Source organism: Cornus florida, unplaced genomic scaffold (genome assembly GCF_030987335.1).
Source record: "Cornus florida cultivar Cherokee Brave unplaced genomic scaffold, ASM3098733v1 CherokeeBrave_3.0.0_Hap2_Chr06, whole genome shotgun sequence".
NCBI lineage: Eukaryota > Viridiplantae > Streptophyta > Magnoliopsida > Cornales > Cornaceae > Cornus > Cornus florida.
In genome coordinates this window covers 64,347,047-64,453,713 of record NW_026775576.1, presented here as the reverse complement: position 1 = coordinate 64,453,713, position 106,667 = coordinate 64,347,047, and the positions used below count along the sequence as shown (strand labels likewise).

At 36.4% G+C, this 106,667-nt stretch overlaps 4 protein-coding genes and 2 pseudogenes across 7 annotated transcripts; 5 read left to right on the top strand and 1 right to left on the bottom strand.

Annotated features, from left to right (window-relative positions):
* Window positions 1-6,792: 6,792 nt before the first annotated feature.
* Window positions 6,793-6,891, top strand: LOC132315311 (small nucleolar RNA R71; annotated as a pseudogene).
* Window positions 6,892-20,365: 13,474 nt separating this feature from the next.
* LOC132311755 (heat shock protein 83-like) lies at window positions 20,366-23,300 on the top strand. Of its 2 annotated transcripts, none has more exons than XM_059809832.1 (4): window positions 20,366-20,706; window positions 20,785-20,926; window positions 21,131-21,411; window positions 21,638-23,300. In XM_059809832.1, the coding sequence occupies exons 1-4, from the start codon at window positions 20,545-20,547 to the stop codon at window positions 23,189-23,191; spliced, it is 2,139 nt and encodes a 712-aa protein (XP_059665815.1). In that variant the 5' UTR covers window positions 20,366-20,544; the 3' UTR covers window positions 23,192-23,300. The 2 variants fall into 2 exon arrangements, with proteins under 2 accessions (XP_059665815.1, XP_059665816.1); XM_059809833.1 differs by lacking the exon at window positions 20,366-20,706 and having other exon boundaries at window positions 20,885-20,926; window positions 21,131-21,149; window positions 21,181-21,411.
* A 1,045-nt stretch (window positions 23,301-24,345) lies between these two features.
* Window positions 24,346-91,477, bottom strand: LOC132314890 (small ribosomal subunit protein eS10z-like). The gene is made up of 3 exons (XM_059813666.1): window positions 91,385-91,477; window positions 27,595-27,733; window positions 24,346-24,479 (listed from the first exon to the last, which is right to left on the bottom strand). The coding sequence occupies exons 1-3, from the start codon at window positions 91,411-91,413 to the stop codon at window positions 24,405-24,407; spliced, it is 243 nt and encodes an 80-aa protein (XP_059669649.1). The 5' UTR covers window positions 91,414-91,477; the 3' UTR covers window positions 24,346-24,404.
* Window positions 39,158-43,438, top strand: LOC132311754 (MATH domain and coiled-coil domain-containing protein At3g58270-like). 2 transcript variants are annotated; one of them, XR_009483092.1, is made up of 6 exons: window positions 39,158-39,396; window positions 39,575-39,698; window positions 39,789-39,946; window positions 41,921-42,318; window positions 42,477-42,802; window positions 42,944-43,438. XR_009483092.1 is itself a non-coding variant. In XM_059809831.1 (5 exons), exons 1-5 carry the CDS (start codon window positions 39,390-39,392, stop codon window positions 42,675-42,677), a joined length of 888 nt encoding a protein of 295 aa, XP_059665814.1. In that variant the 5' UTR covers window positions 39,158-39,389; the 3' UTR covers window positions 42,678-43,438. The 2 variants fall into 2 exon arrangements, 1 of the variants encoding a protein (XP_059665814.1); XM_059809831.1 differs by having other exon boundaries at window positions 42,477-43,438.
* On the top strand, window positions 65,388-65,486 carry LOC132315241 (small nucleolar RNA R71; annotated as a pseudogene).
* LOC132311753 (heat shock protein 83-like) lies at window positions 78,878-81,820 on the top strand. Of its 2 annotated transcripts, none has more exons than XM_059809829.1 (4): window positions 78,878-79,225; window positions 79,304-79,445; window positions 79,650-79,930; window positions 80,157-81,820. In XM_059809829.1, the coding sequence occupies exons 1-4, from the start codon at window positions 79,064-79,066 to the stop codon at window positions 81,708-81,710; spliced, it is 2,139 nt and encodes a 712-aa protein (XP_059665812.1). In that variant the 5' UTR covers window positions 78,878-79,063; the 3' UTR covers window positions 81,711-81,820. The 2 variants fall into 2 exon arrangements, with proteins under 2 accessions (XP_059665812.1, XP_059665813.1); XM_059809830.1 differs by lacking the exon at window positions 78,878-79,225 and having other exon boundaries at window positions 79,404-79,445; window positions 79,650-79,668; window positions 79,700-79,930.
* Window positions 91,478-106,667: the final 15,190 nt, after the last annotated feature.

The window sequence follows — 106,667 nt, the reverse complement described above, 5'->3', positions numbered from 1 at the left end:
ATTAAAGCTTTATTCATCTAGGTGCGCTTATTCTTTTCACTCGATTTTTATTTTTATTTTTTATTTTTATTTTTATTTTTTTTATTTTTATAGGATCAAAGATGGAAGCATAGTGCAATGTGTTGATCTCTTAAGCTTTCTAGTGATTCATGAGGTTGAGCGTTAGGTCAATGACTCCCAAACCAGACGGCTTTAGGGCATTAGGTGTTTAAACACCCCTATGGACTTACAAGCTCAAATTAACTAGGCTACAAATCAAGACAACCTTCATCTAATCATTTCCCACTTCTCACGATTTTAGAGAAGTCCTCACTTTTTATTGCTTTTGCTTTTGCTCATTTTTTTTTTTTTTTTGAATAAACAAGTTCAGTTATTAACCTAGAGTTTGGGCCCTCCACCTTTCGGCACGAGAAGTTCAGTGCTTGATGAGGCTAGAATCCCGGCTACTTATTGAAAAGGGTTGTTATCCACCTTTATCAAAAATAAAAGCTTTCAATGCACTACTAGCTCAATTGTGATATAACCAATTCAATAATCAACGAAGCATGTACCCCATAAATGAATGCTAGTGTGCGCCGGTGCTAGTGTAGAATCCTAGAATGAATCTCAAAACAATCACAAAATCAAGATGATGTGGACTACAAGTGTAAGTAAGATATCAATCTATCGAAAAATTTACTCCTAAATGGCTTCCACAAGGCATACAAGGAGTATTGGACTCTCAAGTCAAGCAATTTTTAAATTTTAAGCAATATAGTCCTCAAAAGATCAAAATCATCGCTAGATATGGACCAATCATAGAAAAATCTCTCAAGAACACAAGTCATGCTCAAAATCTTGAAATTTAAAGCTAACATTTCAAAACACCATTCCCCTCAAACTTAAATGGCACAATGTCCTCAATGTGCAAGAGAACAAATGAAAGAGTATACCAGTGCAACTAAGGCATATAATGATTGGGACTGAAGTATCCAAAGTGGGTGGCATGGCCCCCCCAAATTTGGGATGAACTGTGGGCCTGAAAAGATGGCACTTGGATAAACTCATCAGGTAACAAAATGGGATAATCAGTGCATAGTGGACATGCAAGTGTAAATGTGATAAACAGATAAAGAGATGAGAGAGGTATAAGGGTGGTCCTAAAAATCTGGTAGCACTCTCTCACTGAAGTCACTGTGATGCACCTGATGGAGTCAAACATACAGATATGAGAATATAATATATGACATCCGTAATAAAAGCATGCATAAATAGAAAATAAAGTACTGAAACATCAAAAGATCTAAGCCGACAGACCGGCTGTAAAAATAATAGTACTATACAGTGACAAAAATAAAGCATCAATAGTAAAGAAGGATCATGAAAAGATAGAAGAAATTGGAATCTCAGGAAGATGAGGCAGGACGGGCAGGTCGAGCTCCGCGGATATCTCTGGATAGATCTCGAAACATAGTCACGACATCCGTACAGAAGGTAGCAAAATCAGCTCTGTGGGCCGTAAGATTAGCTCGTGTAGCAACAACAGCATCCTCAAGAGTCTGTAGGCGTACTCCAAAGCCGGGGGTTTGATCTGGAGCCTCAGGTATAGAAGAGTCAGAAGAACGAAAATCCTGAGTCTGCTCCTGCTCGTGAATGGGTGACCCAGCTAGAGAGTACTGCTTTGTGTCATCTGCAGGTCGCTCCAAATTAATATCTATATGCTCGGCAGCTGGACTGACTGGTACATCGTCCGCTGCGGGATCTGTTGCTGCTGCCTCTACTTTCTCAGCCTCTAGCTCCTCTGCAGCCACTACTGCGTGGTCCTGTAGTCTAGTAATGATGGCATTGTAGCTCTTGTCCCAGTCCTTCTTCAAGAAATGACAGGAACCTCTCTCAGGGTGCTCCTGAGGATGAATAGGGTAGTGCTGGTCGATCAGAATCTGGGTGATGAGGTGGCCAAAAGGGAGAGACTTAGCCCGTCTGGGCTTCTCCTTGCTGATATACTCGTCAAATAGCTTCTTCATCACGCTCCAGATGAGCGCGAGAATAGATACGCAGTGGCCTGTGTAGAATGCGTAGAGGGCTGTCAGATAGTCTCCTCTCCGCTGGATCTTGTGCTCGGCCATATAAATATTCCGAAAGAGAACGGAATCGAAGAACCATAGGTCATCTGGAAGGAATGTGCGGGTGGCGAAAGTCTCGCCATCGGCATGGTGACCTGTAAGAAATACTGCCATGTCGGCATATGAAGGCCTGTATAGCCTCGAATATAACTCCTGTAGCTCCGGAGGGCATCTGTGTGGACAATGGCAAGAACGGGCTAGCGAGTCCACAGTGATAGTGATCTGATGGCCATCTATGGTAGTGACCAGCTCTGTTGTGGTACACGGGGATGGTTAGAGGTTTTGGAAGAACAACCGTACCAGCCGCGGGTAAACTGGCTCTGTAACTAGGGCAAGAATAGCTGCAAGGCCCCTCTGAATAATGTCATGGTAAGCTGATCGGGTCAGCACCGATCTGGAAAAAAAGTCTGTGTCGAACACCGACTCATGGTCTACTGCCATATGTACATATCTAGGCGCGAACCTATCACGCTCCTGAGCTGGTTGAGTTGGCTGGCGTGGTGGAGATGGTACTGGTGAATGCTCAGCTTCAGCATGTGGTGGAGATGGTGATGGTGTAAATGCAGGCTAAGCTGCAAAGGTGAATGGAATATGAGCATCCTCAGCCTCATGAGCAGGTGACTGAGGTGGAGTAGGCTGTACTGGCTCCTCCTATGCATGAGAAGGCTCTGCTGGCTCCTCTATCCGTGGTCTGATATATCTCTGAGGCCCGTGTTGCCTTTTGGCAACAGTCTTGCACTCAGTCATAGCCTGAAAAATAATTTAAAAACTTGCAAGGGGAGTTAGTACCAGAATTAAAAATTGAAAGCACAAAATAGAAACATGCATGTCAAATAAGATAGCCAAAATATATAGATGACATGAATCTATGTAAGTGACAAGATATGAAACATGCTAAACAATGTAAATATGAAATGCATCCAATGTGGAATATCACAGGCATTGGGCATATATGAGATAGCATAAACATAAGGCATGATGAATGAAGTGTGTGTATGAGATCTGTGAAGTTCGATCGATCATAAAAAGGTTTGAGATCGATCTCAAAACTTCGATCGATCTGAGAAATGAGTTCGATCGATCTCTCAAGATCGATCTGAGATTGAAGTTCGATCGATCGAACTGTGCGAAGGTGAAAACTCAAAGGTCACAGATCTGTGACTTTGGAAGCATGGAGGCCACACGAACAAGGTCGTGGGCCCATCAACACAACACATCAATCAATTCTAGCCACATTAAAAAACCCACACTCCCATAATCAATTCGAAAATAAAAAATATAAAAACATATATACACATATATACAAACATGCTTCAAGCTCATCAATGGTGGATTTCATCATCATTCATCCTAGATCTAGCATGTAGCTAGGCAACATATATTATCAAATTAAAGTTTGAAATGATAAAGTGTGGTTCGGATCTCACCTCTAGTCGCGAAAGAAGAGGAGATGAAAATGGTGATGCAAATCCGAGAGGAGAGAGAGAAAATCAAAGGTTGGAACTCGCCGGAAATGGAAAGGGTGATTGGGGTTCACGGCGACAATGAGAGAAGCAAGGGTTAGGGTAGGGAGTTATTGGATCGATCTTTGTAATCGATTTCACAACTCTCGGTTTTATTTTTAAAAACATTTCCGACAGAGTTCGATCGATCGAACCTCAACTGAGATCGATCGAACTTTGTCTTTTCTCTTTTTTTTTGTTTCTTTTTTTTAAAAAAAAAAAAAAATTTGAATAAACAATAATAATTAAAAACTAAATAAACTAAAATATTTTTGTTTTTTTGAAAACTTTTTGAAAAATAAAATAAAATGAAATGAAATGAAATTAAAATAAAAATGAAAATATTTTTGGATTTTTGAAATTTGAAAAGTCAAAATAAAGTCAAAATAATGAAATGAAGAACTGAGATCGATCGGAACAAGAGTTCGATCGATCAAACAGAGAATAAGAATATGCAGGTTTATGGCTCAGAAAATTGGCTAAGTGTTGGAACTTGAGATCGATCGAACTTGAATATTCGATCGATCGAAGAACTTCAGATCGATCTTGAAATGTTTTCGATCGATGAGTCAGAGAGCTGAAATATGCAGGTTGATGCAGGCTCAAAATTTTCTAAGTGTTGGAGCACGAGATCGATCAAACTTTAAAGTTGGATCGATCTAATGTCTTCTGATCGATCTGAGAATTAGTTCGAACGATGGGATAGAGAGGTGATTTGGATGCAGGTCAAATTTTTTTCTAGGTGTTGGATGCAGGTGGAAGTTCGATCGACCGAACTCTCATTTGAGATCGATCAAACTTATGCAAAATGTTCAATCACAACATAAAAATCATGCAATCCTAATCAAAGTTCCTATCAATGCGTATGAACCAAAAACAAGTATCTAGACTTCTCAAGAAATGAAATTTAAGATAGAAATGAGGGAGGAATAGGGTTTTGACACCCTACGAAATGTCGTTGTTAGTCTTTAACGTCTCTAGCAAGACATTGGGCTCTTTTAGCCCAGATCGAAGATCTTGTAATGCATCCCCTCCTTGTTGGGGTGATAGATGCTTTGAACTCCACCCAATAAATGGTTCTTTGAAGAACTTGTTGGATTAAGCTCAAACGAAACTTTTATTCCCTTGTCAATGCAAGAACAATCTTTGGGCTTCCATGCCCTTTCAAAGCAAGAATTTGAAACAACACTTTTAGAGTGCAAGGTTAAAGATGATCCTTTTGAAGTTTTGGTCTTACACAAAAGCTCACTTCCTTGACATTGAAGATCATAACATTTGTTTACAACATTAACCTTTCCTTCATATTTGTCAAATGAATTGGGTGTGGGATTAAAGATATTCAACTTCAACTTCATGTGGCCAAATGAGATCTTCATTATCCCCGTCCTACAATTGATATTGGCATTAGCGATTGCCAAGAAATGACGACCAAGGATAACAGGAATTTGGCTCTTAGGATTGGGGACCAGTTCTGTGTCAATGACAACGAAATTAACGGGAAAGAAAAATTTATCAATTTAATCAAAACATCCTCAATTATACCCTTAGGCTTCTTAATGGATCAATCGGCAAGTTGCAAAACTACCGACATCGGTTTCAATTCACCTAGGCCCAATTTGACATAAACCGAGTATGGAAGAAGGTTAACACTTGCTCCCAAGTCAAGAAGTGCCCGATTAATGATATGATCACCAATAATGCATGAAGTAGTAGATGAACCGAGGTCCTTAAACTTTGGCAAAGTGCTATGTTGCAAAATTGAGCTTACTTGCTCGGTCAAAACCACTTTTCTTGGTGCTTGGCTCTTGTTCTTCCGCTTTTGGGTGCACAAGTCTTTCAAGAATTTGGCATAAGCCAGAATTTACTTGATTGCATCCAAAAGTGGAAGATTAACTTTTACTTGCCTAAACATTTCCATAATTTCATTGGTTTTTGCCTTTTACTTGTCTTTTGAAATGGATCCTTTTAAGGCATCCGGAAATGGAACTTTTTCAAATATCTTTTCAGAATTTTCTTTTGAACTCTCTTCAATACAAGAAGTTTTCAAATCATTTTTCAGCAAAACTTTTTCAACATCATTTTTCAAAACTTCTTTTTCAAACACATTTTTCGAGACTTTCTCAGTCACAAGATCATGTATATGCAATGAAGGAGGAATGGGATGTGAAACGGGACAGGTGACAACTTGAGGTTACACAGGTTCACTCTCTTCATTGGACATTTCAACTTGATTGTCCACAATCCTACCACTCCGCAAGGTAGTCACCGCATTAACATATTCAATGGTGTAGCCTTCCGATGAGGAATGGGTTTCCACAACACATTGTTGCTTAGGTGGGGCATTAATAGGCATCTTTCCCTTCTCTCTTGCATTGAGAGTGCTTGATATTTGCCCTACATGGGTTTCTAGCTTTACAATAGATTGAGAGCGAGAATGAAGCAATTGAGTGTTAGCCTCTAAAGTGCCCAAAGCATTTAAAACTTTTTCTTCAAAAGCGGGACTTCTAGTATTTCCTTGGGAATAAGATTGGTTGGGAAAATGAGAATTAGCAAATTGATTCCCTTGTGATTGATAAGGTCTATAACCTTGGGATCCTTGGTTTTGAAGTGGAGGTGGAATGTACTTCCCTTGAAAACCACATTGGGAAAGGTTTGAGCCCTCTTCTTGGTTTTTCCAAGAGAAATTCGGATGATTCCTCCAACTTGGATTATAGTGAGTACCAAAAGGATTGTTCCCTTGGTTCACAAAAGCTGCATTGACTTGTTCATTAGGTTCATTTTGCACTTGTCCGTGAGGACAATGAGAAGTAGAATGAAGAACACTAGAACAAGTCATACATGTTTCATTTGATGCACGATGAGAATGGTTAGGGAAGGAAGATACTTGGTTCGCCGAGTTTTGGTTAATAAAAAATTGATCAAACCTTTGAGATAAAGACTTCATTTCGGCGGCTATTTCATTCGAATGGTCGACTTAATGTAAGCCAACATTCTTCCTACCTTGTGAATTTCTACTATTCTTGGATGATAATGTTCTATGCAAAGAATTTTCACTCATGCTCTCATAAAGACGCCACACGTCATCCTCATGCCTATCAATGTATGAGCCACCCATGGAAGCATCAATCATGCCTTTGTAATTGTCCGATAAGCTCTCAAAGAAATATTGAACTAATTTCCATTTGGGCATGTCATGATGTGGACACTTCCTAAGCAATTCATTGAAGCATTCCCATGCCTCATGAAACGTTTCTCCATCCCCATGTGAAAATTCTTGAATTGAGGTTCTCATGGCATTGGTCTTAGAAACCGGATAGTACTTCTTCAAGAACTCTTGTTGCATTTCTGCCCAAGAAGTGATTGAAAAAGGCCTAAGATTGTTAAACCAATACTTTGCCTTGTCTTTTAAGGTGAATGGAAAAAGTTTGAGTCTTAAGACCTCTTCCGGCATGTTCGTATATTTTACGGTGGAACATACTATAAGAAACTCATCCAAATACTTGTAAGGTTCTTCACTTGGAAGTTCATGATAGTTAGGAAGCATTTGAATGGTTTGTGGCTTAATTTCATAATGATGTGTTCTAAATGGATGCAATTGGATGCATGTGGGTGCATTATACTCATTAGGCACATAGTGATCTCTTAAAGCAAGTGGTGGATTAGCTACTTGAGGTGCAACATGAACACCTTGGTTTTGAATTCCTTGATTGATGATGAGAGGTTATGGATTATACATTGGCCTTGGCATTCTATATGGAACTTGGCTTTGTTGTTGTGGTGGTTGGTGAATGTATGGCCTAGGCATACCTAATGGTACTTGTATGTTCTCATTGTGCACATTTGGATGAAGGATACCTTGTTGGTCTATATGACCAAGGTCCTCTACAATCTCTTCATTATGGCCTTCCATTGATGTAACGGATCGGGTAGAACTAGAACTTCCTCTTCCCCTAGGATTTCTAACTACGGATTCAAGATGCAAATCAAGAGGTACAAGAGTTGGTCTTAGTGATCTACGACCATGCATGCACAATGTGAAAACACATAAACACAATGAATGATCAAACACTTCAATTTCACAACAATTTTAATAAAACTTCATCCACAAACACTTAACCCATCCTCCTATGCTTTAACAACAATGATGCAAAGAATAATTAAGAAATAAGCCTCCACGCGGGCCGACGATTTAATTAAGGGATTGAGTAAGAAAAAGCTCACAAAGGTCCTTCAGCACTTCAACTCCAAATTTATAGCTTAGCTTAGCAAATTTTTTTTTTAAATTTTTAACATTTTTCCTTACTTGCTTAGCTCCTTTGCTTGGATCTTAGCTCAATGTTCCTTGTCAAAGATGAACAAACACAATAAGTAATCTAAAGAAAAATAAAAACAAAGTAAAGACACGATCAAAAGAATACTAATTCCTAATTGATTCCACAAATACGACGTTGCCTAATCCCTGGTAACGACGCCAAAAACTTGGTGGTGGTATCACCGCACCACAAGCTTAAAGAGTGTGCATTAAAGCGAGGGCCAAGTTTTACATTTATAGAAGCCAATACTACCTTCACTAAGAATATAGTTAGGGTGAGTAGGGATCGTCCCAAGGGATTGGAGTCGTACTTGGTTGTGAAATCGCTATTAGGGTTAGTAGGTCGAGTGATCAAACAAATAGTTGGTTGGTTGATTAAACTAGAGAGCAACTAAATTAAACTAAGTGATAACAAAAGAATGCAACTAAGAGCAAATAAGAGATAGAAGAGTCTTGGGATTTAGATATCACCACCAAGCAATACATTTCTATACCATTGACAAGTGACTAATGAAGGCAAATGACGTGTTACAATATTGGTGTGTGTGTGTGTTTAGTTGATTCAACAAGTAAGGATGACTAGTTAAGCATGTATTGTCTAAACATCATGTGAAAGGCACAATATATCTAAGCAATGAAGCATATATTGTTTAAACAACATGTGAAAGGCACAATAGATCAAAATAAGTCATTAATCCTTTCATTAAGCTCATAATCCAAATACAACACAAGGTTAGAGACATATGCTACTTGCATTCAAAAGCATGGATCATCAAACAATTAGCATGGATTATCCTCCCATTTAACACTACACTACAACTACACTACATCTACACTACTAGCATGAAAATAAACTAAGGGAGAGGCACAATCCATCAAGGAATAAGTATGAACCATCAAGAAAATCACAAGAGCATTCCATTAAGCACTATGTTTTGACAATCTCTAAATCTATAGCATCAATACATATAGACATGCATCAATAACACAAAATCTAGAGACAAGCACATGAACATCTATTCTAACATACATAGACATATGGATAGAATGAAATGATCAATTGAAAGCATTTAACCACATAAATCATTGAATAATTAAGATCTATATATATCAAAGTGTCAAAACATTAATTACAACACTAATCCCTCAATAATACACAAGATTAAGATATAGAAAGCATGCTTGCGGCTAACTTTAGCCCCAAGAGGATGTCTAGCCACTTATGGTGATGTTGCTCCAACCTTCAAGGGCTAACTCCATGGAAGAAATCTGCTCCTTGTTGATGAAGAACTCCAATGGTGTCTCTAGCCTTCTCCTCCTCTAAGCTTGTTCTCCAAGAGATGATATGATATGATATTAGCTCTCTTTGTAAAAAGCAATCCTTATTATTCTATAGGTTCGTCAAATGACACCTAAAAATGAGCTGGGGTCGTGCACACAATATTCCCCAATGATTGGATAAAGGAGAACTTTCAATGAGCTGAAAATTTAACTTTTTCGTACTAGAGGAAGTTCAATCGATCGAACCTTAGACTTGGATCGATCGAACATGGCTGAGATCTATCGAACTTAGGCTGGATCGATCTTTATTGGTGGGGCTTTTTGGATAAACATAAATCTGAGATATTTTGAAGATATTTTTGGGAAAAGGACAAAAATGATTGATAGGGTGGTACAACTAGATAAGATCAATCATTTGGATAAGGACAAAGCAGTTTGATCGATCGAAGAATAGTGTTCGATCGATCGAACTTTTGAGATCTCTGAAAATGTCATCATGGCTCTGATCCATCTTGAAGTACTGAGATCGATCATGTTGGATCGATTGAACTTTGATCTGAGATTGATCGAAGATGTTGATTTTCACCTTTTCTTCCTTTTGCTTCCACTTGGTTCCTTTCTTTGATTCATCCCAGAATTACTTCAATTAAGCTCTTATTTGGTTGAGTTAACTTATTTTTGGGATAAGTGCTTGAAAATGGAAATGATACGAAATCAATCTAAAACGGTAAAGTAAGATAGATAAAGGTACTAGAATGCCTAAGCTGAAGGGGTTTAAATACATACTTTTCAGCGCTCATCAAGGGTGATCCTGCATAAGCCAGATTTGTCAGGAAGAATGACAAATGGGCTATAGGGTTTAGTTCATTCAATATAACGTATAAACCCAGAACGGCAATAAAAGGACAAACAGTGGCTGATTTCCTGCTGGAATGTGATGTAGAAAACATAGAAGAAGACCTTGGAAGCTCTTCATGAAAACTTTTCATTGATGGCTCTTCCAATCAAATGGGGGCAGGAATTGGGATTAAACTGCATACACTAGAAGGCACCACGCTGAGTCAAGCGATTAGACTTGAGTTTGAGCAACCAATAATGAAACAGAGTATGAAGTATTGCTGGCAGGATTGAAGCTGGCCAAAGAACTGAAGGTCAAAAATCTAATTGATTTAAGTGATTCACAACTGATCGTTCGGCAAGTGACGGGGGAGTATATCACCAAAGATGAGATAATGGAGGCATGTGATGTGCACTGAATATTTGCATATTTGAGCCCCTAAATATACGTATGTTAAGGCCTAAAGTGATACTTCTATCCATAGTTAGACTGATTTATGTTTAATGTGTGTTTATAGGTACTTTTCTAGAGAAATGGTTAAAATTAGGACTTTATGATGATATCAAAGCTTACAGAGTCGTTGCCGGTCCTCCAGAGCAAGCCGAGAGCTTAAATGGTGAAGTTTGGAAGAATTAAAAAACCAGAGCTCGAGCCTAAGTCTCGAGGCTCGAGCCTTGCAAGTAAAAAAGAAGAAAAGTCAATAAGGCAATGAAGCTTGAGCCTTGTACCTTAGAGCTCGAGCCTTAACAGAGGGTGCTCGAGCCTTGGCCCTCAAGCTCGAGCACAAGGCGTCGGAATTTGAAGAGTTGATTTTATTGAAGAACCAAGTTCCCAGGGCCTCGTGCTAAGGCTCAAGGATCGAGCATTATCATTGAAAGCTGGAACCTTGAGTACCTAACGCTCGAGCCTGGTACCTAGTGCTCGAGCCCATGAAGAGCGAACTTCAGTTCAGATCGATCTGAGTGCTCCAAGATCGATCGAGATTTTCCTCAGATCGACCTTCATTCCATACTTAGAAATTTTTTTGAAACCCATGAAAATCACCTCTCTGTGTATCGATCGAACTTGTCTGCAGGTTTTCACCTATTCAATCGATCGAAGTATCTTCCAAATCAATCTTGGAATGATCGATCTGTGTCCTTTTGTTGACTTTGACTTTGACTGCACTTTTTGAATTTTGAATTTATAAAAAAATAATAATAATAATAATAAAAAAAAAACAAAAAAACAAAAATATTTTCAATTTTTATTTTATTTTATTCTAAAAAATTTCAATATATATATATATAGTTTTAAGGAATTTTTCAAAATTACAAAAATAATTTCCCTTTATTTTTATTTTATTTTAAAAAATATTTTCAAAAAAATCCAAAAACATTTTTTATTTTTTATTTTCAAAAATCCAAAAAATATATATTTTTTAAATCCACAAAAAATTTCAAAAATACTGTGTCGTTTTGAGCTTAGATCGATCTATGTTCTTAAAGATCGATCTATGTTCGATCGATCTGAGATTTTTCCAGATCGATCGAACATGTTGGAAATAGTTTTTAAAAATAGAAGTTAAGGGTCATTTTGATCGATTAACACATCGATCTCAACCCTAACTCCCTTTCGCCGCTGCATACCTTCTTCCCAACCTCCGGCGAGCTTCCCAAGCTTCGACACTTCATCTCTCGTCTCAGATCTCATCTCTCTCTCTCTTTCTCGATCCATTTCTCTCCCCGATTTGGTAAGTTTGAGTTGTATTTTTGGATTTCAAAACGAACACGGAATACAAAATAATGAATTAAAGAAATAAATAATAACGCTGAACGAATACTAAATAATAAAATCCTCAATTATTAATCATTAAAACCAAACTTTCCAAAACCTCCAATATATACAACTGGGGAATCCATCCTGTGGACCCCTAATGAAATCCCAAACTGAAACTGAAACAACAGAAATGAAAATTAAAGCTAAACATAAAGAGTAGTCCTACGTAGTCGGATGAATGAGTGTCTGTATCTGCTCTGCACGTCCAAGTTCTAACCCTGGAACTGACGAATACCTAGAAAAGTAAAATAGTGGGTCAGGCCCACATGCAAATCCTATTTTACTACGATCTAGACAGTACTCCGATACATAGATACATCCTAGATAGCTCAACAATATCTAGAGTAATCCATATATATATATTCACACTAAGGGACATTCACTGGACTACAGTAGGGGTCTCAACCTGAATAGAAGGCAACATGCGAAAATACACCTAAGGGTGGGTATGAGTACCTAGACCTAACAGGGTACACCTCAATTTACTATAACCAGCTACGCATCCAATGCATATACGCACCCTAACCAACGAGTCTGAGACTCAAGCTCATCTCGTGGTATCATAACCATATATCTAAAATCCGTCCATCCGGAGTATGTCATTCCATAATTTACTGAGCTGACATACAATATACAAACTAATTAGTCACTCAACTTATTCAATTGATATGACTTAACTACAACCAATTAATCTAGAAAGTCATTCAACTTAGTCACAGTTGATTTGACTTAGTCACAGTTAGGATACAATATTTTTAAATCCATTCCTTTAATCCGGTAGGTTAGGTTTAAGCGTTTTGAGCTGAACCATCCCTAGTATGTCACCGTCCCATACCGGTGTATACAATCCACAAGTCCGTATAATTGGCAAAATAATGTTAATAACTCATCAATCATATTCCAAAATATGCCTCAATATAAATTAACAAATATCCAACAATATTAGGCAGTCATTATAGAGCCTAAAATCCAATTCCAATAATGTATACAGCTAAAACAAGTATAAGCGTTCACATCCTCCAAAATATCCATAAACTGATGCAATTGAAAAGCAAAGTAAATATTAATTTGATCCAACACAAACATGCTTAAGTTCAAGTAATCTATGTTACTTACAATCCTATCCAAATATGATTTATTAAAATTAAATCACATATAAACAATCCTCCAAGTTCCAAAGTGTAAGCTGATTAACATTCAAAGTTAAACATGTAGGATCTTTCCCTAACTGTACACTGTCCATACCTTAATCCATTTATGAATCATTGTTTACCTATATTCTTATAGGTCTAAAACAATAATATACATCATTTAAGACAATTTAAACGAAGTGCTAACACTCTGTGTAGTCCAAACAGTGCACAAAACCCAAACTGGGCGTTTAAAACCAAAAATCCCAACTGAGCAAGCTAAGTTACAACTGAGCAGCCTCAGCTGCTAACTAAGGGGGCTGAATTGCTAACTTAGGCACCTCAGTTGCGAACTTAGGCGCCTCAGTTAGTGCTGAGGTCTTCTTCTTCGTCCGTTCCACCTCTGTAAACTCTAAAACTTCATTGTTAAGACCCCTAAGCTTCAACCTAAGTCCCATACGTCCATACTAAATTATTTTAAGTGTTTTAGTAGGTAAAGATTCAAGTTAAACCATAAATCATACATAAAGATCTAAGAAAATAATGAAATCACACACAAGTATATATAACCATAAAACTCTCAGTTTTAGTCCGTTAAGCATGCATGATTACTTCGTTTTATCATTAGTTAAACCCCTGGAGTCTAGCTAGGCATGCACAGAACACAGATTAAAGGGAAAGAATAGAACAAAGACTTGCCTTAGATTTCAGTCCAGAAATCTTAAACCTCCGTCTCTGAGTTTTCGTCAAAGTTCTAGGCTACCGTTAAACATCTCCAGTGCTCTTGGTTCAACCCAGAAGCACTCCACCCTTTCCTCCTTGAACCTCTCTGTAAACCTCTCAAGGTTCACTATCTATTTCTCTCCAATTCTTTCTCTGTTGCTCACTATGTTTTCTCTTTGTTACGTGAATAGGGTTAACAAACCCTTGGCAGACGTATACCTAGGTATTTATAGGCTTTATTGGAAACCCTAAATTAAATCCTAAACCAACTATATGTGTCGGCTCAAATCCTAGACACGATTTAATTACAAGTAGAAAGAAACCCTAACTCTAATTAATTAATTAATTCTCCTAACTTAATTCAATTTAAAACAAATAATTAACAATAAAACAAATTATTCAATTTAAAACAAATAATTAACAATAAAACAAATAATTAACAAATAAATATAATTAAAACCCCAATTAATTCAAGTAACAAACAAATAAAACAATAGAAATCTTTAAAATGCAATTAAATAATTAATTAAAATACCAGGACTATCATTTTTAAAATTAAGGGTATTACACTTCTCCCAAAAGGTGAGAAGTGAGAAATGATTAGATAGAGGTTGTTTTGATTTGAAGCCTACTTGATTTGTGCTTATAAGTCCATAGGGGTGTTTCACTATCTAGTGCCCTGGGAGTCATTGACCTAATGCTCGACCTTATGGATAGCTAGAAAGCTTAATAGATCAACATATTGCACCATGCTTCCATCTTTGATCTTTAGGGATAAAAAAGAAAAAGAAAAAAAAAAAGGCACCTAGAACAATAAAACTTTAATAAAAAGTCCACTATTTGTCCTGATGATCGGTACTAGATTTGTGTACTAGTTTGAGGGCGATGATGTAATTATTTCTTTAGTTGGCTTAGATAGCAACATACTTGATGCCGGTCCACTCAAGAAGGATTCTAGAGTTGTTTTGATTTGCATGATCATTTTCTTGATGTGTAGAGGACCATACTTGCTTGCTTAATGTTGAAATTTTGGGAGATTGCTTGGAAATGGTTGAAAAATTGCATACTTGAGGTAGTTTTCTCCCAATACTTGTTTGCAATATTAATGCATCTTTTGTGATAATGAGCTTAATGTTTGTGGGTATTATTTCTAGAAACCCTCACGAGACTTCACTCGTCCACTAGGGGTAACCTAGGGGTTTAAAAGGCTTGTTGCATATGCTAAATGCAATCATGTTACCTACGAAAGTGGCGTTATCCTTTTATTATTTTCTAGTTCATAGTTGTATAGTCGTTCATTTCATTCCTTTACTTCGTAGTTTATTACTAGGGACTAACAATATTTAAGTTTGGGGGTGTGATGAGCGCTAAAAAGTGCGCAATTAAACCCCTTAAGCTTAGGTATTTTAGGACCTTTATCTATCTTATTTTTTCGTCTTAGACTTTTTTCATTTTATTGCCCTTTTTAGATACTTATCCCAAAAATAAGTTAATTCATCCAAATAAGAGCTTAAAAGAAGCAATCCCAAGCTGAATGGAAGAAAGGAACAAAATGAAGCAAAGTGTGGAAAATCAGCAAGTTCTTTCGATCTCAACATTCCTTCGATCGATCAGAGCAACATCGATCTGGACATTTCAAGATGGATCCATGCAATTGTCCTTATCCAAAAGATCTCACCATCTTCGATCGATCCAACCTTTCTCAGATCGATCAAAAATATTCGATCTTATCCACACCTACCACCCCACTTACCACTCTTGTCTCTTTCCCAAAATATCTTAGAGATTTGTCTTTATTCAAAAAGGCATCGCCAAGTATGATCAATCTCTGCAGCATTCGATGGATCTCACCAATGTTCGATCGATCTCAACATAGTTCGATCGATCGAACCTCCTCAAGTCCGAAATAAAATAAATTCCAACTCATTAAAAATTGGCTCATGGTGCAATCATTGCAAGGACTCTAGTGAACAAATTCAGACCATTGGGTGTGACACTTGAGCCTCCTATATAAGGATTTTGAGCCATTCATATCAAAAGATTGAACATATCTTCAATATATATATCATATCTCATATTTTGGAGAGGAGGCTCGAGACTAGAGAGCTTTTACACATCTTTGGGAGTTCTTCCATTCTTCTAGGGTTTCCATCAAGAAAGAGGTCATTCCTACTATGGAGATAGCCCTTGAAGGTTGGATGACTACTTCAATGAATGGTTAGACATCTACTTGGGGCTAGAGTAGCCCCTAAGTTTACTTCCTAGACCTAGTGTTTTGTATATTTTTGGGGATTTGCTTGTAATAAATATTTTGATCTTGGATATTTATATATATATGTTGTAGTTTTTACTTAATGTGTATGGATTAATGCTTTCAATTGATTATCTATTTCTAACCATATGTCTATGAGTTCTAGAATGGATGATTCATTTGGTTTTCTCTAGATTTAGTAGAGTTTATCATGTCTATGTGTATGGATGAAGTGAATCTAGAGATGGTCAAAACATAGTGCTTAATTGAACACTCTTGTAATTTATTTGATGGTTCACACTTGTTTCTTGATGGATTGTGCCACACCTTTAGCTTACTTAGTTTAATTTCCATGTCTTTAGTATAGATGTAGTATAATTGTTTTAAATTCTTAGATAGGTGGACAATCTATTCTTGTTCCTTGGTGTTCCATACTTATGAATGCAAATGGTGTATGCTTCTAAATAGTTGTGTGTGCATAAATTATGATTTCATTGAATAGATTTTGGTCTCATTTGATAGGTTGTGCTTTCCATTTGAATTGGCTAGACAATCTATACTTATTTGCCATCCATACCTAATTTCAATTAATGTCACACACACACACATACACAAGTTACAATTTAATTTCCCCCATTGATATATAATTGCTAGTGTCTAGTGAAGGCAAGCTTAATAGTGAGATCTAGTACCCCAAGTCCTCTCTTCTATATCTTTTTCCCTACATTCTAAATTGTTACCTTTTACTTGCTTTAATTTCAATTTCATTGTACTTTAATCAACCAAACAAATCATCTTTTGATCATCTGATCTACTAACCCTATACATTGTTTCCATTGCAAACACGCCCATAATCCCTTAGGACGATTTCTACTTACCCTAACTATATTTTTAGTTAAAAGTAATAATGGCTTTTATAAATTTAAAACTTGGCCACATTGTACACTCACACTCTTAGTGCATCTTTAAACGTTGGTGCCTGCGATAACCACCACTGATATCTCTGCTACAGTTGCGAAAACACCCAATATCACGAAATTGGTGATATGGGTTATGGCCCAATTTTGATATATGTTTTGACACTATTCAATACCACATTACCCCACTCCAAACATGGTATGGATCCAAAAAGAAAAGCAAAATAGTCAAACCAATATCAAACCTCCGTCCAAATACGCCCTTAATATTTATCATCCCAAAATAAGTGTCTAATTTGAAAAGTTAATGGACTATTTTTTTTAAAAATAATATTATCAATTTAACCTTTTTACATTAAATCTAGTAAATCATTACATCAATGTAAATTTAATAATTTATTAACCATTAAGATAATAAAAAATAATAAAAAATTTTTTCTTAAAAAGTTAGATTTTAAAAAAAGAAAGCTTATTTAAAAAAAGAAAAGAAAGAAGAACTAGAAAATTTGAATTTGTTTAAATAAACATGTTGGTAAAGGAAAGATGGATAAAACCTTTCAACCAGACTTGCTTTTCAACTCACAAAATGGGATTTATTTTATCTATTTATAGTGCTCTTATTGATACAAATATCTAAATTTAACACTTTTAGAAACATTTATTATTGTAAAAGTTTGTGTTTTAAAAAACAAAACAATGCTACTGGCGCCTCCCTCCCCACTCACATTCGTGTTGGGCTAAATACCAATTCCGTTTTAAGAAATAGTTTTTTCTTTTCAATAATTGTTTTAGAATACTAAATTAGATAAACCCAATAAAGTTTGTTTTGTTAATATAATATAATTTTATTATGGAATAAAATATTTAATTTTTAATAAAATAAAAAAATTCCAAAAATATTTGAGCCTATCATTTGAGGCCCAGCCCGATCAAGTAGATTTTTTTATGGAGCATTGAGGGTCAGAAACATATGCAATTCATTCATAAAATGCAATTCACTTTTGTTAAAAAATAAAGAAATAAATGAAAGTGTATTTAATTCATAGATATTAGTGTTTGTTTTGTTGGTCGGTCAACAAAATAATTCTCAAAAAGTCAAAATTATTTTTAAAGAATTATTTAAAAAAAAAACTTTTTTCAAATTGAATTTTTCAAAAACAATTCTACGAAACTATCAGTCTTTTTTAATTATCAATTAATCAAACAAACTCAACTCTGCATGTATAGGTGTTCGGTCAAATGTGAAAATAAAATCGATTTCTTAATTATGAAGTTATAAACAATAAGTCAAGTGCGATCTTGCAGCCCCTCCTTTTGAAAAAGGAGAGAGATATGGCGTGTGTGAAGAAAATAGAGATAGATGGATTGGACTCGTTACTCTTTAGAAGGAGAGAGTTAAAAATTGGTTAAAAAAATTAAAAGGTGGATGTCAAAGTTGCAGCTTTACATCTACAAGATTGTCAAATAATGACAAGTATAACATATTATAACAATTAGAAAGAGTACTTCCCTGCTTCTCAGTTTGGAGTGCAATTTGAGTTGAGAACTTCAACATAGCTCAAGCTAACTCGATTTGAGTTGCGTAAGTTTAGACAATTATTTTCATAAATAGAATTGGATTTGGGTTGAAAAATATCAATCTGAATTTAACTAGGGTTGGGTTGAATTAAGGTACTAGCAAGCCGAACAAACTCGTACCCAAATTCTAATATTATTTTTATATATATTTTTAATTTTAAATACATTAAATATAATATTTAAACTATGATTATTTTTTTTTCTTCTTTTAAACTTTATTTGTTAAATTTTAACTTATTATATATTATCATTTAAGACAATTAATTTTCTAAAAATTTGTTTGTAATTTATTCAAAATTTTATCAATGAATTTGTTTGTAATTTATTCAAAATTTTATAAAATGCCTTTAAACTTTTTTTTAAGAGTAATTTAATTTAAAACTAATTCAAGATCATATTAAATTTTTGGTGTGAAAATTATCTATACGAGTAACTCGATTTTATCTTAATTTTTAACACGAAATCTAAGCACGAGTTACAAGTCCGAATTAAAAAGTAGAAGGACGTGTTAGACTAGAGTTGAGTAGTTAGGGTAGAGTTGGGTTGGGTTTGGGTTTTTATATGGTGGGTTGGGCTTGGGTTTAGCCTTGTATATGGTGGGAGTTAGGCTCAAATTATCATTCAAACTTGTCCGAATTGCGGCCCTATTCTCACTCCTTTCGCAAATATAGAGTGCTTCTTCTCACTCCTTTCCGAATGAGAAAAGTCGACTCCTTTTGCAATATGAAAATTATTTTTTGCTTCTCACTCCTTTCCTAATGAGGAAAGTCGACTCCTTTTGCAGTATGGAATTTTATTTTATTTTATCTATTTATTTTTTGTTCCTTGTCACTCCTTTCCAAATAAGGAAAGTCGACTCGTTTTGTAACATGGGATTTGTTTTTTTGCTTCTCACTCCTTTCCAAATGAGAAAAGTCGACTCCTTTTGCAATATGGAAAATTTTCTTTTGCTTCTCCCTCCTTTCCCAACGAGGAAAGTCGACCATGACCACTTTTGCAATATGGAAATTTTTTTTTTTTTTGGGGAAGTTGAGGGAACTGTTCATAAATTAGGGAAGCACGTATTACAAGCACATTAGTTTAGAAGTCAATTATTAATTTAAAATTTTAAAATGTCAATACAACCCATTCTTATCGTAAAATGACCAAATATTATCCCCAAAATACAATTTTAATCTTTATATATTGGACTTCATACTTTCATATAATTTAATATTAAGTATGCATAATTTATTAAATGATATAAAAAATTACTTAACAGAAATTATTTTATGTAAAACATAATTTGAAATTAAACATGTATATAATTTCATATAACTACAATTTATTAATATATTAATCAATAGTATAAATTTAAATTAACAAATTTTAAATATTACTAGAAATAATAAAAATAATTTTTATTTGTAATAATAAAATATAATATGATTTGCCCTCCAAAACCAAAAGCACCAAGGGGCATAAACAAATACGACACATTTATTTAATATATTTAATTAAATAGTTTAATTTAATTATAATAAATAAGTTAGTAAATCAAATACAAACACACTATACATAATTATCGTATTAATTCGTATTGACACAATTATCGTTATTTTTATATTGTGTTGTAACCATGTTAGCATGTCGGGTTAAAACTTGCGACACAATTGTGACTCGAACTCTGGGTCCATGTAACTTTTGAAAAAACAAAAAAACTCTGGGTCCATGCAACCGGGTGGCCCATTAGCATCTCACCCATTCGAGGCTCTCACGACTTGCACGTGCAAGCGTGGCTTGCTTCAAGAACATTGGAACAAACACAAAAACGTCGCCGTAAAGTTCCTTTCCTTTACCTTGGCTAAATAGGATTTTTTCAAAAAACCGAGTAATAGAGAGGAGAGTAGAAGATTCCAGAACCACGAATTCCCTCCTATTTCGGGACCTCTCTGTCCATAAATACCCCAATCCGCAAGCAGCTTGCAATTCGTAAGCGAGCTCTGTTTCGAATCCTCTCCCAAAATCCCCTAGTAGCGTTCGTTCTACACAACTTTCTCTCTCTACAGAACCTTCTCTCTAACATTCTTTCAAGCTTTCTTTCTGCATTGCTATGTTGGTTGAAGAATCAGTAGTAATGGCGGATGTTCAGATGGCCGACGCTGAAAGCTTTGCCTTCCAGGCAGAGATCAACCAGCTTCTCAGCCTCATCATCAACACCTTCTACACTAACAAGGAGATTTTCCTTCGGGAACTCATCAGTAACTCCTCTGATGTATGTATTACATATTCTCTCTGTCATATGTGAATGTGTGTGATTTGGTGTTGAATTGATTAATTTTGGTGTATGTAGGCTTTGGATAAGATCAGATTCGAGAGTCTGACGGACAAGAGCAAACTCGATGCTCAGCCGGAGCTCTTCATCAAGATCGTCCCCGACAAGGTCAACAAGACCCTCTCTATCATCGACAGTGGTATCGGAATGACCAAAGCAGGTACTATAATCAGTTTGACTCCCAATTTTAAGCTAAAATTTCATGATTGTTTCCCAGGAAAATTTTCATCAGAAAAAATTGAAACTATTGTAGAATGTAGTAGCATTCTAGGGCAAATTTAGGATTATTGTAGTTGCATTTTTTTAATTGTTTTTTGGATGGTCAATAATTGAAAATTGTTTGTGAATGTGTTGTTTTTATTAGATTTGGTGAACAATTTGGGGACAATTGCAAGATCGGGGACCAAAGAATTCATGGAGGCGTTGCAGGCTGGTGCAGATGTGAGCATGATCGGTCAATTCGGTGTTGGGTTCTACTCTGCTTACCTTGTTGCAGAGAAGGTCATTGTGACCACAAAGCACAACGATGATGAACAGTACATCTGGGAATCTCAAGCTGGTGGGTCCTTCACTGTCACTAGGGACGTCAATGGCGAGCAACTAGGCAGAGGGACCAAAATCACTCTCTTCCTCAAGGAAGACCAGGTAAAAATTCCAATTCAATGTTATGTTGCTTTGTTACTGTTGAATTGAACCCGTGCAATGTAATGAATGTAATGTTGGTTTTTGAAACTCCAAATTGTTATATTTGTCTCTCAACCATGGGAAGTTTGAATCCCTCCGTTTTTCTTTGCAACCAAACAGATAAGTTGTCTGGGATTGTTTGAATTCGGTTGCTTGGTACTTACTTTATGTTGTTGATTTCTTGTAGTTGGAGTACATGGAGGAGAGGAGGATTAAGGACCTTGTGAAAAAGCATTCTGAATTCATTAGCTATCCTATCTATCTATGGACTGAGAAAACCACTGAGAAAGAGATCAGCGACGACGAAGACGATGCACCAAAGAAGGAAGAGGAGGGTGATGTTGAGGAGGTTGATGAGGAGAAAGACAAGGACACCAAGAAGAAGAAGAAGATCAAGGAGGTCAGCCATGAGTGGCAGCTCATTAACAAGCAGAAACCCATTTGGTTGCGAAAGCCGGAGGAGATCACCAAGGAAGAATATGCCTCCTTCTACAAGAGCTTGACCAATGATTGGGAGGATCACCTTTCCGTCAAGCACTTCTCTGTTGAAGGACAGCTTGAATTCAAGGTTATCCTTTTTGTACCCAAGAGAGCCCCATTTGATCTTTTCGATACCCGAAAGAAGATGAACAACATCAAGCTCTACGTCCGAAGGGTGTTCATCATGGACAACTGCGAGGGGCTCATCCCGGAGTACCTTGGATTTGTCAAGGGTGTTGTGGATTCTGATGACTTGCCACTCAACATTTCTCGTGAGATGCTGCAACAGAACAAGATTCTCAAGGTGATCAGGAAGAACCTTGTGAAGAAATGCATAGATATGTTCAATGAGATTGCGGAGAACAAGGAGGATTACACTAAGTTCTATGAAGCTTTCTCGAAGAATTTGAAGTTGGGTATTCACGAGGACAGCCAAAACAGGGCGAAATTGGCTGACCTGCTCCGATACCACTCCACGAAGAGTGGTGAAGAGTTGACTAGCTTGAAGGACTATGTCACCAGGATGAAGGAGGGTCAGAAGGACATCTACTACATCACCGGTGAGAGCAAGAAGGCCGTTGAGAACTCTCCATTCTTGGAACGGCTCAAGAAGAAAGGCTACGAGGTTCTTTTCATGATTGATGCCATTGATGAGTACGCTGTTGGGCAGCTGAAGGAATATGATGGGAAGAAATTGGTTTCCGCCACAAAGGAGGGTTTGAAGCTTGACGACGAGAGTGAGGAAGAGAAGAAGAAGAAAGAGGAAAAGAAGAAGTCATTTGAGAGCCTTTGCAAGACCATGAAGGAAATTTTGGGAGACAGAGTTGAGAAAGTGGTTGTATCTGATAGGATTGTGGATTCGCCGTGCTGTTTGGTTACAGGAGAGTATGGGTGGACTGCAAACATGGAAAGGATCATGAAGGCGCAGACTCTGAGAGACAGCAGCATGAGCTCATACATGTCGAGCAAGAAGACCATGGAAATCAACCCAGACAATGGAATCATGGAGGAGCTGAGGAAGAGAGCCGAGGCTGACAAGAATGACAAGTCGGTGAAGGACCTTGTGCTGCTACTATTTGAGACTGCTCTCCTGACTTCTGGCTTCAGTCTTGACGATCCAAACACTTTCGCGGCGAGGATTCACAGGATGTTGAAATTGGGTCTGAGCATCGATGAGGAAGAGGTTGGTGGCGAGGATGCTGACATGCCGGCATTGGAGGAAGATGGTAATGAGGAGAGCAATATGGAGGAAGTGGACTGAGGGCAGAAGCACAGGATGTTAATTTTTATATGACAATTTTCAAATTTACCAAGTCAAAGTTGTAATTTTTTTTTTTTTATGCTAAACTAAGAGTTCTAATTACGGACAATTGCATGGCTTTTTTATCTGCACATATATATATATATATATATATAGTATGGACATAGCCTCCAAGCTTTACCGTGCTATATTAATAATATTTCTCCATTCCCTTTATGGGCAACTTGGTTCCCTGCCCTATCAGGATGAAATTTGTCACTTACCAAGCCCATTTGGTCACAGGGCTAGGGGATAGGTGGTCCGACACGTACATGGACCAAGACCATCTAATAGTCTCTCTCTAAATCTACATCTCGGTGGTCATCTTCCCCCACCATTATCTACATCTCTATAAAACCCTCTCTTTCCTCGCGAATGATGGTCATCTTCCCCACCATTGAAATCTTTGTGTCTTTCTAATCCACTACCCAACAACCTCCACTACTACCTCCTCCTCCATTCCTAAACCCTAACCATATAATTTTGTGCATTTTTTGCTCTGTGTTTTGGAGTTTAATTTACTAATTACTGATTAGATTCAAATGGTGGCCTCAATTTTGCAACTCACTTGCACACACACTCGTCTCTATTATCAATCAAAACCAGGCCACTTCTGGATGTGGCTGAGGATTAGGGGAAAAAAAATCTGATACTAGTCAATCTGGACTTTTATTTTTTTATATAAAATTACATAACATTTTTAGGACAGATGCCTGAATTTCATTGGGGAAAGTCATCACAAACTTCATCCTCACAGGGATGGACTCAGAATATTGAAAAAAACCTTATAAGCAGTAAATTTTCACAACATATACTAGGAAATCATCAGTCTAACTAGGCATACTAATCTGCAAATAGACTTTGTCAACAATGCAAAGAGTAGGTAGAAACATGGCAGAAATGACATTGCAACCGTTCAGTCTTCGGTTGTAGACAGAACTGTTCAGTCCTCAAGAGGCTAAGCCCGTGTGTGGCACAAAATCGAAGTAAGGATTGAATTTATCCGAGATAAGAATGCTTAATGGCCAAAGAATATTTTATTAAAATAACAAAGAGGACAAAATTGAAGGTAAGATGATTCAAAACTGTGATTAGGAGACATGATATTGATTGGTCTGCGCAATCGCACCATGTAAGTTCTAAGGATTGAATTTAATTCGCTAAAACATTACAATCAAGAAAAGCTTGAACTGGGAGGCGCCGCACCGTAACCTCCAGCTCCACACCCAAAGCCACCCCTTCCAGCTCCCTGAAAGATTGAAACCAGTAGTAAGCCAAATGATAGCATCGAAGCGAAAAAAAAAAAAAAAAAAGAAAAAAAGAAAAAAAAAAAAAAAAAACTTTGGAAGAATCTGCACTCATTTCACTCATTCTGATAAAGATCTAAATCTCATAAAACAATTCACTTTGAATGCATACTAGGACAAATCCTAAAACACTCGAAGAATACAAATTAACAGTGACTGGTGTTTGCGAAACTGAAATTCTTAACCTCATTACAATCACAAAAATACGAGTATGAAGAATGAGGAACAAGCCGCCTTAAAGGAAAAACCTTCTTCCATGAAAATTGTATGAAATGATAAGTTGCAAGATGGGCATAGAACATATTCTTAGCAGTCAGGTCCATATAACATAAACTGCAACAGTATGCGGTAGCAGTGAAAACACATAATTTACAACATAGATATGACCCAAAGCACATCAAAAGCCAATCAAAGCATGCAAGGATATGGACACAAACTAACATGTATAAGCTGATGTGGAAATTTCTAAAATAGACTATATTGTAGAAATATAAATTTTTATATTTATATCTAATCGTTTTGTTCATTTTTCCATATTAAAAATTGCATAATTTGGAAGATAACACTCAATATGCTGATACAAATTTTCTTTGCGATCTCCAGTCAACATATCTCATTGTGAGACTTACATGTTCCTTTTCCTGTTTTAAAAGGGGCGTCAGTTGCATGCTTCACTGGCTTTTGTGACGTGAACTTCTAAAAAAAACTTATGATGCGTACATGCATGCCCTGCAGTGTTATTAGAGGCCCAAGGCATTAGAGGTCCTTTGGAGTTGAGGTACGAGGCGCATGCCTGAGTGAAGTGAGGCGCATAATTAAAAATTTAAATTACCATAATAACATTCATATCTCATAAGTTATATCAATATTCTAAAAATTAATATCAAATAGTAATATAAAAGAGTAAATCCATCAATTATACAAGTATCTAACAACTATAAAACAGAGCACAAATTTGTTTTCTTGAAAGGCAAAGCAAAATGTGTTTTTTTGAATGGCAAAACAAAGCCCAAAAAGAAATAAATATGTTAACAAAAAAAAAAAAAAAAAAAAAAAAAAAGAAGAAAAATTAGAGCCAAAAAAAAAATAAAAGATACAAAGAGAAGAGAATTAGTCGAAGAGAGAGATGTAAACAAAGATAAGAAGAGAGGGGAGATCTAGAGAGAAAAAAGAAAGAAAGAAAGAATTGATGTAACTTCGTCGTTTATCTCTGCAATTAGGGCTTCATCTTCATCTCACAATCTCATTCTATCGTTGTTCGGTTAACACTTTGACTCTTGGGTTTTCTTATTTTTTATTCTTTTGTACCAAAGTTACTTCGATTGTATGTTTGTGCTTTTGTTTTCTGTTTATTAAGTTGCCAAAAATGCCCCTTTTGGCTTAAGAAATAGAACAATCGTATTTTATTAAACAAATATCAGTGAGGCACGCCTCACGAACAGGACGGGGCGCAACCAAGACAAGTGCCTAATAAACATCAGTGAGTCTGGAATGATAACAAGCGCTAAACTTGAGTCTCGAGCCTAGGTGCACCTAGGTGTGACCCTGGGCGCGCCTTTAACAACACTGATGTCATATAAAATACATTCCGAAGAGTATATGAGAAGTCATGTCAGACACCGTTGGCACAACACGTAGAACAAAGTATCCACGCTAAAGGACTGAAACACACTAGTCTCCGCATAGACAACTCTACAATTCCTTAAGTGGAAAGAGAATTCAAATGGCATAAATCACAGCCTGCTCATTGAAAGGACAGGTTGACAACTATTAAACACCAAGGGTTAGCAATACTTGGATCAAAATTCCAACCTCTCGTAAATAAGTTAATTGAAAGCTTTTGAGATGCTTTCTTCTTGTAGATTCATATGCCTTTTATCATAGCTTCTAATACCAGTTTATTTGCTCAGAAGTACCACAACGAAAGGGCTCCTCGAGCTCAATATCTTGAGGTTTTTAGTTATTTGAGCTATCAAAATTCTAAAAATTTAAACCCATTCAATGAGAACAACTGAAGCATCAGGCCCACTGATTTTAACTTTTGAAACTGATCAAAGTCTGAGTACTATTCGGAAAGTTAGACGTGCAATTAAATTTGTTGAGCATTAGAAACCTATTATGGTGGGTTTATCTTTGAAAGCTCAGGTGGACAGAGAGAGCTGCTTGTTCACGATAATGGAACCCTTATGAAGTCAGTTTGGGGGTTGTAAAAACAATTGTGCCGATTTGGATACACATGAACTAAGGCAGTCTACGGTGAAGATAGAAACAGATTTAAGAATTTAACTCAAATCACTATCAAGACCCTAACAGAAACCTAAGAACAGAGCATAAGCAAACCATGAGAGAGAAAAAAGTTTGTTCTTTCACTTATTCAGCTGATTTATATTTAATGCTGATATAGAGTTACCATCAAGTTAAAATAAAAGGTGCTACTATAAGCCCATCTATATAGACAATGCAATAGTGCGGGTAGGAAAAGAAATTCGAAACACATTCATCAATATAAACGGTTGTGGTCATTTTGCTACGGTGTCAAGGAATAAACAGCAAATCATCCCCAAGACAACACTTGGGCACTTCAACCACCTTCAAATATATCATCTAGCAATTTAAACAAATATAAATGATCAAATCTAGGGAATTTGTTTAGTATGAAAACAAACAAACAAACAAAAAAAATCCTACTAATTAACATCCCCACTTTCCATTCATTAGTGGTTTGGGTAAATAGAGCAGCTTCGGTTTGACAAATAAATACAAGTCACAAAGGAGTGTTCTGAAATATAAAAGCAGAGATGATTAAAAGGCATAACTTACTATGAGTGAACACACACATCACAAGATCTTTTAGTTAAATTCAAAAGACTAACATCTAACAACTGCCACACACTAGCACAACAGTCCTCTATTTGTAACAGCTTCAATTGAATAACATAACAACCATACCAAACATTTTGAATCATGCATCAATCGTAAAACATTTGGAATCCCTAATAACACAAATCAAATCTACATCAATAAATTATCTATATTTATTTAGTCAATAGAAATTACCCTAAAAGAAGGCTGAAAGTCGGCCGGAGCACCACCCTTTTCGCCACCAAACTCACCGGGAGGGCCCCCTCGAGGACCCCCACGGTATCCATCCCGGTCACCAAACCTCGGCCTGTCACCTTCAAACCGTGGTGGGCCACTGTAATATCAAAATAAATCCACAAAATTAATCACATTTCTACCAAAAATCAAAACTTTGAGAGAAAATGCATAAAAGCCATGGGCCGACCAGTGGGCCTTGCCGACTTATTCAAAGTGGCAGGAACAATCTCCGGTGGAAGATTGAGGTAAAAACATGGAACATATTCTTAATTATGAAGTTATAAACAATAAGTAGAGTGCGATCATGCAGCCCCTCGTTTTGAAAAAGGAGAGAGATATGGTGTATATATATATATATTATATCTATGTGTGTGTGTATATATATATATATATAGATATAATGAGATGGATATTTAATAGGAGTGGAATATAAAATAAAAAAAAAGTAATTATACTTGTACCGATTTGTTGCACCGAATATTTTTTATTAGTTATTTATGTATAGTACATGTAAGTGGAGGGTTCACTTTTTTATTTATGCGATTTGTTATAATAAATTGTTAAACCTATTTCTTTTAATCGATCTATTTATAAACAATCTCCGATGGAAGATTAAGATAAAAACATAAATCATATTCTTAATTATGAAGTTATAAACAATAAGTAGAGTGCGATCATGCAGCCCCTCGTTTTGAAAAAGGAGAGAGATATGGTGTGTGTGTGTGTGTGTGTATATATATATATATATATAATGAGATGGATATTTAACAGGAGTGAAATATAAAGAAAAGAGTAATGATACTTGCATCGATTTATCGCACCGAATTGTTGCACCGAATATTTCTGATTGATTATTTATGCATAGTATATGTAAGTGGAGGGTCCACTTTTTTATTTATGCGATTTGTTGTGATGAATTGTCAGATCTATTTATTTTAATTGATTCATTTATGCATAAATAAATAAGTGAGACCCTCCACTTACATGCACTATGCATAAATAATCAATCAGAAACATTCCGTGCAACAATTCGGTGCAATAAATCAATACAAGTATCATTACTCGAAAGAAAATTCAAAAATATTTGGTGCAATAAATCGGTGCAAGTATCATTACTCGAAAAAAAAAAAAAAAAAAAAAAAAAGAGATGGGTGGATTGGACTCATTACTCTTTAGAAGGAGAGAGTTAAAAATTGGTGAAAAGAATTAAAAGGTGGCAGCTTCACATATACAAGATTGCCAAATAATGACAAGTATAAAATATTATATTTAGAGCATTGTTATTGTAAGAGTCACATAATTCCTATATTTAGGAATTTGGGTGAGGGAATTAATTAAGAAAGAATCATTTGCAAGTAAGAAAACAAATTAAGTTTTTTTCTCTCCTCTTTTCACGTTCTCTCTTTCTCTCTCTTGGTTAACCCTCAACTAATTTGGCGTAAAATTTTTGTGATGAGGTTATTCTAAAATTCAAAAATGCGAACAAATAAAAAAAAAAAATCTCAAATAGAATGAAATAGTGTCACGAACATAATAAATGAAATTTAACTTACTAGAACCCAGTATGTCACCTTTGAGGGTTAACCCATTGAGAGAAAGAGACAGATTGGTTGAAGGTATTAACTAATGACTCAACCAATGAGAGAAAAAGAGAATGTGGAGAGAAGAGAGAGAAAAAAGCTAGATTTGTTTCTTTAATTGTGAATGATTCTTTCTTAATTAATTGCCTCTCCCAAATTCTTAAAAATAGAAATTGTATGGCTTATAAGCTCCGAACTTTGTAGACTTTTTTGCGATAGCGCTCTCATAATAACACTACTCTTATATTTATTACATTTACAAACATACTTGTACTAAATGATTTTTTTTATTAAAGACGTTGTAAATGTACTAGTGACACCAAATAAAGGAATGACTACTTTAATCCACTTCATTTTTATAAATTAGTTGAACTATCCTAAAAGGGAACACAAAATCATATGATCTGTATGAGGTACTGTTTTTGTATTATTAAAGCACATTTAAAAGGGTGTGGTGTTATCATCAAGAGTAAAAACTTATAATATGTATACTTGCATATATAACTTATATATATATGTGTGTGTGTGTGTGTGAGAGTTTTTATTCCACACATCTCATACAGTACTGATTTGATCCCAGTGTTGGGTTTATTTCCTTCTATATGGAGGAAAGCCTAAGTAGGTTTTATTAAAGCCCAAAGCCCAGCCCTTTAGAGTGAATAACCCTAAGGAAGTCAGAATAAAAAGGTAGGAGAGATCAGCCGTAGCTAACACAAAAGAAAGAGAGAAAAACGCAATTTTTTTTCACACTGCCCATATTTCATCAAACCTCCGATCCTGCTTTGTTCGTGGTCCGATCGAGCTGAAATTTGGAGGAGAGGTTCATGACTCAATGAGTTAAAATATGAATGGTGAAGATCGGATTTTGAGCTCTGGAACAGTGATTTGTGCCCATGAACAGTAACCGGGTTTATAATATTTCCCCTCCAATTCTCTTTGTTTTTGCCAAGATTGATGATATCTTGATGAGATGTATTGTAGCCTCTAATTGCGATTAGAGAAGACTTTGTGTACCCATTATTTGGTTGATAGTGGAGATTTCAACTGGATTAGGTCCCGTGGTTTTTGTTCCTCACACTGGGGAAATTTTCTACGTAAAAAATTGCTTGTGTTCTTGTGGTTTGGTGTAATTGATTTTCTTTTCTATTATTTTCAGTACATATAAAATTAGAGATACACTATATTTGCTTGCATATAGGTAGAAGAGTTATTCCGCTGTATTTGTTTATTGTTATCTCTCCCAACAAAGTGGTATCAGAGTTCCAGGTTGACAGATTGTCAGGTTGGCAGTTTAAGTTATGGAAGCAAATACAAGTCGAATGATTAATCTCAATGGTTTAAATTATCACATATGGAAAGGAAAAATGGAGGATCTTCTTTATGTGAAAGATTATTACCTACCGGTGTTTAGTGCTAAAAAACCAGAAAATAAGTCTGTTGTGGAATGGACTTTGTTACATCGACAGGTGTGTGGGTATATGAGGCAGTGGGTAATGTTTTGAACCATATTAATGGAGAGACAAATGCACGTTCTCTATGGAGTAAGCTTGAACAGCTATATGCTAGAAAAACTGGAAATAATAAATTGTTTCTGGTTAAGCAGATGATAGCTTTGAGATATCAAGACAGGACTCCTTTATCTGATCACCTGAATACATTCCAAGGAATTATTAATCAGCTGCCTGGAATAGGTATTAAGTTTGATGATGAAATACAAGGGTTATGGTTGCTTGGTTCATTACCGGACTCGTGGGAGACGCTCAGAACTTCATTGTCTAACTCTGCTCCGAAAGGTGTAATCACAATGGCTATGGCCAAGAGTTGTTTGCTAAATAAAGAGATGAGAAGAAAAACACAGGGACCCTCTTCACAGTCAAAGATCTTGGTTACAGAAAAGAGGGGGAAAAGTAAGAGCAGAGGTCCGAAGAACAGAGATAACAGCAGAAGTAAGTCCAACAAGTTTGCAAATGTTGAGTGTTATCATTGCGGGAAAAAGGGACACATCAAGAAATATTGCAGGCAATTGAAGAAAGAAAACAAGAATGAGAAAGGGAAGGGAACGAAGAATGGAGATGACAAAGAAGGTGATGACAGAGTTGCTACCACCACTCCTGCAGACTTCCTCATTATTTATGATGATGAGACGATAAATGTTGCATACCATGAGACCAATTGGGTGATTAACAGTGGTACCTCTATTCATGCTACATCTCGAAAGGATTTCTTTATATCCTATAAATCTGGTGATTTTGGAACAGTAAAGATGGGCAACGATGGCTTGGTTAAAGTCATTGGAATTGGGGATGTGTATCTGAAGATGAATAATGGCATGAGGTTAGTTCTCAGAGATGTGAAACATATTCCTGACATTCGTTTGAATTTGATTTCTACAGGTAAACTTGATGATGAAGGGTACTGCAACACTTTCAGTGATGGCCAGTGGAAGCTCACTAGGGGTGTTATGGTTGTGGCTCAAGGCATGTAGCACTCTGCACTGTACATTCTGTAAACAAAGATCTCCAACGACATTATTAATGCGATGGAGGATAATGATACAACAGAGTTGTGGCACAAAAGACTGGCTCACGTGAGTGAGAAAGGATTAGCTCTACTTGGGAAGAAAAGTCTACTATATGGACTGAAAAGTACACTTCTGAAAAGGTGTACACATTGTTTGTCAGGGAAGCAGAGCAGAGTCTCCTTTAAGAATTCCCCTCATTCGAGAAAGTCGGAGATACTGGATTTGGTACATTCAGATGTGTGTGGCCCTATGAAGACGAGAACACTTGGTGGCTCCAGATACTTTGTGACCTTCGTAGATGATCATTTAAGGAAGTTGTGGGTATATACCTTGAATTTAAAAGACCAAGTGTTAGCAGTGTTCAAGCAATTTCAAGCCTTAGTTGAGAGACAGACTGGGAAGAAACTGAGATGCATTCGTACTGATAACGGCGGAGAGTATTCTGGTCCTTTTGATAAGTATTGTAGACAGCAGGGTATCCGGCATCAAAAGACAACTCCTAAAACTCCTCGGTTGAATGGCGTAGCAGAAAGGATAAACAGGACACTGGTTGAGAGAGTGAGATACTTACTTTCACAAGCCAGGTTGCCAAAATCCTTTTGGGGGGAGGCATTAAGCACAGTTGTTCATGTGTTAAATCTTACACCCTGTGTTCCTCTACAGTTTGATGTGCCAGACCGAGTTTGGACAGGTTAGGATGTCTCCTATAATCATCTTCGTGTTTTTGGGTGCAAAGCATTTGTGCATATTCCAAAAGATGAAAGGTCCAAACTTGATGTGAAAACGCGACAGTATATATTCCTTGGCTATGGCCAAGATGAGTTTGGGTACAAGCTTTATGATCCAGTTGAAAAGAAAATTGTGAGAAGAAGAGATGCCGTGTTTATAGAAGATCAGACGATTCAGGATATTGAGAAAGCAGGGAAATCTATGTCTCAGCAAGTTGATATCTTGACTGATGTAGATCTAGCTCCTCTGAAGAATCTGCCATCTCAGGTTGAGAATGATGTTCAGGATGACCACCAGTGTACAGGTGATGTAGATGTTCCCCTACAGGTTCAGGGAGATATTGAGATTGATGAGCAATTGACAGCGCCAAAGATTTCACCAGAGATTCCATCCAGGAAGTCTCCCGGAGACCAACGTCCTTCCACTTGGTATTCAACAGAGCAATATGTGTTATTGACTGACGGGGGAGAGCCCCAGTGTTTTGCAGAAGCCATAGAAGATGAACACAAGAAAGAGTAGGTTGAGGCCATGCAAGATGAGATGCAGTCATTGCATGATAATCACACTTTTGAGTTAGTGAAGCTATATAAAGGAAAAAGAGCTTTGGAAAACAAGTGGATTTACAGGAAGAAGCCACATGGGTTCTCTTCACGGCCACGGTATAAAGCTAGATTGGTTGTCAAAGGGTTCGGTTAAAGAAAAGTTATTAACTTTGATGAGATCTTCTCTTCAGTTGTAAAGATGTCATTGATCCGTATAGCACTCGGCCTAGCAGCTAGTCTTGACTTGGAAGTTGAGTAGATGGATGTGAAAACTACCTTCCTTCATGGTGATTTGGAGGAAAAGATTTATATGAAACAACCAGAGGGTTTCAAAGTGAAAGGGAAAGAGGATTATGTGTGCAAGCTGAAGAAAAGCCTATATGGTTTGAAACAAGCACCGAGACAGTGGTATAAGAAGTTTGACTCTGTTATGGGATAGCAAGGCTACAAGAAGACAACTTCTGATCACTGTGCATTTGTTAAAAAATTCTTTGATGATGATTTTATTATTCCACTGCTTTATGTGGATGATATGTTGATTGTTGGCAAGAATGCTTCAAGGATTGACCAGTTGAAAAAGTAATTAAGTAAGTCATTTGCTATGAAGGATTTGGGGCCAGCAAAGAAAATTCTTGGCATAAGAATCAGTCGTGTTAGGAGTGCCAAAAAGTTATATTTGTCACAGGAGGAGTACATTGAAAAAGTGCTTCAAAGGTTCAATATGGACAACACTAAAGTGGTTAGCTCTCCTCTTGCTACCCACTTCAGATTGAGTACAAAGCAATATCCTTCTATAGATAAGGAAAAGGAAGACATGGAAATAGTTCCTTACGCCTCAGCAGTAGAAAGTTTGATGTATGCAATGATTTGCGCAAGACCAGATATAGCCCATGCAGTTGGTGTCGTTAGCCGATTCTTGTCAAATCCTAGAAGAGAGCATTGGAATGCAGTGAAGTGGATCATGAGGTATCTTCGAGGCACTTCTAGTTTGAGACTTGGTTTGGGAAATGGACAACCATTGTTAGTTGGCTACACAGATGCAGATATGGCAGGGAATGTGGATACTCGTAAGTCTACTTCGGGTTATTTGATCACTTTTGCAGGTGGGGCTGTAGGTTGGCAATCGAGACTTCAAAAGTGTATTGCTCTTTTTACGACAGAGGCAGAGTTTATTACAGCAACGGAAGCGACTAAAGAGTTTCTGTTATTAATATTTATTAGTAATTAATAATTAATTACTTTTATTTTATTTTTTAAATGATTTATTTGGATTTAATTTATTGTTATTTTTAAATGATTTGTTTTATTTAATTGAGTGCTAGATTAATTGTCTTATTTTAATTAAGTTATATTTCATGATTATGTATGATGACTGATTGAATTGTTGGCGTGTTGATTTTATTGGTATGATGTGACTTAGTTGTACATTCTTATTTGTTTATATACTTCATGTAATTAGTTATTTTAATGTAAGTGTTTATTTAATTATTTTATTTATTTAAATTAATTGGACTGGGCTTAAGGGAAATTGGACCAAAAGATATGGTCTTGGGCTTGAATGAAGCTTTATTGGGTTAATTAATAAAGCTCATGGTATTGTGATTATTTAAATAATCATTTTTATGTATAATTATAAATATAATTAATTAATTAGTGTTATGGTAGAATATATATATAGATATATATTTATAAATATATATAGGTATATATGATTTAATTAATTAATAATTAATTATGGAAGGAAATATGCATATATATATTATACAAAATATGCGTGTCTAGATATTTATACTAGTTAAGGATTATTAGTTTCTTTTTATTTAGTAGTTATTAGTGGTATAGGATTAGGTATTAATGTGTATAAATATACACTTAAGGTTTTATCGATAAGAGTTTTGTCACGTTAGAAAAATAAGAGAGACAGAAAGCGAAGAAGAGAGGGCTGACAAGGAGACAGCCGGACCTAGGAGAGAGGATGCCAAAATTGAAAGAGACACTCAAGCCTTGAAACGTCGGTTTCATTTCGAAACCTTCAGACGAGTTTTCACTATCTTTCCTCTTAGAACTCATAAATATTTCACCTTGAGTATCAATATTTTAATTAAATTTATTAATTAAATCATAGTTAGATCTGATGAATTAAAAGTATGAAATATTATGTTTTTAATTATTGTGGAATTTTGGGTTTTAATTTATACATATATGTGTTGTATCTATTTTAAAATCAATCTATAGGTTAATCTTGGACCCAATATGATTAATTAGGGTTTCTAGAGTTTCTGGAATTTTTCTGTAATTTTTGGAATTTTCTAGATATTTTTCTGGATTTATTTTATATTTTTCTGAATTTATTAGAATTAGTTGTATAATTATTTAAGGGCTTAAATTATAACTTTTGTATACTGGAGCCTAATTAGTAAATTGGTGTATGCATAACGTAGGGGGTTACTGTGCGGCGCGGCTCACAGAGCTACGGTGCGCCCAAATCAGGACCATTAGATGGTCCTGATGGGCAATGGAATGATCCAATGTGGGTGTGTATGCATGGGAGGGGTGTACACCTGATCTAGACCGTAAATGGAGTTGATAGATGGAGGAGGATGATCTTGTACGGTGCGGTCCATGAGGAGTAGTGCACATGCAAGATCTGAATGCTGGATATAGTCAAATGGTGGAAGATGGATTCAGTGTGACGCGGCTCACCAAAAGGGGAAGTATCAACCAACCAGAAGCAGCCACACATGCGCTGAGAGTGGATCAGGCGCGTGCGAGCGCGTGGTAGCGTGTGGATGCGCCTGCTTGTGTAAGCTGGCGCGTGGAAGCGCATGCAGTGAATGTTAAAGAGTTTGGCGGTGCGTAGGGCACGTGAGGCACTGTTTGGGGTTTCGGCAGGTTGCTGTATAGTCCGGGGATGTTCCAGAATTGGTTTTAAGCCTCTTGGGGTTGAAAACAACCATTAGAGGAGGTGTTCATGGTGTCCTAAAAGCCACAGAGTGTTACTATAATGATTAGTATAATTTATTTTGCATAAATATAATAACTTATGATATTGGAATGTGGTGTATGTATGTATATATATAATTATACATATATATATGTGTATACATGGATTTTATTAAATTATAATTAGTATGGAAGGAAGGATATATATATATATATATATATATATATATATATATATATATATGATTTAAATAATCAAGGATTATTAGGGAAAGATTATACACATATATATTATAATAATATATGTGTATATATATGTATGTGAACTAAGATTATTAGTATTATTTTTCTTATTTGATATATTTGGATAGACTGGTTAGTAAATTAGGAATGTGCTTTATAATCTGCATGAGATATCTATGTATAAATTAGTTGCCGTTGAGCCTACAATTTGTACATGGGATGAGTTGTCATAGACTTAAATATATTGCCTAAGTATTTGTATGAATAAAATACATACATAGGAAGTATGGATGAGTTGCTAGTTAATTTGTATAAATATATATACTTGTAGAGGTATGGTTGAATTGTCAAAAGTATAAATAAATATACTTAAAGAGGCATGGTTGAGTTGCCAATATATAAATAAATATATTTACAATGGCATGGTTGATTTGCCAAGTGTAATTATATTGCTATTTGTTAGATGATTAAAATATATCATCTGTGATTATTGTATGTATAAGTTGGATTAGGATTAGATATTATTAAATTAGAATAGTTTAGTACTTACGGGTTAGTGTATTATTTGATACATATTAATAAAATAATACTGGTGGTGATATGGATGATTTGTCAAAGCCTAGATATTGGCTGTGTGATTTAAATACTTAAAATCATTATTGGTTTTGGAATTAAATATAATGTTCTCTTAATTATATTTTATTGTTTAAATTATTAAATTATTTAAAATGGAATTAAGGTTAAAATGTTTCTCTTTAAAAGAGAAGGAGATTGTGGATTGGTTGAGGTAGGATTATGTTTTAATCATGACTTAATGGTTTTGAAAATTAATGAACATATTAAGGGAAGGGAAGGTTATAATGTATATAATTATTTATACATATGTGTATCTTTATTAACCTTAAAATTTTAGTACGTTTGGTTTTAATCAGATATGATCTACTTATTGGTTTTCAAAGGTCTGGTAGAGAGAATTTGCGCGTAGGGTTTAACCCACGATTTATTTTTTTCAGGTTAGTAGAGATTCCAGTCTCGAGGTTAAGGATCCGCAGCTGGGAGACTGTCATTCATTTATTCATCTTGTGTACTTTTAAGTAATATTGGATTATTGGATAATGTTTTAAGGTGTCCTAGAGTTACTGGATTCTCGAGTTGTAACTGTTGAATAATTACTAATTAATATTTATTTATTAGTTTTCTTCAGCGGTTTATTTATTCTTTATTATTCATCTTGTATTCTGTGCTTGTTTAAATACTTTAATTATTTTGATATCCTTTGGTTTTGTGCGCGAACTTGATCAACCCGTGTTCCGAAATCATGGGGTATCACACAAAGAAGTTCTTGAGAGAACTTGGTTTCAAGCAGCAGAGGTATGTGTTATTTTGTGATAGCCAGAGTGCTATTCATCTTGCTAAGAATTCCAGTTTCCATACAAGATCTAAGCACATTGATGTACGATACTATTGAATCAGAGATGTGTTGAACAATAAGTTACTTAAACTTGAGAAGGTTCACACTGATGATAATGGTTCTGATATGTTGACAAAGACCCTACTAAGAGAGAAGCTTAAAGTTTGTTGTTCGATCGCCGGGATGGCGATTCTCTCCACATAGTCGGAAAGGGGGAGATTTGTTAGGTTTATTTCCTTCTATATGGAGGAAAGCCCAAGTGGGTTTTATTAAAGCCCAAAGCCCAAAGCCCAAAGCCCAGCTTTTAGGGTGAATAACCCTAAGGAAGTCAGAATAAAAAGGTAAGAGAGATCAGCCGTAGCTGACACAAAAGAAAGAGAGAAAAATGCAATTTTTCTTCACACTGCCCAGATTTCATCAAACCTTTGGTCCCACTTCGTCCATGGTCCGATTGAGCTGAAATTTGGAGGAAAGGTTCATGACTCAATGAGTTAAAATCTGAACGGTGGAGATCGGATTTTGAGCTCGAAAACAGTGATTTGTGCCCGTGAACAGTAACCAGGTTTATGGTATTTTCTCTCCAATTCTCTTTGTTTTTGCCAAGATTGATGATATCTTGATGAGATGTATTGTAGCATCTAATTGCGATTAGAGAAGACTTTGTGTGCCCATTATTTGGTTGATAGTGGAGATTTCAACTGGACTAGGTCCCGTGGTTTTTGTTCCTCACACTAGGGAAATTTTCTACGTAAAAAATTGCTTGTGTTCTTGTGGTTTGGTGTAATTGATTTTCTTTTTTATTATTTTCAGTACATATAAAATTAAAGATACACTATATTTGCTCGCATATAGGGAGAAGAGTTATTCCGCTGTATTTGTTTATTGTTATCTCTCCCAACACCCAAGAATAATATTATTTGAAAAAAATTAAGTTATTCTCGAGCTAAGTTAAAATAGGGTTTGCTTAAATGCGTGTTCAGTTCGAACTTTCTAATGAGTTTAAAAATTTGAGTACAGACTATACACTCGACTTGTGATTATTTAAAAAATTCGTTCAAAGTTAATTTGAACCCTTGTTCAATATTATATTCATGAACTTATTCAATCAACTCTACACAATCTTATATTCGTGATGATGTTCAAGAGTCTATATTTATGAACATGTACGAGCCTACAATTTAGTCATTAATGTGATCACGAGTCAAACCTAATAATATTTGGAATCAATTCCAACTCTAAAAATCGAGTTTGTACTTGCTTCTTTATTACTAAATGAGCACACATGGAGTTTTAAATGAATCAATTTCAAATGATTCATTTGCTGTCCTAATCCTTAATACCAAAATGTTTAAAATAAAAAAATAAAAAAAAAGGCGTAAATCTAGTATGTGATGGTTTATTTTATCTCTTAGAAGATCTCATATGGTATTTTTATTTTTATTTTTATTTTTTAAATTCACAATTACAATTATGAATTTTGTAAGTGACAAACGCACTCGGCGTTTAATATGAAATGATTTTAAAAAGAACTGGGTCCAGGTTTGAAGTTTGAACAACTGGACTCTAATCAGTGTCCCTTCGCCTTTTCTCGTGCTCCGTATCAACTTCAAAAAAAAAAAAACAAAAAAAAGAGGTTGAATTTTCTTTGTACGGAAAAACTAAAGCATTGCAAATTCCCAAAAAAAAAACAAAAAGGGTAAAGCATTTTGGACTTCTATCTTATCCCTCTAGATTCCAACATGTTCAAGTGAATTTTCTCCGATTCTAACACAATCCCTCGCCCCATGGAAGGTATTGCCTCTAATCTAGTTCTCAAATTTTGGGTTTAGTTTCAGTTTCAATAGAACCAGTTCACCCAAAGTCACGCAGACTATGTGTTTGTATATGTGTCTGTGTGAGTAGAATTGATTCAATTGCTGGGCTTTGATTCTTTTTATTGTTCTTCCAAAATCATTGTTTGCTGCACCAGCAAAAACTGTTAATACAGTTGATGATCCATCATCAGCACGCTTCACATGGAGGGCTGACAACTTTTCCACGCTGAATACACAGAAGCTATACTCTGAAAGTTTCTATGTTGGAGAACACAAATGGTTAATTTTTCATCTCTACCCTCTTTCTAGATTTTGATTTTGATCCTTATGTTTGATTTTTAAGTTTTTTTTTTTTTTGGTCTGGGAAAGGCGGTTGCTTATATTTCCAAAGGGGAACAATGTGGACCATTTATCGATCTATTTAGATTCTGCAAGTTCAGTAACTTTGCCATCTGGGTGGAGCAAATTCGCGCAATTCAGCTTATCTGTGATCAATCAAATTGATAACAAGTCCACAAAGAAGCAAGGTGTGTGTTTTGCATTTTAATTTACAAATATCTATATATCTTGTACTATATAGTGCTGATCTCTTCCTCCCCGTGGAGCAAGAAAATTCATCCGCACTTTCTATAGATTGAATTTGCAAATTCTTTATCTCATTTGTCTCCCTTTAATCCTAAGTTCTGATTCTTACAAAACTCCCACAAACTATTCACCAAGTCCTTTTAGCAATTTCGTAATAAATCATAGTCCTAGTCATACATACATCAACCTATTCACATCAGGAAAATCAAACTAATGACATATGAAACATCGACTCAAAAAAATAAAAATAAAAATAAAAATTATTTTCTCTGCACAACACTTCACCCCATAAATTTCAATGGATTAAAATCTATTTTTTCTAATTATCTTTTCTAATTATTTGTTTGAGATACATGATTTTCAAAGGTGAAGAGGTTTAAATTTTTTTGGAATAATCACCTTTTATTGTTGTAATTAGTGGTATTGGTAAATATTGAATTTAGAAACTAAAATAGTATCAGCAGTTTTGTATTAAAAAGAAATGATGGAAGTGGATTTCTATAATGACAGTTGCATTAGATCTAATGGTCACTATAGAAAGTGCAGATGAATTTTCTTGCTCCACGGGGAGCAAGAGATCACTACTCTCTCTCTCTCTATATATATATGTACACATAGGCTTATATGTTGTGTGGAAATATATTATTTGTCTTTGCAGAATTTGTGCGTTCTATTGGTATTATGATTCTAATCTGTGTTTTACTACTCTTAATTATATGTTCATTTTAATTTACAATTATTGAATGCCACAGGTGTGGAACTTGGAACTTAGCATAAGTTTTAATTAGAAAAGATGTGGTGAATTGATTTTTTATTTCCTCGTGATGGTGAAGGATTGACTAAGTAATTAAATAAGGTGAACCTCTACTTTAGTAATTGGTCATGATGTACTAAATAATTAAATGATAATTATCTCTACATACCACCTGATTGTTACTGTTACTGAGTTCGTTACTGTCACCTATTCATCAACCTTCTCCGTGATGGATACGTCTCCACGACCATTTTTCCAAGAACACTGACTAAGTTCTCAATTGATCTAATCTTGCCTTGTATATGAAATTTACCTGTTCTATCAGCTTACACTGATACCAAAGGCTCCTCTCCCTTACCAGTGGTAGAAGGCCAAAAACGATACTCAACATTCATCCTAAAGAAGGAGAAGAAATAAGTCTGAATAAGCATCATTAGTTACAGTCAATTAACTGCCACTCAGACAGTAAGAATCTCAATCCTGCAGCCTTTCTTAGAAGTGGTTAATGTGTAAATTGTCTGTAATGAAATGCAATCACATGTTGAATGGCATGGAAATATATCCTTAATTTTATAATTTTCAGGCTAGAATTTGCCCAAATGTAAGGTATATTGGAGACAAAATTGATTTTGTTGATGCATTGACTGTATTCACTGGAGATACTATATGTTTTTTGTTTTGGTGTTGAAAAATATAAACATTTAATTTGCTTTAAATGCTTATCAGATTGATATGGCATAATACTTCACTGGATAATCGACCCTAAAATAGATTGATTCTGATAATGTTAAACGGATAAATTTTTCATGCAAATTATATCTTTACTTCTTTGTATGTATTGGCTGAGCCGCATATATGATAAGGACGCATTGTCCCCCACCACCAACAAAACAAAGTTTTCAGTGCCATCTTTTAAAAGAAATTAAGGTGGCCCCTGCAAAGTTTTATCTCCAATCCTAAATTCAATTTCTTTTCCATCCTTTACTTGGCACTCCATTTTCAAAACCATACCTCTACTAGTCTATAATCTATATGTCTTATATACTGAAACTATAGGTGTGTGCCTAGTTGTTGAGGTTCACTGCAGTTCTAGTTGTAGCCTACAGCCTTTGACCTTTTTGTGTTATATTTTGTGATAATTGTGACTGTTTTCATTATTCAGACTTTAAACACCGGTTCAATGCACGAGAAAGAGATTGGGGTGGGCTTGAATTAGTGCCTCTTAGTGAACTGTATGACCCTGGTAGAGGTTATCTTGTGAACGATACATGTGTTGTTGAAGCTGATTTCCCTGGCTTCCGTTCAGTTGAACTTAAGGTTGAGGTGGCAAAGACTGCCTCAGGCAGAGATGAAACTTCTAATTCTTCTTCTCAAGGGGATATTGATGGGAGGATTAGACAGAATGATTCTGATACTGATACAACCCTGCCTCAGACTGATACCTCGGGCCCTCCTCCTGCCAGTAAATCAGCAACTGAAGTGATCAAGTCTTCGGTCCCACCAGCCACTCCAATTGTTGAAAAGGAATCAATGGTTAATTCCTCTCACGCCCAAGATCCGGTCAGCAGCTTTTCTCTAGTCAATCAACAATGTTCTTTTTTTTCTTTGTTTTTTTAAATCTTTGAGAGAGAGAAAAAAAATAATAATAATAAAAAAAAAAACACTCTTTGACCTGAGAGTCAGTTGCTAAAAAGAAATTTCTTTTGTAATATTTGTAGGAAGTTGAGTTGCCAAGGAGTCTTCCAATGGGTTCTCCTCTTGAGTCATCTTCATTTGATGACATGGATGCCTATACCTCCAAGTTGGTGTCTGTAGTAGAGACTGATGCACATTTTGACTCCACTACTGAAGGATTGAAGGATCGGTCGTCGCCTCCATTCCTCAATCAACTGTTGATGAAGCCAAAAAATTCTTTATAAAGATGTTATCTCGGGACCTATCAGAAATTCCTGATTTTGCCGCACACATTACAGAATCCATCCGTGTCTTGTCAGAGTGTCATGACCTCACTCCAGCCCAGCTTGCACAGCTGAAATCCCTCAAGGTTGAGTTTCCATCAGTTCTCAAAACTTTGACTTCCAACCATTCTTTAAAGGAGGTCGAGGAAAAAATAGCAGAAAAGCGAGGAACACAGAAGTGTTTGGTTGAGCAAGTCAAAATTAATGCATTCGCGTTCCAAATGCAGAGAGCTATTCACAAGGACTTGATCTCGGAGGAGGCAAAGCTTCAACAAGAGGTTGAGCGGCTGCAGGCTGAACTGGCTAAGATTTCCGAGAAGAAGAAAAGTGCTGGGAAAGAGATGAAGCAACTGCATGGGAAGATGGTTAATCTAGAACAGTCTAGGTCCTCTGTTCTTGAGGAGATCTCAACCCTTGAGACCGAGAAGACCGCGGAGAGCTCTCTGTCATGGGTCCAGCAAATGTGGACTGAGCTTAGAGACACATTCATGATACCAAACAATTAATCTCTTTTTATTTGCAAGATGAAAAACTTTTGTTGGTCTACTGTTATATTTCTCTCTAAGGGCCGGTTACATTCTACCTTAAATTTCATGTTTTTGGATATTTTTGACTTATTTCTGGTCGGTTGGGGTCAATATTCTTATACTTTTAGTCCTGCAATTCTACTTTAAATTGCACTTGTTTCTGGATTAATGAATGTGATTATCCTTTTTACCTTAGACCCATCTTCTTTTATTTTTATTATTATTATTATTTTTTTTTTATTTTATTTTTTATTTTTTTGATTGGTTCTGTTATTGATCTATATCAAGCCTTTTCATGGGTTGGTTTCTTCAGGTAAGCCTTTTCACAGTAAGAATTATTTTAGTAACTTATATAGTTAGATAATTTCTCGTTTAGAAAAGTATTAGCATATATTATATTGTCGTTGATATTGAAATCTCATAATACTTTACTTTTTCTTCGTTCCTAATATTTATAGGGCTCGCCAATAAACATTCTTATATAATTCCAAATATTTTTCTTATAACCACCAAGTAATACAAAAATGTTTGACAAAAATTTTTCTTATATTTTTATAGCTCCACCCACGTACGCGGCTTGGGACTGTGGGATGGTACTAGGGGCGAAGCCAATTAAGGCCCAAAGGGGGCACGTGCCCCCCTTACTTTACTCCAACCTACCAAACATAGGTACATATTTTTGGTATATATATATATATATATATATATATATATACTTACATGGTAATTTTAAATAATGCCGCCCTCAAATTTTCAAATTCTTTTAATTTCCTTTTGAAAAAAAAAAAAATTACATACCCTTCTTCAAATATACAATATATTTTTCTTTTTCTAATTTTTGTTTCCTTTTCAAAAAATTTCTTTTTTCACTTATGTATAATTATGTATGTTTCTATTTTTTTTAAACTTATTTCTTTTATCGATGACATTTGTGATTGTATTTAATTAAAATATTATTAATTAATATTTTGATTCTTATATTTGTAACTATATTTTTTTCACAGTATTTATTCAATATATTATTTTACAACTATTTTTTTCTTATTTGCCCTTTTGATTTAAAAAAATTATATTATCATATTTATTAAAAAAAATAAATAAATAAAAATAAACAAGTGCATTGTGCCCCCTCTGAAATAAAATCCTGACTCCGCCCCTGGATGGTACCTCTCTTTTTGATCAGGTGTGGGAGGGAAAATAATTTTTTTTTCTTAATTATAAAGTAATAAATAATAATTTCATTTAAAAAATTAAATTGATAGAAGGATGTCGAAGTGGCAGCTCTAAGTATCCAAGATTCAAAATAATGTGAAATTGCGACGTATAACGTGTTTTATGTATTACATTAACATATTGTTATATATTCCCTCTGTCCCAATTGTTATCCACTTCATAAACTGTGACTCACAATTATGTGAGTTACAATTTACGAAGTGGACAATAAAAATGGGATGGTAGTAATTATTATCATTTTTGTCTTTATTTCCTATAAATGGGTCGACCACGTTTGCTTGTTTTTTTTATTTTTATTTTTTATTATTTTTTTTTTTCACTTTTTCTAAGTCATGTATTCTACTTAGATTTAACATTTTTATAAAAATTTCTTGGGCTAATTCTACTTACACCCCCTAACGTTTGCCTATATTCCACTTACACCCTCTTTACGTTTTAATATTCCACCTACCTCCCTTGAGGTTTTGGTTTGTGTAGCAAATTATCCCCTGACGTTAAGCAACTCACGGTGTGTGCTGATGTCAGCATCAGCAAATTGTCAGAAAGTCAATTTTGCCCTTCTAATGTCTAAAATGACGTCTTTAACCTCGTTCACCAATATGCAATTACAAAACTGTCCTTAATTTGTTAACTCAAGTGTACAATAATACCCTTCCTTTCACTTCAATATATATATATATATATATATTCATATATATATATATATATTCATATATCATTTTCAACCTTCCGCACACAGACCCATGTAATTCTATTCTAGGGTCAGGGATTGGTTATATCATCGTTTTCTCTCTACCCTCGAAGCAATTGTGGAGCCCAAATTGGTCTTTCATTTTGCTGGCTTCAAGCTCTTAATTGTTGTGTTCTTAAAGTGGTTTGTCGATTGAGAGAGGCCAAAGTTTCAGTTTGCCCAAGGGTCCAGGCTTACGTAAGCTAAAAAGTCACGGTCGAGGGTTCCGACGTTGAGCCTGTAATCCGACGTCCGGTCACCGAGAGACATTGATTGTGATACCGTAAAGGTTGTAATCCAACACCTGCCGCTGACATCAACTTGTTCTTCAGCTTCGTCTTTCGCAATCAACTTCGCCTTCGATTCTTCGCCATCGACGTCCATTTCAGTAGTGGTGGCGGCGGAGGAGTCGTCATCGACTTCGTTTTTCTTCACAAGAATGGAATCAGATTCTTGGTGTTGTAATGGTGATGGTTCGGATGGTGACGAAGTTACAGAGCTATGCTGAATTCTTCTACAGAGCTCTAGCGTGTCTATGGCCGTTTTGAATTAGGTTTCACCAAGGTGGGTTGAGGAATCGCTGCTCGCCAGACTAAATTGGGTTTGGTCAAACTTAGTTTGTTTTAGCTTTGAGAACAATTGAATCGCTGAACTGGGTTTCGTATAACTGAATTGTTGCTCGCCGGACTGAAAAAGGAGGAATCCTTAGTTCAGTCCAAACGCCGGACTTCAACGCCGTCGAATTTACGGCCGCGTAGTCATCTTCGTAAAGTTGGACAAGAACGGGGTAAGCCGGATCAAAGACGCCGGCGGCGAAGTTCACAGCTACCTCGACCTAGTTCAGTCCAGCGATCCCAAGTCCGGTGAAGCTCAGTTCAGTCCAGCGAAGCTTCGCGGTTTGTTCACTGCACGTTGGTGGTCTTGTAATAGAGGATGACGGCTGTGATAAGAACCAGCAAACTATCCTTGCAATTGAATGGCTGGCAGTAAGGATTGAATTTTGAACGGCGGTGTGTCCTTGCAATTAAACAGCAAGCAGTAAGGAGAACGCCTCAGCTGTGATAAGAACCATTTTTTTTTATGTTTACTGTTTGTGTATTATATTGGTGGCATAGTTTCTTCGTCACCGACAATAATGAAGAAGAAAGGGAAAAAAAAGGAAAAAGAAAAAGAAAAAAGATATACATATATATATACAAGCACTATATATATATATATATATATATATATATATATATATATATATATATAGTGCTTGTATATATATATGTGTGTGTGTGTGTGTGTGTGTGAGTAGAGAGAGAAATTTAATGGTGTTAAACAGAGGGTGTTAAAGTCTTTTCTTTTAAGTTATGAATTTTAGTAAAACAGTAAAATCACATATTTCCATTGGTAAACTAGATGGTGGTTACTGGTAGGGGGTGTAGGTGGAATTATGAAACGTAGAGAGGTGTGTGTGGAATATAGGCAAACGTTAGGAGGTGTAGGTGGAATTAACCCAAATTTCTTATCACGTCAATCAACTGTCTATGTTGACCTCTCTGTTTCTTACCTTTCTCTTTCTTACTAGACTACTGGTGAATTTCTAGATTGGAGTTAGATATCTCCTACCATCTACGTCTAAAGTAACATTCTTGTAAAATGAGTTTTTGATTGATCTCCTACCGGTGGTGTAGGTTTTTTCAGCCGGTTCATCCTCGGATCAACTTGCAGCGTTACCTCCGGTTTAACAACGGAGATCAATCACAAACTCCATCTCTAGTTGAAACTATCTTGTACTGATTTGGGTATTAATAGCCATTTGATTCCGTGAATTATTCCATCTGGATGGACCACATCGTCGGGATGACCACCCTCGTAGTACCGACTAACTTGTGCTTCGAATCTTCATTGAGTCCGACCAGTGGCGTAGCCAGAAATTTTCTTCTTTTGGGGGTAATCTTTAATAGCAATAATATATATATATATTATTTGAACCAAAACAATATATGTAAAAATTAAATCATTAATTCATAATATTTCAATTTAATACATTCACAACAAATTTTCAAATTATTCACTATTGTTTCAAAATTGAGTTCATTCAATTAAATGTACTAAAAAAAAATCATATTCAATGAATCAAGAATAAGATATGAAAAAGAAAATAATACAATTACCTAACTGTTCTAATATATCACATATGTGAAAAAAAATAAAAACATAAACTAAAATTTAAAAGGACAACAAGCCCTAAAATAATTTTGATAATAATAACTAATAAATTTTGTAATTAAAATTATAATATCAAATAATAATAAATTTAGATGATAAAAAAATATCAAATTTCCTGTCTGCTTACTATTGACTTAGTCTCTGTCTACTGGTAAATGGTTGCTCCGCTTGCTTTATTTGGATTGTGAAAAATGTTGAAGAGGAAGATGAAGATGTGATGGAAATAATCCATTTGTTTATGGTAAAGTCAAAAAGTGTGGTAGAATATCTTGATGAATTTTTTTTTTTTTGGAAAGTGTTAAAGAATATAATATTTTGGGTGGAAAAAATATCATATTTTTTTGGAAAGTATAAATTGATAGATATATTATATATATTTACAATTGTGTCACGATTATATTCCTCTCGTGAATGGGCTTTTGGTTATATATACATATAGTATATTATGTGTGAACTGTCAAATTTTAGAGGGGGCAACAATACAAATATAAAAATCTTTCCATATAAAATTAAAAAAAATTAAAAGTTCAGTGGAGGCAGTTGCCCCAACTTGTTCCTTTGTGGCTACGCCACCGAGTCCGACGGTCTGGTGAGCGAGCATGAAGTGCTGAGTTAGCTCAAAAAATGAGTCGACCTATTTGATTGAATGAATCATTTTAGGGACGATGTGGTGGAGCAAGAGGGTCTGGAGTAAGCTTGTCAACAGATCAGATCGATTAAATCCATATTCGATTTGTTAAGCAAACAGATTATCGGATTCGGATCACTAACGGGTTCTCGGGCTGAAAGTCCCAATCCATATCCTATTTAGTTCGGACGCGGATCGAATCGGATTCGAATTCGGATTAAAATCATATTTACTAACATATATAATTTTAAAGTTAGATGAAGCGGAGAATTTCTAATATACTGAATGCTACATAATATAACTATGCAACTAAAATGAATATAATGATAAATAATTAATATATATAAATTTAGTAATATATAACTAATATATGTAACATTGATATATAGCATATTGTAAATTATTTACTCTTTGTTAATAAATAAAGAGTATGATATTATTAGTATGTATATTAAGAGATTTATTAGCATGTGGATGAGAACACCACACTATTGTATATATAGCATTATGATTTTTTTTTTTTTTTTTTGATTTTTGGGTTACCTCTAATACAATTTTAATAGGAGTATTGATATATGTATATATATATGTATGTAAAATTATTAATAAATAATTATATATATAATTATTTATATATATAATTTTAATCAGATCGGATCAGATCGGATTATTAACAGATTGGATTAGCATAATCCATATCCGATTTGTTAAGTTAACGGATTATCGGATTCAGATCATAATTCGATTATCCAATTTTTTTGTTCAATTCATATTTGACTAATCGGATCGGATTCAGATTAGGATCCGCTCCATTGACCGGTCTAGTCTAGAGGGACCTGAGATTGGCAGGTTCTAGGAGGAACCGCTTGAACTCGAGGTCAAGGTCGCGTTTGAGTGCTTCATTATTTGGCGTGAAGATGGTGATGTTGTGTTAACTCAATGATTCCTTTAGTGTCTGTAACAAGCGAGCCTTCTCGACGAGTTCGGCGAGCTCGGTGTAATAGTAGTAAGGTGACGAGGACCGAGTTGGAGCTGATTTAGGCGTGGTTGTGACTCGGGTTTTCCGGCAATGCAGTACTTAGAAAACCAAAAATGACTTGGGTCGAGCACGACCTATGTTACTAGAAACAGGTATGGAAAGAAGACTTAGTTCAATCAAATCATCACTTGTTAGGCCCAAAATTGGAGGATCAGTCTGGAAGCCCGATCTCAGAGCAAAAGAAATGGGCCCATATCCAAAATGAGCCCAAAGAATCAGCCCAGCGTGAAGAGTTAGGAAGCTTCTAGAATGTTGGTAAAGGTCTATAAGTAGACTGGAAAAGGAGTTGGAAATTTTCTTGAAGTGTAAAATTATTCTGTCCAAATTAAGAGATGATATTTCTTGCATCTTCAATGGCGCTGTCTGTGGTAAACGATCGAGATTGATTCGTGAAGAAAAAGCTTGATCTCTGGAAGTTGGATTCAGATCGGCGAGATTATGATCTGTCTTGCAGAGGCTTAGTTCAAATTGATCTTTAGAAATTAGAGTCGGATTTGCACAATCACAATCTATTTTACGGAGCCAGATCTGATGAGTTCACGGTAGGAAAGATTCAGATCCAAGCGAAGGAGATCGGAATTCAGCCAGTTCGAGACCAGATCTAGTGCATTCGCATTAGTAGAGTTCAGGTTTGATTAGGAATTCACGGTTGATGACTCTGCTCCGATCAGGAACGATGATAAGAGGTGAGAGTTCTAATCCACAGGAGAATGACGAGCAAACGAAGCTCGACGAATTCATGAGCATGATTGAAGCTCTAAGAAGAGAGAATGCGGAATTGAGAGCTGGAATAGAGTGTCGAGAAGTTTCGATTATTCCATGACCGCCTCTGGTAGGCGAAAGAGTTGTGTAAACGAATGTTGCTTACCAAGTTGAACAGGAAAGGAACGTTCACCTGGATTTCTGTCGCGAAGAGATCAGGCACGACGATATTCCGCCAAATGTTCATTATGTAGAAGATTGGGAAGGATCTGTCCATTTGGATCCACATCGCGAATGGATTAGAAGAGAAGAGTTCATGGAGATTGATCCACACCGTGAGAAGCTTAGATGAGAAAAAGTCGTGGAGTTCGGTCGCAATAAGGCCACATCGTCGTGGCAGAAGGAGTTGATAGAGGAAAGGTCATTTGATCTTCCTTACCGACTGTCAATGGCCACGTATGACTATAAAAGTTCGGACAGGAGGTCTACTGATCAAAAGATACTCCCAAGGTTTTCGGAGGGAAAATGAAGCCCTCCGTTCAGCAGCACGAACAGTTGATTCACCGTTTACAGATAAGATCCTGAATGCTCCGAATTCGAGAAAGTTTTCCATACTGGTTTTCATTCTGTTCAACGGAACGAGAGATCCGATCGATCACGTTTACCATATTCAATTGAAAATGGCTCTGAACACGGAGAATGATCCTTTAATGTGCAAGTGCTTTCCTACAAGCTTGACTGGACTGGCGCTCAATTGATTCAAGAACTTGGCAAGAGGCTCAGTGGATAGCTTCTGGGACCTGCATGACAAATTCATAAGCCAGTATTACGGGAACAAGCGTCTGGCCAAAGATATTTCACGTTTGTTCACAATAAAACAACATAAAGATGAACGTCTCTAAGCTTTCCTCACCAAGTTCAACCTCATCAAGAGCATGGTAATAGAATGCCATCCATCCATAGCGGTTCAAGCATTCAAACTACCAGTGAACCGAGGGACACCGTTCCACACAAGTCTAGTGGTGAATACGCCAAGAACCATGGACGAGCTAAATGAAAGAGCTGATGGTTTTGTGTGCTTGGAAGAAGAATAAGCTGCCAATGCAAGGAAGACGTCCGTGGTCACGATGGAGGAGAAGACCATAGTAAAGATCCGACAAGAATAAGCTCCACCATAGCGTCAGACTTCCTAGAGAGTAGAAAAGACGCCTAGAGAGGAGGAGTCGGTCACTCCACTCAAAGTCACCTTAGCGAGGTTGTATCAAGAAAATAAAGATAAGTTTCGCTTTCCCCTATCAATCAGACAACCACTCGAACAGAGAGATCAATCTAAACATTGTGCTTTCCATAGTAATTTTGGTCATCAGACTAATGAATGCAGGAACTTAAGGAGGCAAGTGGAGATGTTAATAGCAAAGGGAGAGTATGCAGGATACATTCAAGGGCCGGCAGTAGAGCAGAACCGACTGACTGAGCAAGTGAAAAGAAATCAGAAGCCAAACTACCATAACGCTCAACCTGTTTGGATTATAAATGCAATTCATGGCTGACTTGAGCCGACCGAGGAGTCAGAAGAACTGCTCCGAATGCGGCTCCGTCAAACACAAATGAAGAGGAGGATAGGTAGTGTAAATGCTCTGCACCAGCAGAGCACATCAGTTCAGATAAAGTTTGACAGAACGGATTTGCTGCGAGTTCAAATCCCTCATGAAGATCCTCTAGTCATTAGCTTGACAGTGGCAGAATGCTTGGTGCGAAGAGTTTTAATCGATCTAGGGAGCAACGCGAATGTCATGCCAAGAATAACGTTTGACCGGCTCGAGATCAAGCCAGAAAAGCTCAAACCCATTGGAAATCCCTTGTTGGGATTCAATGGGAAGCAAGTGGAACCTATTGGTATGGTAGAATTGCCAGTATGAGACGCTGAAAGAGATCTGATTGAAAGCTTTGTGGTTGTCGAGATCCATCCGTCTTACAATCTTCTGATGGGAACAGGGTGGATTCACAAGGTCCAGGGTGTCCCGTCGACTCTGCACCAGGTGATGAGATGCTTGAGTTCGGATGGGAGCAAGGTGATTGATATCCATGGGGACCAGGTCTCAGCCAATGAGTGTTACTCTGTAACGCTGAAAGCTGCTGGGAAGGGAAAAGCTCCAACCTGATCTGATAGCCCAAGATAGCAATTACTGGGGCCTCTACCCAAAGAGACTAGGGAGGAGGAAGAGCCTTTGGTTCTTACCGAAGAGCCCCTCATTGATGTGTAGATAGATCCTCATAGGCCAGACAGAACCACAAAGGTAGGGTCAGGGCTTGTAAAGGAGGAGAAACAGCAGTTAGTTGATTTCCTGTCTCAGAATGCAGATGTGTTTGCCTGGAGCCATTTGGATATGCCTAGAATCAATCCCTCTGTATCTTGCCATTCCCTCAATGTAGATCCAAACGCCAAGCCTATAAGATAGAAGCAGAGGAAGTATGCCCCAGAGCGCAATCAAATCATATTTGATGAAATTGACAGATTGCTGGAGGCAGGATTCATTAGAGAAGTTCAGTACCCGTTTTGGCTCTCAAATGTGGTTGTAGTATAGAAGAAGAATGGGAAATGGAGAGTTTGTATTGAATTCACCAATCTGAACAAAAGCTTGTCTGAAAGATAGTTTTCTGTTACCGAAGATTGATCAAATGGTGGATGCCACTACTAGATACTAATGCTTAACTTTTCTAGATGCTTACTCAGGCTACAATCAAATCCCTATAGATCCAAACGATGAGGAGAAAACTTCCTTTGTCACCGAATGAGGGATCTACTGTTACAGAGTCATGCCGTTCGGATTAAAAAACACTAGAGCCACTTACCAAAGGCTGGTCAACAAAATTTTCAAAAGTTAAATGGGTAAGACTCTAGAAGCTTATATTGATGACATGGTGGTGAAGAGTAAAAAGAAGGACTATCATTTAAAACACTAGCAAGATATGTTCTGGGTATTAAAGAAGTACGGTATGAAGCTAAATCCAACCAAATGCTCATTTGGTGTGGGTTTTGGGCAGTTCCTTAAACACGTGATCAATAATAGAGGGATTGAAGTTAGCCCAGCCCAAGCAAAAGCTTTAATAAAAAATGCAGAACCAAGAACAGTAAAGGAGGTGCAAGTACTAACCGGACGAATAGCGGCATTGAGTCGATTCATTTTTAAGCTGTCAGATCGCTACAAACCGTTCTTCGATACAATAAGAGGCCACGGAAGGCAAGCCTAGAGGGATGAGCAATGATAGGCACTGAGTAGTTTGAAAGAGTATATGCGGAAGCCTCTAGTCTTATCTACCCCAAAACAAGGTGAAAAGCTTTTCATGTACCTTGGCGTGTCCAGCATTGCAACAAGTGCTGTTCTGGTGCGGTGCGAAGAAGGTAAGCAGTTCCCAGTGTTCTATGTTAGCAAAACAATGGCTGAGCTGGAAAGAAGGTATTCAAAGGCCGAACGAGTGATCCTATCACTGTTGAATGCGAAAAGGAAACTCAGGCATTATTTTAAATCTTATCATATCGTCATTCTAACTACCTTTCCTATAAGGGTTGGTGGTGTTGCCGCACCACAAGCTTAAAGAGTGTGCATTAAGGCAAGGACCAAGTTTTACATTTATAGAAGCCGCTACTACCTTCACTAAGAATATAGTTAGGGTGAGTAGGGATCGTCCCAAGGGATTGGAGTCGTACTTGGTTGTGAAATCACTATTAGGGTTAGTAGGTCGAGTGATCAAACAAATAGTTGGTTAGTTGATTAAACTAGAGAGCAACTAAATTAAACTAAGTGATAACAAAAGAATGCAACTAAGAGCAAATAACAGAGAGAAGAGTCTTGGGGTTTAAAGATCACCACCAAGCAATGCATTTCTATACCATTGACAAGTGACTAATGAGGGCAAATGGTGTGTTTCAATATTGGTGTGTGTGTGTGTTTGGTTGATTCAACAAGCAAGGATGACTAGTTAAGCATGTATTGTCTAAACATCATGTGAAAGGCACAATATATCTAAGCAATGAAGCATATATTGTCTAAATAACATATGAAAGGCACAATAGATCAAAACAAGTCATTAATTGTAATACCCCTAATTTTAAAAAGGATATTCCTGGTACTTAATGGTATTTAATTTATTATTTAAGTGCATTTTATTTGATTATGTGTCATTATTTTTTTTATTAGGTGCTTAATTGTTTTCTTTTGTGGTGATTTAATTTATTTAAATGATATTTATTTTTAGTTATTTGATTGGAATTACTTGTTAGTGTTTTAATTATTTAATTGGCATTAATGGTTTAAGTGTAATTGGTTTAGTTATTTGATTGGAATTACTTGTTAGTGTTTTAATTATTTAATTGGCATTAATGGTTTAAGTGTAATTGGTCTAATTATTCTATGTGTGTCTTATTTTATGTGTGTCTTACTTGGTTTAATTGGGTTTACTAATTATTATTTTGTTCAATTAGATTATTTGTTAAGTATTTAATGGTGAATAGGGTAATTAGGTAAATACATCTAACTAGGGTTTTAATTACAGTATAAATTAGGGTTTTATATTATAGCCGTCGTAGGTTTCTACGTTAATTGGATGGGCCGGTTAGGATTGTGAGTTGGACTTAAATGAACCTAGGGTTTAGGAAAACTCTATAAGTATAAGGTAGACATCTGTGTAGGGTTTTTTTTAAACAAAGCACACTTTTGTGGAAGTGGAGAAGGAAAAACGCAGTTTTTCACATTCTGCCAAGGTTTGATCAAAGCTCCGATCCTGCTTCGTCCGTGGTCCGATCGAGCTAAATTTTCATGACTCAGTAATGCACAATCTGAACGGTGAAGATCAGAGTTTGACCTCGGGAACAGTGATTCGTACTCGTGAACAGTAACTGGGTCGCACAGGTTTTTTCCATTCTGCCCAGATTTCATCAAACATCCGATCCCGCTTTGTCCGTGGTCCGATCGAGCTGAATTTTGGAGGAGAGGTTCACGACTCAGTGATGCACAATCTGAATGGTGGAGATCAGAGTTTGACCTTGGGAACAGTGATTCGTACTCATGAACAGTAACGGGGTCGCACAAGTTTTTTTTCCATTCTGCCCAGATTTCATCAAACATTCGATCCCACTTCGTCCGTGGTCCGATCGAGCTGAAATTTGGAGGATAGGTTCATGACTCAGTGTCGCATAATCTGAATGGTGGAGATCAGATTTTGAGTTCGGGAATAGTGTTTCGTACCCGCGAACAGTAACCAGGTTTTGGAACTTGCCGGGATTTTTTAAGAAGACGACGTTGAAACTTTGAACAAAAGTTTCTGAGGCAAGATTCTATCCTTACTCTTTTTCTTAGGCTTCATACTCTTTGCACTCTTAAATGATTCCAGGATTAATGAAGATTAAACCAAACTAAAATGATATCTGTTTTGCTATGAAACTGGTAGTTACAGTAGTGTTGTATGCTTGTTCAACCTAGACTAAGCATGTTTGTGGATGCATTGTGGTTCTGTGGTTCACGTTTTTCCTTACCACTGCTAGTATAAATTATTGAAAGGATGGGTCTAGATAATAGCTATCTTAAGTTCTGTAATAGCAACTGTTGGAACTTAAATACTAGGAGGATTTGAGTTTAACACTAGATCGGTTTTGTGGAACACTATAATTTGAGCATGTCTACATACATACTGTGAATATTGTTTTGATGCTTACATTATCACAATTAGTATCAACTGTGGAGGTTAGGATTTTGTGATACATACCCTACATATCTGTATGTCATTTGTAAGGTGTTAAATGGAAGTTTTAATTAATTCTGTCTTTATATCATACTAAATGGAACAACTTAAATTGGGCATGTATATGTTGTTGTTGTGACCCTGTTTATCAATGCTTATTTTATCACTGCTAACATTGAATGTTGGATGTTGGAATTTAGTTGATATATACTTGATTTATTGGTATTATTGACTACTGGAGGATTGGGAAGTAGGCACCGGTATGGGATGGTGGCATACTAAGGATGGGTTTGGTTTTTAAAACAATACCATTACCCACCTACTTGGAATAAGGATGGGATTAACTAAAAGTTAAGTCCCGTGGATTTATATTGTCATGTCAACTACTTGTTGAGTGGCAATACCAGGGATTTTGGATGGATTTTATATATATACTGTTATGGTGCCTCGGTATGAGCTTGTGCCTCAGGACCGATGGCTAGGGAGCGTATATGCATCGGGATGTGTAGCTGGCTACGATGGTTGGAGGTGTACCCTGTTTAGGTATAGGTACATATGCCCACTTCGTGTGCATTTTAGCATGTTACCTCTATTCAGGTTGAGACCGGCTTGTAGTCCAGTGAGAGTCCTTTAGTGTGACTATATATATATATTTACGGACTATTAGCTAATGTTGAATTGTTTATGATATACATGCGTATCGGGCCTCTGTTTGGATTGTAATGGTATAGAACTTGCGCGTGGGCCTGACCCACTTCTATTTTTCAGGTACACGACAGTTCCAGGCTTAGACGTGTTCGTGCTGAGTAGAGGTCTCTATTCACTCTTCCGACGATGTAGGGCTCTCTCTATAGTTTTATTTCTGGACGTTTATTACAGTTGTTCTATCTTCCGTTTGGATGTTTAATAGGGGTCCACTAGAGATGGATTCCCAAATTGTAAACTGATGGAGTTTTGGAGTTTGGGTTTGATGGATTTTAATAATTATAATATTTTGCGGATTCTATTTTTAGTTCCTTCCAGCTTTAATTTCATTTCTTAATTTATTTTGTATTCCGTGTTCATTATAAAATATTAATTGTTTGATATTCCCTCGGATTTGGGCCTGGGCCTGATCAACCCGTGTCTCGGATCCGAGGGGTATCTCATTAATCCTTTCATTAAGCTCACAATCCAAATACAACACAAGGTTAGAGACATATGCTACTTGCATTCAAAAGCATGGATCATCAAACAACAAGCATGGATTGTCTTCCCATTTAACACTACACTACAACTACACTACTAGCATGAAAATAAACTAAGGGAGAGGCACAATCCATCAAGGAATAAGTATAAACCATCAAGAAAATCACAAGAGCATTCCATTAAGCACTATGTTTTGACAATCTCTAAATCTATAGCATCAATACACATAGACATGCATCAATAACATAAAATCTAGAGATAAGCACATGAACATCTATTCTAACATACATAGACATATGGATAGAATAAAATGATCAATTGAAAGCATTTAACCACATAAATTATTGAACAATCAAGATCTATATATATCAAAGTGTCAAAACTTTAATTACAACACTAATTCCTCAATAATACACAAGTTTAAGATATAGAAAGCATGTTTAGGGCTAACTCTAGCCCCAAGAGGATGTCTAGCCACTCATGGTGATGTTGCTTCAACCCTCAAGGGCTAAATCCATGGAAGAAATCTGCTCCTTGTTAATGAAGAACTTCAATGGTGTCTCTAACCTCCTCCTCCTCTAAGCTTGCTCTCCAAGAGATGATATGATATGATATTAGCTCTCTTTGTAAAAAGCAATCCCTATCCTTATATAGGTAGGTCAAATGACACCAAAAAATGAGCTGGGGTCGTGCACACAATATTCCCCAATGATTGGATAAAGGACAACTTTCAATGAGCTGGAAATTTAACTTTTTCGCACTGGAGGAAGTTCGATCGATCGAACCTTGGACTTGGATCGATCGAACATGGCTGAGATCTATCGAACTTAGGCTGGATCGATCTTCATTGGTGGCGCTTTTTGGATAAAGACAAATCTGAGATATTTTAAAGATATTTTTGGGAGAAGGACAAAAGTGGTTGGTAGGGTGGTACAACTAGATAAGATCAATCATTTGGATAAGAATAAAGTAGTTCGATCGATCGAAGATTGGTATTAGATCGATCGAACTTTTGAGATCTCTGAAAATGTCATCATGGCTCTGATCCATCTTGAAGTGCTGAGATCGATCATGTTGGATCGATTGAACTTTGATCTGAGATCGATCGAAGATGTTGATTTCCACCTTTTTCTTCCTTTTGCTTCCACTTGGCTCTTTTCTTTGATTCATCCCAGAATTGCTTCAATTAAGCTCTTATTTGGCTGAGTTAGCTTATTTTCGGGATAAGTGCCAGAAAATGGAAATGATACGAAATCAATCTAAAACGGTAAAGTAAAATAGATAACGGTACTAGAATGCCTAAGCTTAAGGGGTTTAAATACTCACTTTTCAGTACTCATCACACCCCCAAACTTAAATATTGCTAGTCTCTAGCAATGAACTAAAAAGTAAATGAATGAAATGAACAACTATACAAGTATGAATCTAGAAAATAATAAATGGATAACACTACTTTCGTAGGGAACACGATTGCACTTAGCACATGTAACAAGCCTTTTAAACCCCAAGGTTATCCCTAGTGGACGAGTGAAGTCTCGTAAGGGTTTCCAGAAATGGTACCCACAAACATTAAGCTCATTCTTTCAAAAGAGGTACCAATATTACAAACAAGCATTGGGAGAAAACTACCTCAAGTATGCAATTTTTCAAACATTTCTAAGCAATCTCCCAAAATCTCAACATCAAGCAAGCAAGTATGGTCCTCCACACATCAAGAAAATGATCATGCAAATCAAAACAACTCTAGAATCTTTTTTGAGTGGACCGGCATCAAATGTGTTGCTATCTAAGCCAACTAAAGAATTAATCATATCCTTACCCTCAAACTAGCACACAAATCTAGTACCGATCATCAAGACAAAAAGTGGACCTTTTATTAAAGCTTTATTCATCTAGGTGCGCTTATTCTTTTCACTCGATTTTTATTTTTATTTTTTATTTTTTATTTTTATAGGATCAAAGATGGAAGCATGGTGCAATGTGTTGATCTCTTAAGCTTTCTAGTGATTCATGAGGTTGAGCGTTAGGTCAATGACTCCCTAACCAGACGGCTTTAGGGCATTAGGTGTTTAAACACCCCTACGGACTTGCAAGCTCAAATTAACTAGGCTACAAATCAAGACAACCTTCATCTAATCATTTCCCACTTCTCACGATTTTGGAGAAGTCCTCACTTTTTATTGCTTTTGCTTTTGCTCATTTTTTTTTTTTTTTTTGAATAAACAAGTTCAGTTATTAACCTAGAGTTTGGGCCCTCCACCTTTCGGCGCGAGAAGTTCAGTGCTTGATGAGGCTAGAATCCCGGCTACTTATTGAAAAGGGTTGTTATCCACCTTTATCAAGAATAAAAGCTTTCAATGCATTACTAGCTCAATTGTGATATAACCAATTCAATAATCAACGAAGCATGTACCCCACAAATGAATGCTAGTGTGCGCCGGTGCTAGTGTAGAATCCTAGAATGAATCTCAAAACAATCACAAAATCAAGATGATGTGGACTACAAGTGTAAGTAAGATATCAATCTTTCGAAAAATTTACTCCTAAATGGCTTCCACAAGGCATACAAGGAGTATTGGACTCTCAAGTCAAGCAATTTTTAAATTTTAAGCAATGTAGTCCTCAAAAGATCAAAATCATCGCTAGATATGGAGCAATCATAGAAAAATCTCTCAAGTACACAAGTCATGCTCAAAATCTTGAAATTTAAAGCTAACATTTCAAAACACCATTCCCCCCAAACTTAAATGGCACAATGTCCTCAATGTGCAAGAGAACAAAGGAAAAAGTATACCAGTGCAACTAAGGCATATAATGATCGGGACTGAAGTATCCAAAGTGGGTGGCATGGCCCCCCCAAACTTGGGATGAACTGTGGGCCTGAAAAGATGGCACTTGGATAAACTCATCAGGTAACAAAATGGGATAATCAGTGTATAATGGACATGCAAGTGTAAATATGATAAATAGATAAAGAGATGAGAGAGGTATAAGGGTGGTTCTAAAAATCTGGTAGCACTCTCTCACTGAAGTCACTGTGATGTACCTGATGGAGTCAAACATACAGATATGAGAATATAATATATGACATCCGTAATAAAAGCATGCATAAATAGAAAATAAAATACTGAAACATCAAAAGATCTAAGCCGACAGACCGGCTGTAAAAATAATAGTACTATACAGTGACAAAAATAAAGCATCAATAGTAAAGAAGGATCATGAAAAGATAGAAGAAACTGGAATCTCAGGAAGATGAGGCAGGACGGGCAGGTCGAGCTCCGCGGATATCTCTGGATAGATCTCGAAACATAGTCGTGACATCCATACAGAAGGTAGCAAAATCAGCTCTGTGGGCCGTAAGATTAGCTCGTATAGCAACAACAGCATCCTCAAGAGTCTGTAGGCGTACTCCAAAGCCGGGGGTCTGATCTGGTGCCTCAGGTATAGAAGAGTCAGAAGAACGAAAATCCTGAGTCTGCTCCTGCTCGTGAATGGGCGACCCAGCTAGAGAGTACTGCTCTGTGTCATCTGCAGGTCGCTCCAAATTAATATCTATATGCTCGGCAGCTGGACTGACTGGTACATCGTCCGCTGCGGGATCTGCTACTGCTGCCTCTACTTTCTCAGCCTCTAGCTCCTCTGCAGCCACTACTGCGTGGTCCTGCAGTCTAGTAATGATAGCATTGTAGCTCTTGTCCTAGTCCTTCTTCAAGAAATGACAGGAACCTCTCTCAGGGTGCTCCTGAGGATGAATAGGGTAGCGCTGGTCGATCAGAATCTGGGTGATGAGGTGGCCAAAAGGGAGAGACTTAGCCCATCCGGGCTTCTCCTTGCTGATATACTTGTCAAATAGCTTCCTCATCACGCTCCAGATGAGCGCGAGAATAGATACGCAGTGGCCTGTGTAGAATGCGTAGAGGGCTGTCAGATAGTCTCCTCTCCGCTGGATCTTGTGCTCGGCCATATATATATTCCGAAAGAGAACGGAATCGAAGAACCATAGGTCATCTGGAAGGAATGTGCGGGTGGCGAAAGTCTCACCATCGGCATGGTGACCTGTAAGAAATACTACCATGTCGGCATAAGAAGGCCTGTATAGCCTCGAATATAACTCCTGTAGCTCCGGAGGGCATCTGTTTGGACAATGGCAAGAGCGGGCTAGCGAGTCCACAGTGATAGTGATCTGATGGCCATCTAAGGTAGTGACCAGCTCTGTTGTGGTACACGGGGATGGTTGGAGGTTTTGGAAGAACAACCGTACCAGCCGCGGGTAGACTGGCTCTGTAATTAGGGCAAGAATAGCTGCAAGGCCCCTCTGAATAATGTCATGGTAAGCTGATCGGGTCAGCACCGATCTGGAAAAAAAGTCTGTGTCGAACACCAACTCATGGTCTACTGCCATATGTGCATATCTAGGCGCGAACCTATCATGCTCCTGAGCTGGTTGAGTTGGCTGGCGTGGTGGAGATGGTACTGGTAAATGCTCAGCTTCAGCATGTGGTGGAGATGGTGATGGTGTAAATGCAGGCTAAGCTGCAGAGGTGGATGGAATATGAGCATCCTCAGCCTCATGAGCAGGTGACTGAGGTGGAGTATGCTGTACTGGCTCCTCCTATGCATGAGAAGGCTCTGCTGGCTCCTCTATCCGTGGTCTGATATATCTCTGAGGCCCGTGTTGCCTTTTGGCAACAGTCTTGCACTCAGTCATAGCCTGAAAAATAATTTAAAAACTTGCAAGGGGAGTTAGTACCAGAATTAAAAATTGAAAGCACAAAATAGAAACATACAAGTTAAATAAGATAGACAAAATATATAGATGACATGAATCTATGCAAGTGACAAGATATGAAACATGCTAAACAATGTAAATATGAAATGCATCCAATGTGAAATATCACAGGCATTGGGCATATATGAGATAGCATAAACATAAGGCATGATGAATGAAGTGTGTGTATGAGATCTGTGAAGTTCGATCGATCATAAAAAGGTTTGAGATCGATCTCAAAACTTCGATCGATCTGAGAAATGAGTTCGATCGATCTCTCAAGATCGATCTGAGATTGAAGTTCGATCGATCGAACTGTGCGAAGGTGAAAACTCAAAGGTCACAGATCTGTGACTTTGGAAGCATGGGGGCCACACGAACAAGGTCGTGGACCCATCAACACAACACATCAATCAATTCTAGCCACATTACAAAACCCATACTCCCATAATCAATTCGAAAATAAAAAATATAAAAACATATATACACATATATACAAACATGCGTCAAGCTCATCAATGGTGGATTTCATCATCATTCATCCTAGATCTAGCATGTAGCTAGGCAACATATATTATCAAATTAAAGCTTGAAATGACAAAGTGTGGTTCGGATCTCACCTCTAGTCGCGAGAGAAGAGGAGATGAAGATGGTGATGCAAATCCGAGAGGAGAGAGAGAAAATCAAAGGTTGGAACTCGCCGGAGGCTCGCCGGAAATGGAAAGGGTGATTGGGGTTCACGGCGACAATGAGAGAAGCAAGGGTTAGGGTAGGGAGTTATTGGATCGATCTTTGTAATTGATTTCACAACTCTCGGTTTTATTTTTAAAAACATTTCCGACAGAGTTCGATCAATCGAACCTCAACTGAGATCGATCGAACTTTGTCTTTTCTCTTTTTTTTTTGTTTCTTTTTTTTTTTTTTTTAAAAAAAAAAAAATTGAATAAACAATAATAATTAAAAACTAAATAAACTAAAATATTTTTGTATTTTTGAAAACTTTTTGAAAAATAAAATAAAATGAAATGAAATGAAAATAAAATAAAAATGAAAATATTTTTGGATTTTTGAAATTTGAAAAGTCAAAATAAAGTCAAAATAATGAAATGAAGAACTGAGATCGATCAGAACAAGAGTTCGATCGATCAAACAGAGAATAAGAATATGCAGGTTTATGGCTCAGAAAATTGGCTAAGTGTTGGAACTTGAGATCGATCGAACTTGAATATTCGATCGATCGAAGAACTTCAGATCGATCTTGAAATGTTTTCGATCGATGAGTCAGAGAGCTGAAATATGCAGGTTGATGCAGGCTAAAAATTTTCTAAGTGTTGGAGCACGAGATCGATCAAACTTTAAAGTTGGATCGATCTAATGTCTTCTGATCGATCTGAGAATTAGTTCGAACGATGGGATAGAGAGGTGATTTGGATGCAGGTCAAATTTTTTTCTAAGTGTTGGATGCAGGTGGAAGTTCGATCGATCGAATTCTCATTTGAGATCGATCAAACTTATGCAAAATGTTCAATCACAACATAAAAATCATGCAATCCTAATCAAAGTTCCTATCAATGCGTATGAACCAAAAACAAGTATCTAGACTTCGCAAGAAATGAAATTTAAGATAGAAATGAGGGAGGAATAGGGTTTTGACACCCTACGAAATGTCGTTGTTAGTCTTTAAAGTCTCTAGCAAGACATTGGGCTCTTTTAGCCCAGATCGAAGATCTTGTAATGCATCCCCTCCTTGTTGGGGTGATAGATGCTTTGAACTCTACCCAATAAATGGTTCTTTGAAGAACTTGTTGGATTAAGCTCAAACGAAACTTTTGTTCCCTTGTCAATGCAAGAACAATCTTTGGGCTTCCATGCCCTTTCAAAGTAAGAATTTGAAACAACACTTTTAGAGTGCAAGGTTGAAGATGATCCTTTTGAAGTTTTGGTTTTACACAAAAGCTCACTTCCTTGACATTGAAGATCATAACATTTGTCTACAACATTAACCTTTCCTTCATATTTGTCAAATGAATTGGGTGTGGGATTAAAGATATTCAACTTCAACTTCATGTGGCCAAATGAGATCTTCATTATCCCCGTCCTACAATTGATATTGGCATTAGCGATTGCCAAGAAAGGACGACCAAGGATAACAGGAATTTGGCTCTTAGGATTGGGGACCAGTTCCGTGTCAATGACAACGAAATTAACGGGAAAGAAGAATTTATCAATTTAATCAAAACATCCTCAATTATACCCTTAGGCTTTTTAATGGATCAATCGGCAAGTTGCAAAACTACCGACATCGGTTTCAATTCACCTAGGCCCAATTTGACATAAACCGAGTATGGAAGAAAGTTAACACTTACTCCTAAGTCAAGAAGTGCCCGATTAATGATATGATCACTAATAATGCATGAAGTAGTAGATGAACCGAGGTCCTTAAACTTTGGCAAAGTGTTATGTTGCAAAATTGAGCTTACTTGCTCGGTCAAAACCACTTTTCTTGGTGCTTGGCTCTTGTTCTTCCGCTTTTGGGTGCACAAGTCTTTCAAGAATTTGGCATAAGCCAGAATTTGCTTGATTGCATCCAAAAGTGGAAGATTAACTTTTACTTGCCTAAACATTTCCATAATTTAATTGGTTTTTGCCTTTTGCTTATCTTTTGAAATGGATCCTTTTAAGGCATCCGGAAATGGAACTTTTTCAAACATCTTTTCAGAATTTTCTTTTGAACTCTCTTCAATACAAGAAGTTTTCAAATCATTTTTCAGCAAAACTTTTTCAACCTCATTTTTCAAAACTTCTTTTTCAAACACATATTTCAAGACTTTCTCATTCACAAGATCATATATATGCAATGAAGGAGGAATGGGATGTGAAACGGGACGGGTGACAACTTGAGGTTGCACAGGTTCACTCTCTTCATTGGACATTTCAACTTGATTGTCCACAATCCTACCACTCCGCAAGGTAGTCACCGCATTAACATATTCAATGGTGTAGCCTTCCGATGAGGAATGGGTTTCCACAACACATTGTTGCTTAGGTGGGGCATTAATAGGCATCTTTCCCTTCTCTCTTGCATTAAGAGTGCTTGATATTTGCCCTACATGGGTTTCTAGCTTTACAATAGATTGAGAGTGAGAATGAAGCAATTGAGTGTTAGCCTCTAAAGTGCCCAAAGCATTTAAAACTTTTTCTTCAAAAGCGGGACTTCTAGTATTTCCTTGGGAATAAGATTGGTTGGGAAAATGAGAATTAGCAAATTGATTCCCTTGTGATTGATAAGGTCTATAACCTTGGGATCCTTGGTTTTGAAGTGGAGGTGGAATGTACTTCCCTTGAAAATCACATTGGGAAGGGTTTGAGCCCTCTCTTTGGTTTTTCCAAGAGAAATTCGGATGATTCCTCCAACTTGGATTATAGTGAGTACCAAAAGGATTGTTCCCTTGGTTCACAAAAGCTGCATTGGCTTGTTCATTAGGTTCATTTTGCACTTGTCCGTGAGGACAATGAGAAGTAGAATGAAGAACACTAGAACAAGTCATACATGTTTCATTTGATGCACGATGAGAATGGTTAGGGAAGGAAGATACTTGGTTCGCCGAGTTTTGGTTAATAAAAAATTGATCAAACCTTTGAGATAAAGACTTCATTTCGGTGGCTATTTCATTCGAATGGTCGACTTAATGTAAGCCAACATTCTTCCTACCTTGTGAATTTATACTATTCTTGGATGATAATGTTCTATGCAAAGAATTTTCACTCATGCTCTTATAAAGACGCCACACGTCATCCTCATGTCTATCAATGTATGAGCCACCCATGGAAGCATCAACCATGCCTTTGTAATTGTCCGATAAGCTCTCAAAGAAATATTGAACTAATTGCCATTTGGGAATGTCATGATGTGGACACTTCCTAAGCAATTCATTGAAGCGTTCCCATGCCTCATGAAACGTTTCTCCATCCCCATGTGAAAATTCTTGAATTGAGGTTCTCAGGGCATTGGTTTTAGAAACCGGATAGTACTTCTTCAAGAACTCTTATTGCATTTCTGCCCAAGAAGTGATTGAAAAAGGCCTAAGATTGTTAAACCAATACTTTGCCTTGTCTTTTAAGGTGAATGGAAAAAGTTTGAGTCTTAAGACCTCTTCCGGCATGTTCGTATATTTTACGGTGGAACATACTTTAAGAAACTCATCCAAATGCTTGTAAGGTTCTTCACTTGGAAGTCCATGATAGTTAGGAAGCATTTGAATGGTTTGTCGCTTAATTTCATAATGATGTGCTCTAAATGGATGCAATTGGATGCATGTGGGTGCATTATACTCATTAGGCACATAGTGATCTCTTAAAGCAAGTGGTGGATTAGCTACTTGAGGTGCAACATGAACACCTTGGTTTTGAATTCCTTGATTGATGATGAGAGGTTGTGGAGCATACATTGGCCTTGGCATTCCATATGGAACTTGGCTTTGTTGTTGTGGTGGTTGGTGAATGTATGGCCTAGGCATACCTAATGGTACTTGTATGTTCTCATTGTGCACATTTGGATGAAGGATACCTTATTGGTCTATGTGACCAAGGTCCTCTACATTCTCTTCATTATGGCCTTCCATTGATGTAACGGATCGGGTAGAACTAGAACTTCCTCTTCCCCTAGGATTTCTAACTACGGATTCAAGATACAAATCAAGAGGGACAAGAGTTGGTCTTAGTGATTTACGACCATGCATGCACAATGTGAAAACACATAAACACAATGAATGATCAAACACTTCAATTTCACAACAATTTTAATAAAACTTCCTCCACAAACACTTAACCCATACTCCTATGCTTTAACAACAATGATGCAAAGAACAATTAAGAAACAAGCCTCCACGCGGGCCGACGATTTAACTAAGGGATTGAGTAAGAAAAAGCTCACAAAGGTCCTTTAGCACTTCAACTCCAAATTTATAGCTTAGCTTAGCAAATTTTTTTTAAAAATTTTTAACATTTTTCCTTGCTTGCTTAGCTCCTTTGCTTGGATCTTAGCTCAATGTTCCTTGTCAAAGATGAACAAACACAATAAGTAATCTAAAGAAAAATAAAAACAAAGTAAAGACACGATCAAAAGAATACTAATTCCTAATTGATTCCGCAAATACGACGTTGCCTAATCCCCGGTAACGACGCCAAAAACTTGGTGGTGGTATCGCCGCACCACAAGCTTAAAGAGTGTGCATTAAAGCGAGGGCCAAGTTTTACATTTATAGAAGCCAATACTACCTTCACTAAGAATATAGTTAGGGTGAGTAGGGATCATCCCAAGGGATTGGAGTCGTATTGGTTGTGAAATCGCTATTAGGGTTAGTAGGTCGAGTGATCAAACAAATAGTTGGTTGGTTGATTAAACTAGAGAGCAACTAAATTAAACTAAGTGATAACAAAAGAATGCAACTAAGAGCAAATAAGAGAGAGAAGAGTCTTGGGATTTAGATATCACCACCAAGCAATGCATTTCTATACCATTGACAAGTGACTAATGAGGGCAAATGACGTGTTACAATATTGGTATGTGTGTGTGTTTAGTTGATTCAACAAGTAAGGATGACTAGTTTTAGCATGTATTGTCTAAACATCATGTGAAAGGCACAATATATCTAAGCAATGAAGCATATATTGTCTAAACAACATGTGAAAGGCACAATAGATCAAAATAAGTCATTAATCCTTTCATTAAGCTCATAATCCAAATACAACACAAGGTTAGAGACATATGCTACTTGCATTCAAAAGCATGGATCATCAAACAATAAGCATGGATTGTCCTCCCATTTAACACTACACTACAACTACACTATATCTACACTACTAGCATGAAAATAAACTAAGGGAGAGGCATAATCCATCAAGGAATAAGTATGAACCATCAAGAAAATCACAAGAGCATTCCATTAAGCACTATGTTTTGACAATCTCTAAATCTATAGCATCAATACATGTAGATTAAATGATCAATTGAAAGCATTTAACCACATAAATCATTGAATAATTAAGATCTATATATATCAAAGTGTCAAAACATTAATTACAACACTAATCCCTCAATAATACACAAGATTAAGATATAGAAAGCATGCTTGCGGCTAACTTTAGCCCCAAGAGGATGTCTAGCCACTTATGGTGATGTTGCTCCAACCCTCAAGGGCTAACTCCATGGAAGAAATCTGCTCCTTGTTGATGAAGAACTCCAATGGTGTCTCTAGCCTCCTCCTCCTGTAAGCTTGTTCTCCAAGAGATGATATGATATGATATTAGCTCTCTTTGTAAAAAGCAATCCTTATCCTTCTATAGGTTCGTCAAATGACACCTAAAAATGAGCTAAGGTCGTGCACACAATATTCTCCAATGATTGGATAAAGGACAACTTTCAATGAGCTGAAAATTTAACTTTTTCGTACTGGAGGAAGTTCAATCGATCGAACCTTAGATTTGGATCGATCGAACATGGCTGAGATCTATCAAACTTAGGCTGGATCGATCTTTATTGGTGGCGCTTTTTGGATAAACATAAATCTGAGATATTTTGAAGATATTTTTGGGAAAAGGACAAAAATGATTGATAGGGTGGTACAACTAGATAAGATCAATCATTTGGATAAGGACAAAGCAGTTTGATCGATCGAAGAATAGTGTTCGATCGATCGAACTTTTGAGGTCTCTGAAAATGTCATCATGGCTCTGATCCATCTTGAAGTACTGAGATCGATCATGTTGGATCGATTGAACTTTGATCTGAGATTGATCGAAGATGTTGATTTCCACCTTTTTCTTCCTTTTGCTTCCACTTGGCTCCTTTCTTTGATTCATCCCAGAATTACTTCAATTAAGCTCTTATTTGGTTGAGTTAACTTATTTTCGGGATAAGTGCTTGAAAATGGAAATAATACGAAATCAATCTAAAATGGTAAAGTAAGATAGATAAAGGTACTAGAATGCCTAAGCTGAAGGGGTTTAAATACGCACTTTTCAGCGCTCATCAAGGGTGATCCTGCATAAGCCAGATCTGTCAGGAAGAATGACAAATGGGCTATAGGGTTTAGTTCATTCAATATAACGTATAAACCCAGAACGGCAATAAAAGGACAAACAATGGCTGATTTCCTGCTGGAATATGATGTAGAAAACATAGAAGAAGACCTTGGAAGCTCTTCATGAAAACTTTTCATTGATGGCTCTTCCAATCAAATGGGGGCAGGAATTGGGATTAAACTGCAGACACTAGAAGGCACCACACTGAGTCAAGCGATTAGACTTGAGTTTGAGCAACCAATAATGAAACAGAGTATGAAGTATTGCTGGCAGGATTGAAGCTGGCCAAAGAACTGAAGGTCAAAAGTCTAATTGATTTAAGTGATTCACAACTGATCGTTCGGCAAGTGACGGGGGAGTATATCACCAAAGATGAGATAATGGAGGCATGTGATGTGCACTGAATATTTGCATATTCGAGCCCCTAAATATACGTATTTTAAGGCCTAAAGTGATACTTCTATCCATAGTTAGACTGATTTATGTTTAATGTGTGTTTATAGGTACTTTTCTAGAGAAATGGTTAAAATTAGGACTTTATGAAGATATCAAAGCTTACAGAGTCGTTGCCGGTCCTCCAGAGCAAGCCGAGAGCTTAAATGGTGAAGTTTGGAAGAATTCAAGAACCAGAGCTCGAGCCTAAGTCTCGAGGCTCGAGCCTTGCAAGTAAAAAAGAAGAAAAGTCAATAAGGCAATGAAGCTTGAGCCTTGTACCTTAGAGCTCGAGCCTTAACAGAGGGTGCTCGAGCCTTGGCCCTCAAGCTCGAGCACAAGGCGTCGGAATTTGAAGAGTTGATTTTATTGAAGAACCAAGTTCCCAGGGCCTCGTGCTAAGGCTCAAGGATCGAGCACCATTGAAAGTTGGAGCCTTGAGTACCTAAAGCTCGAGCCTGGTACCTAGTGCTCGAGCCCATGAAGAGCGAACTTCAGTTCAGATCGATCTGAGTGCTCCAAGATCGATCGAGATTTTCCTCAGATCGACCTTCATTCCATACTTAGAAAATTTTTTGAAACCCATGAAAATCACCTCTCTGTGTATCGATCGAACTTGTCTGCAGGTTTTCACCTATTCAATCGATCGAAGTATCTTCCAAATCAATCTTGGAATGATCGATCTGTGTCCTTTTGTTGACTTTGACTTTGACTGCACTTTTTGAATTTTGAATTTATAAATAATAATAATAATAATAATAAAAAAAAACAAAAAAACAAAAATATTTTCAATTTTTATTTTATTTTATTCTAAAAAATTTCAATATATATATATATAGTTTTAAGGAATTTTTCAAAATTACAAAAATAATTTCCCTTTATTTTGATTTTATTTTAAAAAATATTTTCAAAAAAATCCAAAAACATTTTTTTATTTTTTATTTTCAAAAATCCAAAAAATATTTTTTTTTAAAAATCCACAAAAAATTTCAAAAATACTGTGTCGTTTTGAGCTTAGATCGATCTGTGTTCTTAAAGATCGATCTATGTTCGATCGATCTGAGATTTTTCCAGATCGATCGAACATGTTGGAAATAGTTTTTTAAAATAGAAGTCAAGGGTCATTTTGATCGATTAACACATCGATCTCAACCCTAACTCCCTTTCGCCGCTGCATACCTTCTTCCTAACCTCCGGCGAGCTTCCCAAGCTTCGACACTTCATCTCTCGTCTCAGATCTCATCTCTCTCTCTCTCTCTCAATCCATTTCTCTCCCCGATTTGGTAAGTTTGAGTTGTATTTTTGGATTTCGAAACGAACACGGAATACAAAATAATGAATTAAAGAAATAAATAATAACGCTGAACGAATACTAAATAATAAAATCCTCAATTATTAATCATTAAAACCAAACTTTCCAAAACCTCCAATCCATACAACTCGGGAATCCATCCTGTGGACCCCAAATGAAATCCCAAACTGAAATTGAAACAACAGAAATGAAAATTAAAGCTAAACATAAAGAGTAGTCCTACGTAGTCGGATGAATGAGTGTCTGTATCTGCTCTGCACGTCCAAGCTCTAACCCTGGAACTGACGAATACCTGGAAAAATAAAAGAGTGGGTCAGGCCCACATGCAAATCCAATTTTACTACGATCTAGACAGTACTCCGATACACAGATACATCCTAGATAGCTCAACAATATCTAGAGTAATCCATATATATATATTCACACTAAGGGACATTCATTGGACTACAGTAAGGGTCTCAACCTGAATAGAAGGCAACATGCGAAAATGCACCTAAGGGTGGGTATGAGTACCTAGACCTAACAGGGTACACCTCAATCTATTATAACCAGCTACGCATCCACTGCATATACGCACCCTAACCAACGAGTCTGAGACTCAAGCTCATCTCGTGGTATCATAACCATATATCTAAAATCCGTCCATCCGGAGTATGTCATTCCATAATTTACTGAGCTGACATACAATATACAAATTAATTAGTCACTCAACTTATTCAATTGATATGACTTAACTATAACCAATTAATCCAGAAAGTCATTCAACTTAGTCACAGTTGATTTGACTTAGTCACAGTTAGGATACAATATTTTTCAATCCATTCCTTTAATCCGGTAGGTTAGGTTTAAGCGTTTTGAGCTGAACCATCCCTAGTATGTCACCGTCCCATACCGGTGTATACAATCCACAAGTCCATATAATTGGCAAAATAATGTTAATAACTCATCAATCATATTCCAAAATATGCCTCAATATAAATTAACAAATATCCAACAATATTAGGCAGTCATTATAGAGCCTAAAATCCAATTCCAATAATGTATACAGCTAAAACAAGTATAAACGTTCACATCCTCCAAAATATCCATAAACTGATGCAGTTGAAAAGCAAAGTGAATATTAATTTGATCCAACACAAACATGCTTAAGTTCAAGTAATCTATGTTACTTACAATCCTATCCAAATATGATTAATTAAAATTAAATCACATATAAACAATCCTCCAAGTTCCAAAGTGTAAGCTGATTAACATTCAAAGTTAAACATGTAGGATCTTTCCCTAACTGTACACTATCCATACCTTAATCCATTTATGAATCATTGTTTACCTATATTCTTATAGGTCTAAAACAATAATATACATCATTTAAGACAATTTAAACGAAGTGCTAACACTCTGTGTAGTCCAAACAGTGCACAAAACCCAAACTGGGCGTTTAAAACCAAAAATCCCAACTGAGCAAGCTAAGTTACAACTGAGCAGCCTCAGCTGCTAACAAAGGGGGCTGAATTGCTAACTTAGGCGCCTCAGTTGCGAACTTAGGCGCCTCAGTTAGTGCTGAGGTCTTCTTCTTCGTCCGTTCCACCTCTGTAAACCCTAAAACTTCATTGTTAAGACCCCTAAGCTTCAACCTAAGTCCCATACGTCCATACTAAATTATTTTAAGTATTTTAGTAGGCAAAGATTCAAGTTAAACCATAAATCATACATAAAGATCTAAGAAAATAATGAAATCACACATAAGTATATATAACCACAAAACTCTCAGTTTTAGTCCGTTAAGCATGCATGATTACTTCGTTTTATCATTAGTTAAACCCCTGGAGTCTAGCTAGGCATGCACAGAACACAGATTAAAGGGAAAGAATAGAACAAAGACTTGCCTTAGATTTCAGTCCAGAAATCTTAAACCTCCGTCTCTGAGTTTTCGTCAAAGTTCTAGGCTACCGTTAAACATCTCCAGTGCTCTTGGTTCAACCCAGAAGCACTCCACCCTTTCCTCCTTGAACTTCTCTGTAAACCTCTCAAGGTTCACTATCTATTTCTCTCCAATTCTTTCTCTGTTGCTCACTGTGTTTTCTCTTTGTTACATGAATAGGGTTAACAAACCCTTGGCAGACGTATACCTAGGTATTTATAGGCTTTATTGGAAACCCTAAATTAAATCCTAAACCAACTATATGTGTCAGCTCAAATTCTAGACACGATTTAATTACAAGTAAAAAGAAACCCTAACTCTAATTAATTAATTAATTCTCCTAACTTAATTCAATTTAAAACAAATAATTAACAATAAAACAAATTATTCAATTTAAAACAAATAATTAACAATAAAACAAATAATTAACAAATAAATATAATTAAAACCCCAATTAATTCAAGTAACAAACAAATAAAACAATAGAAATCTTTAAAATGCAATTAAATAATTAATTAAAATACCAGGACTATCCTTTTTAAAATTAGGGGTATTACACTTCTCCCAAAAAGTGAGAAGTGAGAAATGATTAGACGAAGGTTGTTTTGATTTAAAGCTTACTTGATTTGTGCTTATAAGTCCTTAGGGGTGTTTCACTATTTAGCGCCCTGGGAGTCATTGACCTAACCCTCGACCTCATGGATAGCTAGAAAGCTTAATAGATCAACATATTGCACCATGCTTCCATCTTTGATTTTTAGGGATAAAAAAGAAAAAGAAAAAAAAAAAAGGCACTTAGAACAATAAAACTTTAATAAAAAGTCCACTCTTTGTCTTGATGATCGGTACTAGATTTGTGTACTCGTTTGAGGGCAAGGATGTAATTATTTCTTTAGTTGGCTTAGATAGCAACATACTTGATGCCAGTCCACTCAAAAAGGATTCTGGAGTTGTTTTGATTTGCATGATCATTTTCTTGATGTGTAGAGGACCATACTTGCTTGCTTGATATTGAAATGTTGGGAGATTGCTTGGAAATGGTTGAAAAATTGCATACTTGAGGTAGTTTTCTCCCAATACTTGTTTGCAATATTGATGCATCTTTTGTGATAATGAGCTTAATGTTTGTGCGTATCATTTCTGGAAATCCTCACGAGACTTCACTCGTCCACTAGGGGTAACCTAGGGGTTTAAAAGGCTTGTTGCATATGCTAAATGCAATCATGTTACCTACGAAAGTGGCGTTATCCTTTTATTATTTTCTAGTTCATAGTTGTATAGTCGTTCATTTCATTCCTTTACTTCGTAGTTTATTACTAGGGACTAACAATATTTAAGTTTGGGGGTGTGATGAGCGCTGAAAAGTGCGCAATTAAACCCCTTAAGCTTAGGTATTTTAGGACTTTTATCTATCTTATTTTTTCGTCTTAGACTTTTTTCATGTTATTGCCCTTTTTAGATACTTATCCCAAAAATAAGTTAATTCATTCAAATAAGAGCTTAAAAGAAGCAATCCCAAGCTGAATGGAAGAAAGGAACAAAATGAAGCAAAGTGTGGAAAATCAGCAAGTTCTTTCGATCTCAACATTCCTTCGATCGATCAGAGCAACATCGATCTGGACATTTCAAGATGGATCCATGCAATTGTCCTTATCCAAAAGATCTCACCATCTTCGATCGATCCAACCTTTCTCAGATCGATCAAAAATATTCGATCTTATCCACACCTACCACCCCACCTACCACTCTTGTCTCTTTCCCAAAATATCTTAGAGATTTGTCTTTATTCAAAAAGGCATCGCCAAGTATGATCGATCTCTGCAGCATTCGATGGATTTCACCAATGTTCAATCGATCTCAACATAGTTCGATCGATTGAACCTCCTCAAGTCCGAAATAAAATAAATTCCAACTCATTAAAAGTTGGCTCATGGTGCAATCATTGCAAGGACTCTAGTGAACAAATTCAGACCATTGGGTGTGACACTTGAGCCTCCTATATAAGGATTTTGAGCCATTCATATCAAAAGATTGAACATATCTTCAATATATATATCATATCTCATATTTTGGAGAGGAGGCTCGAGACTAGAGAGCTTTTACACATTTTTAGGAGTTCTTCCATTCTTCTAGGGTTTCCATCAAGAAAGAGGTCATTTCTACTATGGAGATAGCCCTTAAAGGTTGGATGACTACTTCAATAAATGGCTAGACATCTACTTGGGGCTAGAGTAGCCCCTAAGTTTATTTCCTAGACCTAGTGTTTTGTATATTTTTGGGGATTTGCTTGTAATAAATGTTTCGATCTTGGATATTTATATATATATCTTGTAGTTTTTACTTAATGTGTATGGATTAATGCTTTCAATTGATTATCTATTTCTAACCATATGTCTATATGTGCTAGAATGGATGATTCATTTGGTTTTCTCTAGATTTAGTAGAGTTTATCATGTCTATGTGTATGGATGAAGTGAATCTAGAGATGGTCAAAACATAGTACTTAATTGAACACTCTTGTAACTTATTTGATGGTTCACACTTGTTTCTTGATGGATTGTGCCACACCTTTAGCTTACTTAGTTTAATTTCCATGTCTTTAGTATAGATGTAGTATAATTGTTTTAAATTCTTAGATAGGTGGACAATCTATTCTTGTTCCTTGGTGTTCCATACTTATGAATGCAAATGGTGTATGCTTCTAGATAGTTGTGTGTGCATAAATTGTGGTTTCATTGAATAGATTTTGGTCTCATTTGATAGGTTGTGCTTTCCATTTGAATTGGCTAGACAATCTATACTTATTTGCCATCTATACCTAATTTCAATTAATGTCACACACACACACATACACAAGTTACAATTTAATTTCCCCCATTGATATATAATTGCTAGTGTTTAGTGAAGTCAAGCTTAATAGTGAGATCTAGTACCCCAAGTCCTCTCTTCTATATCTTTTTTCCTACATTCTAAATTGTTACCTTTTACTTGCTTTAATTTCAATTTCATTGTAGTTTAATCAACCAAACAAATCATCTTTTGATCATCTGATCTACTAACCCTATACATTGTTTCCATTGCAAACGCGCCCATAATCCCTTAGGACGATCCCTACTTACCCTAGCTATATTTTTAGTTAAAAGTAATAATGGCTTTTATAAATTTAAAACTTGGCCACATTGTACACTCACACTCTTAGTGCATCTTTAAACATTGGTGCCTGCGATAACCACCACTGATATCTCTGCTACAGTTGCGAAAACACCCAATATCACGAAATTGGTGATATTGGTTATGGCCCAATTTTGATATATGTTTTGACACTATTCAATACCACATTACCCCACTCCAAACATGGTATGGATCCAAAAAGAAAAGCAAAATAGTCAAACCAATATCAAACCTCCGTCCAAATACGCCCTTAATATTTATCATCCCAAAATAAGTGTCTAATTTGAAAAGTCAATGGACTATTTTTTAAAAAAATAATATTATCAATTTAACCTTTTTACATTAAATCTAGTAAATCATTACATCAATGTAAATTTAATAATTTATTAACCATTAAGATAGTAAAAAATAATAAAAAAATTTTTCTTAAAAAGTTAGATTTTAAAAAAAGAACGCTTATTTTAAAAAGAAAAAGAAAGAAGAACTAGATAATTTGAATTTGTTTAAATAAACATGTTGGTAAAGGAAAGACGGATAAAACCTTTCAACCAGACTTGCTTTTCAACTCACAAAATGGGATTTATTTTATCTATTTATAGTGCTCTTATTGATACAAATATCTAAATTTAACACTTTTAGAAACATTTATTATTGTAAAAGTTTGTGTTTTAAAAAACAAAACAATGCTACTGGCGCCTCCCTCCCCACTCACATTCGTGTTGAGCTAAATACCAATTCCGTTTTAAGAAATAGTTTTTTCTTTTCAATAATTGTTTTAGAATACTAAATTAGATAAACCCAATAAAGTTTGTTTTGTTAATATAATATAATTTTATTATGGAATAAAATATTTAATTTTTAATAAAATAAAAAAATTCCAAAAATATTTGAGCCTATCATTTGAGGCCCAGCCCGATCAAGTAGATTTTTTTATGGAGCATTGAGGGTCAGAAACATATGCAATTCATTCATAAAATGCAATTCACTTTTGTTAAAAAATAAAGAAATAAATGAAAGTGTATTTAATTCATAGATATTAGTGTTTGTTTTGTTGGTCTGTCAACAAAATAATTCTCAAAAAGTCAAAATTATTTTTAAAGAATTATTTAAAAAAAAAAAACTTTTTTCAAATTGAATTTTTCAAAAACAATTCTACGAAACTATCAGTCTTTTTTAATTATCAATTAATCAAACAAACTCAACTCTGCATGTATAGGTGTTCGGTCAGATGTGAAAATAAAATTGATTTCTTAATTATGAAGTTATAAACAATAAGTCAAGTGCGATCCTGCAGCCCCTCCTTTTGAAAAAGGAGAGAGATATGGCGTGTGTGAAGAAAATAGAGATAGGTGGATTGGACTCGTTACTCTTTAGAATGAGAGAGTTAAAAATTGGTTAAAAAAATTAAAAGGTGGATGTCAAAGTTGCAGCTTTACATCTACAAGATTGTCAAATAATGACAAGTATAACATATTATAACAATTAGAAAGAGTACTTCCCTGCTTCTCAGTTTGGAGTGCAATTTGAGTTGGGAACTTCAACATAGCTCAAGCTAACTCGATTTGAGTTGCGTAAGTTTAGACAATTATTTTCATAAATAGAATTGGATTTGGGTTGAAAAATATCAATCTGAATTTAACTAGGGTTGGGTTGAATTAAGGTACTAGCAAGCCGAACAAACTCGTATCCAAATTCTAATATTATTTTTATATATATTTTTAATTTTAAATACATTAAATATAATATTTAAACTATGATTATTTTTTTTTTCTTCTTTCAAACTTTATTTGTTAAATTTTAACTTATTATATATTATCATTTAAGACAATTAATTTTCTAAAAATTTGTTTGTAATTTATTCAAAATTTTATCAATGAATTTGTTTGTAATTTATTCAAAATTTTATAAAATGCCTTTAAACTTTTTTTTAAGAGTAATTTAATTTAAAACTAATTCAAGATCATATTAAATTTTTGGTGTGAAAATTATCTATACGAGTAACTCGATTTCATCTTAATTTTTAACACGAAATCTAAGCACGAGTTACAAGTCCGAATTAAAAAGTAGAAGAATGTGTTAGACTAGAGTTGAGTAGTTAGGGTAGAGTTGGGTTGGGTTTGGGTTTTTATATGGTGGGTTGGGCTTGGGTTTAGCCTTGTATATGGTGGGAGTTAGGCTCAAATTATCATTCAAACCTGTCCGAATTGCGGCCCTATTCTCACTCCTTTTTCAAATATAGAGTGCTTCTTCTCACTCCTTTCCGAATGAGAAAAGTCGACTCCTTTTGCAATATGAAAATTATTTTTTGCTTCTCACTCCTTTCCTAATGAGGAAAGTCGACTCCTTTTGCAATACGGAATTTTATTTTATTTTATCTATTTATTTTTTGTTCCTTCTCACTCCTTTCCAAATAAGGAAAGTCGACTCGTTTTGTAGCATGGGATTTGTTTTTTGCTTCTCACTCCTTTCCAAATGAGGAAAGTCGACTCCTTTTGCAATATGGAAAATTTTCTTTTGCTTCTCCCTCCTTTCCCAATGAGGAAAGTCGACCATGACCACTTTTGCAATATGGAATTTTTTTTTTTTTCGGGAAGTTGAGGGAACTGTTCATAAATTAGGGAAGCACGTATTACAAGCACATTAGTTTAGAAGTCAATTATTAATTTAAAATTTTAAAATGTCAATACAACCCTTTCTTATCGTAAAATGACCAAATATTATCCCCAAAATACAATTATAATCTTTATATATTGGACTTCATACTTTCATATAATTTAATATTAAGTATGCATAATTTATTAAATGATATAAAAAATTACTTAACAGAAATTATTTTATGTAAAACATAATTTGAAATTAAACATGTATATAATTTCATATAACTACAATTTATTAATATATTAATCAATAGTATAAATTTAAATTAACAAATTTTAAATATTACTAGAAATAATAAAAATAATTTTTATTTGTAATAATAAAATATAATATGATTTGCCCTCCAAAACCAAAAGCACCAAGGGGCATAAACAAATACGACACATTTATTTAATATATTTAATTAAATAGTTTAATTTAATTATAATAAATAAGTTAGTAAATCAAATACAAACACACTATACATAATTATCGTATTAATTCGTATTGACACAATTATCGTTATTTTTATATTGTGTTGTAACCATGTTAGCATGTCGGGTTAAAACTTGCGACACAATTGTGACTCGAACTCTGGGTCCATGTAACTTTTGAAAAAACAAAAAAACTCTGGGTCCATGCAACCGGGTGGCCCATTAGCATCTCACCCATTCGAGGCTCTCACGACTTGCACGTGCAAGCGTGGCTTGCTTCAAGAACATTGGAACAAACACAAAAACGTCGCCGTAAAGTTCCTTTCCTTTACCTTGGCTAAATAGGATTTTTTCAAAAAACCGAGTAATAGAGAGGAGAGTAGAAGATTCCAGAACCACGAATTCCCTCCTATTTCGGGACCTCTCTGTCCATAAATACCCCAATCCGCAAGCAGCTTGCAATTCGTAAGCGAGCTCTGTTTCGAATCCTCTCCCAAAATCCCCTAGTAGCGTTCGTTCTACACAACTTTCTCTCTCTACAGAACCTTCTCTCTAACATTCTTTCAAGCTTTCTTTCTGCATTGCTATGTTGGTTGAAGAATCAGTAGTAATGGCGGATGTTCAGATGGCCGACGCTGAAAGCTTTGCCTTCCAGGCAGAGATCAACCAGCTTCTCAGCCTCATCATCAACACCTTCTACACTAACAAGGAGATTTTCCTTCGGGAACTCATCAGTAACTCCTCTGATGTATGTATTACATATTCTCTCTGTCATATGTGAATGTGTGTGATTTGGTGTTGAATTGATTAATTTTGGTGTATGTAGGCTTTGGATAAGATCAGATTCGAGAGTCTGACGGACAAGAGCAAACTCGATGCTCAGCCGGAGCTCTTCATCAAGATCGTCCCCGACAAGGTCAACAAGACCCTCTCTATCATCGACAGTGGTATCGGAATGACCAAAGCAGGTACTATAATCAGTTTGACTCCCAATTTTAAGCTAAAATTTCATGATTGTTTCCCAGGAAAATTTTCATCAGAAAAAATTGAAACTATTGTAGAATGTAGTAGCATTCTAGGGCAAATTTAGGATTATTGTAGTTGTATTTTTTTAATTGTTTTTTGGATGGTCAATAATTGAAAATTGTTTGTGAATGTGTTGTTTTTATTAGATTTGGTGAACAATTTGGGGACAATTGCAAGATCGGGGACCAAAGAATTCATGGAGGCGTTGCAGGCTGGTGCAGATGTGAGCATGATCGGTCAATTCGGTGTTGGGTTCTACTCTGCTTACCTTGTTGCAGAGAAGGTCATTGTGACCACAAAGCACAACGATGATGAACAGTACATCTGGGAATCTCAAGCTGGTGGGTCCTTCACTGTCACTAGGGACGTCAATGGCGAGCAACTAGGCAGAGGGACCAAAATCACTCTCTTCCTCAAGGAAGACCAGGTAAAAATTCCAATTCAATGTTATGTTGCTTTGTTACTGTTGAATTGAACCCGTGCAATGTAATGAATGTAATGTTGGTTTTTGAAACTCCAAATTGTTATATTTGTCTCTCAACCATGGGAAGTTTGAATCCCTCCGTTTTTCTTTGCAACCAAACAGATAAGTTGTCTGGGATTGTTTGAATTCGGTTGCTTGGTACTTACTTTATGTTGTTGATTTCTTGTAGTTGGAGTACATGGAGGAGAGGAGGATTAAGGACCTTGTGAAAAAGCATTCTGAATTCATTAGCTATCCTATCTATCTATGGACTGAGAAAACCACTGAGAAAGAGATCAGCGACGACGAAGACGATGCACCAAAGAAGGAAGAGGAGGGTGATGTTGAGGAGGTTGATGAGGAGAAAGACAAGGACACCAAGAAGAAGAAGAAGATCAAGGAGGTCAGCCATGAGTGGCAGCTCATTAACAAGCAGAAACCCATTTGGTTGCGAAAGCCGGAGGAGATCACCAAGGAAGAATATGCCTCCTTCTACAAGAGCTTGACCAATGATTGGGAGGATCACCTTTCCGTCAAGCACTTCTCTGTTGAAGGACAGCTTGAATTCAAGGTTATCCTTTTTGTACCCAAGAGAGCCCCATTTGATCTTTTCGATACCCGAAAGAAGATGAACAACATCAAGCTCTACGTCCGAAGGGTGTTCATCATGGACAACTGCGAGGGGCTCATCCCGGAGTACCTTGGATTTGTCAAGGGTGTTGTGGATTCTGATGACTTGCCACTCAACATTTCTCGTGAGATGCTGCAACAGAACAAGATTCTCAAGGTGATCAGGAAGAACCTTGTGAAGAAATGTATAGATATGTTCAATGAGATTGCGGAGAACAAGGAGGATTACACTAAGTTCTATGAAGCTTTCTCGAAGAATTTGAAGTTGGGTATTCACGAGGACAGCCAAAACAGGGCGAAATTGGCTGACCTGCTCCGATACCACTCCACGAAGAGTGGTGAAGAGTTGACTAGCTTGAAGGACTATGTCACCAGGATGAAGGAGGGTCAGAAGGACATCTACTACATCACCGGTGAGAGCAAGAAGGCCGTTGAGAACTCTCCATTCTTGGAACGGCTCAAGAAGAAAGGCTACGAGGTTCTTTTCATGATTGATGCCATTGATGAGTACGCTGTTGGGCAGCTGAAGGAATATGATGGGAAGAAATTGGTTTCCGCCACAAAGGAGGGTTTGAAGCTTGACGACGAGAGTGAGGAAGAGAAGAAGAAGAAAGAGGAAAAGAAGAAGTCATTTGAGAGCCTTTGCAAGACCATGAAGGAAATTTTGGGAGACAGAGTTGAGAAAGTGGTTGTATCTGATAGGATTGTGGATTCGCCGTGCTGTTTGGTTACAGGAGAGTATGGGTGGACTGCAAACATGGAAAGGATCATGAAGGCGCAGACTCTGAGAGACAGCATCATGAGCTCATACATGTCGAGCAAGAAGACCATGGAAATCAACCCAGACAATGGAATCATGGAGGAGCTGAGGAAGAGAGCCGAGGCTGACAAGAATGACAAGTCGGTGAAGGACCTTGTGCTGCTACTATTTGAGACTGCTCTCCTGACTTCTGGCTTCAGTCTTGACGATCCAAACACTTTCGCGGCGAGGATTCACAGGATGTTGAAATTGGGTCTGAGCAAGGATGAGGAAGAGGTTGGTGGCGAGGATGCTGACATGCCGGCATTGGAGGAAGATGGTAATGAGGAGATCAATATGGAGGAAGTGGACTGAGGGCAGAAGCACAGGATGTTAATTTTTATATGACAATTTTCAAATTTACCAAGTCAAAGTTGTAATTTTTTTTTTTTTTATGCTAAACTAAGAGTTCTAATTACGGACAATTGCATGGCTTTTTTATCTGCACATATATATATATATATATATAGTATGGACATAGCCTCCAAGCTTTACCGTGCTATATTAATAATATTTCTCCATTCCCTTTATGGGCAACTTGGTTCCCTGCCCTATCAGGATGAAATTTGTCACTTACCAAGCCCAACCAAGACCATCTAATAGTCTCTCTCTAAATCTACATCTCGGTGGTCATCTTCCCCACCATTATCTACATCTCTATAAAACCCTCTCTTTCCTCGCGAATGATGGTCATCTTCCCCACCATTGAAATCTTTGTGTCTTTCTAATCCACTACCCAACAACCTCCACTACCACCTCCTCCTCCATTCCTAAACCCTAACCATATAATTTTGTGCATTTTTTGCTCTGTGTTTTGGAGTTTAATTTACTACTTACTGATTAGATTCAAATGGTGGCCTCAATTTTGCAACTCACTTGCACACACTCTTGTCTCTATTATCAATCAAAACCAGGCCACTTCTGGATGTGGCTGAAGATTAGGGGAAAAAAAATCTGATACTAGTCAATCTGGACTTTTATTTTTTTATATAAAATTACATAATATTTTTAGGACAGATGCCTGAATTTCATTGGGGAAAGTCATCACAAACTTCATCCTCACAGGGATGGACTCAGAATATTGAAAAAAACCTTATAAGCAGTAAATTTTCACAACATATACTAGGAAATCATCAGTCTAACTAGGCATACTAATCTGCAAATAGACTTTGTCAACAATGCAAAGAGTAGGTAGAAACATGGCAGAAATGACATTGCAACCGTTCAGTCTTCGGTTGTAGACAGAACTGTTCAGTCCTCAAGAGGCTAAGCCCGTGTGTGGCACAAAATCGAAGTAAGGATTGAATTTATCCAAGATAAGAATGCTTAATGGCCAAAGAATATTTTATTAAAATAACAAAGAGGACAAAATTGTAGGTAAGATGATTCAAAACTGTGATTAGGAGACATGATATTGATTGGTCTGCGCAATCGCACCATGTAAGTTCTAAGGATTGAATTTAATTCGCTAAAACATTACAATCAAGAAAAGCTTGAACTGGGAGGCGCCGCACCGTAACCTCCAGCTCCACGCCCAAAGCCACCCCTTCCAGCTCCCTGAAAGATTGAAACCAGTAGTAAGCCAAATGATAGCATCGAAGCGAAAAAAAAAAAGCTTTGGAAGAATCTGCACTCATTTCACTCATTTTGATAAAGATCTAAATCTCAGAAAACAATTCACTTTGAATGCATACTAGGACAAATCCTAAAACACTCGAAGAATACAAATTAACAGTGACTGGTGTTTGCGAAACTGAAATTCTTAACCTCATTACAATCACAAAAATACGAGTATGAAGAATGAGGAACAAGCCGCCTTAAAGGAAAAACCTTCTTCCATGAAAATTGTATGAAATGATAAGTTGCAAGATGGGCATAGAACATATTCTTAGCAGTCAGGTCCATATAACATAAACTGCAACAGTATGCGGTAGCAGTGAAAACACATAATTTACAACATAGATATGACCCAAAGCACATCAAAAGCCAATCAAAGCATGCAAGGATATGGACACAAACTAACATGTATAAGCTGATGTGGGAATTTCTAAAATAGACTATATTGTAGAAACATAAATTTATATATTTATATCTACTCGTTTTGTTCATTTTTCCATATTGAAAATTGCATAATTTGGAAGATAACACTCAATATGCTGATACAAATTTTCTTTGCGATCTCCAGTCAACATATCTCATTGTGAGACTTACATGTTCCTTTTCCTGTTTTAAAAGGGGAGTCAGTTGCATGCTTCACTTGCTTTGGTGACGTGAACTTCTAAAAAAAACTTATGCGTACATGCATGCCCTGCAGTGTTATTAAAGGCCCAAGGCGCTAAAGGTCCTTTGGAGTCGAGGTGCGAGGCGCATGCCTAAGTGAAGTGAGGCGCACAATTAAAAATTTAAACTACCATAATAATATTCATATCTCATAAGTCATATTAATATTCTAAAAATTAATATCAAATAGTAGTATAAAAAAGTAAATCCATCAACTATACAAGTATCCAACAACTATAAAACAGAGCACAAATTTGTTTTCTTGAAAGGCAAAGCAAAATGTGTTTTTTTTGAATGGCAAAACAAAGCACAAAAAGAAATAAATATGTTAACAAAAAAAAAAAAAAAATTGTTAACAGAAAAAAAGAAAAGAAAAGAAAAATTAGAGCCAAAAAAAAAAAAAAAAAAAAGATACAAAGAGAAGAGAACTAGTCGAAGAGAGAGATGTAAACAAAGATAAGAAGAGAGGGGAGATCTAGAGAGAAAAAAGAAAGAAAGAAAGAATTGATGTGACTTCGTCGTTTATCTCTGCAATTAGGGCTTCGTCTTCATCTCACAATCTCATTCTATCGTTGTTCGGTTAACACTTTGACTCTTGGGTTTTCTTATTTTTTATTCTTTTGTACCAAAGTTACTTCTATCGTATGTTTGTGCTTTTGTTTTTCGTTTATTAAGTTGCCAAAAATACCCTTTTTGGCTTAAGAAATAGAACAATCGTATTTTATTAAACAAATATCAGTGAGGCACGCCTTACGAACAGGACGAGGCGCAACCAAGACAAGTGCCTAATAAACATCAGTGAGTCTGGAATGATAACAAGCGCTAAACTTGAGTCTCGAGCCTAAGCGCGCCTAGGTGTGACCCTGGACACGCCTTTAACAACACTGATGTCATGTAAAATACATTCCGAAGAGTATATGAGAAGTCATGTCAGACACCGTTGACACAACACGTAAAACAAAGTATCCACGCTAATGGACTGATACACACTAGTCTCCGCAGAGACAACTCTACAATTCCTTAAGTGGAAAGAGAATTCAAATGGCATAAATCACAGCCTGCTCATTGAGAGGACAGATCGACAACTATTAAACACCAAGGGTTAGCAATACTTGGATCAAAATTCCAACCTCTCGTAAATAAGTTAATTGAAAGCTTTTGAGATGCTTTCTTCTTGTAGATTCATATACCTTTTATCATAGCTTCTAGTACCAGTTTATTTGCTCATATGTACCACAACGAAAGGGCTCATTGAGCTCAATATCTTGAGGTTTTTAGTTATTTGAGCTATCAAAATTCTAAAAATTTAAACCCATTCAATCAGAACAACTGAAGTATCAGGCCCACTGATTTTAACTTTTGAAACTAATCAAAGTCTGAGTACTATTCGGAAAGTTAGACGTGCAATTAAATTTGTTGAGCATTAGAAACCTATTATGGTGGGTTTATTTTTGAAAGCTCAGGTGGACAGAGAGAGGTGCTTGTTCACGATAATGGAACCCTTATGAAGTCAGTTTGGGGGTTGTAAAAACAATTGTGCCGATTTGGATGCACATGAACTAAGGCAGTCTACGGTGAAGATAGAAACAGATTTAGGAATTTAACTCAAATCACTATCAAGACCCTAACAGAAACCAAAGAACAGAGAATAAGCAAACCATGAGAGAAAAAAAAGTTTGTTCTTTCACTTATTCAGCTGATTTATATTTAATGCTGATATAGAGTTACCATCAAGTTAAAATAAAAGGTGCTACCATAAGCCTATCTATATAGACAATGCAATAGTGCAGGTAGGAAAAGAAATTCGAAACACATTCATCAATATAACCGGTTGTTGTCATTTTGCTACGGTGTCAAGGAATAAACAGCAAATCATCCCCAAGACAACACTTGGGCACTTCAACCACCTTCAAATGTATCGTCTAGCAATTTGAACAAATATAAATGATCAAATCTAGGGAATTTGTTAAGTATGAAAACAAACAAACAAAAGTAACTTGTTAAAATTGGCGTACTCAATTTGAGAGTCTGATTATCATTATATACAAGCGGGAAATTACAAATATAGAAAAGAGAATAAAATCAAATCAAAATAAAGAGAATAAAATCAAATCAAATTAGCCTATATTAAAGACCCAATAAATCTACCATAATCGTTGAGTCAACTTATAGATAAGATTTCTAACACTCCCCCTCAAGTTGGAGCAAATATGTTGACTAAACCCAGCTTGACTATGGAAGACTGGAGAAGAGAAGGCCCAACAGACTTTATGAACACATCTGCAGTCTGTTCTGAAGAAGGAACAAAAATAGGATTAATGATACCTGATCGAACCTTATCTCGAATAAAGTGAATGTCTACCTCAATATGTTTCGACCTTTCATGTAAAACATAATCAGAAGCAAGCATAATGGCTGATTTATTGTCACAAAACAGCTTTGAAGAACCTTTCTGTACAAGACCCAACTCTCCCAAAATTGATTGAAGCCAAAGGAGCTCACAAGTACCTTGAGCCATAGCTCGGTATTCAGTTTCAGCAGAGGATCTAGAAACAACAGCCTGCTTCTTACTCTTCCATGATATGAGATGATTACCATAGAAAGTACAGAAGCCAGAGGTAGAACGTTTATCTGTCTTACATCCAGCATAGTCTGCAGTAAAGCATGAGAGTCCAGATTGATTTCCTGAGGCATAGAACAGACCAAGACCAAGGCACGACTTAAGGTACCTTAAAATATGGTTAGACTGCATCCATATGAGCTGAGCGAGGGGCATGCATGAATTGACTAATCACACTAACAGCAAATGTCAAATCGGGCCTTGTGTTAGTCAAGTAGATAAGATGACTTACTAAACGTTGATACACAGATGGATCTAGAAGTAATTCCCCTGGCTCAACAGAGAGTTTAAGATTGGGGTCCATCGGTTTGGAAGCGGGTCGACACCCAAGCATGCCAGTATCTTGAAGAAGATCCAAAACATATTTCCTTTGAGACAAAGAAATTCCACGACGGGATCTAGCAACCTCAATTCCAAGAAAATATCGAAGAGGACTTAAGTCTTTCACATCAAAGGACTTTTGAAGATGAAGTTTCGCCTGAGCAATCCCTGAAGCATGATCACTTGTGATAATGATATCATCCACATATACCAATAACATAATGCAACGACCATCAGAGCGACGTCGAATAAAACAAGTATGGTCTGAGTGGCAGCGCACAAAGCCCATAGATAAAACAACATCGCTGAAACGACTAAACCAAGCTCTAGAAGATTGCTTCAGACCATAAAGAGACTTCCGTAGCCTACAGACTTTCCCAGCATACTCCCCCTCAGCCCGAAATCCAGCGGGTGGATCCATATATATAGTCTCAAGTAAGTCTCCATTAAGAAATGCATTCTTGACATCTAACTGATACAGAAGCCAAGAATGGGCAGCAGACAAAGAGACAAGCAGTCGCACAGACGTCAACTTAGCCATAGGAGCAAAGGTAGCACTAAAGTCTTTGCCCAGAATCTGAGCAAAGCATTTTGCCACCAACCGAGCCTTATACCGATCAATAGAACCATCGGCTAAGTACTTCACATTAAAGACCCATTTGCAGCCAACCGTTTTCTCTCCAGAAGGTAAAGCAACAAGTTCCCATGTATTATTATGGTGTAAAACATCCATTTCTGTTGTCATGGCAGACACCCAATTGGGATCCTGGAGGGCCTCTAACACAGATTGAGGAATAGAAACGGTCATAATCTTGCCCAGGAAGGATTTATATGCACTTGAAAGACTATCATAGGAGACATACTGGCAAATAGGGTGGTTAGTGCTACTAGAAAAACCATACCAATTAGGAGGATGACGATCACGGGTAGGATAACGGGAGGTACGCTCAGGAATTGTAGGAGCAATACGAGAAGGAGAGTTACCTGGACCTGGTTCTGAAGATGATTCTGGCAGGGGAGGTTGAGTGCGATGGCGATGAGAGTAAGCCTGCAAAGGTAGAGGGGAACCCTGCATGGATGGAGAAGGAGATTCCAGGACAGTGTGATTTTCAAAGAGAGGAATAGGACGGGCAATGGGAGAAATCTCCTTCTCCAAATCACAAGAGAGAAAATCCTGTACCACAGAATTAGTACTATAAAAAGGAACAGTTTCATGAAATGTCACATCAAGAGAATGATACATATGTTTGGTCACAGGATCGTAACAACGATAGCCCTTTGACATAGCAGAATACCCCAAGAAAATACACCTAATAGATTTATCATCAAGTTTATGACGAGAAAGACTACGGTTATGAACAAAACAAGTACATCCAAAAACTCGAGGCAAAAGGTGAAACAATGTATAATCAGGCTAGAGAATCTGAAGTGGTGTCTTACCACCTAAACTCGACTGGAAGTACGATTAATCAGAAAAGCAGCTGTAAGAATAGCCATGTGCCAATAGAATTTAGGCACATGCATACCACTCAGAAGACATCGGACCATAGACATAAGATGATGGTTTTTGCGTTCAGCCACGCCATTTTGCTCAGGAGTATAGGGGCAAGTGAGTTGATGTAAAATCCCCTTTTTATTAAGTTCAGACCAGAACTTATTTGAAGCATATACTCGTCCATTATTAGAACGAATATTACGGACAACAGTGTTATACTAGGTTTTGATCATTTGAAGAAACTGGGTGAATAAAAGAAACACATCAGATTTCTTTTTCAATAAATAAACCCAAGTAGAACGAGAATAATCATCAATAAATGTCACATAATATCGATGTCCAGAGAAAGTAGTAACTGGGGAAGGGCCCTCGACATTAGAATGAATAAGATCAAACATACTAGGAGCACTACTCATATGAGAAATATAGCTAGTTCTAGTATGTTTAGAAAGCTCACAAACTTCACATTGAAACTTATGGTCCTTACATGCTTTATTTAACGAAGGAAACAATAGACATAGATATTGAAAGTTTACATGCCCCAAACGTGCATGCCACAGACTAAAAGTGCGAAAAGAAACATCATAAACACTAGAAGTAGGTAGGACAGAAGCTTGAAGACTCGTTCCTGGTGGTTCCCCAAAGTAGTAAAGCCCATCACGCTCATAACCCCTGCCAAAAATCCTCTTCGAACAAAGGTTCTGCAACAAACAGTGATCTGGTAAGAATATAACTGCACATTGGAGGTTTTTTGCAAACCGGCTAACAGATAAAAGGTTAAAGGCAAATTTAGGTACATAAAGGACAGATGAAAGAGTAACATCAGGAGACAGATAAACAACACCCTTACTGTGAATGTAAGATGTAGAGCCATCCGCAAGATACACAGATTGGGTAATATTTATGATATTAGAAGAAAAAACTGATAACTCACCAGTCATGTGATCATTGGCTCCAAAATCCAGAACCCAAATGGGCTGCTTGGCCTTAACATGAAATGCAGTAGGAGTACCTGTAGCAATAGTTGCAGTGGGAGCAGTTGAAGGAGCACTAACTCTAGAAGCAAGGGAGCCAAGCTGGTCCTGGATATGCCCAATCTGAGACTGAAGCTGGCTCAGTCCAGGAAATACAGTAGATCCACCGGTAGTAACAGGAGTTTCTGCAACAGCCGCAGTACGAGAAGAACCAGTTCCAGATAAACGGTTCCTAGAAAATTTTTGCTTCAGTTTAGGATGAAATTTGAAGCAACGAGCCTTAACATGTCCAACCCTTCCACAATGGTGACAAATAATCTGACCTCTAGAAGTTCGTGATCCAAAGTTGGCTGCAAAAGCCGTACTATCCCCAACAGGCTCAGACACTGGTACAAGAATAATTGAGGGCTGAATTAAACGGTGCCTGCGTGCTTCACCATTAACAGTAGTAAAGGCTTCCAACAGGGATGGCATTGGTGATGCATTCAAGATCTGAGATTTTAGTGGTTCAAATTTTGGGCGTAATCCCATCAAAAACTGACAGGTATGCTGACGATCAAGACGTTTGACAAGAAGAGAGGCTGCCTTAGAAGGAAATTCACTGAGAGGCTCATATTGAGCTAGTTCCTTCCAACGAGATCTCAAATACCCAAAATAATCAGTTACAGACAAATTCAGACCTTCCTGTGAGGCCTTAGCAATACCTTGATATAATTCAAAAATACGAGCATTGTTCTTAGAATGAGCATACATTTGATTCAAAGCAGTCCACAAGTCATTAACAGAGTTATAAAACATGAATATATTATAAATGCGTTCCTCCATAGAATTAAACATCCATCTTAAAATAGTGCAATTGTCTATATCCCACTGAGCATATTTAGGATCTTTAATATCTGGCCTCTTTTCAGTACCCAAAATCTACCCTGATTTGCCTTTTCCACCAACATAGAGGCGGAGGGAACGAGCCCAGGATGCAAAATTACGACCATTTAACAGCACACTAGTAACTCGTTGAGCCGGTGTGTGTTGCGCCGAAAAGAGAGTTTCTTTATTATTACTTGATTCAGCCATAACAATAAATAGATCAATTCAACAGATTACCAATAATTTCAAATAAAGGAGGAATAAACCTGATTTTGATCAAACCAAGAAGCCGGAGACACGGCGGTTTGATTCGAAAATGCTGCCGAATATCCCGACAGCCCCAAAAAATTACAAACACATCTTTTGACCCTTAGTGCATGAAAAGACTAAGGGAATACCCCTACAGGGGTTGAACCTAGAGAAGATTGACTCCCCCTAGGACTGTCGCAACAGCGACCTGAAAAAGAGAGAAGGTCTGTGAAAAAAAATAAAATAGGGAAGGGGCTGTAATGAAATAGAGAGAGATATTAAAAGAGGCGGTGAAAGAGAGAGAGATGAAGGAGGCGTAGGTTTGAGGCTCTGATACCAAAAAGTAACTTGGTAAAATTGGCGTATTCAATTTGAGAGCCTGACTATCATTATATACAAGCGGAAAATTACAAATATGGAAAATAGAATAAAATCAAATCAAAATAAAAGGAATAAAATCAAATCAAATCAAATCAGAATAAAAATAAAATCCCTAAAAATTAGCCTATATTGAAGACCCAATAAATCTGGCAGAATCGTTGAGTCAACTTATAGATAAGATTTCCAACACAAACAAACAAAAAAATCTTACTAATTAACATCCCCACTTTCCATTCATTAGTGGTTTGGGTAATAGACCAGCTTCGGTTTGACAAATAAATATGAGTCACAAAGGAGTGTTCTGAAATATAAAAGCAGAGATGATTAAAAGGCATAACTTACTACGAGTGAACACACACATCACAAGATCTTCTAGTTAAATTCAAAAGACTAACATCTAACAACTGCCACACACTAGCGCAACAGTCCTCTATTTGTAACAACTTCAATTGAATAACATAACAACCATACATCAATCGTAAAACATTTGGAATCCCTAATAACACAAATCAAATCTACATCAATAAATTATCTATATTTATTTAGTCAATAGAAATTACCCTAAAAGAGGGCTGAAAGTCGGCCGGAGCACCACCCTTTTCGCCACCAAACTCATCGGGAGGGCCCCCTCGAGGACCCTCACGGTATCCATCCCGGTCATCAAACCTCGGCCTATCACCTTCAAACCGCGGTGGGCCACTGTAAAATCTACAAAATTAATCACATTTTTACCAAAAATCAAAACTTTGAGAGAAAATTCATAAAACCCATTATGGAAAATGCAATGCGGATGCTGAATTACCGTGGGCGATCGTCGGGTGGGCCGCCCATGGGCCGACCAGTGGGCCTTGCCGACTTCTTCAAAGTGGCGGGAACAATCTCCGATGGAAGATTGAGGTAAAAACATATAGCATATTCTTAATTATGAAGTTATAAACAATAAGTAGAGTGCGATCATGCAGCCCCTGGTTTTGAAAAAGGAGAGAGATATGGTATGTGTATATATATATATATAATGAGATGGATATTTAAAAGGAGTGGAATATAAAAAAAAATGAGTAATGATACTTGTATTGATTTGTTGCACCGAATATTTCTGATTGGTTATTTATGTATAGTATATGTAAGTGGAGGGTTCATTTTTTTATTTATGCAATTTATTGTAATGAATTGTTAGACCTATTTCTTTTAATCGATTCATTTATAAACAATCTCCGATGGAAGATTAAGGTAAAAAAAATAAATCATATTCTTAATTATGAAGTTATAAATAATAAGTAGAGTGCGATCATGCAGCCCCTTGTTTTGAAAAAGGAGATAGATATGGTGTGTATGTGTGTGTGTGTGTGTGTGTATATATATATATAATGAGATGGATATTTAACAGGAGTGGAATATAAAGAAAAGAGTAATGATATTTGCACCGATTTGTTGCACCGAATTGTTGCACCAAATATTTCTGATTGATTATTTATGCATAGTACATGTAAGTGGAGGGTCTACTTTTTTATTTATGCGATTTGTTGTAATGAATTGCCAGACCTATTTATTTTAATTGATCCATTTATGCATAAATAAATAAGTGAGACCCTCCACTTACATGTACTATGCATAAATAATTAATTAGAAACATTCGGTGCAATAAATCGATGCAAGTATCATTACTCGAAAAAAAATTTAGAAATATTTGGTATAATAATTCGATGCAATAAATCAGTGTAAATATCATTACTCGAAAAAAAAAATATAGAGATGGGTGGATTGGACTCGTTACTCTTTAGAAGGAGAGAATTAAAAATTGGTGAAAAAAAATTAAAAGGTGGCAGCTTTACATATACAAGATTGTCAAATAATGACAAGTATAAAATATTATATTTAGAGCATTGCTATTGTAAGAGTCACATAATTCCTATATTTAGGAATTTGGGGGAGAGAATTAATTAAGAAAGAATCATTTGCAAGTAAGGAAACAAATTAAGTTTTTTTCTCTCTCTTTTCACGTTCTCTCTTTCTCTCTCTTGGTTAACCCTCAACCAATTTGACGTAAAATTTTTGTGATGAGGTTATTCTAAAATTCAAAAACGCAAACATATAAAAAAATATAAAAAAAAAAAATCTCAAATAGAATGAAATAGTGTCACGAACATAATAAATGAAATTTAACTTACTAGAACCCCGTATGTCACCTTTGAGGGTTAACCCATTGAGAGAAAGAGACAGATTAGTTGAGGGTATTAACCAATGACTCAACCAATGAGAGAAAAAGAGAACGTGGAGAGAAGAGAGAGAAAAAAGCTTGATTTGTTTCTTTAATTGCGAATGATTCTTTTTTAATTAATTGTCTCTCCCAAACTCTTAAAAATAGAAATTGTATGGCTTATAAGCTCCGAATTTTGTAAACTTTTTGCGATAGCGCTCTCTCATAATAACACTACTCGTATATTTATTACATTTACAAACATACTTGTACTAAATGATTTTTTTTATTAAAGGCATTGTAAATGTACTAGTGACACCAAATAAAGGAATGACTACTTTAATCCACTTCATTTTTATAAATTAATTGAACTATCCTAAAAGGGAACACAAAATCATATGATCTGTATGAGGTACTGTTTTTGTATTATTAAAGCACATTTAAAAGGGTATGGTGTTATCATCAAGAGTAAAAACTTATAATATGTATACTTGCATATATAACTTATATATATATGTGTGTGTGAGAGAGTTTTTATTCCACAAATCTCAAACAGTACTGATTTGATCCCAAGAATAATATTATTTGAAAAAAATCAAGTTATTCTCGAGTTAAGTTGAAATAGGGTTTGCTTAAATGCGTGTTCAGTTCGAACTTTCTAACGAGTTTAAAAATTTGAGTGCAGACTACACACTCGACTTGTCATTATTTAAGAAATTCGTTTAAAGTTAATTTGAACTCGTGTTCAATATTATATTCATGAACTTATTCAATCAACTCTCCACAATCTTATATTCGTGATAATGTTCAAGAGTCTATATTTATGAACATGTACGAGCCTACAATTTAGTTATTAGTGTGATTAAGAGTCAAACCTAATAATATTTGGAATCAATTCTAACCCCAAAAATCGAGTTTGTACTTGCTTCTTTATTACTAATTAGGGCCTGTTTACTAACAGGAATGATTCCTGATTTCTACTGTCAATTCTTAAATTTAAAAAGTAAAAGTAAAAATCATGTTTAATAAAATACTTTCACTTTTTTATTTTAAGAAAGTACTTTCTAATTTTATGAAGAGAATGGAAAGTTCTCACTTTAAATACACTATCCACATAAATTACTTCCTGGACTGTAGCACTAAAAAAAAAAAAGTGTCTAACCATCTCTCACCACCACCTCCTCCACCCACCTCCTCCCCACCATGGTCATTGCCACTGCCACCTCCTCCCACCATAGCCACAACCACAACCATTTCTCTCCTCTCTCGTACACATCAAAAGGCATCAACAATATATCCAAATCAACTTCAACTAGTCGCAAAAAAAAAAAAAAAAAAAAAAACCCCTCGCCGTCGACAACCACCCGCCACCATCGCCATCGCCGACAATATAACATTCAGTTGATTGAGACTTCGAGAGTTGCAGGGAGTGTTCGCACCTTATAATAGCTGAGGCTCTAGGGTTTTGTTCTCTATTCCATGTTTGAATTCGATGTCTTCAGTCTTCTTTCTTCTTCTGAATCTCTGTGTTTTAATTCGTATGATCTGTGATTTATACATATATATACATGTATAGATGTATAAGCGTATGCCTAATATTGCAATTCCTTGATTGTATGCCAAATATCTGAGTGGATCAAGGGATCTATCGTTAGGCTATAATATATATATATATATATATATATATATATGTGGCTCCCTTTAGCTCCGACTATTCTTTCATCTGAAAATAGGATTTCTCGGTGACAAGGCAGATACATCTATTTGTATACATCTGCTGAAATTTGTGCTTGCTTAGTTCGCCATTGAGGAAGCCAAACAATACCCAGACACCTTTTTCAGGGAGAGAAAGATGACTAAGAAACAAAAATAAAATTATAATTTATTAAACTTACTTTCTATTTTTATCCTTTAAAAATATTAAAAATAGAAAAAATTATTGAACATAATTTTACTTTTTATTTCATTTGAAAAAAATAAAAATATAATTTTACTTTTAAAGAAAAAATAAAAATAAGAAAATGAAAGCGGCAATAGACGGGCCCTTAAATGAGCACATATCGAATTTTAAATGAATCAATTTCAAATGATTCATTTGCTGTCCTAATTTTTAATACCAACATATTTATAAAAAAAAAAAAAAAAAAAAAAGAGGCGTAAATCTAGTATGTGATGGTTTATTTTATCTCTTAGAAGATCTCATATGGTATTTTTATTTTTTAAATTCACAATTACAATTATGAATTTTGTAAGTGACAAATGCACTCGGCGTTTAATATGAAATGATTTTAAAAAGAACTGTGTCCAGGTTTGAAGTTTGAACAACTGGACTCTAAACAGTGTCCCTTCGCTTATTCTCGTGCTCCGTATCAACTTCAAAAAAAAAAAAATGAGGTTGAATTTTCTTTGTACGGAAAAACTAAAGCATTGCAAATTCCCCCAAAAAAACAAAAGGGTAAAGCATTTTGGACTTCTATCTTATCCCTCTAGATTCCAACATGTTCAAGTGAATTTTCTCCGATTCTAACACAATCCCTCGCCCCATGGAAGGTATTGCCTCTAATCTAGTTTTCAAATTTTGGGTTTAGTTTCAGTTTCAATAGAACCAGTTCACCCAAAGTCAAGCAGACTATGTGTTTGTATATGTGTCTGTGTGTAGTAGAATTGATTCAATTGCTGGGCTTTGATTCTTTTTATTGTTCTTCCAAAATCATTGTTTGCTGCACCAGCAAAAACTGTTAATACAGTTGATGATCCATCATCAGCACGCTTCACATGGAGGGTTGACAACTTTTCCACGCTGAATACACAGAAGCTATACTCTGAAAGTTTTTCATCTCTACCCTCTTTCTAGATTTTGATTTTGATCCTTATGTTTGATTTTTAAGTTTTTTTTTTTTTTTTGGTCTGGGAAAGGCGGTTGCTTATATTTCCGAAGGGGAACAATGTGGACCATTTATCGATCTATTTAGATTCTGCAAGTTCAGTAACTTTGCCATCTGGGTGGAGCAAATTCGCGCAATTCAGCTTATCTGTAATCAATCAAATTGATAACAATTCCACAAAGAAGCAAGGTGTGTGTTTTGCAGTTTAATTTGCAAGTATCTATATATCTTGTACTATATAGTGCTGATCTCTTCCTTCCCGTGGAACAAGAAAATTCATCCGCACTTTTTATAGATTGAATTTGCAAGTTCTTTATCTCATTTGTCTCCCTTTAATTCTAAGTTCTGATTCTTACAAAACTCCCACAAACTATTCACCAAATCCTTTTAGCAATTTCGTAATAAATCATAGTCCTAGTCATACATACGTCAACCTATTCACACCAGGAATATCAAACTAATGACATATAAAACATCGACTCAAAAAATAAAAATAAAAGTTATTTTCTCTGCACAACACTTCACCCCATAAATTTCAATGGATTAAAATCTATTTTTTCTAATTGTCTTTTCTAATTATTTGTTTGAGAAACATGATTTTCAAAGGTGAAGAGGTTTAAATTTTTTTGGAATAATTACCTTTTATTGTTGTAATTAGTGGTATTGGTAAATATTGAATTTAGAAACTAAAATAGTATCAGTGGTTTTGTATTAAAAGGAAATGATATAAGTGGATTTCTATAATGACAGTTGCATTAGATCTAATGGTCACTATAGAAAGTGCAAATGAATTTTCTTGCACCTTAAGGCACGTGACACACATGACTTGCCCAATTTGAAAATGCCTAAACTACCCTTGACAGTTAAACCCATTATTATATATACATATACACTATCTATCTATCTACGTGAAAATCCCCAATTTATGTTGAACAACAAATCTTTAAGAATCACAATTTATGTTCAACAACAAATCTTAAGAATTATTCAACTTGTGTTCTCTTTCTCTATATATCTCTATCTGTGTATATATATATATATATATCGGTAAATGCTCACTTGGTAATTGGCATATTAATCATCCATTATTTGTCCTCAATCCATCTTCCACAATTTGTTCATGGGAATCAATTATCTTATTTATTTGACTGGGCATTAGTTCATTTGTTATCTTGCTTCTCAATTCTCATTTACGCTTGTTTTATCTATGACAATGGATTACTAATTATGTAATCCCCAAAGAGATAGCCTCACAGAAAGGGCAAAAAAAAAAAATCATATAGACAAGTGAGTGAGGACAAAGAGTTTCTTTTTTTGGGAGAAGAGTGTAATTTGAAATTGCATCTGTGAAGGAAGAGAACAGATGCGGACCATGTCCATACCAAAGGAGCCGGAGCACCTCATGAAGCAAAGAGGGCAATTCGTACTAGGCAAGTAGGGTACCGAGTAAACTCGCTTGCTGTAACTCAAGCTCATTAAGCTGCAGACCGCGATCCATCTCGACGATAAGCGCAAGACGACGATGAGGAACGTCGTGCCGGCGAATCGGCGATCCAGGCACCCTTTTCTATGCTCTTCATCAGGCGCATCGTTGCGCAGGCAGTGTTCGACGTTTGTTTGCTTGCCTCGGTACTCGATTGAGGACTGTGAGATAGCACTTAAAACCCTAGATAGGATCCCTTTGCTGTCGCTGTTGTTATATCTGACTGAGGGAATCGTTTTCCACCCCTTGGATGCCATCTGTGTGAGAGAGAGATGGGGAAGAATTGTTTGGTGCCATAAATTGATGTAAGGGTTGGTTTGGTCACTTTGGTGCCAGTTTTTGTGTAAGGATAAGGTAAGTATGTGTGCTGTCGTTTTTCTATTGGCTATTGGAAATTTCCTTGTCACGTCAACATATTAATTCCCATTAACACAAAAACGTCGCCCTTACACTAAAGGGCTTAAAGGTAATTTTATTTTTTTATTAACGGCTGGTTGACGGGTTGCACTGGAATGCAACATTTTTATAGTTCAGGGTTACTTTTAATTTAGTGGGTTTTTTTGCAATTGGGTCATAGTTCAAGGGGGTTTACTGCACTTAACCCATATATATATATGTACGCATAGGCTTATATGTTGTGTGGAAATATATTATTTATCTTTGCAGAATTTGTGCATTCTATTGGTATTATGATTCTAATATGTGTTTTACTACTCTTAATTATATGTTCATTTTAATTTACAATTATTGAATGCCACAGGTGTGGAACTTGGAACTTAGCATAAGTTTTAATTAGAAAAGATGTGGTGAATTGATTTTTTCTTTCCTCGTGATGGTGAAGGATTGACTAAGTAATTAAATAAGGTGAACCTCTACTTTAGTAATTGGTCATGATGTACTAAATAATTAAATGATAATTATCTCTACATACCACCTGATTGTTACTGTTACTGAGTTCGATACTGTCACCTATTCATCAACCTTCTCCGCGATGGATACGTCTCCACGACCATTTTTCCAACAACGCTGACTAAGTTCTCAATTGATCTAATCTGAAATTTTCCTGTTCTATCAGCTTACACTGATACCAAAGGCTCCTCTCCCTTACCAGTGGTAGAAGGCCAAACACGATACTCAACATTCATCCTAAAGAAGGAGAAGAAATAAGTCAGAATAAGCATCATTAGTTACAGTCAATTAACTGCCACTCAGACAGTAAGAATCTCAATCCTGCAGCCTTTCTTAGAAGTGGTTAATGTGTAAATTGTCTGTAATGAAATGCAATCACATGTTGAATGGCATGGAAATATATCCTTAGTTTTATAATTTTCAGGCTAGAATTTGCCCAAATGTAAGGCATATTGGAGACAAAACTGATTTTGTTGATGCATTGACTGTATTCACTGGAGATACTATATGTTTTTTGTTTTGGTGTTGAAAAATATAAACATTTAATTTTCTTTAAATGCTTATCAGATTGATATGGCATAATACTTCACTGGATAATCGACCCTAAAATAGATTGATTCTGATAATGTTAAACGGATAAATTTTTCATGCAAATTATATCTTTACTTCTTTGTATGTATTGGCTGAGCCGCATATATGATAAGGAGGCATTGTCCCCCACCACCAACAAAACAAAGTTTTCAGTGCCATCTTTTAAAAGAAATTAAGGTGGCCCCTGCAAAGTTTTATCTCCAATCCTAAATTCAATTTCTTTTCCATCCTTTACTTGGCACTCCATTTTCAAAACCATACCTCTACTAGTCTATAATCTATATGTCTTATATACTGAAACTATAGGTGTGTGCCTAGTTGTTGAGGTTCACTGTACTTCTAGTTGTAGCCTACAGCCTTTGACCTTTTTGTGTTATATTTTGTGATAATTGTGACTGTTTCCATTATGCAGACTTTAAACACCGGTTCAATGCACGAGAAAGAGATTGGGGTGGGCTTGAATTAGTGCCTCTAAATCTATAGCATCAATACACATAAACATGCATCAATAACACAAAATCTAGAGATAAGCACATGAACATCTATTCTAACATACATAGACATATGGATAGAATAAAATGATCAATTGAAAGCATTTAACCACATAAATTATTGAACAATCAAGATCTATATATATCAAAGTGTCAAAACTTTAATTACAACACTAATTCCTCAATAATACACAAGTTTAAGATATAGAAAGCATGTTTGGGGCTAACTCTAGCCCCAAGAGGATGTCTAGCCACTCATGGTGATGTTGCTCCAACCCTCAAGGGCTAACTCCATGGAAGAAATCTGCTCCTTGTTGATGAAGAACTTCAATGGTGTCTCTAACCTCCTCCTCCTCTAAGCTTGCTCTCCAAGAGATGATATGATATGATATTAGCTCTTTTTGTAAAAAGCAATCCCTATCCTTATATAGGTAGGTCAAATGACACCAAAAAATGAGCTGGGGTCGTGCACACAATATTCCCCAATGATTGGATAAAGGACAACTTTCAATGAGCTGGAAATTTAACTTTTTCGCACTGGAGGAAGTTCGATCGATCGAACCTTGGACTTGGATCGATCAAACATGGCTGAGATCTATCGAACTTAGGCTGGATCGATCTTCATTGGTGGCGCTTTTTGGATAAAGACAAATCTGAGATATTTTAAATATATTTTTGGGAGAAGGACAAAAGTGGTTGGTAGGGTGGTACAACTAGATAAGATCAATCATTTTGATAAGAATAAAGTAGTTCGATCGATCGAAGAATGGTATTGGATCGATCGAACTTTTGAGATCTCTGAAAATGTCATTATGGCTCTGATCCATCTTGAAGTGCTGAGATCGATCATGTTGGATCGATTGAACTTTGATCTGAGATCGATCGAAGATGTTGATTTCCACCTTTTTCTTCCTTTTGCTTCCACTTGGCTCCTTTCTTTGATTCATCCCAGAATTGCTTCAATTAAGCTCTTATTTGGCTGAGTTAGCTTATTTTCGGAATAAGTGCCAGAAAATGGAAATAATACGAAATCAATCTAAAACGGTAAAGTAAAATAGATAACGGTACTAGAATGCCTAAGCTTAAGGGGTTTAAATACGCATTTTTCAGTGCTCATCACACCCCCAAACTTAAATATTGCTAGTCTCTAGCAATGAACTAAAAAGTAAAGGAATGAAATGAACAACTATACAAGTATGAATCTAGAAAATAATAAATGGATAACGCTACTTTCGTAGGGAACACGATTGCACTTAGCACATGCAACAAGCCTTTTAAACCCCTAGGTTACCCCTAGTGGACGAGTGAAGTCTCGTAAGGGTTTCCAGAAATGGTACCCACAAACATTAAGCTCATTCTTTCAAAAGAGGTACCAATATTGCAAACAAGCATTGGGAGAAAACTACCTCAAGTATGCAATTTTTCAAACATTTCTAAGCAATCTCCCAAAATCTCAACATCAAGCAAGCAAGTATGGTCCTCCACACATCAAGAAAATGATCATGCAAATCAAAACAACTCTAGAATCCTTTTTGAGTGGACCGGCATCAAATGTGTTACTATCTAACCCAACTAAAGAATTAATCATATCCTTACCCTCAAACTAGCACACAAATCTAGTACCGATCATCAAGACAAAAAGTGGACCTTTTATTAAAGCTTTATTCATCTAGGTGCGCTTATTCTTTTCACTCGATTTTTATTTTTATTTTTTATTTTTATTTTTATTTTTTTTATTTTTATAGGATCAAAGATGGAAGCATAGTGCAATGTGTTGATCTCTTAAGCTTTCTAGTGATTCATGAGGTTGAACGTTAGGTCAATGACTCCCAAATCAGACGGCTTTAGGGCATTAGGTGTTTAAACACCCCTACGGACTTACAAGCTCAAATTAACTAGGCTACAAATCAAGACAACCTTCATCTAATCATTTCCCACTTCTCACGATTTTAGAGAAGTCCTCACTTTTTATTGCTTTTGCTTTTGCTCATTTTTTTTTTTTTTTTGAATAAACAAGTTCAGTTATTAACCTAGAGTTTGGGCCCTCCACCTTTCGGCGCGAGAAGTTCAGTGCTTGATGAGGCTAGAATCCCGGCTACTTATTGAAAAGGGTTGTTATCCACCTTTATCAAAAATAAAAGCTTTCAATGCACTACTAGCTCAATTGTGATATAACCAATTCAATAATCAACGAAGCATGTACCCCATAAATGAATGCTAGTGTGCGCCGGTGCTAGTGTAGAATCCTAGAATGAATCTCAAAACAATCCAAAATCAAGATGATGTGGACTACAAGTGTAAGTAAGATATCAATCTATCGAAAAATTTACTCCTAAATGGCTTCCACAAGGCATACAAGGAGTATTGGACTCTCAAGTCAAGCAATTTTTAAATTTTAAGCAATATAGTCCTCAAAAGATCAAAATCATCGCTAGATATGGACCAATCATAGAAAAATCTCTCAAGAACACAAGTCATGCTCAAAATCTTGAAATTTAAAGCTAACATTTCAAAACACCATTCCCCTCAAACTTAAATGGCACAATGTCCTCAATGTGCAAGAGAACAAATGAAAGAGTATACCAGTGCAACTAAGGCATATAATGATTGGGACTGAAGTATCCAAAGTGGGTGGCATGGCCCCCCCAAATTTGGGATGAACTGTGGGCCTGAAAAGATGGCACTTGGATAAACTCATCAGGTAAAAAAATGGGATAATCAGTGCATAGTGGACATGCAAGTGTAAATGTGATAAACAGATAAAGAGATGAGAGAGGTATAAGGGTGGTCCTAAAAATCTGGTAGCACTCTCTCACTGAAGTCACTGTGATGCACCTGATGGAGTCAAACATACAGATATGAGAATATAATATATGACATCCGTAATAAAAGCATGCATAAATAGAAAATAAAGTACTGAAACATCAAAAGATCTAAGCCGACAGACCGGCTGTAAAAATAATAGTACTATACAGTGACAAAAATAAAGCATCAATAGTAAAGAAGGATCATGAAAAGATAGAAGAAATTGGAATCTCAGGAAGATGAGGCAGGACGGGCAGGTCGAGCTCCGCGGATATCTCTGGATAGATCTCGAAACATAGTCACGACATCCGTACAGAAGGTAGCAAAATCAGCTCTGTGGGCCGTAAGATTAGCTCGTGTAGCAACAACAGCATCCTCAAGAGTCTGTAGGCGTACTCCAAAGCCGGGGGTTTGATCTGGAGCCTCAGGTATAGAAGAGTCAGAAGAACGAAAATCCTGAGTCTGCTCCTGCTCGTGAATGGGTGACCCAGCTAGAGAGTACTGCTCTGTGTCATCTGCAGGTCGCTCCAAATTAATATCTATATGCTCGGCAGCTGGACTGACTGGTACATCGTCCGCTGCGGGATCTGTTGCTGCTGCCTCTACTTTCTCAGCCTCTAGCTCCTCTGCAGCCACTACTGCGTGGTCCTGCAGTCTAGTAATGATGGCATTGTAGCTCTTGTCCCAGTCCTTCTTCAAGAAATGACAGGAACCTCTCTCAGGGTGCTCCTGAGGATGAATAGGGTAGTGCTGGTCGATCAGAATCTGGGTGATGAGGTGGCCAAAAGGGAGAGACTTAGCCCGTCTGGGCTTCTCCTTGTTGATATACTCGTCAAATAGCTTCTTCATCACGCTCCAGATGAGCGCGAGAATAGATACGCAGTGGCCTGTGTAGAATGCGTAGAGGGCTGTCAGATAGTCTCCTCTCCGCTGGATCTTGTGCTCGGCCATATAAATATTCCGAAAGAGAACGGAATCGAAGAACCATAGGTCATCTGGAAGGAATGTGCGGGTGGCGAAAGTCTCGCCATCGGCATGGTGACCTGTAAGAAATACTGCCATGTCGGCATAGGAAGGCCTGTATAGCCTCGAATATAACTCCTGTAGCTCCGGAGGGCATCTGTGTGGACAATGGCAAGAACGGGCTAGCGAGTCCACAGTGATAGTGATCTGATGGCCATCTATGGTAGTGACCAGCTCTGTTGTGGTACACGGGGATGGTTAGAGGTTTTGGAAGAACAACCGTACCAGCCGCGGGTAAACTGGCTCTGTAACTAGGGCAAGAATAGCTGCAAGGCCCCTCTGAATAATGTCATGGTAAGCTGATCGGGTCAGCACTGATCTGGAAAAAAAGTCTGTGTCGAACACCGACTCATGGTCTACTGCCATATGTACATATCTAGGCGCGAACCTATCACGCTCCTGAGCTGGTTGAGTTGGCTGGCGTGGTGGAGATGGTACTGGTGAATGCTCAGCTTCAGCATGTGGTGGAGATGGTGATGGTGTAAATGCAGGCTAAGCTGCAGAGGTGGATGGAATATGAGCATCCTCAGCCTCATGAGCAGGTGACTGAGGTGGAGTAGGCTGTACTGGCTCCTCCTATGCATGAGAAGGCTCTGCTGGCTCCTCTATCCGTGGTCTGATATATCTCTGAGGCCCGTGTTGCCTTTTGGCAACAGTCTTGCACTCAGTCATAGCCTGAAAAATAATTTAAAAACTTGCAAGGGGAGTTAGTACCAGAATTAAAAATTGAAAGCACAAAATAGAAACATGCATGTCAAATAAGATAGCCAAAATATATAGATGACATGAATCTATGCAAGTGACAAGATATGAAACATGCTAAACAATGTAAATATGAAATGCATCCAATGTGGAATATCACAGGCATTGGGCATATATGAGATAGCATAAACATAAGGCATGATGAATGAAGTGTGTGTATGAGATCTGTGAAGTTCGATCGATCATAAAAAGGTTTGAGATCGATCTCAAAACTTCGATCGATCTGAGAAATGAGTTCGATCGATCTCTCAAGATCGATCTGAGATTGAAGTTCGATCGATCGAACTGTGCGAAGGTGAAAACTCAAAGGTCACAGATCTGTGACTTTGGAAGCATGGAGGCCACACGAACAAGGTCGTGGGCCCATCAACACAACACATCAATCAATTCTAGCCACATTAAAAAACCCATACTCCCATAATCAATTCGAAAATAAAAAATATAAAAACATATATACACATATATACAAACATGCTTCAAGCTCATCAATGGTGGATTTCATCATCATTCATCCTAGATCTAGCATGTAGCTAGGCAACATATATTATCAAATTAAAGTTTGAAATGACAAAGTGTGGTTCGGATCTCACCTCTAGTCGCGAAAGAAGAGGAGATGAAAATGGTGATGCAAATCCGAGACGAGAGAGAGAAAATCAAAGGTTGGAACTCGCCGGAGGCTCGCCGGAAATGGAAAGGGTGATTGGGGTTCACGGCGACAATGAGAGAAGCAAGGGTTAGGGTAGGGAGTTATTGGATCGATCTTTGTAATCGATTTCACAACTCTCGGTTTTATTTTTAAAAACATTTCCGACAGAGTTCGATCGATCGAACCTCAACTGAGATCGATCGAACTTTGTCTTTTCTCTTTTTTTTTGTTTCTTTTTTTTTTAAAAAAAAAAAAAATTGAATAAACAATAATAATTAAAAACTAAATAAACTAAAATATTTTTGTATTTTTGAAAACTTTTTGAAAAATAAAATAAAATGAAATGAAATGAAATTAAAATAAAAATGAAAATATTTTTAGATTTTTGAAATTTGAAAAGTCAAAATAAAGTCAAAATAATGAAATGAAGAACTGAGATCGATCGGAACAAGAGTTCGATCGATCAAACAGAGAATAAGAATATGCAGGTTTATGGCTCAGAAAATTGGCTAAGTGTTGGAACTTGAGATCGATCGAACTTGAATATTCGATCGATCGAAGAACTTCAGATCGATCTTGAAATGTTTTCGATCGATGAGTCAGAGAGCTGAAATATGCAGGTTGATGCAGGCTCAAAATTTTGTAAGTGTTGGAGCACGAGATCGATCAAACTTTAAAGTTGGATCGATCTAATGTCTTCTGATCGATCTGAGAATTAGTCCGAACGATGGGATAGAGAGGTGATTTGGATGCAGGTCAAATTTTTTTCTAGGTGTTGGATGCAGGTGGAAGTTCGATCGATCGAACTCTCATTTGAGATCGATCAAACTTATGCAAAATGTTCAATCACAACATAAAAATCATGCAATCCTAATCAAAGTTCCTATCAATGCGTATGAACCAAAAACAAGTATCTAGACTTCTCAAGAAATGAAATTTAAGATAGAAATGAGGGAGGAATAGGGTTTTGACACCCTACGAAATGTCGTTGTTAGTCTTTAACGTCTCTAGCAAGACATTGGGCTCTTTTAGCCCAGATCGAAGATCTTGTAATGCATCCCCTCCTTGTTGGGGTGATAGATGCTTTGAACTCCACCCAATAAATGGTTCTTTGAAGAACTTGTTGGATTAAGCTCAAACGAAACTTTTATTCCCTTGTCAATGCAAGAACAATCTTTGGGCTTCCATGCCCTTTCAAAGCAAGAATTTGAAACAACACTTTTAGAGTGCAAGGTTGAAGATGATCCTTTTGAAGTTTTGGTCTTACACAAAAGCTCACTTCCTTGACATTGAAGATCATAACATTTGTCTACAACATTAACCTTTCCTTCATATTTGTCAAATGAATTGGGTGTGGGATTAAAGATATTCAACTTCAACTTCATGTGGCCAAATGAGATCTTCATTATCCCCGTCCTACAATTGATATTGGCATTAGCGATTGCCAAGAAATGACGACCAAGGATAACAGGAATTTGGCTCTTAGGATTGGGGACCAGTTCTGTGTCAATGACAACGAAATTAACGGGAAAGAAGAATTTATCAATTTAATCAAAACATCCTCAATTATACCCTTAGGCTTCTTAATGGATCAATCGGCAAGTTGCAAAACTACCGACATCGGTTTCAATTCACCTAGGCCCAATTTGACATAAACCGAGTATGGAAGAAGGTTAACACTTGCTCCTAAGTCAAGAAGTGCCCGATTAATGATATGATCACCAATAATGCATGAAGTAGTAGATGAACCGAGGTCCTTAAACTTTGGCAAAGTGCTATGTTGCAAAATTGAGCTTACTTGCTCGGTCAAAACCACTTTTCTTGGTGCTTGGCTCTTGTTCTTCCGCTTTTGGGTGCACAAGTCATTCAAGAATTTGGCATAAGCCAGAATTTACTTGATTGCATCCAAAAGTGAAAGATTAACTTTTACTTGCCTAAACATTTCCATAATTTCATTGGTTTTTGCCTTTTGCTTGTCTTTTGAAATGGATCCTTTTAAGGCATCCGGAAATGGAACTTTTTCAAATATCTTTTCAGAATTTTCTTTTGAACTCTCTTCAATACAAGAAGTTTTCAAATCATTTTTCAGCAAAACTTTTTCAACATCATTTTTCAAAACTTCTTTTTCAAACACATTTTTCGAGACTTTCTCAGTCACAAGATCATGTATATGCAATGAAGGAGGAATGGGATGTGAAACGGGACAGGTGACAACTTGAGGTTGCACAGGTTCACTCTCTTCATTGGACATTTCAACTTGATTGTCCACAATCCTACCACTCCGCAAGGTAGT

Coding starts and splice junctions, on each gene's coding strand:
- LOC132311755 (XM_059809832.1), top strand. CDS start 20,545: ATGTTGGTTGAAGAATCAGTAGTAATGGCGGATGTTCAGATGGCCGAC. Junction 20,707..20,784: donor TCATCAGTAACTCCTCTGAT/GTATGTATTACA, acceptor TGGTGTATGTAG/GCTTTGGATAAGATCAGATT. Junction 20,927..21,130: donor TATCGGAATGACCAAAGCAG/GTACTATAATCA, acceptor TGTTTTTATTAG/ATTTGGTGAACAATTTGGGG.
- LOC132311754 (XM_059809831.1), top strand. Junction 39,947..41,920: donor CAAGTCCACAAAGAAGCAAG/GTGTGTGTTTTG, acceptor TTCATTATTCAG/ACTTTAAACACCGGTTCAAT. Junction 42,319..42,476: donor CCTCTCACGCCCAAGATCCG/GTCAGCAGCTTT, acceptor TAATATTTGTAG/GAAGTTGAGTTGCCAAGGAG.
- LOC132311753 (XM_059809829.1), top strand. CDS start 79,064: ATGTTGGTTGAAGAATCAGTAGTAATGGCGGATGTTCAGATGGCCGAC. Junction 79,226..79,303: donor TCATCAGTAACTCCTCTGAT/GTATGTATTACA, acceptor TGGTGTATGTAG/GCTTTGGATAAGATCAGATT. Junction 79,931..80,156: donor TCTTCCTCAAGGAAGACCAG/GTAAAAATTCCA, acceptor GATTTCTTGTAG/TTGGAGTACATGGAGGAGAG.
- LOC132314890 (XM_059813666.1), bottom strand. CDS start 91,413: ATGGGCGGCCCACCCGACGATCGCCCACG. Junction 27,734..91,384: donor CCACCCGACGATCGCCCACG/GTAATTCAGCAT, acceptor TTGATATTACAG/TGGCCCACCACGGTTTGAAG. Junction 24,480..27,594: donor ACTTTCAGCCTTCTTTTAGG/GTAATTTCTATT, acceptor TCAATCTTTCAG/GGAGCTGGAAGGGGTGGCTT.